The sequence below is a fragment of the Alligator mississippiensis genome, chromosome 1, assembly GCF_030867095.1.
Source record: "Alligator mississippiensis isolate rAllMis1 chromosome 1, rAllMis1, whole genome shotgun sequence".
Taxonomy (NCBI): Eukaryota; Metazoa; Chordata; order Crocodylia; family Alligatoridae; genus Alligator; species Alligator mississippiensis.
Genome location: NC_081824.1, coordinates 228,859,511 through 228,960,444, shown reverse-complemented (window position 1 = coordinate 228,960,444; position 100,934 = coordinate 228,859,511). Strand labels below are relative to the sequence as shown.

Sequence of the window (100,934 nt, the reverse complement as noted above, 5' to 3'; positions counted from 1 at the left end):
TTCTCCCAGTCCTGGTACTTACTCTCTAGATGACAGGTTATGTTGGGTTAATCCAAAGGCAGAGAACACTAGCCCTCATTTAAGTCAATGGGAATTTCACCATTAGCATTGGTGGATTTAGGACTTCCTCCAAGACTTAAACATGACTAAAGTCATATTTTGACAGTGAATAAAAAGGAGTAAGACAAAACTCTAGCAATGGGAGGATGAAAAATTGGAGATACAGGGCTGCTTCTTGCTATAAACAGCTGGTTGCCATAGTAACCCTGGCACTAATTCAGCCAAAGACAATATGTGAAAGAGGGCTTAAGGATTTAAGGGTTTAAGGATATTCTGCTAGTACCTGAACAGCTGGGAAAGGGGCTAATGTTGACCAGAGCAGAGGTATCAAAAAGTTCAGTGAGCATGAACACATTAAGAACAGCTCTGAAGGAAAAGGAGTGTCATGTCATTTAAATGTGCCCATAACACACAGCCTTATGGAGCAGTCCCTCCTTTGATGGAGTGCTGTGTTGACTCTTACTGATGTTAGTCAAAAAAGTGAAACCTTCAGCCTTTCAGCATCAGCTATATTAGAAAAGTAATTTCCCCTCCTTGCTTCATTTTTTGATAGCTTGATGTGATATACAGTAATTTCCAAAGAGAGGAAAGGGAATTTTTGTCTGTCTCCTGAAGTCAACTGTCTCTGCCCAAATATTTCTGTGACTTCCTGAGCAGTGTTTAGGATAAAAGCTCTGACTCGGGGATGGAAAAACATCTTTTACAGTGATGGAGGAATGGAAATCCCAGGTAGGCAGCCACAGGCCAAGGGGTAGCACAATTGTTCCATGTTGAATAAGGGGATTTTGATGTGCACATACCTGCTTGACCACATATATTGGTAGGGGCTCTCCTCGTGTGTTATTAATTCTAATCTCTTACTTCATGCATTTCCCTCAGCCTTTGAAATAGAAGGAATTCAACCAAGTAACACTCTAGTACAGGGGTAGGCAACATTTTTGGCCAGAGTGCCAAAAAACCCACAATGTCTACCTTGGCGAAGTGCTGGCATGCCAGAAAAACAAAACCAGGGTGAGGGGGCTACATGGTAGGGCACACTGCATATTAATATAGTTAATAATAATAAATGTTGCTTCTTTTTACAGTAAATACCAGGTTTTCTAAAAAATTCTAAACCTGGTGACAATAAATAAAACTTCATATACTACTTTTGTTCTTTTTTTGTTAAGCATGTTGTGATAAGAGAAAGAAGAGAAAAAGATGAGAGAGAGAAAGAGGAAAAGAGAGAGAAAAAGAAAAAAGAAGAGAGAAATAAAAAGAGGAGACGAGAGAAAAAGAGAGGAGAGAGAAAAAGGAAAGACAAAGAAAAAAGAAAGGAGAGAGAAAAAGGAAGAGAAAAAAGGAGAGAAGAGAGTGAAGGAGAGAAGAGAGAAAAAGAGAAAGAGAAGAAAGAAGAAAGAAAAAGTGGGAAAGGAAGAAGAAAAGAGTAAAAAGAAGGGAAAGAAAAAAGAAGAGACAAAAAGGGGAGAGAAAAAGAAAGACGTGAGAAGAGAGAAAAGGAGGAGAGAAAAGAGAGAAAGAAAAAAAGGAGAGAAAAATGAGAAAAAGAAGAGAGAGAGAAAGAAACAGAAGAGGAAAAAAAGGAAAAAAGAAAGAGGATGTGTCCCTCACCACCCACGTCTTCCACTGCTACCAGCTGCAGCTCGGGCCCGCTGCTCCAGGGCAGTGTCTGGTGGAGGGAAGCAGTGACACCCCAGCAGCAGCTCCCAGGGCCAAGATGCTCAGGCCTCCCCAACAGTTCTGGAGCAGGGTTAGCCCAGGCTCAGGGCTGGGACAGAGGGCCTGGCTGGGGCTCAGCCAGACAGATGTCCCAACCCACCTGGGCAGGGGCAGCAGAGGGGAGCAGAGTGCCAGGGCTGGGCGTTCAGGGCAGGGTCCAGGTGCTGCAGGGAGAAGCAGGTGCAGGGGAAGGTGCTGTGGGCGGGCTGTCTTGGGAAGGCAGCAGCTGAAAGAGAACAGGCACCAGGCGGGAAACAGGGACTGCCCTGGAGCTTTGCGGGTTCAGACTGCGGCAGGTGGGCAGAGGTGCCCAGCCCAGACTGCACAGCTCTGCAAGGATGGGCTGCAGGCACCCTGCCCATGAGGGAAAGGGTGGGGCAGGACACAGAGCTTGTGCGGGCTCCCAGCTTGGTCTCCCTGTGTGCTGGTCACAGTGCGAACGGAACAGTGCTGTTCCTGGTGCAGAGGCCTGGCCATCGGAGCTCCCTGGACCCTGGGAACAGCTGCCATGAGCAGTGCTCAGGGCCATGCTGGCTGGAAGTCTCCAGCTCAGCAGCCCTCCGCAGCACCTCCCTGGGCCCCAGTCCGGCCCACCTGTAGCTCCTCTACAGGGGCTGGGCCGGGCAGGGGGGCACAGCCCGAGAACAGGAGGCAGGGTCGGCAGAATGCACAGTGTCCCTGCCTGTGCTCTCCTGACTCCACCCCCGGTGCCTGCTGCAGTGCCGGGACCTGTGGCTGCTCTGGAGAGCCCAGAGTAGCAACTTAAAAAAAACCAAAACACAATTTCCTTGCACACCACCTGGCATGCTGAAGAAAATGTCTCCATGTGCCACTAATTGGCATGCATGCTGGGAGTTACCTATCCCTGCTCTACTGGTTTTCATTAACAGCAAAGTTGCTGTGCCCTTCCGGTATTGGTTTCTCAGTTACAGATCAGGGCACCTCTTTCCCTGTGGATGTGAGGACTGGCCTCAACCGTATGTAGACTTGTAGAGGCCCCACAATAAGGTGACTCTTCATACCTGTTTCCCAGCCTGTTGCTCTGACTCAGCCCGAGTCCCTCTTACAGCAGTTGCACATGTCAGTCCTGTCCTATACACAGGGAAGAGCTGTCAGCAGGAAGTCAAAGTGGATTCCCTGCCAGCTTTATGGCCAAACAGGCCTGCTGTAGGGCAGTATCATTGCCAGCAGATATTGTGGAAGCTCACAGTTTAACCAGGTTCAACAAAGGATTGGACAAAATGAAAGGTGCATCAGTAGCTATTGAGCACTCAAGTTTAGGGGTACAGCCTCTAAATCAGAACTTTCTAGACTTTAAATGCTAGAGGCTGCAAGTGGGAGAGGAACAGGGGAAAAACCTTGATCATACCTTGTTCATTCTGTCTTTCAGCATCTACTCTCTGTCGTTGTGTGACAATGGGTACTGAGCAAGATGGACCTTTGGTCCAACATGCAAATGGGGGTTGTTATGTTCCCAAACCATGAGCTGTACAACTGGTGGCCTGTGAGGTCATTATCAATGGTGTACAGTTGGTTCATAATTTATACCAGATTCCATGCTTATTTTAATTACAAGCTTAATGATAAGAGTGCATGGCAGTCTGTGAGAAACTCTGAGGGCTGGCAGTGGTCTGTTGTTCCAAGGAGTTAGTCCAAAAAGACTAGCTTCCTATCTCCACCCAATCAAACTTTTAGAATGGAAGTTATCCCTCCTACCACTGTGATTGGTCTATGGTGTACAGGCACCAGGCACTCTCAAAATATCTTGACTCTAAGTATCAACAACATGTGGATGATTTGTCTGTAGGGATGACGTAGAAGGGTCAAACTCCATGCAATGTCCAGGTTTGCACAAGGAGTCTTCCACCACAAATTCTTGAACTTACTTGGCCATAATTAGCAAGTACTTCATTAGCAAGCTGCACCCCCAGCTGGCTTCATAGGCATGTGTGCTTGCTTAATTTTTCATTCTTAACTTGTGTCTGCAGCACCTGAGCTTTGGCTCTTGTTTGGGATGTTCAAATTCAGATTGACTTGACTGGAGCCAAGGGCATCAGTGCAAGCTTTCAGAACATCTTTTCACTAGCAGCCTGGAAATATCTTTGCTGCTGAAGGGAATGGAAAAGAGGCTTCATGCTATAATGACTGAACAGAAATACTGGGCAAGCAATGAAACAGCCCCATAGATGCACAAACTTCTCATTCCTTTCTGTGTGTTCAATCTATGCCCAATGGATGTAATTTCATTTCCAGCCATAATTATTACAAATCACAGTGAGTTTTATGCAGGAATTGCTTCTAAAAAGGCCTGGCAGGTAGGAATAAAGAAGGAGGCACCTTTGATAATGCCAGCTTTGCTTATTGGAATACAGTGTTCAGCTCCTCTTGAATCCCTTTAGGGATGTACAGAAGGTTCTCCCATTATCAAGAGCCAGTGGGTTGCTTTTCTGTTTTCCCCACTCTGGTGAGTTTACAAGCCAGAAACAGATTGCTGATACCTTGTGATCTCAGCAGCTCTTTTTCATCAGTGTGTACTCTGCTTTCCAAAGATTTGGGTGGTCCTACCCTTCACATTCAACATGAGAGCTCCACTGGAGGGACACAGAAGAGGACACCACCCAGCCTGCAAAGCAAGACAGTGCATCCCTCCCAGGTTGTATATCTGGAATTTGGTTGTTGATCTCCCCTGCTCTGGGCTAGGCACCCAGGGCATGGAGGCAGCTTCTGTCCAGAAGGGGCTTGTTGCAGACCATGGGGGTCCTCAGAACCTGATCCAAGGGGCGATTTCCAAGGACTCATGCCCATCCTTGCTTGTAAAAGCCAACCAGAGGAAAACGGGACCACTGCTGGTAGGAATTGTCAGTGCCTCCCTTTAGGGGGCAGGGGACTGAGCGCTCTTAAGTCTGCAAGTATCCGGCCCTTGCTCAAGAAGCAATCACTTAATGTTGACTCCCAATTCAGTTATTGCCCTATCTCCAACCTTCTTTTTATGGGGAAGGTCACTGAATGGGTAGTTGCCTGACAGCTGCAGATACATCTAGATGCCACCAGTTTCCTGGACCCTCATCAGTCTTATTTTTGTCCTGGATATAGTACTCATGGCTTTGGTCAGTGATCTTCACCTGAAGATTGACAGGGAAAATTGTGCCCTACTGAATTTACGCTTCTTGCAGCCTTTGATACAATTGACCATGAGGTGCTGCTAAAGAGCTTATGTGACTTGATGGGTACTTTCAGGGCAGTTATAAATTGGTTCTGCTCTTTCCTAGCAGGGAGATCCCCAAGGGTGGTAATGGGTGAATGCTCATCATTCCTTTGGGGTCTTTTCCATGGGGTCTCCCAAGGCTCCATTTTGTCTCCCCTCTTGTTCAATATGTACATGAGGCTGCTGGGCGAGACTGTAGAGATCTGGAGTGAGGTGTCATAAATATGCTGATGATACTCAGTTCTACTTCTTCTCTTCTGACCCTGGCCCTGCAGCCTCAGTCCTTTCCCAGTGCCTGGTTACATTTGGTGGCTGCTTGCAGGTGAACCAATTGAAACTGAATGCAGACAAGACAGAGGTGATGGTAGTAGGCAGACCATGTGACTTGGAGGGACTTGGACACTGGTTACCAATGAGGTTCCGCTTCTTGTCACTCAGGTTCACAGCCTTGAGGTGTGCTGGATCTTCAAGTGGTGACCATGGTTAGGAGCACCTTTCACTAACTCCATCTGATGAAAAGGCTGCAACCCTTTCTTTCAGATTCTGATCTGGCCACTGTAGCAGGGAGACAGAGGGCTCCTGTTACTTTAAGTGAAAGCATCAGGCCAAGCTGGCTGTGTGAGGCTGCAGCAGCAGGAGCACCAGGCTGGCCCTCAGTTAAAAAAGGGGAAACTCCTATGCATGGCTGGGGAGCCACAACACAGAAAGGTAGCAGGGCTACCAGGCATGCAGGGACAGGTGTTCCTCAGGGAAGCTGACTGCAGGAAGGAGACTCATGGATACCCAAGCAACCTGTGAAAGTGAACCTAGCACTGGGAAGTATAGCTTGGGTAGGGTATTTACTCAGCGTGGGGAAGGACTAGGTAGAAGCAGTCTGCTAATATTTCCCTTATACTGATGCATGTTTGTTTAGCACTGGAGGACTGCGTTGTGGTTAAAGGGGCATGAAGATGCCACAGAGGGTCCCTTGTAGAGCACTCAGCATTAGGTGTAGGCTGAGGACTGGAGAAGCAAGCAAACCAGCCTGGGGTCAGGGACCACAGGGCTCAAGGTGGAGATGGTGAGGGCGGCCCAGCCTGGGGTCAGAGACCCTGAGGACCAGCCCAGAGCAAGAGGCAGGGGCTGGGGCCCAAAAACTAAGGTCCAGGACAGTGTACTTTGGGCTAGGGTCTCAGCAAAAGGAAAGGAACTGAAGTCAGGAAGGCAGAAGCCACAACAAAGGTTTGAGGCTTCAAGGGCCAAGTGCAGAGTTGAGGCCAAGGGCCCCCGCTCTAAACACTGACTAACATCTATAAGGCATGGTTCTGACTATGGGGTGGCTGGAGGGCAGAATTATTGCTCCTAAGGTGCAACTGGATTTCTCTTTAAAGGGAAGCCCATCCCATACAGTTTGGGGCAGAGAAGCCTGGAGGATTGCACACCAAGGAAAGACACCTAGGAAGAGGCTGCCCCAGCCTCTGGAGGCAGCCTCCTTAGTTAAAAGACCTAAAGATCAAGTTGTGGCAGGTGAGAGATAGGAGGTAAAGAAAGACTGGAGAGCATGGGCAGGCTGAGATGACTACTGGGGGTGTCAGACATCAGGTGGATTGCCTCTCACAGCCACCACCATCCATGCCTTTACAACCTCAAGGCAGGGCCAGATTAACGCATAGGCAAACTAGGCACATGCCTAGGGCCCTGAGCTGCAGGGGGCCCCAGTCCTTCCCTCTGCAGTGGCAGCATGAATGGCCCCACCTGCCTCACTTCCCTTCATTTCCCTTTGCTTTTCTTTGCTTTGCTTCCCTTTGCTTTGTTCCGCTTCCCTTCCCTTTGCTTCTGCTGGCCTTTCTGCCAGGGTGGCTGCTTCCTTAGCCATGGCTCTGAGCCCCGCTCTCTGTGGGCAGCAGCACTAGGGTGGGGAGGGGTCTCAATCGTCCCAAGGCTCATGAGTTTGTTTACCTAGGGCCCACTAAAGGATTAATCCGGCCCTGCCTCAATGCTATACTACTGCAAAGCTGTCCAGATGCTAGCACCTTCAAAACTGTCCAGAGACTGTAGCTGGTGCAGAATGTGGTAGCCCACTGTTTAATGGGTAAGGATCTACTCACCAGAAGCATATAACTCTAGCCTTCCAGTGTCTGTGTTAGCTCTCAATAGCTTTCTGAGTGCAATGCAGGATGCAAGTTTTGACCAATAAGGCTCTAGACAGTGTGGAAGCTACAAACCTAAGGGACCATCTTCTTCCCACTGCCCTATCGCTCTCTCCTGACCTTAGGGATCCTCCTGGAAGTACCAACAATACAAATCTGCTTGGGAAAAACTGTGGGAGATTGCCTACAGCGGTAGCTCCTCAGCTCTGGAACTTTTTCCCTTTTGGGTCCACCAGAGTCTGAGCTTGGACATATTTCAGGTACAGTGCAAGACTTTTCTGTTTGGGGCAGGCATTTAGCAACCAAAACTAATCTGAGATGTTGTTTGGTAGGTCTCTGCTTTATTTTTGTTATTTTGTTTCCTTGATTAAATAAAGAAAGCTAACAGCATGCTGGGCTGCATTAGTAGGAGTTGCCAGGAGATTGAGGGAAGTAATAATTCCCCTCTGTTCTGCACTGGTGAGGCCACATCTGGAGTAATGTGTCCACTTATGGGCCTCCCACTATAGAAAGGATGTAGACAAGATGGAGAGAGTCCAGCAGAGGGCAATGAAAATGGTTAGGGGGCTGGGGTGCATGATTTATGAGGAAAGGAAACAGAATTTATTTAGTCTGGAGAAGCAAAAACTGCAGGGGGAGGACTTTGATAGCAGCCTTCAACTACCTGATGAGATGAAGCTAGACTGTTCTCAGTGGTGGCAGATGACAGAACAAGGAGCAATGGTCTCAAGTTGCAGCAAGGGAAGTTTAGGTTGAATATTAGGAAAAACTTTCTCACTAGGAGGGTGGTGAAGCACTGGAACAGGTTACCTAGAGAGGTGGAGGTATCTCTATCCTTGGAGGTTTTTAAAGTCCCAGCTCGACAAATCCCTGGCTGTAATGATCTACTTGAGTATGGTTCAGCTTTGAGCAGGGGGTTGAGCTAAATGACCTCTGAGATCCCTTCCAACCCTAATTTTCTATGATTCTATGATTTTGGGTCCCCTTTTAAGAAATTCACTTTCTCTTCCTGTAAGCCTCCCTGAGCCTCTGTTGGGAAAAGAGGCCTTTAAATTACATGAATCAGGGGCATATACTGGGTTCTGCTACCTTTTAGGGAGGACACTTGACATGCATGGGAAACAGGACCATGGCTTAGACCCTTATACGGCCCAAATATGGAACTGGCTTCTCATCAGAGTGTTTGAGGAGGCCGGGAGGGAAAGCAAATTGGGGATTATTCTAGGTTCAATGTAGAACCCTACTGAGGGCCGCAGGTGGTACAGCAACACCGTTTTTTCTTTTGGAAAGTGGGTAACAGTCGCTCCTTTTTCTTCTGGCTGGCAGAATGCAGTGAAGTAAATCCTTCCTTCTTGTGGCTGCTGCTCAGGCAACGGAAGACCCTGAACAACAGGACAGATAAAAAAATTCCACTGAATTCTGTTTCAAAGTCAACTGAATCTTACGGGATCAGAAGGATTCTCACAGGGGAAAAACTCCATAGAAGAGGCAAAGGGTCCACCACTTTAAATCATCTGAAACTGTATGCAAGTCTCTCAAGTCCCCTGCTCCCCAACAAGGTTCCACTTTGAGTCTCGGGGAGAGAGTCACTTTGTCTCTTTGTGCCACACAGTTCCCCCTCTGTTCCCTAGGGAGACTTCCCTGCCCAACAGGAAAAACATAATGTGACTATGATACTGTGTGGTAAGGGCAGGACTACTTGGGCAGAAGTCAAGGGTATTCTTGGAAAGAATGGGGCCAGGCTTCTGAAACAGAGTCTCTTCCTAACCTAGTTTGTTTGATCTTTTCCATTCTGGATCTATCTGACTGTTGAAGAGAAAAAGGTCTTGAGCAAGAGATCCTTGAAGATTAGAGAAAAGAGGCATCCTTCCCACACAGACTGGGTGAAATTATTAAAGGATTTTAGGAATGCTTGGATAGCAGATCTGCTCTCCTTACTGCCATGGCTTTATGGGCTTTCTAAGGACCAACTTGAATATTAGAGCTCCCTGTTTTATCTGATGCATCATCATCTACATAAGGATATCCTTTCCCTGCATGGAGCACTTCTCTCAAGATGTAAACAGAATATTGTGAGAGGAGGTTTTCTGCATAAGCATTTAACATGCATCAGCTTCTGCACCAAAAATATCAAGAGAATAACAGGAAAGGAGGTAACTCCAAGCCAAGTGCACTGATCTATTGAGCAGTCAGAGCACAGACGTACCGCATACTTTACAATTACAACCATTAGTGAAAAAAAGTAACAGCACAAGAATCCAAGTTTTCATGACAACCAAAGAGCAACAAAAATGATCTAAAAAATAACTAACATGGACTAGGAAACCAAATCCAGGGAACAGCAAGTTTCCTTGGCAAACCATGGGAAAAGCAATATTAATAGCAGCCACAGACTCTGATTGCTATGTGAGAGGGCAAAACAAACAAACAAAAAATGGTGCCCTCCACTTTTTTTTTGGTACCAAGGCAAGTAGAAACATTGTATGTAATAAAAGGTTAAACTTCTAGAATGCTGCAGTTCCTCCACTTTAGGATAATTTGTGGATATAATTATAATAAGAGAACTAAGTGCTACTAGAGGCTTGGTGCATATCCTAAAAATTGGATTATCTATCTATGGTCAAAGTGAATTGATTTATTTAAACCTTTATTCAGAGTTGCTAGAAAGGACAGAAATGTGTAATCGTGTTTTTAATCACAAGAATTAAATGGCTACATCCATTTCTGTAAGAATATAGCATATCACTGTAGGCAAATTTGATCCAAAAGAAAATCTATTAGCTAGATTCTCAGCTGATGTAAGAAGCCACAGCTTCATTAATGTCTCTTTACATTAAGTATTTTGGGCCTGATTAACTAACAATTGAAGTCAATAGAAACCTTTTTCCAGTAGTATAAACACACAAAAAGATGTTGGAACTGGCTTTTATAGAACACCAAGCAGGGGAGATCCAGAGTGGGTGTGTGGTAGGAGCAGAAGCCCAGGACTTCTGCTCCCACTTTCAGACCACACTGTGGGAGCAGAAGCCCAGGATTTAAGTCTTCAAAGCGAGTAAGAATCTTCCCCTTCTCAAGTCTTGACACTCCCTCCCTTCCCCTCTAGAAGCACTTCCCCTCCCCTTTTATTCTCCCCCTGCCCCCCCCCCCACTCCACCTGCAGCTGCCACTGACCTGGGGGTCATAGGAGCTCCATAGCTGCTCCTGCCCTTCTCCAGCCAGGCTGAGGGGAGCAGGGCTCAGCTGAGAACAGCAGTAGCAGTGGTACATGGGTTCTCCCTCTCTGCCCAGTCATCTCCAAATATTTCCCAAGAGCTCCAGAACAGGTGCAGGGAATGGAAAGCTGTTCGCTGCCACCACTGTCCCCAGCTGAGCCTGGGACCCCACACAGCTACTCCTTGCTGGTGACACCTTTCTTTGCCCAGAGATGCAAGTAGAGAGAGCATAGGGAAGGGGAGGTGCTTCTGAGAATGGAGGGGAAGGCAGGAGGACCAAGAGCTAGGGGAGAGTCTTACCTGATCCAGGGACTTAAAAAAAAAAAAGCTCCCGGATGCTGTTCCCCCAGCATGTTCTGCACACCCCAGTGGAGCTGGCAGATCCACAAGGAATCCATTTCTAAGCACTTGGAGGAGAAGGTGATCAGGAACTGTCAGCATGGATTCACCATGGGCAAGTCATGCCTGACCAGCCTGATTGCCTTCTATGGTGAGATGACTGGCTCTGTGGATGCTGGGAGATGGGTGGATGTCGTGTACTTTGATTTTACCAAGGCTTTTGATACTGTCTCCCATTCAGTATCAAAATACTTTTGATACTGACTTCTGATACTGGAGCATTGGGCTCAGCGAGTAGTAAACAATGGCTTTTTTTTTTTTGCGCTTTTTTTTAAGTGCCAGGAGGCTGGGGCTGGGTGGGGCTGGAACCGGGCGGGGGTGGAGCTGGGCAGGGCAGCCATGGGGGCTTGTCATGTGACTCCCCCTGCCCAGGGAAAGGCAGGCACGGCTGAAGGAGCCGCGGGAGAACCTGCAGCCACCCAGCCATGCCTGCCTCTCCCTGGTGGATCCAAATCTCCAAATCAGCGCCAAACCTCCAATTCGGATTCAGCTGAAACAAATGAGGACAGTGATTTGAATCACCGAATCGAATCACTGTCCTCCAAATTGGCCAAATCTGAATCGAATACTTCCCTATTCGCACAGGCCTATCCAGCAGTTCCTAAGGGTATCATGAGGGAGTCAGCACTTATCCTCCATTACTGTAATTATAGTTTGTCCTCTATATTGTACCTTCCTCTGAAACAAACTATCTCAGTCTTATTATTCCAGCAATGCAAACAGACCTCCCAAGTTCAGGTAAATCCATAACCTGGCAGTTTTATGAGGGGTTGCATAATCTTCATTTGTGAAAATGTCTCTTCACCACAAGAATCATTCCAGTCATTGATTCCCCCTTCTACCCTAAAATAATTCCCAAAACTATTAAATTGTCTTGTCCAGTGCAAAGTTTGACCCTACCAGGGAGAAGTGCCAGTGACAGCAGGAAGTCAAATAGAGACGTATCTGGTGCTATCAATCTGACATGAATGGTACACACCTTGCTATGATGGTAAGCAGCATAAAGCCCTAAGATTGAAAATGTTGTTGTTACACCCTTTTAAGCATGTAGCCAAACCCAATGAAAATGTCTGCTACTGAATTTTTGGGTAGTACACTTAGCATATCTCTGACAATTAGACTAAGTTTGTCCAGCACAGCTGAGTCAAGCTCCCACTTTTCCCAATGTTCAATGCATCAGAGGATGGTAAACCTGCCCCTCTCCCCCCCCCCCCCCCCCCAACTGAAAACAAATAAAGCATTCACAAGGTAAAAAAATGACATTTGTTTTCTGGCTCCTATGGATGATCAGCAGAATCCTGTAGTCATGGGGTTACCAGATACCTCCCATGTGGAGATGGGAGTTTCCAGGAGTGGATGCTAGATGCTGAAAAAGGGGGTGCAGCAGCAGAGAGCTCATTATGAATGCATCCAGCAGCTAAAACTGGAGCTCTTGGTGGGGAAGGGGGTGGGGGGAAGTGTGACCACTCCCTCCTGAATCTGCCCCGAGTGTTTCCTTTCAGCCTCCTTATCAGAATACAGAGGTAGACAGCAGTGTTAGTCTGAAGGCAGGCAGAAGGTAGGGCTGGGTTGCACCTTGGTGACTGACTAATTTGGAAAGGCATGGGTTTTCATAGGCAACAACCTACTTTATCATATCTCTGACAAAGTAGGTTGTTGCCTATGAATGCCTTTGCCTGCCTAAACCAGTTAGTTTCTACAGTGCCATCCTGCTCTACATTATCAGGATACCAAATACTTTAATCCAAAGGATATTGCTCCAGAATATCCTTCTCCTATTATACTATTCCTTCTACAAACTTGTCACAGTCCATCTGGGTGCACTTCAGGTTTCTTGCCTCTAGTACTTTGTTCAGAAGACAGTTCCAAAGCCTAACTAATCATTCACAGGATCATAGAAAAGTAGGTCCTCCAGTCCGGTGGTGGCCAAGTTGTGCACAGATGTGACAAGTGGCACCAGCAGCCTCTGTACGTGACATGTGGCAGATCAGGGAAGGGGCAGGGAGCACAGGGAAGGAAGCAGAGAAACAGATCAGGCAGGGATAATAATGCTTGAAGAAGAAAGGAGAGCAGCAGATTGGGCATTTGCTTGTCTACTGGGATTCTTAGCTGATCCTCTCAGGAGCAGGCCTGGGATAAGGGTTTTTGATACTCTAGACAGGCTTGTCCAACATACGGCCTGCGGGCCACCACGCGGTCTGCCAAGCCATTTTATCTGGTTCATGGCGGCGGTGGCATGGAGCGTGGAGCTGCCACTGCAGAGCGCAGAGCCGCCACCACAGAGCACGGAGCCGCAGTGGTGGCACAGAGCCGTGGCAGAAGCGGCGGCGGCAGGGGGGCCGTAGTGGCAGCGGTGGGCAGGGTCGGCCCGTGGACCCCAGCCGGCAGTGAGGGGAGGGGAACTGCTTACCTCCGCGGGGCCCAGGGGAGCGGCCCCACGCGGAAGGCCAAGCAGCAGCCGCTGGCACTGCTAGCCCATGCCTGCCTCCTCACCCGCCTGCTTCAAGCCAGCCCCGCTGCCCTGCCCCACAGCAAAGCAGCGCCTGCTCCCCCGGCCAGTCTCCTGGGCGCTGCGGCTCTCCGGGCCCGGCTGCCCGCACGCAAGGCCCCAAGGGGGCCGCTTCTCATGTGCTGCTGGGGTGGGAGGAGGCTGGCCAGGTCTGCACCGGCCAGCAAAAGCGGCGGCGGAGCTGTTTGCTGCTCAGGATGGGACGGGCCTGCACTGGTCAGTCCTGAGCGGCACACGGCTCCGCTGCCGCTTCTGCTGGCTGGTGCAGACCTGGCCGGCCTCCTCCCTTCCCAGCAGCACGTGGGGAAGCTGGCTTCACCTGCATGCTGCTTTTCCAGGCCGGTGCCAACTCGGTTCTGCCGAGGCAGGTCCTGCAGCACCATGTCAACCTGAGCATGGCACCGGCAGGCTGGGCGGGCCCCAGGTTAACCCCGGCCTGGCCCCGTGGCTTCTCCAGCACCAGGTCAACTCAGTTGTAGCCAAGCGGCTCCTGCAGCACCATGTCAACCTGGGCACGCATGCCATGTCAACCAGCACCATGTCAACCCCTGCAACTTCATTGGTGTCAAAGGTCACGTGACATCACTTCCCGATATGATACCACTTCCTCTGATATCTTTGAATATGGCTCGCCGGCCCACTGGGTGATAAAAAGTTCGTGATCCGGCCCCACATTCAAAAAGGTTGGACACCCCTGCTCTAGGAACAGTAAGACATGCAGTTCTGGAATGGGATCAGTGCCACCCACTGGTGGGGCAGCTGGTGCATGTATGAGCTGTGGAGGACCAGGGCCCTTTATAATAGTAGGGGTAGTGTATCTAGAAAGCCACCACTGCTGACTAGGGCAGCACGAAGCCAAGAAACTTCATTTTTCCTGAATGTGTTTAAAGACTGAATGTATGTAAATTACTCCCAGGCTATAAAATAAATGCAGGCATCTCACCTTTTTTTAAATTATTTATATTTTGCAAAAATTTTCTTGTTTCAGATCAGATTAGCCAGATTGTTTCTGAATCCTTTGAATCGTTGAAAAACCAGATGTGGCCCTGATACCAGCAAGTATCCTTAGCTTCAGATACTTCCAAATCCATTGGCAGGCATCCTACATGCAGGCCCAAGCCCAGAGTTTTGGGGTTCGGATGCCCCCAGGTTTTACTTGCTCTCAGCTATATGGCCGCAGGACCAAGCTAGGGAGGATTCCCCTGTTTCCATGAAGTTAGCATGTAGCCAAGATCCTCCCGCTGGAAGCTGGCCAGTGGGAAGCAACTATGAGGCTGTCATAGGGAGTCCTGTCTACATTTGGACCAGGGTACACCCTCCACTAAATAGTGCCATTTTAAATTTATCTTGGCTCGGGTATCAGACTACACTTCATCTTAGCCCACAAGAGGCTAAGAGCTCAGACTTTAGTTGGCATGACCTTTTCCAGGGAGGAAGGGAAGCAGAAAGGCCCACCAAGGTGAGCAAGGGGGTACCTTTGATTCTTAAAAGCTTACTTTGCCTCCAACTAAAGAGGTTCCTCCCTAATCATAAGTACAATACAAACACATTCACATAGAAATGAACCCATTTCCCTTTTCCTTATCAGCTATGCATTTGCCAGGATAAACCAAAAATAACTTGATTTGGGCCAGGTGGCTGTCTTTGCTAGGGAAACTGTCAGATGAGCCACAGGGGTGGAATGTCAAATGAATGCATATCCTACCAGCTGGAGAGCACACGGCAATTTTGGAATTGTGCAGTAGCTAAACCCCAAGTCTTGTCTTAGCATTAATGCTACCTTGAGATGGGGGCTTTAATGCCAGTAAGTATTGCCACTGCAGAAAGATGATTTAGGATCCTTTGGAGGGTAAAATCTTAGCTGAGGAACAGAATAAATGAGGAAGACCTTGGTGGCATTGGTGCATTTCACAAAAACTCCCATCAATAAATTGAGGGAAGTGGAGAAGAACCCATGAAAGCTCAGCCTCCCTGTGATAATTAACATCCCACTGCTGGTCAGGATTATTCAGCTTTACATGATACCGTTGCTTTCTAAGACTTCCTAACCTCAAGCCTGTACCTGAAAAACACAATATGAAACTCAGAGGAGTTTATTTTAAAAGGGACAGAGTCCAGGTTTATGGGGCTCTCAGTTGTTTATTTTAAGTCCACAGGTACAGGGTGTGTGGGAATTGTTTGGGATTATATTTCTATATATATGTGGGCTGCAGAATTGTACTGATACATTTGTTTAGACAAGGTTCTTGTATTAAGGGGCTGGGGATTTTTAGATCCAGTAAAGTCAGTAGCAGCTAGGGGTCCTGAGCCCCTTTGAAAATTATAGCTGTAGATAGTTCTCACCTGCAAGTGAAGCTGTAAACAGTGTTTTATGTAGGACAAATAAAAGTATTGGTCAGTGCTTTCTCTAGCCCTTCTAAACTTTTCCTAGAAACAAAGACTAACACAGGTGTCACTGGTTACACAACATTCAGCTCTGCCCCTTATGTTTATACCTTGCATCTCAGACTAGTGTTTCTGCTTAGAGAAAAGCTCCACTTCTGGTGGATTTTCATGCATTCATTTTAAAAGCAATACAGGTGTTGAGGTTCATGGTTACTGAACAGCTGTTGTTATTTTGTCAGTGTAGACTGAAACCCCAGCAGAAAATGAAGAGAAGAGAGAAGTGTCAGGATACAGTGTTTACTTCCCTCATGGTGTTTAGTGCAAGTACATGCCTTTTGTGCAAGAGAGCTGATTTAATTTGCTTTGCAAGAAACTGAAGTCAGGAAAAAAACTGCTCCTCACAGTCAAGTTTAGACAGTGGATATTTATAGTGGACTTGGGCCTATTTTTATAATTCCCTATCAGCTAAACAGCAACAATGAGTCTGCATGAAGTTTTGCCCCTTTCACTAGCTGTTGAACCACTATGACTTGTCTTGTAATTTCAACAATTGGGTAGCCTCCCATCCAGTTATTAGCCACTAGCCAGTTATAGGACTGCTCAGCTTTCAAAACTGGGTACATGCAGGCCAGCCTGGTACTTGGAAAACAGAGATTAAGCCATGGTCTAGAAATCTGTGGGGCAGCAGAAATTTAGCCAAAGATTCCAGAATTCCAGGTCAGTATCCTACGTACCCAATCATCCTTCATTCCCTTACTGTAACTCCACCTGAGAGCATAATAAAAATATATCAGGATATAGATTAAAATACACTGCTTCAGGAAGTTTGCTATAAAGAGTTTTAAAAAATAATTAAACATATTGTATATTGGAAGTATCATGTAAAATTTCAAGAAGGCCTTGATATAGGAAGTATCCCTATTAAACTCATGTGTATATGCTGGCTGGAAGTCTCATTGAAGTTAATTATATACTCAAGTGCTGTTGTGAAGAGGAGTGGACTTTACTATGTACCCAAGTACTTTCTCAACCTTGAGAGGATAAATATTTTATGGGTGTAGGTTGTAGCCGTGTTGGTCTAAGGACACAGGCAGACAAGGTTCTTTGGGTGAATCTGATATCTTTTATTAGACCAACTTAAATAGTTGGAAAACAATTATTAAACAATAATAGTCACTGACTACCTGTCTTGTATGCATACCAGACTGGCCTCTGGCTTCTTTACTTTTCATTCCATCCAGGAAGAGCACACACCAACTGCTGAAACTTCCTTAGCCTGACGAAGGGTTTTTGAATCCAAAAGCTTGCTTAATAATTGTTTTCCAACTATTTAAGTTAGTCTAATAAAAGATATAAGATTCACTCAACGAACCTTGTCTGAATATTTTATGAACGTTTTACTAATTTGTAAGATCAGTACATTTATATGCTAAGTTCATGGGGCTCAGTTATAGAACTAATCCTGTCCAGGGCTTTACAGCTTATCCTACTTGTGTTGCTCTCATAGTATCAATAAGACTATGCATTAAAAAGACAACAGGCCTTGGCTTTGCTTTTTTTAATATTCAAAAGGGAGAATATGCCTACAGCAATGCAGTGACACAGTGTTAAATACCAGTAAGAGTAATGGAAATAAAAGAAAAATATTTTAGGATAGAATATAATTGGTTTCTGAAAAGGACTGTATGACATGACTGTCTGAAACAGCAAAACCCCAGAGACCAGGAGGTCACTGACAGTCCTGTATTACTAAATTAACATGTGTATTAGCTTTCTAGTATGTCAAATGTGGAGCTTTGTGGGAAGCAGGGCTTTGATACAAACATGTTTAACATTTCATCAAAACCACCAAGATTTTTATTTTTGGCAAGCGGTGACTGGACATTACTCAAAACCAAAGAATTTTCAGCTGAAAATGCCAAGCCTTGAAATATTTTCTCTCTTTCTTATTCCTTTTTTTTTTTTTTGGTTTTTCAATGGGAGAAAAAAAGAAAATCAAAGCAGATGCTTTTTGTGAAAATTGTTTGTTTAGCTGAACACCTAGTTAGCCTTCCAGCAAAAAAAGATTTTGATGAAAAAAATGGAACCAATTCTAGTAAATGCAACAAAAAATTCATCTGCAAGAAGAGACCTATTAAATATATACATTTTCAGTGGGTTCAAGCAAAATATGAAATAATCCTAAAATCTCTGAACTTAACCTTAGGGTGTTAAAGGAAAAGAGAAACATTAGGCTACAACAAAGTGACCCTTTGATCTATTTCTATCCTATTACCAACTGGATTTTAAGATCAGAAGAACCATGAGGTTCTTTCTATATTAAGCTGCCTTGTGTCATGAAATCAAAAAGGGAGATGCACAGATATCCAGGGCAAACAAATATGCAGGATATTAACGAGCTTGCAAAATGCTGAAAGTGACAGAAGTATAAGTGGGTCCAAATAGTTTTGGCCTATAAAAGATGTAAATCTTGAGTCCCTCCTTTGGCTAAAAGTGATCCAAGTACTAGATGGGTGTATTCCTACAAGAAAATATTGCAGAGCAGTTTTTACTGTTTTTTTACAGTGCCCTCTGCTGGATATTACTTAGCATAAGATTTATAGTATTTCAAAGAAGACAGCTCTATTAAATAAACATAGATTTCAATTGTGGTTATAGTTCAGACCTTTTATAGAAGGACTATTTATGGAAATGCAAAAGTATAACTTCAGCTGAAAACTCTTAACAGCATTCATTGAAAAAATGGTTTATTAATAGATTTGTTGAAATACAAGGTTTCTAGGAAGTCAGGGTAGGATTTTCAAAGGAGCCTAGGGGAATTAGGTCCCAATCCCATGGAAAGACAATAGAACTTGAATGCCTGCCACTGATTTATATTTTAGACAAATCTTACCCCTTTTAAGACCCCATACACACCTTACTAGTCTTACTCCTGAATTCCTCCAAAACATTATTCTGACAAAGGTGTTACTACAGGCTTGCTGGGAACAGACAGAATAGCCCCAGCTCCACCATTTTCTAGCTAATTAAATAATTCCCAAGATGCCTCAATTTTCAATATTAAGGTTCCCCAAGTTCTGAAAGTTCTGCTTCTAGGCCTGCCCATAAGCACCTTAGTGTTTTCTAAGATAAGTTAGAAACCCCATCAGGACCCACAGACTAGGCATTCCTCTGCTGTGTCACCCAAGAGGCTTGATTTGGTCTGAGCACAGCCATCTGACCTGGCTCTTCACAGAGTAGGAGGAAAAGGTACTCCCTCCCTGTCCCCTTTGTCCAATAGCTCGGTGGTTAACACATTCACTCAGGATCATGGAAAACCTGGCTTTCAGTTCCCTCCTCATCCTGATGGGATTCAAACCCACATCATTCACCTCCTAAGAAAGCGCTCAAACCACATGGGTTAGATGCTTTTTGAAAGTGTCTCAATCATTCCTATACAAGATGCATGGAAATTTCTAAAATACATTAGGCCAGAGAGAAGATGTGAGGGTGAGCATAATTTTCTAACCTAGTGGCTAGAGCACTCATCGGGGAGGAGACAGGTTTAGGTGTCAGTCCTGCTCCATTGACATTGTATTCTAAACAGTGAGTCACAGGGCAAATATACATAAGCAGCCCAGAGAAGTGGCCCAACCCCTACACTAGTATGAAGGTCTTGGTATTGGTCTTAGTCCAATGAATATTAATTATGCCATGCAAACTTGAACAGTTTCAACAGAAGAGTGTTACCTGTCAGCTCTGTGTTCCTGGGGAACCCCAGTGCAATACCCAGCCTGTCTGACTCCTGAGGGACCCCCCCCAAAACCAGGTGCAGCTGGTGAACTCAGACTGGTGGGGCGGTGGAGCAGCTCACAGGAGCAGGGGGATGGGGTTGCAGCTGGCCAGGAGGTGGGGGGTTGCCACCCAGAGCCAGGAGTGATCAGTTCCTATTATCCAGCATATGAGCCATCATTTACCCATAAACAAACCTAGCGCTCTCTCTTGAGCCATTACAAAACCCCCTACCCAAGCTCAAGTTTCTGTTTTGGTGCTTGTATCCAAACACTGCACCAGTTCCACTTCCCTGCCTGGAAGACCTTCACTGATTGTGCTGAGGGATCTGGCTGTCTCCAAGCTCCAACAAACACCTGGGAACCTCGACTGGTTCAAGCTTTTCTGAGTGGCGAGACCCCAACTCTCTCTCTCTCTTCCCCCCCGTCCCCGGCACAGCTTTTTAAACCTGACTTTTGCTGATCAAACTTGAGCTAGACTTCCCCAAATACCCAATTGAAACTGTGTAATATTGTAACTGCTTTGTTTGTTTGTCTCTCCTTGTATGGCTACTACTACTAGTGTCATTATAAGTTTCATATACCTGGCAATAAAATGACTTTTATGGTCAAGCTGGTTGCTGTACTCTGTCTCTGAACTTCATTTACCCTTCCTTCTCCTCATCCTCCCCATTTGCTCTGCAGCAATGCTTCTTTTACCTAAGCCAAAGATCCCTGTGAAGCCCAAAGATCCTGTGGGGTCTGCTCATCAAGGGGGTTACTACCAGGACACTTGTGACAAGAGATTGGGATGTACTAAGTTTGAAGTACATAAGGGTATCAACTGAAAGTGCTGATTGGACCCAGCCTGCTCAGACATGCCCTGTTAACCTGTGTGCTTGTGTTTGACTGCATTTTATTGTTGTCCTGCTGAACTGAGTCCATGCTATATGAAGTTGTCAGCTGGAAGTGCTGAGAAACCTGGCCTGACTCAGATGTGCTCTGTTAACCTGTGTGTATGTATATGTGTTTGCCTGACTCTGTGGCTGGAGGAACCCAGCCCTATTGAAGCTAAGCCCTGCAAGGTATCTCCATTGGGAGTGAGAACTTGCAGGAGGGAGAGAGAGAGCTCCGTATAGAAACACAAGTGACACAAGCAGCACATAGACAGAATTACATAGACCCCAGAAATGTAACTCTAATAAATGAATGCACCCCAAAGTGATGGGAAAGTCTGGTAACAAGATATAGATCTCATCCCCCAGACAGCCTATAATCTGGCAATGAGGGCACTCTTCTGGGAGATATTGGTTTGAATACTCTTAACCAGGTCTTCTGTTTCCCAGGCAAGTCTTCCAGCCTCTAAACTAATGGATAAAGAGCAGAGCAGAATATCCCCATTGCCTCCAGTAGTTATGTTTTAAAGGGATGTAATGAGCTCTCTGTTTTAGAAAGAAAGGCTTTTAGAGACCTAATCTAGGAGAGGTCTTAAGTCTGTAAAACCTAAGCCACGGGCAACGCAAAGGCAGGGAACAAGGGGGTAGGTGCCCCCCCCCCGAGAGTTCTGGTGCCCCTCTCCCCCAACAGTGAGCACTCTGGCTGCTAGGGGAGCACGGAGAGTGCTAGTGCCTTCGCTAAATTGGCTCCGCCACTGGGTCACCTCCCCCTGTTTGCCAGTTGGCCACTGGGGGATCACCCCCCCATTGTGCCCCACTGCTGCCCCTCCAGACTCGGGAGGCACCAGTCACCTATGATCTAAGTGAAGAGAGATCCTTTCCTGCAGCCCAGAGGAAAACATGTAAGCTCGCAGAGGGACTGGTTTTAAGACAGGTCCCTATTCAGTTCACCAATGTTTAGGAGTCCTATCCTGAAGCACATCATTCCCATCAGACTTTGTGAAGGAGCCTCGGTAGCTACCTCAGGACTGCGAATTCTTCTGTGGTGGCTGGGTGGTGCAACACTCAGTGTTTTCATGCCTAGGTTTTATTGTTGATTTAACCCTGAGTGTCTAAGCCTCAAAATATATTTCATTACCTTACTGGGGTATTGTGAGGTACTTGCATATGATAGTGATGAAGGCGATACAACTATAGAGATTTTGGGCTGTTATTAAATTTAGTTTCACACCTACAGCAGAAGTGTTGACAATACTTTGCATTCCTCTCCTTATTTTACTCCCAGTTACTGCAAGACACATCTGTTTTCTGTTAAGCTCTCAGTCCACTCAAATTCCATTTCACTGAGTAGTATAAAAAAATCTATAGCCTCTTGTGGATAAAAAGAAATATTATATATGTTTTTTCACTTGAAGGCACAAACCTGGTACTTGAAATTCAGAAATACATAAGAGATTCTCCAGGAATGGACATCACAAAGATGCAGAAACCAAGTCTACTTTAATGTGCCATGGCCTGTCTTGTTTTACATCACAGTATTCCCAACTAAACAAAACACCTTGCTTCTTTTATATAATTTTTCCCCAGTTAAAAGGGATTCTTCCTTACCAGGATGTCTTTAGCAGTAGTGAACCAGATTACAGCAGTGCCTGCCTAGCATAAATTGTCTCACATCAAATCAATCTCATAGCAGGCAATCTCTGCCAGTGTCCGTCTCATGGCAAAGAATTCATCTAGTGAAGTCTACCCACTATCAGAGCTGTTCCCATAGCCTGAAACCTGTAATCTTTTGTGTTGCTCCTTCTTGCCTGCAACAATTTAAGGTCAATGAAATATACCAGTGTTAACTTTCGCTCCAGAGATGATACTACACAGGTCTCCTGAATCACATAGCTGCAAAAGTTTTTCTTGAAAAAAAAATCCCAGAAGTCTTAATAGTCAGAAATAATCCAGAAGCCTTTGCCCTGCAGCTTTAGAATGACCAGTTCTGGCCTCCTTTTTCCTAGGGTGCAATCTTGCGGATAGATCTCAGCTGGTACACATCTTTATAGCTCTATTGAGATCAGGATAGCAACAGCACTATAACTCTCCTGCCAGTTGCTGCTGGGAACAAACAACTGGCAGAATTCAACTACACAGGGCTTCCTTCTAGAGAATTAACCAACACCAGCTTGAGCCTCGACCCAGAAACCTGGGAAACTAAATTATGTCACCTGGAGCCCTTGATGATTAAGACTTACCCATGTGCAAGCACTAAGTCCAATATCTGAAACAATGATAACTTCACTGGAGGGACAACAAGGGAAGCAGAAGCTTGGAGAAGGCAAATGCATTTCTTGTTTCCTTTCATCACCTGACAGGAATAATAGGGTTTTTTTTAAATCCCTATATTCAAAATTTAATGGAGTATTGAGCAACATACCAAAAGCTGGAACTAAACTGTTCTCAGTGGTGGCAGATGATAGAACAAGGAGCAATGGCCTCAAGTTGCAGTAAGGGAAGCTTAAGTTAGATATTAGGGAAAACTTCCTCATTAGGAGGGTAGCAAAACACTAGAAGAGGTTACCCAGAGGGGTTGTGGAATCTCCATCCTTGGAGATTTTTAAGATCTGGCTATTCAAAGCTTTGGCTGGGATGATCTAGTTGGGGATGGTCCTGTTCTGAGCAGGAGGTTGGATTAGATGTATTCCTGAGGTCCCTTCCAACCATAATTTTGTATGATAACTGAACAGTGAGTGAGGCCTAGCTCATCCAGTCATTTTTTCTTGCTGCAGGAAACTCTTTCCTGTAAGGCCTCTGTGTAACTGGAGACTCTAAGCTGCTCTGGGCAGCAAGTCTGTTACGTGCTAGGTTCCTTGAACAGTGCATGGAAAGGGATAGAAACCAGAGAACAGGAATCTAAAACAACCCGCATACTCAGCAGGGAGCTGCTAGCCAATAGATAGCACTGAATAGAGGGGTAGATTTTTCATCTTGTTCCCCAGGTGCTCCCTTAAGGCCTGTGCAGAGCCTTCTCCATCTATATGAGGCCCACAACTTGGAAACCTCTGGTGAAGGTAGGGGCCGATGCCCCAATTTTTTTCCCCACAAAGAAACGCTTTGGATCTGGCTCCTGGACTACAGGGCTTACATCAGTTTTACAAAAGCCAAATATTTGGCCCAGTAATTTTGTTATACATGGCACTTTAGCTAATGGGAATGAGAGTAGGGGAAGGCTATGGTGAAGAACAGGTTCTAGCCCTGGTTTGGAGTAGAAGGGCCTTTGTACACAGCACATTTCTTGCCCTTTCTTGCATTGCAACAGCATGATTGTTTGCACAAATGGATTTTCCGGATGCTTTAAAAGTGTTTCTGGTGCATTAAAGTAAAACTCCTTGGACATAGTTTAGTTTGGCTTGCCACGAATGAAAGCATCGTGTCCATGGATTCATTGCGTGCAAACACAAAAGCACTCAAAGACGTGTAATGAGTCTCTTTGCCCACCAGATGACACTGCAACTTTTCTGTAGTTCACCCCTTCAAACTGCTTCCACTTTTGAATTGCTTCCACTTTTTTTTTTCTTGTGCCATTTGCCAGCTCCATGCTCCCACAGCTGTATGGCAGGGCATGGGGTGGGGAGCCCTGGACTGTGGGGGGCATTGCTGGACCTTCCTGCTCTCCTGCAGTGCCAGCCAGGGACCAGGCTTAATTCTTTCAAAAACCAAGTGCATGGAAACACAGATGTGACACTCCAAAGCTTAATTAGTTCAAAAACCTAGTGTGTGCAAACACTGATATGATGCTCCAAAATAAACAAGTTTAAATTTTATAAAACCTATTTAATGTAATAAGGATTAAACCCTGTGGTGTGTACAGGCACCCTTAGGCTTCTACTGGCAGACAGCTTGTTTTTGGATGTGAGCTTGTGTGGAGGTGAGCTGAAAGAAAAAAGGCCATGTATTGACAATTATCTTCCTTCCCTGCCCCTCAGTAGTGGAGGAGGAAGTCTGTTGACTCAAGGTTGAGTTTGGGGAGGTTGGAAAAAGTGTACACTAATGTAGTGTTTTTGTGACTGAGGTAAATGTCCAAAGCACTTCTCTTTAGCATAAAGTTTCCTTAATGCTCATTATTTAATATGATGTGATTGGAATCATCACTGTCTCCCACCCCATCCTCATTAAAAAACTAGGTGACTGTGGCATCGATGCCTACACAGTCGGATGGATTGCTAATTGGCTGAAGGGTTGTACTCAGAGGGTGGTGGTGGACGGGTCATATTCGACCTAGGGGGAAGTGAGCAGCGGAGTCCCCCAGGGCTCGGTCCTTGGGCCCGCACTGTTCAATTTTTTTATCAGTGATTTGGACGATGGGGTGAAAAGCAACCTGTTCAAATTTGCTGATGATACCAAAATTTGGGGTGAGGTGGGCACGCTAGTAGGGAGGGAAAGACTGCAGAAAGACCTGGATAGGTTTCAAGGGTGGGCTGACAAAAACAGGTTGCGTTTCAATACGGACAAGTGCAGGGTGCTACACTTGGGCAGTAGTAACCAGCAGCACACTTATAAGATGGGAAACTCCCTTCTTGAGAGCACGGAGGCAGAAAGGGATCTTGGAGTCATCGTTGACTCCAAGATGAACATGGGCCAACAATGCAAGGTCACGGTTGGCAGGGCTAACCGGACCCTATTGTGCATCCACAGGTGCATCTCAAGTAGGGCCAAGGAGGTGATCCTCCCCCTCTACGCGACACTGGTCAGGCCACAGCTGGAGTACTGTGTCCAGTTCTGGGCACCCCACTTCAAGAGGGATGTGGACAACATTGAGAGGGTCCAGAGGAGGGCCACCCGCATGATCTGGGGACAGCAGGGCAGACCCTACAATGAGAGGCTACAGGACCTGAACCTGTTCAGCCTTCACAAGAGAAGGCTGAGGGGGGACCTTGTGACCATCTATAAACTCACTAGGGGGGACCAGAAGAGTTTGGGGGAGACCTTGTTTCCCCTAGCACCCCCCAGGATAAGAAGGAATAACGGCCACAAGTTGTCGGAAAGTAGGTTTAGATTAGACATCTGTAGGAACTACTTCACAGTTAGGGCGGCTAGGATCTGACCAACTTCCAAGGGAAGTCGTGCTGGCTTCTACCCTGGGGGTCTTTAAGATGCGACTCGATGCCTACCTGGCTGGGGTCACTTGAGCCCAGTTTCCCTCCTGCCCAGGCAGGGGGCCGGACTTGAAGATCTACAAGGTCCCTTCCGACCCTACTTCTATGATTCTATGATTCTATGTGCATAAAGAAAAGTGGCTTCTCCCAGACAGTCTAGCTTTGGGGTGCTCTCTAAAGCTGTCCATCTCCTGACTTGAGCAGCAAACTCTTTCATGTGCTTTGCCAGGCTTGAGAAGAGAGATGCATGGCATTAACATTTGGAGTTGACAGCAGGCAGAACAAGTTAAAGGATAGAAATATTTATCGGAAGGAAAGCTGGCATCACATACATAGAGGCCTGTGCTTGTCTGACAAATTACATTTTTAGGTTTGCATGGCTTACCCTGCTCTCCCCTGCCTTGTGCCTCACTAGACTGGGATCATTCTAAAACTTAACTTTCTTTCTTTAGATCCACCCATCATGCTACAAGATGGACATAAGACATTTTTGAGCATGGTTGTGAGCAGTAGGACCAATTGGGTTCCCATATAAGTGGGTGATAAAACCCCCATTCACTTCAGCAGAAAAAGTGTTAAACCAATGCAAAGTGCTTCTGAGCCCTTCTCCAATATCCTTGGGCTTTCATGATGTGAAATTAAAGGTGCTATAACACAACAGGATTAGGACCAACATTTTGGTTGGAATCCTTTACTTCACCCATTGCTAAATAAAGCCATTATGTAACCCAGTATACTGTAAGCAAATACCTTCCTAAATTTAAGCATGTAAATAATCCTAATTAAGTCACTAGGACTACTCAGGTATGTATAATTAAGATTACAGCCATAATTTGTGAAGACACAAGGGTTTTCATTATTAGATGGAGCACTTAGTAACAATCAGTTTAAATCGCTACAATCAAAGTGACATAGAGTGTAAAAGAGCTTCTTGAATAAAATTGCAAACCCAGACTATCTTGCCTTTCCTCCATTACAAGCCAGAAATGAAAGTTTAATGCACAAAACAATAATTTAGCATGTGGCATCTGCAACTTAATTAGGCTCCATTCATGGCATTTAATAACAATTCAAATTCTGAGATAGCAAAATCATTGCTTATGCTTCTTTCAAACAGTAGCTACTCTTCACAAGGAGGTAGGGGTGTGGGAATAATTAATAAATCAAACCAAAAGCCTAGCTATATATATGTGTAACTGTAACCCTGATTGTTCCAGTGTATTTTCATATCAACTCTTAATAGAGGTCAGAGTAATAAAAGTAGTAAAAAGACCACACTCATCATTAAGTGCACCCTGTTCCCTGTTGTGAGAAGAGTAGAGTGAGGGGGAATTTTATAAGAGCTTTCAACTATCTAAAGGGTGGTTACAAAGAGGATGCAGCTGGATTGTTCTCAGTGCTGGCAGATGACAGAACAAGGAGCAATGATCTCAAGTTGCAGCAAGTGAAGTTTAGGTTAGGTATTAGGAAAAGCTTTTTCACTAGTAGGGTAGCAAAGCACTGGAACAGGTTACCCAGAGAGGTGGTGGAATCTCCGTGTTTGGAGGTTTTTAAGACCCGACTAGACAAAGCTTTGGCTGGGATGATCTAGCTGGGGATGGTCCTGCTTTGAGCAGGGGGTTGGACTAGATGACCTCCTGAGGTCCCTTCCAGCCCTCATTTTCTATGATTCAGACCAAACAAATATAATGTCTTGTAGTTATAAAATTGGGATGTACAATAAGACTGAACCCTGTAACTATTGTGTGCTGTGCTAGATTTGCTTCTGTGCCAGATGTTTAGGATAGATAGTACAGCAGTAGTTGCTACTGCTGGTCTCTTCTTATCTATTTTTGCTGATGCCACTTTTCCCTTTTTTGAGCAACAGGGTAATTAGCACTGGCTATACCATACATGCAGACCCACTGATTGACTTATCATTCACTTTGGATGCATCCTGCATTTAATTTCTTGGAGAAGGAGAAATTCCCAGAAAATCCCATCTTTGGCCCATTATCAGTAAATTACTGGTATTTGCACTGTGGTAATACATAGGCCAAGACCCCCATGGGGATAGATAGTGTACAAACACAGAACAAGCAGACAGTCCCTACCCTACTGAGGTCACATGCTAATTAACTGTGGTCTGATCTGATCCCAGTTTAAACCTTCCTTTCATTTTAGGAATCCCTAAAGTAAGATTTCCTGTTGATTAGTGAGTATGGTCGAGGCTATGAGGAGCAGCTAGTGGTTTGTGTTGCCTTAAGTCTGAGCTATCTGACTTGAGATACCAGGGTTTATCTTTAAGAAAATGCTGAGCTGTTATAAATTGGGACCTAACAGGGTGCATCTACACGTGCACTTAATGTGATGCACTAAACTCTGGAGCCGTTTGAGCTTGAGTACTGTTCCCAGGTGCAGTGTCTACATATGTGCCTGGGACAGCAGTGATTTGAGCCAGGTTAGAGGAGCCCTCTGCTGGCAGGGGGTATGGGGGAGGGGGTCATCCCTGGGCTCTAGGTGGTAGCATCAAGTGGCAGAGAGGCTGGCCCCCCGCTGGTTGGGCTGACCAGGTGCAATTTGTGCCCAGTGGTCACTGTCTACATATGCATTTGATCACACTTAATGACTCTGCAGTAAGATAGTATTATCCCTGACAGTACTCTCTTACAGCAGAGTTAGTTTACTGCACCCTAATACTGGTGCACGTGTAGACTGATGCTTTACTGTGGAGCTAGTTGGTCTGCTCTGCAGTAAAGTGTACGTATAGATGACCTCACAGTTGCTTAAGATGAGCATCAAAAACATGAGTCAGTCATCCACTGTACTGGATAATAAATCACAAAGCAGCATGGTCTAGGGCAGTGTTTCCCAAACTTTTCTATCCCATGGCACACCAGCTGGATGCAGTGTTGGGGGGGAAGCATGCAGCTGGATGCGGAGTACGGGGTGGCAGTGGGGGGCCAGCTGGGGTGCGGTGGCAGCGTGGGGCTGTGGTGCCAGCACTGGATGGAGCCGCACCTGTGGGGAGCCACGCCCCCCAAAGATTCTGTGGCATACTTGGTAATGTCTGACGGCACAGCAGTGTGCCACGGCACACTGGTTGGGAAAGGCTGGCCTAGGGCAGTGAGTGCCAACTCTTTGGACAGGTATGCCACAAATGAGCCCTGCACCCTCCCCAAGTGCAACTCCAATCCTTTTGTTCTGGTTGATTTGCTGCTTAATTTTCTGCTCCCTGCCTGATCTGCCACATGCTACACACAGAGGATGCCTGTGGCCACCCCTGGCCTGGGGGACAGCTCACATGACTGGGGTGTCGATTCACTTCCTGGGTTGGTGGTTGGCCTGCTGAAGTGACTTTGGGCAAACTCTTTGTGCTTCAGTTTCTCTGGCTGTAGGATAAGGATAGGGGTTTTTGAAGTCCTTTTGCAAAGCATTTTGAGAGCTACTGGCAAGAGTCCTCTGTAAGTACTAAAGATGAATATGACTAGGATATAAAATATGGTTACTTCCATATTTTTGAATGGGAAGGGGGAGTGATTAGTAAAAATGATTAATCCACTTAAGCATTTGCAAAATGAGATCTATATCCAAGCATCAGCCCAGACACTTACCCAGCTTCAGAAATTATGTTTATAATGCAAAAGATGATAGACTCTTAACTACCTGTTTTAGCTGGTACCACTATAATACTCTATAATTTTAATTACTATCTGGTTTCCTATTCTACACTTGTTGGCAGCTGCTATGCAGCATCCTTGCTTTAATGTTATTTGAATGTTTAATTACTCTATAATAGCACAATAATTAGCATGTAGCTACAGAGGAATTACACGGTTGCCTGTACTTTGTAAACTGCAGTGTTAACCCCATCTGCAAACAAATAATTATGCAGCAAACATACCTGCTTAACATAAACAATAATTACCAAACAATTAATACAAATATAAGAGGTGTGGGTGCTTCCTCTATAAACAGTATTTTGAATGTAATTTCTTGGTAGTTCTTATGTTATTTGCACCCTTTCCATCAAAATGTTGTATTGTATAATAGTCAGTACTGAGGAAGATATTGTTACTGTACTTTAGTCACAGAACTATATTTTTAAACTCATGCCATAAATGATGTGATATATTATGCAAGTTCTTATGTTTCTATAGAAACAAATTAGAATCAAGTGAATGGAAATATTTCTAAATAAGTCAAATCCGCTTTAGATGCATTTGTCGGTTTTCAAGTCTTATTTGAGAAAATTAGCAATAGAAAAGCCAGGAGGTGGCAGTGTCTACAAGGAAATAAAAATTCATCATTTCAAATTCTATTCCCTGAAAGGCACAGTCCCTTAAACTGTTGAATTAAAACTCAACCAGCATGGACAGTTGTATTATAGGGATTTAACTTAAAGATTTCAGTAGGGTGTTTGTCCCTTTCCCTCCAAACTCTTGATAATTTCAGCAACACAATTGAAAGCAGTGACTCCATTCTGCTATGTAGTTTCATACTCTAGAGCAGGGGTGGCTTACCTATGGCACTGGTGCCACAAGTGGCACAGGTGGCCTCTGTGTGTGGCACATGACAGTTCGGGGAGAGGACAGGCAACAAAGCAGCAGAACAGGCAAAGAAAAGGGCCGAGAGTAGTAATGGGGGAGTGTGCAGGACTAATTTATGACACTCCTGCTAAAAAGGTTGACCCCACACTGCTCTAGAGTAATCTTTATTAAATCAAATTTTTAATCCTGAAAGCTCATTGATGACCCATGGTATATTTTAAGAAATTTCCCACTTAAAAATAGATTTTCCCCCAGGTCATGTTTCCTATCTGATATCAAATTTAACAAACTGTATTTGTGTTTCCCTTAATGCAACCATCACACTGTCTGGGCATCATTTACAAAATGAAGAAGAGCATCATTTAGTCTACAAAGGACTGTTTTCTCCACCTCTCCATTACCTTAAAGATGATGTACTTAATGGGGTGTTGTGTTTTAATGAGGAGCGTTGCTGGATCATCCTTCCACCACAATTCAAAGAAGAAGAATTTACAAAAAGATGGGTCTATCTAAAATAAAAAGGCCCTGTTACATCCTGCCCTTTTGCACTAAAAAAAATCATGGCCAAAAACACCCTAATCTGACTGTTAGCTGCACTCTTGTTGACTGAAGAGAGGGCTTGTAAGACTGACATTTGAAGGTTTTAAAAATTAGGATTAGATGGGAAGTGAATAAAGTGCACAAAAAATATGTATGCTGTCTTCATGAGCCATTCTTGAAAGGTAGGCTCCTCTCTCGTTTTTTAACAACTCTGGATTTTTGTATAAAACCAAAATTTGTTTGTTCCTATTGCTTACCTGAACTAAGAATTACTCTGTCTGGGTAATACGTTTGGTTGCTGTGGAGATGACTGTGACCTCACAAAAAAAACTGGCACCCTGAGTTAGGGAATAAACATGATTAGATCAACCTTAATGGCTAATTACTCTTTTTGTTGGGTGAATCTTAGGTTACTGTTTTCATGTAAACATTACTGGTAATAAAGGAAGAGAGAAATAACTTGGATTATCAGTGTGAGATCCAAGACATAGGGCGACCATGATCAGGAACAGAATAATTTTTATCGATGAGGAAACTGGCCACAGTACTGTGAAGTGGACTGTACTGGTTTTGCCCAGGAAAGTAAGAACAGTGCAATCCCACTTTTAGATAACTTCTCTGTCTAATCCACCAAGTCAACAGAACTATTTCCAGATAAAACATTTCCCAGTTTCCTGAGACTTTGAGAGATGAAGCAATATATGATAACACAAGGCTCCTCTGAGTGAACTCCTCAAGCCATGCACTCAGTTTGTCTTAGGGATATTCAGGGCAATGTGTCCATTGCTAAAACATGCTCAATGCCAGTGCTATTTTTTTTCGGTGGGATGGGTGTATTTGTGTTTCCCCTCTTAAAGAAGGGCCTGAATTAAAACCCTGAATCTGGACTGCTGGGGTACAGAGCCCAACATTTTACAGATCCAGTGGTTTCCAATTACTGAATGAAGAGTGGTTATAGCTCTCCTATACCAGCTTGTACAGGTGTTGGCAGTTTGTGTCTGCAAGTAAACACAACACCTGTTCTCTGTGTTGATGACTGGGCTTGTGCCATAATTTAACAGATACAGGATCTGACATTTTGTAGCCTTTGTGTCTGGGCTGCTCCAAAATCTGAGGTTTTAAGGAGCAACAGGAGCTGGTAAACACATGATTTATTCAAGTAATGGCATAAATAAAAATGATTGGGATGAAACACTGCATCTATATAGCTGGATTTAGGTGCCAGGATTGGGTGCTAATAATGGTGACGTGTATGGTCTCCCATATTATTTTTGCCCCTGAAACAGAACAGTAGGTTTATTCTTTAAAAAAAATCATTGCAGCTTGTGGAGTGAAAGCCAAAAAAAATGGCTGGATTCAGCAGAATCTGAGAACCAGATTCAGGATTTTGAGGTGCCGTCACGCTGAGATGTGGATTGGTATGAAAGCAGCATTTGTAGTTGTTCATTATTTGGGAGTTAGGATTTGAGGACTGGGGATTAAAAACTGTGTGGATCCAGGAGAATGCAGGGGGCTGATTTGTATCCTAGTACATAATGGCACTGGGATACGTTGGCATCTGGGTCTATTAGAGGTATAATGAGTGGTTAGTCTTGTTCACTATTTTGCTAGTACACTTTGGGGGCTCATGTACAAAAGGCAGTGGGATTCAGGTAGATCTCTGTGTTAGCTATTTTCTACTGTTGCCACTGTGCAGTTGCTTCAGTCTCTCTCCCTTTCCTGGCCTCTTGCCAGGAGCAAAGCACGTGCTTTGCCTGTGACTTTTGCACAGAGAGATTTAAGCCCGGAAGCCCAACACAAAGTTCCAGCTCCAGGTGGGAGTACAGGGAACAGAACGGCATTGGTGGGGGGCTCAAGAAAGTTCACCATGGTGAGTTTAAACTGCCTCGCCTGCTCTGAAGCCACCTTTATTGCCTCCAGTAGGAATTTTATTAGCTAGGATAATGAGGAAGCTAGCTCTCATTTGCATTTCATACTGCTCATGTAAATGCATTGTACACTCTTTTTTTTTTTTTTTTTCTTGTCCTGGTCAAAGCAGTGTAACGGGGGCCAGAGAGTACATGAGTGTTTGGCTCAATATTTCTCGCCTTTTGTGAGTGTCTCTGGACAAGACTGGGGCTTCCTAGCCACCTTTGCTGTGGCATGCCTCAGTCCTTAAAGGGCCTCTACTTTGGTCCCTGTGGGGACTTGGGGCAGGGGTTTGCCTACACAGATCCTGTTGCAAAAGCTAGCACTAGTAATGCACCCATCCTTTTCTTTCCGTTCTGTTCTGTTACACATTTCTTTCATGGTGTTAATGTGTAGGATTTATGGCCTTTAAAGTTGCTATGCTAGTGAGAGTTCTGAGGATTTTGTGGCTGGTCTGAGAGATTGGCCAGTACTGAGCCCTAAGCTGAGTAGCAAGTACTTTTCTCTCTTTGTAGCTGAGCTTGTTAGGCTGGGCACCTGCTTTCCGATAGCCTAGTTTTTAACCCAATGCTTAGGCTTTTAAATGATGAAGTACCCCCTGTATCATTTGACCAGTAGATGAGCAAGGTTCTGGAACAAGTTTCCTTTTATAGGAGTGGGTGAGGGATGAGAAATGTAACTGGTCTCAAGACTGAGCTTGATAAATGTATACTGGACCTATATGACAGGGCTGCCTGCTGTGGCAGGGCCTGGAGCTGGTGACTTAGAAGGCCTCTTCCAGTTCCTATTTCTTTTGTGCCTACCTGGATGAAAGAATGCAATCAGCTTCCCAGTCTTTTAACAAATTAGCTCTCTGCATAGAGATAAGGCAAAACACTCCCTTTCCAGCACTGTTAGATATTATTTGGGCATCAGTGACAGGTACCACATCATGAAAATGTGACCTACTGGACAATGGTGAAATGCTATCCCATTTGCTAGGAAGTGGGAACTTAAGTGTTGTATTCTGATGTCAGAAAGCAGTGTTGGATGTCACAATGTCAGATCTAGATACTGTAACGAGCACAGTCCAAAGATGTTTATGTCTGGGTTTAGAGCCAAACCTTGGTTCTGATGAAGTCCTGAACGACATTTCCAAGATTTGTCCTTCAAAGCCCAATTCTCCTTTCAAGGAGTAGCATTTGGTAATACAGCTCTTAATGTTTATTAACTTGACTGGGTACAAACTGGTCTGACATGAGTGCCAATCTTTAGTCAATACAGCTGCCATATATTCAGTGTCTCAGTAGCTCCCAAAGCTACAGCTGCTTAGAATGAAGCAGAATTTACTATGCTATGGAGGGAATTACACAATGATTCAACATACATTGTCTCATTAATTTGCATAGGCAAAATACCATGTTATAGTATTCTGTTTCTCATCAAAGCTATAATAGTATCGCGTGCTTAGAGGTGTTAATATATGGCTCCTTCACTGCTCATGTATCTGTTTTCAATGGCAAGTAATCTCAGACCTGTCTTGTGCTGCACCAAGAAACTCTACCCTATAAAAGAACCCCAGTCCCATCAGGAAGCGCATGATTGTAAGGGGTTCATCCATGGGGATTGTGTTGTAAGATCAGTGAAGGCCTTCATTATCTTGCAATGACCATGTATGATCATAGAGAAATAGGGCTGGAGGGGGCCTCAAGAGGTCACCTAATCCCCTTACCCAAGGGGAGGACCTTCCAGGTCTAAACCATTCCAGACAAATATTGGGCACTCTGCTGTTTCTTTTCTGCCCAAATCATTGAGGCTTCCGAATTATCCAAATTATGGCAAGCATCAGCTCCAGTCAAAATGAGACAGCTGTGTGAGTAAATGAACAGAGCCATATTGTCAGATTTTATTTTTTTTTTGGCCTCAGGGCATGCCCCTGGGCAGGGAGCACTAGCTCTCAAAGCAGCTTACCCATGTTAGTGTGGTGCTGTGGACAGGTGAATGAGCTCTTCTTTGCAGCAGAACTAACTGGCCTGTGTGCAGCAGTGCCCCAGACTGGGCTATGCAGCTGCTGGCTTGGGCTGTTGTCTATTTGTAGTGCTAGTGTTCTTGTACCCTGCATGGCTGCCCTCTTCTCACCACTCACTGTATGGCTCTATGAGATTCACAAGGTAAGGCCAGGTCTTCAAACAGTTACCCATGTGCATTTTATCACTCTTGGACTTAAGGTAAAGCATGTGCATGAGTCTTTGCAGAGTTGGGTCCCAACAGATTTTATACAAGTTCTGTCATATTTCTCAAACCAGGAACTAGTGACCCACACAAATAATTGGGAAAATAATTATTTATATAGTAAATAAGAGTGTTCCTATGCTCCATTCTCATGCCATTGCTGCCGAAATATACATCATGGCTTACCACCCCAATTCTTTAAATTCCTGGTCTACTTGCCTCCTGACATGAGGTTGGGGAAAGTCAGATGTCTTTCTGCATTGTGACCACCAGGTGTCTCCTGTTAGGGGAGACAAAGCCTCTGAACTAAATAACTGCTCTGCTTGGCTGAGTTTCTGGGAAGGGTTCCAAACAATATCTTTTTTTTCCCACCAGTTATGTTACAGATCTAAACTTTAGTCCCTTGAGGTGAGGGGAAGGGAGAACCATTTACAAAATAAGGAACAAATTCTATTTCAATTGGGTATGCTATTTTGGGGGTTGCTGGTTTATGATATGAGGCCCCAGTTCTTCAGTTGAATGTATCAAGAGACCCCTGTGCCTGTGAAAAGTTTCACTGAGGTCAGTAGGTTTCTGGGCTGAACAGGCAGCTTTTTACACAGAATTGCAGGAACATGACTTAAATCACTCTGTGCTGTGCTGACAGATTGCACTGAAGGCAAAACAATCCGTCTCTGGAATTACATATTGTGAAAGATGAGGCTTGCTAATGTGCAGGGTGCTTTTATCAATTCAGCAGGCTAAGATTTTCAGAAAGAGCCAATGACACCTAGGTTCCCTAAATGGGCCAAGTCAGGACATGTTCAGCACCAGTCACCTGAAAACCTTTTTCAGATAGCTCTTTTTGGGCACCCGAAAATTGCAGCTAAAATCCCATGTCACTATTAAAAATGTTGATTTTGATGCCTCTGTTGCTAAATGGATCCCATCATCTTTCTTCCTCTCCTGCAAGAAAGCTGTTACTCTCTCCCTTCAGACCAGTGCAAGCTGCTGCTGGTAGAATATCCCTCCCATCTCTGCTGTCCCTTCAGTGTATGAGACTGGCTTTGCAGACTGCATGCATTATAGTACACATAGGATCTGTTAGAGCTTTCATTACCAAAACCTTCACTCTTGATTTTTGTAGAACAGATGCTTTCTGGAAAACAGGCCTTGGATCAGAAGTAAATATGTTTAGCATTCTCTGAAAAATGTATATTTATTTCAAAAGCTTATTCCATGCCATGTGGCCAAATTCACCACCACCCTGGGCAGCCAGGGAGTCATGCTTGCTACACCCAGGGGTGAGATTCTTTGCCAGGCTTAATCATATTTGGACAGAAGGGCCTGTCCCAGTCCCATACTCTTTGGCTCCCGTCTGCATAATTTAGATAGCTACGGGGCCTAAATGATGGCATGCCCTAGGGCTGCAGCCCTGCCCCAAATACAGCCCTGCTTCTCCCAACCCTGGTTCTAGCAATGCTGCCTTTGCCTAGATTTGGGAAAGGGTCCTTGGACAGCAGCATTATTTTTGGCTTCTGCTGTGTCTGCTCCACTGGAATCTTTCCATGATTGGATGTGGAGTTTATAGGGTACCTTGATGTTGCTCCAGACCTTTTACCTGGCATCAAAAAACTAGAGCTGGAGTGAGTATTTTGCTATAATTGCTTCACTATTAATGTATACACAGGGACTTTCTGGAGTGTGGAGTTTCTCTCTGTTTTAGTGACTGTTTTAAAAAGTTATTAAAAAGCACATAGGGCTGAAGGGGCTTGGATCCCAGATTCCAGTTCTTCGCTGTTGGAGGTGCTGTATGACATGATCCCAGTCTTTCAAACCTGAAGGGTAAAAGGATTGTGGATCTGCAAGAGAAACTAATACTCCCATGTATATCATACAAAGGTCAGTAGGAGTCTTCCTTGCTTGCATCTGTTGATTTTTTTTATTTTTTTTTCTTTTTCCAAACATTTCCCCATGAATTCTAATACTTGCTAAGGGGTTGAGTTTGAGTCACCTTATGGTAGCAGTGAAGGAAACGGGTAGCATGGTCTTTTGTGCTACAGGCAAGTTTTGGCCACGAACCATAGAGGGCAATATTCAGGAATGCGGGAGGTGCATGTAAAACTCTATGCCTATCAGTAAAGCACTCAAATGTATTCTTAAAAGGCACTCCCTAAATCTGGGACAAGAAAGAGCAATGTACCATTGCCTAATGTGCCATTGGTATAGTAGAGCAGCAACATTTTGCAGTGGCGAATGGTCCAGCTTGGGTCTTGGTTGGACCAATACTAGGACCCAGCCACTGCCACCACTTCTCCGTGCTGCCAAGTTATGTGGTGGGTTGGACTTTGGAATGGATCTTCCACTCAACCAGCAAGTCACCAGAGATACCTGAGAATACCTTCACCAAATTAGAGAAGTAAGTATGCCAAGAATTTCCTGAAAGACTTGGTTCCTGCCAATAATGAGTTTTAGTGAAACAAGAACAAGAGGGGGAAAAAAAGGGAACGCTGCCTCCCAAAGGCCTCCATGACAAACACAGGCATTGCAGGCATGCCATTTTTCGACACACACACACAAAATCCTTCCATTTTTCTCAAACCAGTTAATTCTATGTTTTACACTTGTCTACATTATGTATATATGGATGAATTTTTCTATTGTTGTTTTTCAGTCAACTTCCTGAATAGCTGAATTGTTTTTTATCATTTAAGATTTTGGCAAACGAATCACATTAAAATTGTTGGGGGGGGGGAATCCTATCTTTTTCCTTCAGCTGTATTAATAATATTGATAAACAAAGCCCCCTCTTCATCGGCAGTGATACCCAATAGCAACAGGTACACAAGAGGCACAGGCTTTCTGTGTTAACTAAGACATCTGAGTACTTGATTTCAAACAACTGGGTATATTTTTGCTGTGGACATATAATAGTCCAGTGCAGCAGAGAGACAAATAGCAAAGATGATGCTTGCTTATATTCCGTGCCTCACTCCATAGGCCCATTCAGCTGTAAGGGAGGAAACCAGGCTTCAACAGCCCAGATGATTTTGAAATGAATTGCTGGGCTGGGTGTGGAAGTCAGTAGCTCTTTGCAGAAGAATAGAGCCTTTAGTGTCTGAGCTGCAGTACTATTTTCTTTTTGTTTTTTCTCTCTTTAGCTCTTTGTTATGTCAACATCTGTAGTCTTGAGTAAATAGCATAAAGGGAGAATGCATATTGTATTTCTATTAAAGAGGCAAAATTGGGTAGGGGCCAGATTACTGTATAAACTGTGCAGTCTCTGTGTGAAGTGAGGAGGTTTGGAGGAAAGGCACTCCTTTCTTTGTGACATCCTCAGCCCCACCATGAATAACATTGCCTAGTATTTATATGGTACCTTATGGACCAGATCCTCAGCATGTACAAATCAGCCCCACTGCCTGTAATAGGACTATGGTGATTTATACCCCCTGTTGAGCTGATCTATATATTCGGAACAGCACGCAGACATTAACCAATTCATCTAGGCAGGACTGATGTTTTCTTCCCGTTAACTCCCGACAAATACTTCTTATCTGTTGTGTAATTAGGAAGTTTTAAATGTGCAATTATAGTGTTATGATAAAAATCCTACAAAGAGAAGCATATTCTTGTGGATATTATCTTTTATTGGACCAACTGACTGTTTGGGATAGATGAAGACAAGCTTTTGGGTATCATAGTACCCTTCCTAAAGTCTCTTGGAATAGGGACAGACATCCAAAAAGCCAGAGTCTGAATTGATTCAATCTTTGCAGGTTAGTTTAAAACCTAGCTAAGCTAAATCACTTTGTAACTGTACAGACATTCTAAACATGAAGCCACATATCTGCAGTGGCTCAGGCTAGAAGCCAGGCTAGAAGCCAGGGGAAGGCTAGAGCAGCCTTCCCTTCCCTTCCACAGGTCTGAGCTGAGGGGTGGCATGGCCAGGCCCCAGCAGGTGCTTTGATTTGGGAGGTGTTCCCTGCCCTTCTGACCAGTACAGCAGGGGGAGGGAGGTGGGAATTGATAACAGTGTTTATCACCCCATTAAAAAAACAGCAGAGGGACATTAAATGTTTTTAAATGGTACCAAAATGCCTAGCAGAAAATAACTAAACCTGAGGACCTCAACTTAGTGCTCTGCCATCAATGGAGAACAACGTAGATAAACCTGATATCAAGCTACATGAGATTGTACTGCCCAAGGTCTGATTAATCACTATGTGGTCTTCCCATTACCTTTGGTGGGGCTTTGGATCATGCCCTTAGTGAAGAAATTAGAACAATTAGTGGGTCTAAAAAAAGGAATTCTTCACAAGTACAAACTTCATTTTTAGATTTCAAAAAGAGCCAGCTGGGTTCACCTTGCAGAAAGTAAAAAGGTAGGAAAGAATCTTGAAGTGGCATGTATTGCTACAGGCAGGGACACTGTATTGGGTGAAGATACATGACATTTAGACCATACTAAGAACACTTAAAACATAAGCATCCACATGTTAAAGCTCATTAATTTGTGTTAAGTGCCTTCTGAGTGTCTCAAAGTTATGCCTCTTTAGACAAGGGTTAACTCTGAGGCATGCTACCTACCTCATATTAAGGTCACTTCCCAAGAGAGCAATTTGAAGTCCTTCAGCATCCCATGATACATCATTCCCAGCCCCTCCTCCCTCAGCAGAGATGGAGTCCAGGCGTCCTGGTTTCTAGCCACCTGTGTCCTCACCAGCCCTCCAGTGTAAGTCAAGAGTTGTGCAAGCAAAAAACAGTAGTAACCCTTACTATGTGAATACTCCTAGCACACCCTAACTTTAGCACTCCTTAATAATCCACAGATTTAGTATGGTCTAAGTGTAAAGTGTAACTTCACTTCAGCTGGGAATCTAGCAGCTAGAAACTCTTGGTTTATTTATGATGGCTTCAGGAAACAGGCAGCTTATGAAGGTGAAGAAATGGGCTACTTGTTCTGGAACAACAAAAATAACTGGTACAGTACTAGTCATGTACAGAACTCAGAATCTGTAGCAAGCAAAAACGGGCAACTCGCAGGACAGGCTATTTTCACATGCCTGCTCTGAAGCTAAAGATCAAAATTTTTTTTCTTTTAAAACTACTTCCAACACAATTTTAATCTGTTTTTACAGTGTATGTTTTCATTGCATCATGTTGAAATTTGGCCATTTTAGTTGTACCTGTGTTAAAATTATGTGAGTCTTTAATATATGAGTGCCTCTTGGAGAACAGATCATATTTACTGGAATTGTACTGGAACCCAGAGGCCTGAATGGCAGCCTGGGCCCACTGTTCCAAGCCCTGTATGAACACATGGATAGCCTGTTGCAAAGAGTGTAAAGACTCTATGGACCCAGGGTGAAGCAGAGAAGCAGACTTACCTAGGAATGTCTACAGGGTTAGTAGCAAAGATGGGGAGAAAAATCAAGTTCTCTGGTCTGTGGTTGAGTCCTGTAGTTATCAGACTACAGTAGGACCTTGGAGCTAGGCTAGAGTGTTACAGGAAGATTTCTCTAGTCACACGTTGTTTAGAAGTATGGTCCAAATGTCTTCTTTTGTAAGCATCTGACAGAAATGACATGAAGTTTATAATTTATCAGTGTTGCATGGAGAGTTCAGATAGGAGCCACTTGCTGTTTTTAAACTCTAAATAAATTAACACATCAGCTCAAGATCACAAAAAAGTAAACCGGCCTATTTCACACAAGACGGGTGCATACAGTCCTCCTCAAAAGGATATGAAGCAAAGTAAGAATCTATTGAAAAAAAGTTCTATCTAAATATCCCTAACCTGAAAGAGTTTAACTGTATCTCTGTCTTCCAAAAGAAGCAAGATAGCAGCGGGTGATCCAAATCTGTGAATTAGTTTGCCAACCTGGTCAAGCAGCCTGGGTTGTATACAGGCTAGAAAACCCTTAGGAAGCAGATGGAAAATTGCGGTGTTAGTTTTATTTAGTTATTTGCATTCAACAGGTCCTGGAGTTAGCAATGCATTTATGTGTGAATTAGTATCCATTTGAAATCATTTAGACTTAAGAACCCTGTTTAAAAGTGAAGGCCTCATTTAAGTGCTCTGCTGACTTAAGCACATGTTTATACTTAAGCAATTTACCAATACAGCATGTAATAGGAATACATCCTGAGAGGTACAATTTTCCTTACAGCTGACTATCAAGAAAGCTGGGGATGCGCAACACCAAACGTGTTTGCAGTCAGACCTCTTCATTGATTTTATTCCATAAAGACGTGTTTCACAATGTGAATTTATAGTGTGAGACTTCCATCTTTTCTGGTTTCTCCCTCTGAATAAAGGTTCTCATATTTTCCTTTATTGCCTTGTGAGCCATTTCTGTACCTCTGTATTTTTTTGTTCCATATTTGCCACCTGAGACTCAGTATTTGGCCTGCTGACTTTCACACTTGGTTTTGTGTATGAATGTACTGGAATAAACTATGTTATGGACTATAGAGAAAGTAAATTTTAGTCAGAAAACTCTTCAACTTACGGGCTCTTCATCCTTAGAAATCTCTGTTTTTCATCTCCATAAAGTTGACAAACACACAATTCCAGTTTCATGGTTTCTGTCTTACTATATTCCAAACACTTTTAAAGTCAAGAACAAGGTGCAAGATGAGGCCAAGGTGCCCAGAGATCAGAAATACAGAGGAGGCTGGGAACTGGGTCCAACTTAGTGGGTCAAGACTGGAAGTGTGCAGCCAGAGTAAAAGGGGCTAAAGCCAAGAGGGCTGAGGCCTCTACAAAAGGTTGGGACTGAGGACAGAGTAACACCTGTGAAGCATGGGCATTGCTGGAGGGATGGAAGGAGCCCACAAGTTTAGCTCTTAAGGCATGTTGGGCTGGAGAGGGCAAATACTGAGACAGAGAGAGAGAGAGAGAGAGAGTACCTATGGCCACCAGACTCCGAGAGCAGCTTCCCCTCATTACTTTTAACAAAGCACAGCAGGCGAGGAAGCAGGGTGGGACCCTGGGAGGCAAGGGTAGGACCCAGGCAGGGTCCAGGCAGCCACTAGGGGGCATCGTGGCAGCCCTCAGGCTTTGTCCTTGTTACAATACATGACACCATGGTGATGTTTGATAGCAAACTGTTTTCATTGAGGTGCTGGTGTTCTGAATACTACTTCACAGTGGAATTGCATATTTGTAGCATTTTAGAAAAACTCTGCTTAATACTCTTCAAGGTCAACACTGTCCATTAGCCTGACTTTTTGTATGACAGCTAAAAGCTATGACCCCATTTTTCCTCTGTTAATGCCAACAACTTGTATGTAAATAAAGCATTTCTTCCAGAAAGTGTACCCAGAGCCAGATCCAAAAAAAAGTTGGTTGGACTTTGGGAACCCAAGTCCAAGATTGTGATCCAAGAAACTCCTCTCAGTGATAGTAGTTGTCATTCATGTGTGCCTGTGTTTATTAAGCCTGATGACAAGAATTAAACAACCAACTTTAATTGAGGAGCAGTAAGCTAACCTCTGCAGACCCTTTGCCTCTTTTTAACTAAATGTCTACTCCCTAACTGAGGAACAATCTCTCAATTACCAACTCTTCTAAATTAGGCAGCATGTCTAAATTGTAACTTGTATCACTACAGTGATCATCTGGCCTGGGAGATGCCTACATTTATTAAGCACCTGCAGTTTCAGATTCTATGTACCCTTAGGCCTGTCCTCATCTGAGCTGCTTGGCACCTTGGCTCCCTTTGGATCCAGAAACTAGGCAGAGCAGTGTTTGTATCTCTTGAGGGCTTGTCTACACCTGCAGCAGCAGCAAGTCCCAGCAGTGAGAAACTGTATTATATACCACCCACCTATGTCCACAGAAATGCTCCCAATCCAGGAGTACAACAGTGAGGAGACTAGGACTGTCTCAGGCAGTAGTGTAGCTAAGAGGGAGTGACTGGGGCACCAGTTCCGGGTGTTGAATTAGGGGAAAGTAAAAATAGCAGCTACTATGCTGCCAGCCCAACTGTTGCTACCACCCTTGTCCACAGCCCAGCCACTGACACTGTTGCATGCACAGCCACCATTGCCCAGGGCACTGAAGTGCCCAGGGATGCCTCTGATCCCAGGAGGCTTCTCTAAGGCCCATTGAAAACTGGGATCTCTAGAACAGGCACAGCAGGATGAGTGGGAACAACCTTACACATACAGGTTGGGGAGAACATGCTCGAGCTCCTCAGTGCTGTAACTCACCAGCACTGCAGTATACTTAGGCTCTAAGGGACTCTGAGTTGATACTGAATTGTTTTCTTCAATGTTCATAACAAAGTTCATAATCAAACACCTCTGGTGGGGGTGTAGCAGTCTGACTGCAATCTGCACAGCTGTGTTCTCAGTGCTAACAGAATTAATAGCCAAGTGAGCAGGAGGTTCACAAGAGCTCAAGACACCAACATTGTCTGCATAGTGCACAGGGCAGGGTATTGCTTCAGTAGCATCTCATCTATGGCTTCATAGATCTCCTGACAGTTGTGAATGGGGGGTTAGTTTTTGTTTTTTGCTTCTTTTAAAGAATGGTTGCTTAGCATGTGAAGTCATCTGTTGTCTTACTGAAAGAAAAACAAAGTGTGCTACATCAGGTGTAAACAGAATAGCACTAAAGTGCAGTCACAATGCCAACTGATGCCCAGCGGTGGATCCACAAAGAAAGGCAAATCTATGAACTGCAAATATGACGGTGATGGTGTTTATGCCAGCTTGCTTTCAGCCACAGGATTAGGTCTTGATGTCTGAGGTGCAAATGCCTTTGGTCAGGCACACAGCTATGAGTTTCAGCACATCCCGGGAGGTCCTCAGCCCCTTATAGGATCTGGCCCTCAAAAACCGTGCTGGTAAGGAACACTGTCAGACAAAAGAAACAATAGACATCCTGTTCTGTTTCTTTATGGGACCTCCCACATAGTAGCGCCTCTGAGAGAAAAGGAAAATGACTGAGGGCAAGGGAGAGAGACACGGTAGCAATAAATGCCACCTAGCTAAATTCCAAACACTTTGTTTTTACTGCTGTCATTGGGTTCAATCCTTCAAAGTGCTGAGTACTCTCTCTCTCTGAGCGCCAAAATGATGTGTACTTTGTCATCCATAGGAGTATGCTTTTGCTCCAAGTTTAAACATGTACTCTGGTGGACTGGGGGCAAACTACTGAGAAACCTTCAGGATCGAGTGCAGAGATCATAAAGAGGTGTGAATCACCATGCCAAGATGGACTGGGCCACTGAACACCTAAAGAGGCCATATCATGAAGTGACGTGTCTGCGTTGTAACTTTTATGCGAGGGGCAAGGGATTCTTAGGGTGATATCTTTTATCGGATCAACTACGTCTTTGGGGTAAAGTTAAACGAGCTTTTGAATGCAGGGCATTCTTCATCAAGGTCTCGCAACACAGTTGGCCCAATAAAAGATATCACCCGAAGAAATCTTTGCTTCTCACATAATTGCTAGACCATAATGGTACAAAATCAATCTTACATTACTGTAACTTTCAGGAATTTCATGCCTGCATCAGACTTGAGCACCATTTAACCCAGTGCCCTGTCTCTTATAGAGGCAGCCCTAGATGCTTCAGAGGAAGATGTGAGGAACCCTCCCCTCCACAGTAGGGGGATATGGTGTAATCTGTCTCTTAGGGAAGTCTCCTGCACCACAGTAGAGTGAGGAGCATGAGATGTTATATTCTGTTTAGCCCACCTCTTTTTTAATTTGCTATTATCACTCTGGATATAGTTATAAATGCTCACTCTCTCTTTAAATCTTGGCTTTAAAGACATCTAGTCACAATGAGTTCTGAGGTCTTGTGCAAAGCTGAGGTTGAAACTGCTTAACACCATGGCTGGTTCTAACTATGTGATATGGAGGCACAAACTGTAGTTGATGTGGTTAATGTTCAGTGACTGTAGACACGAAAGGGTTGTTTCCACCCTGGTAGCATGAAGTTCTGGTTCTAAAGGACCTGGGCACACCTGACCCTCCCACGCCTGCTGATGCACTTTCAGCCTGGAAGAGCATGTATTAGATTGCTCCATCATGCTCATTCATCTCTGTCTGCTCTTGAGCCCCTGGTCTCTAATAGGCCTGAGAAGAGCCCCTGGGAATGAGCCAAAACCAGCCTCACTGGTAAACTTCATGATCTGGAGCATGTTGGCAGCTATGGGGGCCAGGGAGTGGGAGCCATGTGCTTGGTCCCCTCAGTCCTGGGGCTCACCACTGCCATGGTGTAGACTAGCTGTAAGAGTGACATCCCTCAGGTACGTGAAGAATGCTACACTTCTGGCTAAGCATATATCACATCTTGAAGACAGTTTTGAGTGGGCACATCTACACAAGACACTGACTACGCAGTAGCTAATAAGACTGCTTAGTAGTGCGTCACAGAATGGACAGTGCTAATACACTACTGCACAGTCTTATTAGGCTACTGCACAGTAGCATGACTTAAAAGACGTTTGCTGGCTGTACTGTGCAGTAACTCCATTTACTGTGCATTTATTTAGTACTTGCTAGTACAAGTACTAAATAAATGTGCAGTAATGACTGCACAGTAGCATCTCATGTAGATGTGCCTAATATGTCTTTTTTTGGGTAGAACTGGGCTTACAAAGTAAAGTTAATGACCTGAATATTCAGGTTGTAATCTGTTGGTTTACAACACATATATCAACACTCTGAAGAAAAGTTTTTTAGCTTTGGCCATTCTAGAACTGTCTCCTCTTTCCCCCTTCCCATTCTGTAAGGCAAAATATGCCTGTAAGATGAAAAGATGGCTTTCTGGTAGTTTTTCATTTTGTATTTGCTTATAATTCATCATCGTTTGTGGCAGGCCTTTTATCCACTGTACCCTTACATCTTTTATCTTTCTCCTTTTTAATGTTGAATTCCAATATTTAAATGCGTCTTGTCATTGAATTAAAAAATGACCATGATTTGAGAAGAAGACTTATCATATGCTGTATGCTTTGCTGTTTTTTTAATGTTTGGAGTCTAAAGATTGTTTTAAAATAATATTTAAAGAAACATATACTGTAGTCCAACAAGAAAAATGCAATTATCACTTTTCTTCCACCTTTTTGCTAACCAAATTTCTTTTTGCTTTCTGCTGTAACAGCAGGAGACAAAATGGGCAAAAAGAAGATATATTTTTAATTTATGGGAGTTTTTAGAAAAGATGCTTTAGGTTCAGATTAAACCCTACTGCAGGTTCAAGGGGAAAAAATTAGAAAATCAATTTTCCCAGACTGAAGAAAAGGAGAGAAAAACACTGCAGTTTATATAGTGTTCTTTGTTATTTCAATCAATAGCTCTGTTCTCATGAATAGCTGAATAATCACTTTTTTTGTATAGTGTTGGTATACATACAGACTTATCTCCTTCAGACTTTGTTGTTGAACCTGCAGTAGCACATTTTTGATCATTAACAGTTTCTTGCTCTTATCCTGGTTAATTTTTTCTACATCTGTGAATCTTACTCTGAGCCTGGAACACAGTGATTATTTCCTGCTGTGGAACCGGCATGCAGTATAAAAATATGTTTTTCAAGTAAATTAACATTTTCACAGGAAATCACAAGGAGTGTCAAGCATACCAGGAGCTAAATGTAACGTATTTTTTTGGTGGGAAAACTTGTGAATGGACTGAACCTTATAGAACTGTACTGGTGAGAAGGAACATGCATAGCTTAGTAAATAAAAGTGCTTCAAAAGAAAACACTTCAGTAGAATTTGCATATAGAAATGTTGATTGCCTATTATTAAAAATCTGTAGTGCATCATATTTGTGTAAAATGTTGATGTCTGGAATGGTCATAGGCCCCTACAGCAGCTGTGAAAGCAACAGTTCTCAGTAGTTTCACAATGGAAGCAGAACTGAAAGTGCTTTTGATTTCTCTAGTGCAAAAGGTCCTTGGGCCTAGATCCACAAAAGGACCAAGGAAATCTCTACATTGCTTCTTCAGACTTCCTGCAAGTGCCACTGAGAAACCACCCTCTTCCCTCCTGCCAACCTCCCTAGTTCTGCTTTGTGCACCAAAACTGGGAATGAGGCAGTGAAGCTGCCCTCCCAGCAGCCCCTGCTGTCACTGACATGCTTGGGAGCAGCGGTGGGGGAGCAGCCCGAGGCAATTTCACTGCCTCATTTCAGGGTATGGAGTGGGAGCAGGTTGGTGGGATATGCTTCTCAGCTCAAGTCCCACAAATGCTATGGAAGCGTCACACACATGCTTCTGGACACTTTTGTCCTGTTGAAACCATTGCCCCACCTTGGATGTCTCAGCTTTTGTGAACACTGCATGAGGAAGGGCAGATGTTGGAATAAGGAATTCAGTGAAACGAGTCCAGTAGGTGAGAAGCTGCTAAACTGACCACTCGTAAATGCTGGGAGAGGGGTATGGCCTAAGTCCTACCCCTCTCACCATCTCTCAGCAGTTGGAGATATCCAGGCAGGAGCCATTTTCTATAGTTAGGGCTGACAGGGTTTAGGCTCCTTTCTCACAAAATACAGCCAGCAGAAGGAGATGATGGTTTCTAAGGGAGCTATAACTCGCATTTCACAGAAGAATGCTGAAAATGCCGAGCTCCTGGATATTTTGGGGCAAGGCTCCCTCAAATTCTCCAAGCTGTTCCACTAACATATGCATTGAGGTAGACTACAATCCAGGTCTCCCCTCTCCCAGGTGAGTGCCCTAACCACTAGGTTAGAGTTATTCCCTCTTCCACACATTCCTGGTGAATATTTAATTAGCCATGATTCCAAGCAGAGTGGGACAGCTGTAGGCTCCTCCAAGGTTAGTAGCTGAGTACAGGTTTGAACTGAATGATTTTTCTAATGGTCTGGATCTGCAAAGCACCCGGGTATTTATCATTTGCAGGGAGGTGCATCTGACTTCCAGCCAAGCCAAGTGGGATTTTGAATTTTACTGTTATACAAAAGTAAAGTAGTTGATCCTGCATCCTTTATTTATATTACTGTGGTCCGTAGAGGCCTCTATTGAGATCCCTGCCATGCCAACAGCCATGATGTGTGTAATTTCTTCAGTGAAACCAAAGCTATCTGTAGGCCAAGGACAGAAGGAGTCACCCCTTTGAGGTCTAAGGATGAAACAATACTCTTTAAATTGAGCTCCACCATCAGTGTGTGGTAGAAGAAGCACTTTCAAAAGCTTCTGAACTGAATTCTAATGTTGAAGACAATACTACAGAAGCCATTCCACAACATACCATTAAGGACTACTTTGCAGATGCATCCACTTATCAGGAGGCCTTGAAAGCCATTAAGCTGATGAAAAACAACAAAGCATGTGGTCCTGATGGAATACCAGCTGAAATTTATAAGCAAGATAGAAAAAAGCTCCCTTGCCAACTACACACCATTATTCTGAAAATTTGGAAACATGGGCAGATTCCAAGTGACTTAGATGCCAGGATTGTTAGTATTTTCAAGACTGAAGATACATCAGACTGCAGCAATTACTATGGTATTGAATTCCATAGCTGGAAAGAACTTCACCCACATTGTCCCCAGTAGACTCACTCTCCTTGCCAAGATGCTTCTACCCAAGTCCCAGTATGGATTCAGACCACACAGTAGTACAATAGACATGATCTTTGTTGTTGGACAGTGACAGGAGAAGTGCTGCAAACAGCACTTAAGAACTTTCCATAGCATTTGCTGACCTACCTAAGGCTTCTGATTCAATCAACAGAGAGGCGTATGAAAGACCCTGACATTATCTGGCTGCCTGCCAAAACTTGTTACCAGCCTCAGACTTCTTCATATGGACATGACAGCAGCTGTCTTAAGCAATGGCTCAGAAACAAACCCTTTCATTACTAGAACTGGCATTAAGGAAGAAGGTATGATAGTCCCATCAATCTTTTCCAACTATAACACACCATCTTTCCCAAAAAGTAAACAGATGATGATATTCAACAACAGGTATAATCTGCCAGGGCTACCCTTGGAGGTCTCTGATGTTGTATCTTCAATGATGATGACATCAAGACCCAAACCAAACTTCTTGTCTACCAGGCTGTTGTCATCCCTGTGCTATTGTATGGGTGTGAAACTTGGACAACATATTGGAAAAACATGAAAACCTTGGACTGTTACCATTGGTGATGGCTTTGGAAAATCCTCTATATTATTTGGAAGGACAGAAAAATAAATGCCAGCATTCTGGCTCAAGCAAACACCAGCAGCCTCAAAGCCACGATTATATGCACCTCCATTGGACAGGTCACGTCTTAAGGATACCTGAAAACCGGCTCCCGAAATAGGTCCCATACTCCCATCTAACCAATAGTCACTGCTCTAGAGATGGGCAAAAGAAGAGATTCAAGGATACCGTGAAAGCCAACCTGAAGAAGTGCAATCATAACATCAATATCTGGGAGACTTGAGCGCTGAATCGTTCCCACTGGCACCACAACGTATGATAAGGCATTGGTCATTTTGAGCAAACTTGCTTCACTATGGAGGTAGATAATAAGAGAGACAAAGGGAAAGAGCTGTTTCTCAGCATCACCAGGATCCACTTCTTGACTCCCAGAACTATTTGGCATGTCTGCAGTCAAAAAAGCAGATCTCAGATTGGCCTTTTCAGTCATCTCTATGTTCAGCAGTGGTTCCCTATTTCCTGGAAAACTGTCATCCTAGTGTTGAGGGACTGCTGTCACTGCTGCCACCACTGAGTTCATAGAAGCCCCTATAGAAATTACTACCATGCTAGGTATTGTACAAACAAATAGGTTATGTCTATACTAGACAGTTAGCTCAGGCTTTTACGTGGATTTTAGCCTTAACCCCACATCCGTCCATGCAGAATGTCCTCTGACCTTGTTTTTGGAGTACTTTTAAGCATGGACTAGTTCATTTGCCTGGGAATCCAAGTTCAAGCACAGGTTCTGATTTAACTTGGGCTGGAATGGACCCACATAATTTTTCAGGCTAAATCACTCAAGTGTTCATAGTCCTCCAATACCTCCCCTTCATTTTACCGAGGAACAACCCCTGCCCTCAAAGAGGTTGTGATCCTTAAACAGACAAACGAGACTATTTTACATATGGGGAGCTGAGGCAGAAGAATATTAAGACTCATCCAAAGTCACACAGCGCACGTCTACACCACATCAGACAGTTCTGGTTTGAAAACACGCCTTGTGTACTGCATGCCAAAAATATGTCATATAGTCCCTTTCCGGCATGCCTAATCCCACTCAGCCCCTGGTGCGTGCATGAGAAAAGTGGCTCTGTGACTTTTTTTTGCCTGTGGTGCCCATGCAGCAGGAAAAGGCATGTGCAGGACTCCCTAGCACTGTTTGATGCAGAACAGACATGCTCTCAGGGAGTCTGAGGCAGAGCTGGGAAGTAAGCTGAGGCCATCTGATTCCCACTGGCACAGGACAGGACTTTCTCTCAGTAGAGATAGTTTATAAGTAGTAATACCATATTTTCTCAGCCAGTATGCACCTTTCCCCAAAAAGTCAGCCCCCCAAAATTGGGGTGAGTGTTTTAAGTGGGGAAATCACTTCTTTTGCTGCAAAAGGAGCCCTCCTGGAGACACTGTGCATGCCAAGATGTGCCTGCTTAACAAACTGAAAGCGCAGAGTCTTGTGTTAACCCTCCCACAGCCAGAGCTGTTGGCTGAGCACTACAGCTTGTGCTGAAGCAGCAAGTGAGCTGCTGGTAGTACCTTGATGAGGCTTGTGACGTAGAAACACTTTATTTACAGGACTTTATTTGAAGAACTACTTATAGTAAAGAGTTAACTGTCTTGAAACTGGCCTCATAAAGGTCTGGGGCCTAATTTTGTGTCACACAAGGCAAGTCCTCTTGGTAACATTGAGTGTCTAGGAAGTCTGGCATTGCAGGAGACTGTTTGCCATACCAGGAAGTTCCTGATGCTACATTTCTTGGACCATCTACGCGTCTAGGAGGTCTTACTCTGTCACACAGCCGGCCATGACTGGAAAAATCCTTTTCTTTACATTCTGCCTTCCAAAAACAAAGTGCGTGCTTTATTTGGGGGCGTGTTATATGCGAGAAAGTACAGTGTGTCCTTGAATGTGACTTCTTGAAAAATGAAATGCACATGCCATACATCTGTAATGGAACTGGACTCTTAATACTGATAGGTTAAAAGGGATTGGAGACCTCTGGTGGGAAGAAGCTTTTTATTTTCTTTTACAGTTCTGCAATTTTAATTGCATTATTGCAAATGACCTTGCCAGGCCATGGCTACTTTGGAGACCCACCAGGACAGCCGCACAAAGGGAAGCTGAAAACAAAAGTTCTTCTGTTTTTTGTCTCAGTGATTCAGACTTATTATCACTTTGTATTTTGAACATCACCTTTCCCACTTGCAAACAGTTATATTATTAAAAAGATATCTCCAGCAGATAGTAACCTTGGCAGTAGTTGTCAAGGCTAATAGTTTGACATTTCAGATCACCCACAACTAATCAACTGAACATGGCAACACATTTGAAAAACCCATTATAGATGTATGGCTCAGGCGTAATATGTCAAAGCTAGCACTAACAGCTGTTATGTAAACTGGCTGATTTTCCTCTGCTGAATAGTCACATGGTAAAAGAAAAAGTGCTTTTGAAGGACTCAAGAGCATCTAACCACGAGGGCCTGCACACAGAAAACTGTACTTTTGAATGCCATATATTTATAGAAAGTTCTCTTCAGTGATGGCAAGTACTCAGTCTTCTCTTTCAGCTACTTTAAGAGATTTTTTTCTTCCTTCTCCTCCTAAACTGCTGTGGTTCCAAAAAAGATGTTCCACAGGTGTCTGCGCTGTCATTTGAACATAATCTTTGGCACTAATGATTTCCATAGCTGTTGTCTGTACCTTCCTGGAAGATCAGGAAAGCTCAAAGAACCCAGGAGTTATATTCAAATCCGTTTGAAGTCCCCAAATACCCAAATCCCAGAGGCCAAAAAAGAGTGAGTAGGAGAGTTGTTTTGCTTTGTAAATCTTCTAAAATGCTACTTGCTCAGGATGATATCCTTAAAGCATTTGAGCTTTCTAACTGCTGAGGAAATAACATTTCTCTTTAGATGCTGGCTAGGTTTCTAGAGGAAAAGAACTTGGTGCTCTTTGAAAACACCAGCTGAGCAATCTTTTTGTAGGGGAGGTAAGATCCTCTCAGAATATTACCAGTCACATAAAGTGATTCTAGGTAAAGACAGGCAGCTTTATTTAACAATAATTTTTAATTTGGACAGGACTGCACACAAAAGGATGGCTCAGAGCAGTTTATTGTTTCTTAAGGAAAAGTGAGAAATGAATACAAAAGGACACTACACCGAATGGCTGTGGTAGAAATCTTTCCTTGGTGTTAGGAGGTCACAGCTTCATATTTTAGTGACAGAGTCGATTGGAAGGGATAAGCCACAGTATGGAAAGATCGGGCCTTTGCATGAACTAATTAAACTTCTTTTGATACTGAAAGGAATAATGTATGTACCTTCAGTTGGGTGGGAAGCAGAATTTGCCTCCCATAGCAGGGAGATGATCAGGCTGAGGTTTGTTCTGGCTTTGTTTGAGTAGAAGATATTTGTCTGTCTGGGATGGGGCTGAGCAGCCATGGGTTTTATTCTTGACTCTGCCACCGACCTACTAAGTAACTTTGGCCAGGCCACTTCCCTCTGTATGCATCTCTAGGCAGCTTTCCTATCTGTGAAATGGGAACTATAATAATTACTTTCTTCTGTAAAGCAGTTTTGAGTTGGATGTATGAAATGTATTGTGCAAGAGTCAGGGATTGTTTCTTTTGTCATTCAGTCTCATAACACCCACAGTGTTAGTATCTCTGCCTGAACATGGAATTATGCTACAAAAAATGGCAGCCATGTTCTAGTCATTGCCTGAATGTTGCTTAAAAAAATTGTAAAATAAGTATGTGGTATTGCTGTGTGTACAATACTGAAAAGCAAAGTAAAAATGCAAGTTGTCAACTTGTCATCTGCTTATTCATAAATACTGAAGTACAAGTAGAACATCATAAAAAATCAAGTTAATTTGAATTGTATGCAATGTAGCAGCTCACAATGTACCAGAATACAGGACAAATAGATTCCAGACTCATAGAAGGACTGTACCTTTTCTACTTATTATGCATGGGGTTGGGGAGACTGGTTTCAGCTTTTGACTGAAGAGGGGAAAATACATGGGAAAGTTTCCCTGTATCACCTGGCCACTATTTACAGTGAGGGTGCTAGATTGAAAGAGCCAGCATGCGTTGTCTTGGCTAGAGAGAGAGAAGGCATCCCAATGACAGCTTTCTTCTCAAAAGAGGATTTCTAACAAAAGAACGAGTCATCCCAGAATGAAAGTGGTTGGGCAACACCTGAAGACAGGAATGAACTATCATGTCAAATTCTGCCTCTCTTCCTGCCTTAATAATATTCAGACTGCTCCATCTGATGAACTCTGGACATTTCTTCTTTTCCCACTGAATGTCGGGGTCTCTCCTCCTTTGCAAGGCTCTGGGGCAATGACATATCCTTGCTTGACCCTAGTTCAGAAGACAAATGGATCTGTCTTGTATAGTTGCAGTCATCTGGATATAAAGAAGCCTCAAGACTTTGATGTATTTTTCAGAGCGTCCAGATCTGGCCGGTACTTACCACAAAGCTTCGTAATTGGCAGAGTCAAAAGCCTTAGGTCAATGAAAGCCATATATAGGTCCCGATGTTGTTCCTGACACTTTTGTTGGACACAGTAGGCAACACAGATCAAGTCAATTGCTCCACAGGATGGTCTGAAACCACACTAAGACTCTGGCAGGATTTCCTCAGCAAGGGATAGTTTAGGAGGATGTGAGTGACTATTTTCCTTGCTGTAGAAGAAGGAAAATATCTCAATAGCTCCTGCACACAGGCTTATCTCCTTTCTTGAAGATGTCACAATGTTGGCATTCTCAGGTCCCTGGGGATCTACTCATTGTTCTAAATTCAAAGAAATAAATTTGTGGAGTCTCAGTGCCAGTTCCTTACTGCCAGTCTTGAAGATTTCAGCAGGTATGCCATCTGGTCCAATAGCTTTGTTGTTCTTGGTTTCCTTCATGGAATGCCAGACTTCTTCTAAGATAGGAGGGTTGGTGAGGGATCCCCTTTTGGGGTGTTGGGGAATGGACTTGATGGTGGCATCTGTCACGATTTATGGTTCAGGAGCTTGTCAAAGTGCTCTTTCCATGTAGCATGGATAGATTGGTCATCTTTGAGGAGTGTTGAACCATCCTGCAAATACAGACAAATAGGACTATGGGAAGTTGGACCATAGATGACTTTTGTTGCCTGAAAGAAACTATGCCTGTTTGTCAGTGTATACCTGAATCTCCTTGGGTTTTTCTTGCCACCACTGCTTTTTGATTTCCCAGATCCTCCTTTGAACTTTGGCTTTGAGGTGTTGATTTGAGTTGATATGACAAGCAGAATGAACCCTTCTCTTTCCGTAGAGGAGGGCTTGCATCTTGGTATCGCTCTCATCAAACCAGTCTTGGTGTTGATAGGTGGCATAGCCAATGAATTCAGCACAGGCCCTATGGGCAGTGGTTTTAAATCCCTTCCAGATTTCCTTGACATTACCTTCAGTTGTGGGCAGGAAAGAGAGTTTTCATGAAGACAGTATTGGAGCTTCTTGCAGACTTTTGGGTCTTGAAGAGATTTGATGTTGAAAAACCTTCCCATTGCTTTTGGCTGTTTTCAGTGTTTTGGAGCAAGCTGGATGTTCATAATGGATCTGTCCAGCAGTCATTGGTTCCTTGCATGGCTCATGTGATATGGACATCCATTGAGTCATGGGTTCTAAGAATAACGTAGTCAAGGAGGTGCCAGTGCTTAGAGTCAGGGTGTCTCCAGTTAGTCCTATATTTGTCACTCTGTCTTACGAATGGTTCTACAAACACAGAGCAAGATTCTCAGCCTTAAAGAGCTTACAATCTAATTATGGGACAAGAGACAAGAGGTGGTGACAAATGAGGGGCACCAGGGAACTTGGAGATATATTGATGAGTGTGATGGGCAGGATTCCCAGTTCACAGCTACAGTAGCCACAAACAGACTTTTTATAGTGTTGTGGGAAAGGGAGTTTCAAGGCAGGGTCTGAAGGAGATGGCTTCACAGGTAGACAATTATATAGGGCCCTGAAAACAGTCACATATTCAAACTCTGATATGATGGTGAACAGGAAAGTAGTGAATGGATGCAAGATAGTAATGTGGTCATAGCAATGATCTATGTAAAATGATCTTTTGTAACTCTATAGCCCCAGAAATCCAAGGAAATGGCATCTGTAACTCCTTAATGGTTTTCTTCTAGCAGCTCCTCTCCCACAGACTTTCACTTTCCTAGCACAATATTTTAAACAGTCATCCAATAACTTTCTCTTTATTTCCTGGTCTTACATGGGCGGTCTTCTTTTTGGGGGGTTGCTGAGAGAGGATTTGAATGGCTGCTTTGGTGTAACAGAGGACACAAGGAATTGTATATCCTTGTTCTAATTTTAATGTGGCAAAAGTGTAAAGAAGTAGTCTCACATTTCCACTTTGTGTCTCTGTCTTTGTTAGCAACTTCTATGCTTATGAAAGCAAGTTTAAAATGCACAGAGCTGGCACGGCAATAGAGATGGAGGTTTGGGCTGTGCTAATCTCTTTGATTAATTCTTCAAATGGTTTAACTGTACAGTCTTAGCAATGCCATGAAGTCACCTGTGTTGCATTGGGTTCCTACTGTGCACACTCAAAAAGAAATCTCTTCTCCACTGAGGCATTTCAGCATGTAAAAAGGCCATGTTTCCATCTTGTTACATTATCTTAGAGTATTTGATTGATGAGAAACCTTTTTTTTTTTTTGTGTATCTACTAAGAAGTTTAACAGCTGCCAAAAACAAATGTCCAAACTGGCTGACACCTCTCCAGTTGGAAGTTATCAACACTGAAAAGGATGTCTAGTGAAACAAAAGATCTTTAAAGCTAAGATACAAAATGTTTGCCTGGAAGGCCGAACTGTAAACTCAGGAGTCTTCACATATGTGAACTATTGCCACAAGCAACAGGGCTGCTATTTCTTGTCTTCTTTTTTATCACCTTTTTTCTGAAAGGTGGAAGAAATTCACTGCCTGTATATTTTCCCTGAGATAATCAAAAATATAGTACTATAGTTTTTCTGTTAAGTTTGTTATTGAATCATAGAAAATTAGGGTTGGGAGGGAACTCAGGAGGTCATCCAGTCCAACTCCCTGCTCAAAGCAGAACCATCCCCAATTATATCATCCCAGGCAAGGTTTTAGCTACCGGGGTTGTAAAAACCTCCAAGGATGGCGATTCCACAACCTCTCTGGGTAAACTGTTTCAGAGCTTAACTACCTTCCTTGTGAGAGAGTTTTGTCCTAACAGCTAACCTAACTTCCCTTGCTGCACCTTGAGACCATTGCTCCTTGTTCTGTCATCTGCCATCACTGAGAGCAGTGTATGTGAGCTCCATCCTTTTTAGAACCACCCTTCAGTTAGTTGAAGGCTGCTATTAAATCCCTCTCAGTCTTCTCCTCTTCAGACTAGATAAGCCCAGTTCCTCCTCAAAAATAATGTGCCCCACCCCGCTAACCATTTTCATTGCCCTCTGCTGGACTCTCTCCAATTTGTCTACATCCTTTCTGTAGATGGGGGCTCAAAACTGGACACAGTACTCCAGATGTGGCCTCACCACTGCCAAATAGAGAATAATCACTTCCCTTGATCTGCTGGCAATGCTCCTACTAATGCAGCCTAATGTGCTGTTAGCCTTCTTCACAACAGAAGCATGCTGTTGGCTTCTATTCAGCTTGTGGTCCACTGTAACGCCCAGGTCCTTTTCTGAAGAGCTGCTGCTTAGCCAGTCTGCCCCCACCCTGCACTGGTACATGGGATTGTTCTATCCTAAGTGCAGGACTTTGCACTTATCCTTACTGAACCTCATGACATTTCTTTTGGTCCAGTCCTCCAATTTGTTGAGGTCTCTCTGAATTCTATCCCTATCCTCCACCATATCCACTACTCCCCTCAGCCTGGTGTCATCTGAAAACTTGCTGAGGGTGCACTCCATCCCATCTTCCTGGTCATTGGTGAAGATACTGAACAAAACCATCCCCAAGACTGACCCCTGGGGCACTCCGCTTGATCCCAACTGCCAACTAGACATTGAGCCATTGATTACTACCCTCTGAACCTAGTGACCCAGCCAGTTGTCTACCCGCCTTACAATCCATTCATCCAATCCATACTTCTTTAGCTTGCTTGCAAGGATGCTGTGGGAGAACATATCAAAAGCCTTGCTAAAGTCAAGGTACATCACATCTACTGCTCTCCCCACATCCACAGAGTCAATCATCTCATCCTAGAAGTCAGTCAGGTTGGTCAGGCATGACTTGCTGTTGGTGAATTCATGCTGACTGTTCCTGATCACCTTCTTCTCCTCCAAGTGCTTAGAAATGGATACCTTGAGGACCTGTTCCATGATTTTTCCAGTGACCTGAGGTGAGGCTGATTGGTCTATAGTTGCCTGGATTCTCCTCCTTCCCTTTCTTAAAGATGGGCACTATATTTACCTTTTCCTAGTCATTTAGGACCTCTTCCAAGAACCATGATGGGATGGGGAGTCAGGACTAGATCATATTACACAGTTTTCATATCTTATATATAAGATATTTATTTAGGCTAATCTTACACAATCTATCTGTCCCTGAAAACTAGAGCAAAAAATGATACTCTGCATTTGCATAGCACTTTTACATCTGCAGTCCCTAACAAATTTATATTATTAGTTATTCCTTTTACTCTAATACCCAGAAGTCCCAGTCATATACCAGGACACCATTGGACTGAATGCTTTACAAACATAGAACAAAAGTAATGGTAGATATATGTTAGCAGTCTTTATGTTTTGTTCTGATTTGTGGAACAACTGGTACAAGAACTAGTGTGTTCTAGTGAACTAGATACACTTGCATCTAAGAGACTATGGTTTATGTCCTTAGTCCTGTCAAAAGCTTCCTTTTTGTTTTTTACCACTTATGGTTCAGGTTTCAAGAACTATCCTCCTTCAGTAATCCCATGCAGAAAATGGAATTACTGATTGTGAAACTTCTGTAGGTCAGTGGTATGACTTCTCATTAAATCAGTCTGGACGAGTGTAGAGATGTGTTAAGGCTCTTGAGTAGAAAAGAACACAGAAATTGTATATGAGATCCTAAAACAAAGAAATGTTGGAAGCAAGTGTAGATTGTACTGATTGCTTTGACTTCTGAAAAACAGTCTAGATCAGGGGTGGCCTGTCTGGCACAGATGCCACAAATAGCATGAGTAGCTTCTGTGTGTGTCATGCAGCAGATCTGGGAGAGGACATGGAGCAAAGCGGCAGATAGGACAGGGAGCAGAAAGTAGAACAGCAGATCGGGAAGGAGAAGGGAATTGGAGTGGCACTTGGGGATGGTGTGGGGCCAATATGTGGCATGCCTGCCAAAAGGTTGGCCCCCACTGGCCTACGTTGTTTAAGATCTAATGATAAAACATGTTTTGTTGTTGGAAGTATTCATAGAAGAAATGAAAGCCATGATCTGTGGCCTATGGAACAAATGATTTAAAAGTATATGTTAGAACGGTGGTTCTCAACCTCTTTAGACTCCAGGCACCCTTCATTAGACTCAAGATACCTCTTGGAAAATCCCAGTTCTTAGCTGTGTTAGACCAACAAGCACTGGTAAAAGGAAAGGCAAAGCTTATAATAATATGAGCATGCTAGTACTTAAGGATATGGGTCTATCTGGAAGCACTAATGCATGATATTTAAAAATAAGATTGTATATTTATTTAATATAATGCCAGATCAAAAATACAAAGAAAATTGCATGAAAATGTTAGCATATTTTAGAAAAAAAATCACATAAATGTTGAATTACTGGAAAATTTCAGCTATAATTAAATTGCTAAAAAAGCAAATATTTGTGGAAAACGAATGCAACAGACAGATTTCATGGAAAATTTTCAACCTGTTCTAGTGTCAATGTTGATTGTTAATAACCTTAGCTTTTTCCTTTTAACCATTTTTAATTTACATCAACTCCCAGTGCTTCCCCTTCTCCTTTTATGTTACTTTTAGGAGAATTTACTGTGCTTAGATACTATGGTAATGGGTAGAAGTATAAAAGTGTGAAATAAAAGATGTTTGACTGATGAGGATTTGGTTGGCAGTTGTGATGGAAGTAAAGAATCTTGAGGTAGTGTTTGTGTAAGAAGAAATTTGGGTTTAAGGTTTTAACCCAGTGCCCAATGAGGTCAGTGGAGTGATTCCCATCGACTTTGAGTTGAATAAAGTCCTTGATGGATTGGAAATGGAAAGTTGTTTCAAGCGTATGGGCAGTATGGAAGAAGCCCTGAAGACAGGAGTGGGAGGGAAACATAAAGAGGGCATTCAAGCTTGAATGGTTGGTGTAGTGAAGAGCATGAAGGGGGATGTGATAATGGACTATCTTGGAGAGACAGGCTGGGGAGCATTGTGTGGAGGTGGTGATGGTACATGGACTATAGTTGCCTGCCTTCTTTCATCAGCTGCCAGGATTTCTGGCTATTTAAGGCCTTTTCAGCCATATTTTAATATTCAGACCATGTCTGTCCTCATTCATGCATGCCCTCTACAAATAACTTGTTTGCTTTGGTTTAAAACTCCCAAGAAGCTAACATGTCAACATGTTGTTGTGTTGGTTCTCAGTTCTTGTTATTTTCAGGCATATTGTACTAATGTAAATTCATTTTTCTTTTCTACCATTTGATGACCCTGTCATTCTTTTGGGAAAAAATAAGAAAAAAAAAAAAACATGGACTAAACATCTTTGTATTTTGTGGGGCTTTTTTTTCTCATTGGCTTAATTGCAATAACATTTATATCGCATAATATAGTGCACTAAGGTTGTAATTTTCCTATCATCTAAATTGCAGGCTGAAAATTGTGTTAAGAAAGGACTATAGAGAATGAATTGCTGCTTTCAAAATGACTACTGTTAACTGACAATGTGACTGGCAAATGATTACCAAAGACAGGATGATGTTTTTGTGTATAACGTTAGTCAACTCTAGCATGGTGTTTTTAAGTGTAGCCTAGCATACACTGTGTGAATAATACATTTTTACCTAAGAATCACTGTCTCTTTTTGAATATATATCTATATTGCTTCTATGTATATATTTTTAAAATAGGACACATCCAGCATGCCCTGTTAAAAATCTTTCCATTATTAAAAGCAACTCAGGTAATTAAAACTGAAAGTTCTTCAAAACCAAAATTTCCTATCCTGATTTGTTTTTTATATTTTGCATTCTACTTAGCTGGAACAGTGAAATGGAACCGGTTAGTTTTCCAGTCTTACTTTCTGGGTCTCATGTTGTTATTACTATTTAAGATCTGACGGTGTGCTTGGAAAAAGAAAAAGATCTTTCCCCAGTGATCAGTATCAGATGGATGGACAGATACCCGTACATGAAAAGGATATTTATATAGCCAACTAAGGAGGGAGTAAAAGCTTTGGCTCCAATGAATGGGAGACTTCTCATGATCAGGCAGAAATGTGGAAAAAGACCTGGAGAGAAGAGGGCAGAAAAAGAAGAGGGAGGCAAATCTGGTGAAATTGGAACAAAATAGGGTCATGGTGGGAATACAACAAAACATGAGATCCAAAGCAATGCAGGCTGAGGAGTAGAGCAAAGAGAGTGAAACCTTGGCCTTACTGAGGGCTTGTCTACACTGCTTCTGTGCTGAGTCAGGGCATGCTGCCAAAGACCATTAGCCACCTTCTCCCAGTAGCGGAGCTGGTGGAGATGACTGGGACAGTCACTCTGGCTGCTGATTTAGGAGGGGCGCGGAAAAATATCAGCAGCCATCACAGCCACCAAATTGGCCAGCAGTACAGCAGCAGCCACGAGTTGCCACTGCCCCCATGAGCCCCATTGCCCTGGGCGCCTGGCTGCTTTGTTATGCCTCTGCCCCCTTCTCTCTCTCCACATATGCCAAATGCAGTAAATGTTGCTGCTTTAATCTGGCACTGAGCACATACCCTGGCACCACTCCATAGCTCTCTGCATTGGGCAGGTTTAATGGTCAGACCCATGCACTTGTGTGGGGAGCAGCTGAAGACAGAAGAGTACTGCTTGTGTTCTGAGGTCTGCTGGTATGAAATGAATTGCAAGACAGAGGCCTCATTAGAAGTGAGCTCAAGGTGAAACCCCATATCTGTATTTCCAACAGCCTCCCAGTTTTGCCCTGGGGTGTGGTTTTCCCCTTGACAGATATGAGGGTCATTCACAACAACCACAGCCAGACTGGGAGTTTGGTTTAGCTTCTAGCCCACTCACAAAGTCTGCTGGTGTTTTGGTTCAGGCTCATATCTAGTGGTGATGGGGAGGGATTTCATTTGTGGATGAATGCAAGTACTGTATTTTAAAATGGAGAACAAAACAGCCACTGTTTCATTACTGTACACCCTGTTTTGCTTCCTAGTCTTTCTGTCTCAGTCAATGCCAGGGCACTTTTAGATATGTTAAAGTGCAGCAAGGTGCTTGGCACATCGAACCTCCTTGAAATCTGATAGAATGGATTTTTTAAATGCGGTCCAAGCTCCTTCAGAGCGGCTGCCTTGTGACCTGTCAGGAAGTGATTTGAATAGTAGCACAGATGTATGGGTTAATAATAAACAGGAGGTAGGTTGTTGATTAACACCCTGTAGCCAGGTTAAAAATATTAAATGCTATGATTGCTACAGGAACAAGATTACAACCCAGAATACAGACCCAAAGATATCACTAAGCTTATACACTTCACCATCACACACAACAATTTCACTTTTAATTATCAACACTTCCTCCAGATGATGGGAACAGCTATGGGCACTAAAATGGCCCCACAGTATGCCAACCTTTTTATGAGCCACCTGGAAGAAGACTTCCTCAAGAACTGCACCATCAAACCCTTGCTGTACTTACGATATATCGATGACATCTTCATCATTTGGAGTGAGAACCAGGAATCTCTAATTGAGTTCCACCAGAAATTCAACGGTCACCATCCCTCCATCCAACTTTCTTTAGAATACTCCAGCACCAACATCCCCTTTTTAGACACAAGGATCAGTATCCAGAAGGGTAAAATACAGACCACAGTATACAAGAAACCCACAGACCAACACACATATCTGCACAGAACCAGCAATCACCCGAAACACACCAAAAAAGCGGTGATATACAGCCGAGCCCTCAGATACCACCACATTTGTACTAAAGAGAGCACCCGGGATCGCCACCTCACCAATCTTAAAAAGGCTTTCACCCAGCAAGGACACTCCTCCAGAGAAGTAGATCGCACGTTTGAAAGAGCCACCTGGATACCACGTGAAGAACTGCTGCAGTACAGAAGAAAAACACCCACAAATCGCACACCTCTGGTTATGACCTATCACCCATCCCTTGAACCTGTACGGAAAATCCTCAAAAAATTGCAACCCATATTAGAAAAAGACCCTATTCTTAAAAAAATCTTTCCAGAGCTACCCATCCTAGCCTTCAGACAAGCACTGAACCTCGCCAACCTCATCACCAGAAGCAAACTTCCTCAGCCCCAGAACACACCAAAAGGATCCAGACCGTGCCATGACAAGAAATGCAAAACCTGCCTCCACATCTCCACCACCTCCTCTATTACTGCACCCCACAACAGAGCCATCAGCATCCCAGGATCTTACAGCTGCACCTCCAGGAATGTAATATACCTCATCCAATGCACCAAATGCCCTGATGGAAGATATGTAGGAGAGACCAGACAACAACTGCGCACCAGAATGAACGCACACCGGAAATCCATCAAAGACAGAAACACTCAATTACCGGTGGGGGCACATTTCTCACAGGAGGGCCACTCTCTCTCCAATCTCTCAGAACTGATCCTCAAGGGAAACTTACACAGCACTTCCCAGAGATGAGCCTATGAGCTCCATTTCATCAACCTCCTGGATACTAGAGATCAGGGACTAAACATAGACATTGGATTTTTGATACATTATAATCTGCCTGGCAACTGACTCCCCAGCCCAGCCCCTGTCTTCTTTACTTTTCATTCCATCCAGGAAGAGCACACACCAACTGCTGCAGCGTCCTTAGCCTGACGAAGGGTTTTTGAACCCGAAAGCTTGCTTAATAACTATTCTCCAACCATTTGGGTTGGTCTAATAAAAGATATCAAATTCACCCAAGGAACCTTGTCTGCCTATATCCTTAGACCAACACGGCTACAACCTAAACCCCTGCATGATTGCTCATATGTATTTTTTAAAAATACCGAAGTGGCCAGGTACTGAATGTTTGTGAATAGACTGTAAAATGAACAATTAAAAAAAAAAGCAACAAAACCCTTGGGTAATAAGTGCTTAACCAAAAGATACCAAAACCAAATGGAACACTAATATCGTTTCCCCTTTCTTATTAAGCTTCCAACCTATTTAAAATACCGGTAAAGTTGTTCCTGAGCAAAGAATTTTAATGGGATGTTTCTTACATGAGCAAATCCTTATGTAATAAAGCCCTAATTGGTTTTAAAGAAAATGCTGTCTTATTCCATAGCTTATTCCATCCTTGCATTTGCATTCAAAGTTATCAGAGAAAGACTAATGCAGTGTCTCAGAGTATAGGCTGGTGGTGGTGGTGGTGTGTGTGTGTGTGGGGGGGTATTACCTTATTTTGGCTGTTCTGTGAATAACATTTATACCAAGTGTAAGGCTCTTTTACATTACTAGAACATTGTCAGAGATGTGACGTGAGATGCGACATGAGTATGAGAGTGAGGTTTCCATATCTGTTATGTTGTTTCTGTTACACAAAGCATTTGATTTATTCAAATCTCTCTCTCTCATTCTTTGTTTAATTTTGCTTGTATGACATTCTGCTGGTAGGATTTCCTATACATCACAGTAGCAGAGGCCTTGAAGTTCTGAAGCACCAGGTGAAGAAAGCAATTTCATGGTCCATGCCATCATTAATGCTTTGTTGTAATCTTTGGAGAGCAAGACCTTTTTGTTTAAGTTTGGGATAATGAAGGGTTTAAGTTTTTGGTTCTGTCAAATTAGTCATTAGAGTGAAAACAGAGGCCTATTTTGCTTTTGGTTTTGTGTAGATTGCCTGTACAGATAAATAAGTGAGCATTACAGGTGACTCTTTCTTTGAGCTGAGGTAGAGAGGTTCTATTTATTGCCATCAAATGCATTAAGCTGGAAGTCAAAGCCCTTAGCTTTTTGCTTGCTGCTAGTCTGGACCAGAAGACAATCAAACCATAAGGGTCATTTTCTGCATGAGCTAACCTTTTCCTCTCTTATGGTTTAAAGCCTTTGTTGACAATGAGATGCTCAGTGGGAACATTAAATTAACACTTCATATTCGTGGCTGTAAATTTACTGGCAAGCTGAGGAAAAGTCAGGGAAAACAAACACTCCATCATTTCTGCTTCATTTAGCTTGTGAATGGGGACACTCTCACCTGCAGAGAAAAGAGGTCAGGGCAAACAGGGATAATTTTAATCTGACTCTCAGCCTAGTCTTTAGTTGTCGTGGATTGTATTGCATTCTGTGCTGAAAGTAAAGGTGAGAGTGAGGTGAGAGCAAGAAAATAGATAAGTACTATATGAAATGCTTAAAAGACCTTGTCACTGGAATGAAGGAATGGGTGGATTGTTGTATCAGTTACTAAGGAAACTAACAGGCTAAATACTGTTAATTTTTGTGAACTATAAAATCAGCTCACTTTCAGATAATAGTTGTATTAGGGTTTGATGTTTTGTGTACAAGGTAGCACTGAACACAGTAGATAGTTTTAATGTAAAATGCTTTTCTTTCTCTCTAGGAAAATGATGTTTGATTTGTGAGGCTACACATTGCCAGGCCCCATGTTTAAATCTGTTTTGTTTTGATCTCAGGTGAAAAGAATTTTTAGGGATCATTTTCAGGGTCTGCTGGGCAATTAATGCATCCACCAGTTTCACTGCTTAATAATGTAACACACACATTTATTTGTTTATGGGTATATGTGGCATACATATTCACACGCGCTGTGGATCAAAGTGTCAAATTATTGACAAAAATCAAGTGTAGCTGAGAATTGATGTATTCAAAGAAGCTTTTCCTCATTTCATCAATATAAGTGGATTGTATAGATTTTAACAATAAGAGAAGGGAAAATTATGAAGAGGTGTTTACAGCTAAGATGAGAGACAATTGAAACTCCTTTCTGTGCATTATCCATTTTGATCTGGTGAATCAGAGCCTTGTGCATTGCTGCATGCCACTTTCCCCCCAGAAATAGTGTATGTAGAAACTAATTTGATATATAAAAGTTACTTTTGAACTGGTCTTCTTTATTTCTGGCAGAATGCTAGCCCAGTCTTAAGGTATAAAACACCCTACCTTGTTGGTTTAGAACGGTGAGGTGAAGGAAACACAATAGATTTAATCAGTACCGCTGGCAAATCGAGCTTTTTCACGGGCAGTATACATTTTGCAAGTAGTAGCCTGTTCTGATTTGGTGTGGGGTTAATTTCTTCCAGCTTTGAAATTTCTCATATTCTAGGTATGACCAACCCCCATACTAGAAATAAGGAGGAAATCAGTAATTATTATAACATTATTTGTGTTGCACAACTTTAACGTTCTCTATAAGGCTCTTTATTTCCTTTTTTCTTTTTAAAAAAAAATGTGTTTTTTTTTCCTTTGAAAACATGGAAAGACTGAAAGTGACAAGAGACAAATACATTGCTCAGACTGTTTACCCTTTAATAACCGCGCCAGAAAAGTCTGATTTGTCACGCTGCTCTGAGTAAAATCATCAAGCTTGGACCAACGGTAGATTACGTGATTACTGTGAATGGACAGCAACCATGAAAAGTTGCTCAAATTGTGCCAGAAGGGATAATTATTTTTTGGCCAGGGTTTCTCATCACAGGTGCCACCCGACAAGAGTAAAATCATGTAATCCTTTCCTATATAAGCCATGTCATGTAGTTTTTAACTGGGGATGTTTCAGTGGACTAGTGGATTAAGAGGAATTCCAGTTTGTATTTAGGCTGTGTGGGAGAATTGAGGACTAAGTGGGAGTGCTGAACTGGTGTCATGTTAAAATTAGCCTACCAGGTGGTCCCAGAAAGTAGACACAGTGTGTCAAGTAAACTGAAAAGCTGGGGCTCTTTGCAATTCTCTGGCTTTTGGAGCGCCTGGCAAAGGGTACAGGCTATCGGGGTGGCACTGATGTAGCTATTGAGGCCTCAGGGAACTCTGTGTCAGACTTGGTTTACTACAATCAGAGCAGTGATTAGAGTTCTTTTGATCACAAGTTTAGTTTTCAGCCTATCAAGGGAGTAGGAGGTGGGATACATATTAATGTCTTGCACTGGGCCCACATAATTTCCCAGAGGGTCATGAGGTCAGGTTTGTATTTAGTTAGCAGTAATGATCTCGTTAGGGATCTGAATGGACCACCGTCCAAGCTCTTTCAGGGATATGAGCAGGCCTTCCCCTCACCCTTCTTTCCCTTCCTTGTGTGGGCTTACACAGGACATGAACTGTGATTAATGGACTTCCAGTGCTTAATAATTTGCAAAACAGTATTAAACAAGGAAAGTTGAGGACAATTGGAATTGGATACAGGAGGGGCAGGAGGTGGTTGTAAACAGAACCAGTACAATCCAAGTGCATGGAATTAACTAAGATGGATGCATACAATGTCACAGCTGGCAACTGGCAGGGAGCCAAGCCTCCATGGCTATGTCCAGGTGGTCAGGCTGAGCTGGCCTTTTAACTTTGTAAGTACTAAAAAAGGGAAGAGAAAAAAAAAAGAAACTCCTTTTGCAGTGGGAAAGAAAGTAAGAGGAGACCATGGAGCAACAGAAAGAAAGAGATTAAGAAGCTGAGAAAGTGACAAGCTGATAATAGAAAACACTTTCAATAGTAGTAATCCTTGACATACAAGGACAAATATGAATACTTTTGTTCTTGAATTTAGATTAACTTTCAGTTCAGGAGTAAAACTTTAAGCAACTTCATATGTTTGCGTCTCCCAGAATACCAGACAAAATGGAAGTTTGTAGTTCATTGCCACTGACCTTGTAAAAGTGCTTCTTCAAAGTGCGTTTAAAGAAAACTGTGTGGGTCTTGGTAGCAGGCAGATAAAAAGCCGAGAATGAAATACAAAGTAGAGAACAAATAAAAATACCTGTGCTGCTTTTCTCAGATTTATACTGGCATATCCTTGCTGTGTGTATTTGCTATAGGTAATGTTCCTGGCCTCTTTAACCCAGTAAAAGTGTTTGTATTTTAATACATTTCTCAGTGCATTTCTAAGAAGACAGGTTTCCAAAAGAGGGCATTCAAAATCAGGCAGTTAGTAGGAACACATTGTTCCCAAGATCAGAGGCAACAGGAAACAAAAAGGGGGTGAAGCACTGATATTTTAATGGTGTTTGGGACACATTATCATGAGGCCCAGAAAAACAGGAATGATATGAACACTGTATGAAATGTAATAAACAGCATATCTTATAAACAGAATTTATTTTCAGTCAAGCATAACATTTTTCTAATCCACCTGCAAATGATTGCAATACCATAAAGCAGTGTTATTGAGTTATTTTGTTTTGTTTTTCTACAAAGGAGCAGATAAGAATAAATGCTCATTTACCTCTTTCCTGGTTTCTTGTAGCCAATGTGAGCAAATGTCTCAAAAACTGGTAGACAGAATAAAAAGAGAAATGGGTGAAACTCTGAGATTCCCCAAGGCGGTTTGTTTCTTTAGTTAAGTAAAGTAAAAACCACCCTAGTGTAATAAAAGCTAGCCAGCCCTCCTGTGTCATTTCCCCACCGCCACAGAAAAAGCGGCTGTGAAATAAACAGCAAGAGAAACGAGCTACATTAGCAAGAGTAATGAATACACAAAGTGTTAGGAGACTAAGGGGACCTGACATCCTTACTGAGGAGGGCAAAGGCATCAAGAAAGTCCTCCCCCCTCTTCTCCCTCCCTTGAATTCTTGCTTGTGGCCAAGGAGATGAGCTGAGGGTCCCGCAGAAGGCTGGAGCTGAGGTAGGGGGGAGAGGCATCCAGCCTCGAGGGGCTGCTGCTGGCAAACGTGGCAGGCCAGCTCACATAACATTATCAGACCAAGATACAGTAGCATTTCATTGATGCAGCACTTTTTGCCCCACGTTTTGTCCAGTAAGGATGACTGACAGCTTTACTTTATGATTTCCTAGCTTCTGAGGGTTTTTCTTTGATAGATATCCTTACAAGTCCCTTTCAGGAAATGGGAGGCTGTGAAAGAAAATGCAACTGGGGAGGTTATTTCCCCACCCCCTCTCTCTAGGCATCAGGCCTATGAATTTACCCTAGACTAGTGTTTCTCAGTCTGTGGGTCGCAACCCAAAAGTGGGCCGTAAGACTCTACAAAAGGGTCACGAACAAACTTTAAAAATGGATTCTCTTTTAAAGGAGAAAAATGTGGGAAACTGTGGCTTTTCAACTGCAGGCTGGCAGAGCTCCAGCTTGCAAGACGTGGCTTGGGGCATACCCCACACACCCACTCCCTGCCCAACACATTGTGGGGCCGGGGCCTGAGGGCAGGGGGCAGCAGGTCGGGAGTGAGGGGCACTGAGTTGGGACTGGTTGCTGATGTTTCCAAAAGGGTCCTGTTCCAGGAAAGGTTGAGAAGCACTGCCCTAGACCACACTGGGTTCTGAGAGGTGTTTACCACTCCTACACTTGGGGCTTATAGATCACTTAGCACAGTGGCCCCCAGGTCTAGGGGTGGGTCCTCTAGAGCCTACTGGAGTGTGTATGGGGGTTTGCTGGGGAGGAATGATTGGGTTGGTCATGTCACCCTGTCCTATTCACTTGCATTCCCGTACCTGCTGGGTTTTTTTCCCACTCTGTGCTGGGGCGTCTCAAGGGCAAACACTTAGATGCTGTAACTAAGCCACCCATGTAACATACTTTTGCTTTTGAACCTCCCATTACTGTCTCAAAAAAATAACTAAAAGTTGAAATTCCCTGGGCCTAGTCTTGGCTCCAAGGTGAAAGTTATTCTGCAAAGTTTGAAGAGAGTTGGCCTTGGGTTTTTTAAGCACTGAACATCAACAATTTGCATTTTCTCTTCTGAAGCATTTCCGATTAACGTTGGGATTCTCAGAAAACTCAAATAGAGCTCTTTTCTGAAGTTTTAAACTTTCCAGGTAAGTGGTCCTCAAACAGAAGAGGTCACTATACCTGTGAGGAAATCTATTTTGTTTTGTGACTGGATTGTATGATTAGAATAGAGCTCTCAGAACATTTCTTTTCTTTCTTTTTTTGTAAATACCCACTTGTATGAAAACTGAATTCAGTTTGTGTCTGGGTTTGCTTTTCACTAGTAAGAACTTATTGGCAGGAATGTATATCGAAACAACAAATTGTAATTATTTGGAATGGGAGGGAATTTTTAAGTCAGAAATAAGATTCGCACAGAAAACTTGATTTAAAAAAAAAGCTGCCATCTTCCATGCAGGAACAGAAGTTTATACCTTTTGGCCCATGCATCCAGTGCTGAGGCAAGACACAGCAAAGCACCAACGCGCTTGTGTAACTTAAATCATAGGTGATCTTAGCTGTGTCAGTGGAGCTGATTTGCAACAGCCGAGGGACTCAATCACTGTACATCCGTGAAAATATTACCATTTATTTTACAGATCTCTTAAAAGATAAGGTTGAAACATCAAGTCCAGTGGTTGAAAAGAGAAAATAAAGAGGATCAGAGATATAACCACCATGTACATATGATAATTTGCCTCATCTCATCTTGTATGAATTATAAGATACTGAATAGGAAATAAATCATAATGTCAGGGCCACGTGCCATTTTCCTTTTCCATATGATTTTCAGTATCCCAGTCAGATAGATTTCTTCCCTCTCACAGGACCCTTCCCTTTAATTGAATTATGCTGCTGACTAGCAAACAGAATTCACTCTTGGGTGAGATGCAGGGAAATTACCATTTGATGAAACAATACGTTACATTTTCCTCACCTGAACAAACATCCTTCAGGAAAACCATTATGTAGATTTCCTTGATTACAGACTATTGTCCCCTTCAAACTCAAACTTCATTTGCCCTAATCAGTCATGGAACATATAACTGCATGAATATTGTATATTGAATGCACAGATACACTTGAACTATCCTTGACAATTGTTTGCCAGATAGTTGTTTAGAACTTCAGAAGCGCTTCCTAATGCTATTTAATTATGACTCTGCCTGCTGAAGACAGGTTAGAAGACAATATTATGACAGTGAATAATTTGGTGATTATTCAGGACTTCTTGGAATCTCTGGATATCTAATTTGAGTTCCCCTTCTCAAGGGCAAAGGCATTTAAGAATGATTAAGACAAAACACCCTCCACCTTAATTTTTCTTATGATTGTTGAAGTTTCACCTTATCATTTCTCATTTACACTGATAATTTTACATTGAAAGTTTTGGATCATTGCTACAATAAAAATAGGTTCATATCTATGATACATCAAGATTCAAGACTGCCAATTCTTGTGATCTTTATTACAAATCTCTCAATATAGTTTTTTTAATCCCCACCTCCTGGAGCCGTGTGATTATATTAACATTTTAGCTTTCATTTAAAACATTTCTAATCCTTAAGACTGTAGAGGAAAATCTTTCCAGGAATGAAGCCAAATGTTCAAAAATGAGAAAAGCAAGTAAAAATGACTAATATAGAGAATAATTTAAATATCACAAGTTTTAAACCAATCTCATGGCTTTTTAGGGAGGGGAGGTAGAGGGGGAGACCTGATATGATTTTTAATGCTTGAGGCTGGCAGGACTGAGATGTATCTCTGTAGGGAGCACTTTATTGTCCGTTGATTTGTGAAGAAGATATGCAAGGCGCAGGGAATGAATGTTGGGTTATGAGACCAAGCAATATATAGGCGTTGTTAGGGAAATAATCAGTCTAGTGAATAACAAAATCAGGAGCTCCAGCTCAGAGTGCAAGAGCTCCGAGTATTGTATCATAATGAATCCGGAGTGATAGTTTTACAAATATTGACATTTAACCTGCCGCAGCAGCAGGTTTGATCATATAAATGACATATGCCAGCAGAAGTTGTGGAGTGGGGAAAAAAAAAGCACCATAATTGTGTCATGGCCTTGGACATGAACATGATCAGGGTAGAATCCTGCTACCACACAAGTCATAGCTGCCAGTAATTTCAGCGGGGCCAATATTTCGTAATAGTAACCCTAATTATATCCCTGAAATTGTGTGTCTTTCTTCAAACACTTTAACTTCCTAAAGTATCTGAGTGTGTTTCTAATGATGGCTTAAAAACACAAATTCCCAAATGTGACAAATAGAGTAAGGAAATTCTAACTGATATGAGATGGAGGGACAGCGGCTAATCTGATTATAGTAATGACATTTCTAATTAATTTACTTGGAGCAGTGATTGCTGAACTGCACAGTTATTAGCAAGCTTGTCCTGTTTACAGGAGGGGTAATAAGTATTCGAAAATGTGCCTGCACTATGTGGGCAGGGTGTTGTGTCAAAGAGGAGAGTTTTGTTCCTCCCTTTATTTATAATCTGATCCATTTGCTTTGTCAAAAGCCTGCTCCTACGTTCTGTTGTTTTTGTAACCCTCCAAGTGCCCTGCACTTTCATCCCTCCCTCCCCACCCCTTTAATATGAAATAATTTCCTATAGACTTGTGACATAAATACCTTTAGGTGAGTGCAAGTTGGCTGTGAGCTTTATTGTTTACCTTTACTAAAGTATTGTATGTACTGGCTGTTTCATATGCCTGATTAATTGGTTCACCAACCTTATAATTATTGCATTTGTAATTTGTAAGAAGGATTAGTTAAAGGCATTCAGTCACCTGCTTTATCAGCTAAGTGCAAAAATATTATCAGGAGCTTTGAACCTATAAGCTTAAGTTCTTTCTGAGGCTGGGCTATTCATCAAGTGTAAATTCTACAGAGTTATGTATCCAGACCTCTAGAGATGCTTCCCAAAATTTCCTCTTCTGCTTTGCATGAACTTTTTCAGGCTTCCACTGCACGTCCCCACATTTAAGAGTGGCAAGTGCGCACCGTTCCATTTCAAGCATAAAATCAGTTCTAACTCCAGCAATATCAAGAATGAAAGGAAGAAAGCATAACAATAATCATTTACCAAGTCAGCTGCTAGTTTCATTTATTAGTGTTTCAGATCTCTCACTGAGCTAATTATGGTGAATCTCATTAACTTGATGGAGTGGATTGGGGAGTGAGGGTTTCCTGAGGCTGGCTGCTGATGCAGATTCTGAGAGTATCTGCACTGGAGGTTAGTGTCAAGAAATTCATATTGCCCTGTTGTGAAACAGTTAACGCCAGTTGGCTGGTTCATTTTTAGTCTAGTCTGACATGCAGCAATGATAACTTAAAATTACACCACTGCTGCAGGGTGAATTCCGTGAGCTCCTGTAACAATGTTTCTCCCTTCCTGAAGAACAAATATAATTTAAAGACTCTGGGGGCCATATTCTTCCCACTGGTGTCATTGTTATACCAGGGCTTCGACTCCATAACTGTACTTTTAACTCATGCATATTTGTTAAAAGCTCACACTTATGGCTGATTTTGCTCTGTTTCCCATGGAATGGACTAGATTCCTTCTTGAAGCCTGAAGTGCAACTTACCACTTACCCTATATGGCTCAACCTTTTACATATGTGGCCCTGTACTGTATTGCTTTTAAGAAAAGCAATGATAATTATGGTAATGAACTGTTGTGAAATTAATGCTTGTCTCCAAATGCTAGTCTTCATCAGTTAAGCAAAGTTAAGCTATTTTACTTTAAATGTTCACTTGCTTTTGTTAAAGGGAGTGCAGTTGATAAGACATTCTTTGTATTTTTCTTTCTCTTGAAAAGAGCACATATTAGGTTCCCTGTGTCTCTTGGATAAACTGAGAAATCTCTTTGCAGAGAGTTTCTAAGCAAACCAATATCACCAAACACAAGCATTAAAAAATCATGTCAGGCTTCCAAAATCATGAGATTTGGTTTAACAATCATGAGATTTTTTTGTTTTTTTGAACCATTAATTTTCATGTTTTCTCATCTTTTTCTGGAATTGTGAAGGCTAGGATTTTATAAATTATGGTGATGAGGGGGATGATATTGATAATGAGATTCTTGTGCCATTGCATGAGTCAAGAAGCTGAGAATTTAGGAAAAACAGCAAATTTTGTGAGTCTGGCAGTAAAAGCACAAAAGCTTTAGAATAGAACAGAACACTTCTATTGCTTGTTTGCTATCTGTTTTATACCTAAATGGGCTAAGAAAGCTGCAGGACTTAAATTAATTGAAGGATGAAGCTACTGGTCTGAAAGTCTGAGGAGGCCTTAAGCAGACGTCTAGTGGTTGTTTGTATGTTGTGCACTAGAGCCCTAACAAACCGGTAGTGCTCCTAGGTGAAAGACCTCCTGAACGATATTTTTGCAATAGTGAAAACTGAGACAAGCCTATTTGCTATATTCCATCATCTCTTTGATGGTATTAATTGTATAGGAAAGGGAACTGTGAAAATGGAATGGCTGCCGTGTCTAGTTGTTACCCAACAGTACCGATTCTAAAGCGTCTCCTGAATGCACCGAATGTTTACCACCTGCTCCAAAGTGAGGCCTCTGGCCAAATTAAAATCCTAGTTTTTGATAAGGGGACCTCACCCCACTAAACTTAGACTGCTAATTTATGGGGATCCTAGTAGTTCATTTTTCTCTGTCCCTGCCTGGCAACATTTCTAAGCCAACGGTGTTTTGTTCCTCTTGTAAATACCAGTAACCTTCCTTGTGGCAAAAATGGAGCAGGCAGAAAAAGCTGGAGGTCACTTTTTGAGTTGTATTAGCACTGAGTATTTGAATAGCATGAATCAGGTCCCCAAGAATATGAGAGAAAATCATGAAATTAAAAAAAAAACCTCACATAACCCTCCCCTTCTTTCCTTCCCCCAAAAGAGTCTCCCCCACCCCCATACACACACATCTAAAATTTTAAAAAATGTTTGTCTTTTAGTTTTATATGTTTTCAAGTTTTTCTCTGCAGTCACAAGGGCTAGAAGCTTTCTTTCTAATGAGAGCTGAAATTCTCAGTTAATCACATGACTCCAGAGGTTGGAGATTTAAGTGACCAAAAATACCGACTACTGCAAACTTGTGCTAACATTACAAGAGTTGGCAGCACTTGTCGTCCTGCAGAACTGATACTTTTGCACCCTTCCTTGTTGTTGTTGCCAGGGGGTTGGGATAGGGAGGAAGGTCATTAAAAATAATCTATAAGGCACAGTAGGTTCAGTTTTGGGACTCTAGTGTAGTTGGGGAAACTATCAGACCTCTAAGCTCACATGTGTTTGATTCAAACAAATTTTATGGCTGTGTCCTTTTAAATCTTGTGTGGCTCATATGAGATATCGCAAAGCCATAGGAAAGCTTTGAGTGTGGCAACTTTTAGCACCTGCCTATAATTCCATTTGATTTGCTACAATAAAAATAATGTTTTGACTTCTAGTCTAGAAGCTGCCTTTCGCTAAAGATCTGGCATAGGGGAATGAGTTGGGGGAAAGGGAGGGGAGGGATGCAACATGAATAGCAGCTCTAACCAACCTTCCAAGTGAGAAAATTACATGTTTAGGTTGGATGGGATTATAGCAACAGCCTCTTTGCAGCCTGTATTTTCTGAGAAGTCAAGCAAACTTTTTCATTTATGCTGCTTGGGCTGACTAAAGCTTAAGGGCTTGTAACTGCTTACAGCTCTAGTGCCTTTCTATGCTGATGGTGAAATAAGGCCAAAACAGAAAGGTTTTTTTTTTTCTTTTTGGCTCCATGATGGGTACATAATTTACAATGGAGAGTTTTAAATTTGATATTTAGACCTGAGTTATGAATACCAAATAATCCCTGGCTAGGAACATATGTTCCGCAATTAATCTTTTAAACCTTCCCCTTCTTTACTTTATCTGACATGAATAAGAGCTCAACAGAACTAAAAATACGACCACTTATTTCAGTTTCCGGAAATAAGGCCCACGTCCTCAAAAGTAATTGGGTCCTTAGCTGCCATCAGTGGAAATAAATAAATAAATATTAGGCTCCTAAATACCTTTTAAGGATTTGGGCCGAAGGAGCTAGCAGGGAAACTAGCTCTAATTTTAACTGGTCTGTAATAAAATGCATTATTAATGTTATTGTCCAGTTTAGTTCTTTGTCAGTGGTTTATGGTGGGCTTTGGGCTGTACAGAACGTGGTGATGCCAGTGGCTCAGTTTGTTCAACAAGCCTACTTGGGAGCTGGCATAATGCCCATTCATCTTTTTGGGTGCTAAGTGTCAGGTGGTTTACGAATTAGGAACTGGTACATTTCAGCTGGATATGATTTTCCTTTTCAGCAAGTCTTCACATTTTCATTCTTGACCATAAGGAATTGACTGACTGGTAAATTAGCATCTAAGGCTGCGTGTAGATGAAATGAGGGGCGTGTGTACACGACACTTTGAAGCAGGCTAAATGCTTTTGCACCACTTTAGTGGTGTCAGTGTTTACATGCCTCGGCGGTATATTGCGCATTATTTCCAACCACTGTAGGAAATTCAATGGCATAATGCACCTTAAAAGACTTGGGGCACAGCGAACTAAAACTCCACTGAGGAGTTTTAGTTTGCTGCCCATACAGCTGCGGGGCGAAGCACCAGGCTCCGTGCAGCTCTGCAGGAAGCCCTGCAGGCAGCCTGACAGCAGCCTGGGAAGGCAGGCTCTGCCCAAGAAAAGTGGTGAGCCTGATTTCCCCTCTCCCCCCCGGAGCCTGCCTGCCTGCCTAAGATGCACAGTCCGGTGCTTCCCTCCGCAGTTGCAGTGCCCACCAGGACCACCCGAGCTGGGTGCCTGAAGGTGGGTGCTGCCTGGGGGGGGCCGCTGCTGCTGCGGAGGGAAGCACCATCCCCCACCGCAGCCCAGGGACTGCTCTGCCCATCGGCAGCTTGCCCTCCCATCCCCACCACTGGAGAGGTAGGTAAGTGGGTGAGTGCACAACACAGGGGTTTAATAGGCCCTAAATTGAAGCAGTGTTTTTTCAAAACCCACCACTTCAATTTAGGGCCCCCATTTCATCTACACGTGCCCTAAATTGTTCCCTGCTGTCTTGACTGCTCCTGACTGTGTTCCTTGCCCATCTCTTGCCTCTTGCCTCTATAGACTGTGGCAAACCCCACTGCTAAAGTGGTTTTTCTTTACTTCTCCTCCATGAATCCCTCTATTGGCTCCCTTGTACCTTACTGCATCAGCTTCCACCTCCTTATCTCCCCTGCTCCATGTCCATCAAAATGTTATTCCCAGGCACATTTCTTATTACCCTGCATAGAACAAGCAGACCCTTACTGCCATCTAGTTCTCTCACCCAATCTCACCATCATTTTCCCTTCTCCACAGTTGTCTTTGCCCTTTGCAGTCTGGTCCTTTTCCTTCTAGCATCAAGCATCCACCCTTTCATGCTCTCTGTCTTCTTCCCGATTAATTTCTCAAGCAATCCCTGCTGCTTTCCTCTATACTGCTGAGCTCCATTCTATTGCCTTATTCAGGCCAAGTATAGACATTCAAAAAGCCCAAAGAGGAATCTGGCTAACCTATGAGGGTTTCCATAAGCAGCCTAGGTTAGATTGGTAGTGAACAGAACTCATGTTCATCCTTTGGTGCGGGGACAGGGCAGAAGGGTTATGCAGGCTGCCTGCATTGGCTGAGGCCAGCAGGTTGGGGGCACTCCTGCATGCTGCCCAGTAGACCCCACGGGCCAGAGACTGCCAAGTGCAGCCAAGCACCCAGGCCTCCCCTGATCGGCATGGGTAAGCACATCCCCAATCCCCTGCCCCCCCCCAACCACCCTAGTACTCTGGGACCCTGTAGCTGCAGGCCAAAAAAAAGCCTTGCAGCACCCCAGGTGCCCATGGCCCAGGTACCTGCAGGCAGCGGCCAGGTCATGGAGGTCGCAGGGTTGCATCCATGCAGGCCCAGTCCCAATGTTCTGCCCCATGCTACCTCAACCCATGAGAGATGAGCTGTCCCCACTGGCTCCTGCTTGTAGAGGGTCTATACAGGGGTCCGGATGGCAGAATGCCTGGCTACTGAGATGTGGTTTTCAGGAGCCAGGGTCAGGCTCTGTGGGGCTGTGCCAAGCATTGAGACAAAGGGTACCCTGGCTGGGCATGTGGGAACCAGGGTGAGGCTCTGTGGGGCTGTGCCCAAGTGTGGGGAATTTTCCGGGCTCAATATTAGGTGTGTGTGTGTACATCATGTGGTGCTTCATGATGGGGTGCAGGCCCAGAGATGTGGGTGTCCAGGTTCCAGGGCTCATGCAGGGGACACAGATCCCCCCCCCCCCCCCCCCCCCCCGTTTCTGCCTGCCTGTGGCTGACAGATGTCTTGAAGTAGGACGCAGGGCTAGGGACAGGGTCTGTGCTGGCTTGGCTCTGGGAGAGCTCCTAGGTGGGCCCACTGGGCACTTGGCCAAGGCAGCCAAGTGCAGGCCACATGCTAGTGTACCTCCTTGAGGGGAGGGTAGCAGGGGGCTGCAGAGGAAGCTGGGATGCTGGTGGACAGTGAGTTAACTTGAATCAATAGGAGATCTGGTACATAAATTTGATTCATTGGTCTAACCTAAATCAATTATACTTGGGTGTACATTGAACCAGATCTATCTTAGACCAGATTCCACCAATTTTAAACCAAGTCTATGTGTGCCAAACTTCTATACAGTTACGGGTTTAGATCAATTTCTGATCACTTATACCAGTTCGTGTTTGTACCTGGCCTGCGACTGCAGACTCTTTGGGGCACCTCTTATCTTTCTATGGGGTAAGTTGTTGGGGATCCCTCTCTCTCTGTCTTTCTCTCTCTAGCTGTTTATGAAATTGGGTGACAGGGGTATGAGCCAGGTGAGTGGGATTTTCAAAAGTGCTCAGTGCTGGCCTGACTCTGCTCCACTGAAGTCAGAGGTAAAACCCCCATTAAAGGCAATGGGTACAAAATGAGTTCTTCTGAATCTCCGCCATACATGTTTCAAGTGGCCCATGACTAGCTTTCCCCCACAGCTCTTTCTGGGTCATGCAGTTCTGCACGATCCTTTGAGCAGACTGAGGAGCTGATGTTAATCAGAGCCTGTGTGACTCTCTAGGTCATAAGTCAGTTCAGCCTCCCTCCATGCCTGTTTGTTCCTGAACTCCACCAAAACTACTAGCAAGGATGGTAGCAGCTACTGATTAGGAACCAGGTTTTTCTATACAAGGTACTTCTAGGGCCTTCATTACCATGGGATCTCAAAGCAGTTCTTAGTCTTTAATACTTAACTTTCCTGTGAGGAAGAAAAACATTGCTGTTCCCATTGTACAGGTAAGGAGCTGAGGTAGGCAGAGATTAGACAATTTGTCAAGGTTACAGAGGACATTTGCAGAAAAGTTAGGGATGGATCCCATTCCCCCAGGTCTCCCATGTCTAGGCAAGGGGTTACCTATCTATGGCCTGTGGGCCATATCTGACCCACTGAGCCATTATGTCCAGCCTGCAAATCCAGGACTTCTGTAACATTTCAGCAGTGGGGAGAAGCAGTGCCAGCGGCCAGGTCAGAAAGGCTGGCCCATCTCAGGCTGAAGTGGTTGATTTCAGCCCAGCACTCCTGAAGAGTTGTAGACCCCTGTTCTACACTTACACCCTAAACACAGGGCTATCTTTCTTCTCTTGGGCATTCATCAGTTCACTATTTGGATATAAAAGGACATAAATGCTTCTCCCAATTCAGATGACATCACGGACCTCTCAGGCTTTGCTCTCATGGTTTATTACAACGTAAGCAAAATCCTTCATCATCCTTAATTCACGGGTACCTATTATTTATTCTCTCCATATGCGTTGTGTGTGTTTGTGGGCTGCATGTACAGTTAGATAAACTCTTATTTATCAGCTTCATAAAATATCCCTTATGAGAGGGGCTGCATGAGGATGACCCAGATGCACAAGAGGAAATGTTTCATATCTCAAGGAGTGCCTTATGGGCACCTTAGACAGCCCTTCCCCCCACCCCCTTGTGCATCATGCATAGAACATAATGGTTTTAAAAATTAGAGCATCTGCTTAACTAAGAATTATGGACCTACTGTGCATAACAAGTGGAATTTAGAATACAACAGCCTGAGCTGCTTCTTGTCAATATTAAGGAACTTGGACATTGTCTGCTATTGTGGTGAACCCTATATTTGGAATTAGTCAGTTAAAACCTTGAGACCTTCTTTGATATATCCATTGCTGGGTTTTCATGTCTCCAGTTAAATAAATGGAAAGACTCTGTCCACTACTTCTGTACAAGGCTGAGATCTCCATGAACAAGGGTACACAGCCAATACACAGCTTACTAAACCTGTTTTTTTGTAGAAATTGTGAATAGAGTAAGTAAGTGGTTTTAAATGTGTTCCATCTCAGTGGAGACATGCAGTCCAGTCTCAGGGACTGAGACCCAGTTCAACAAAATACTTAATACTTTGTACTTGACTTTTTTTTAAGTCAATGGGTCCTAAGCATGTACTCTCACCTTTAAGGACATGCTTAAGTACTTTTGTGTGTCAGAGCTGCAAAATTTGCAAACTTGAAGTCACAGAGGTCTGTGGAGAAAGGTGGTAAGTGAAACCCTGAAATGCATAATGAGATGAGTAGCACTCTACTGCCCAGCACTGCTCTGCAATTGTACTGCAGGGATGAGCATGGCGGAAGAGCCTGGAAAGAACAAATAGTGCATCTTTCTGTCCATTAGTTTGCCAAGATGACACTGGTGATATGATTCATACATTTATAATGTGCCCTGTACTTGCATAATAATTTATAAGTATTAATAAAGGCAGGGTACTTGCCCCAAAAAGCTTCTATCAGAATTAGACAAGCAAAAAATATGAACATGGTAGAGAAAAGAAGGGTGTAGGTAAAAATGGAATACAAGTTAAATCTGGTACAAATAATACAAAGATGGTATCTGAAGACAAGGGGCTATGACAGAGGCCCTGGACACACAACACATTTAAGCTGGTTTAAATAAAGAGCAGTATATCATATACAAACCTATCCTGGTGTAGCCCGCTGAAATCCAGTGTAGAATTACCCCAAGAAAAATGAAGGGTAAAACTCCACTGGTATAAATTACACCAGTGGAAGTGTCATGTGCCCACAGCATATCCCAGGTTGGCCACTTGCTCAGGACATACAGGCCATTACAAACCTATGGTATGCAGCTTATCTGGGAGAGCTGGTTGTCTACCCCCTCTGGATTCTGGTGGAATTTGCACTGGTTTACAAAAAGGATTTAAAGTATACCATTGTAAATGTCTTGAATATCCAGGCCTGAGGATAGGATTTAGCCTGTAGAATCTTTATTACTCGTGATGACTTATGAGCCAGAAAAGGAAGATCTAGACTGACTCCTTGATCCCTCATTGAGTTTGCGGGGCTAGCAGGTAACAAACCCCACACTATTGATTATTAATTGAACTTATTGAATATGGGAATAAAATAAGAGGCAGCACATAGAGAATCCCATGAGGTCATTTCTACAAGTCAGTTTTCAGGGCAGGTCTGTGCTCCAGAGTAGAATTTGTTCATACTTATGCCTGTCTTCTGAGGTAACCTGCTGTGTTAGACCCCAGTTTATACTTTCTCAGCAGCACTTTCTTTGGCTTTGCACCTCCTGGGACAAAATTTTAAGTTAAAAAAATACAAAGATTGTTTGCCACATTAAAAAAGCAGAGAGGGGTATATGGGAGAAAGAGAAAATGTTACTGAATCAGTTCAACTCTGGTGCTGCACAGGAGAACCAGAGGGGCAGGGTATAGCTAAGGCAACTGAACAGCTTTCTTTCAGATACAGCGATCTCATTATGTTCTACTCCTTAAGAAACCCCACCTATGCTTTTGATCTTCCTCTCTCTTGTCATCTGGTGTGTGTGAAAGGTGACAATAACATGATACTATGGCAAGAAGGTCTGGAGCCAAAATGCCCCTTCAAACATGGGGCAACATGGAGCTGTATTCTGCAGTAATCAGAATAAACCTTTTAGATCAGTGAACCACTGTTAATTCCCCTAGATTTCCTCCTGGATCACCGTGCACCCATATAATAAATCTTTTAATAGAAATGGAGGGAGGAGTGATGTAATCCATAGACCAGTTGCTATGGACCACTAGTCATCTATAGACCACACTTTGGGACTCACTACGCTAGTCACCATTCCCTCTTAAGCCCTGTTATAAGGGGATGAGTTTGGAATTACTTATTTGGATTCTAAAAAGTAAAGAGTGGGTCAGGAGAAATTTCCAGGTGATATCTGGGGTGGAAAGCTATGCTGTCCCCTAACATGGTATGGTGTTCTGAGACAAAAGCCGCTTGTCTAAGTAATTTCAATGCCTGATGATATCAGCAAGCTCCTATCTACAGAGGATGCAACACGCAAAGAGAAGATTGGTTAAATGGAACTGACCATGACATCCACCCTCTACTGCAGTGTTTGGTGTAATGCAGAAAGATTCTTCCAACTGCTTGTTTGCATAATGCTGAGAAATTTCCCAAATGAAAAAGCATGGGTTAAGCCAAAAGCATCAGATGCAGGATGGTTCTTCACCAGCCAGAAAGGAAATGGTCGTCTCAAGAGTTCAGGTGCTTTGACGCAGGCATCATATGAGAAATTGAATATAATAGCTTTATTATCAGAGTAAGGTAAGTTGTCCCAGGATGGTTTGGACATGGTTAATGGTGGTGATACTACCTGCATAGAGTGTACCCTGTGGAACAGTCTTTTTGGGCACAGGCTTATGCCCTGAGGTTTGCAGAGCTGTTACAACCAACAAGGATTAGAGGGGGAAATACTTTTCCTCTTGTATCTCCTCTAGGAGAAGCTGAAGGGGCACTGAAATAGCCTCACTTGAGGGCACACCTCATTACTACATTAAGTCAACAACCACTTGAGTGTCCAAGGATTTTGATAGAAGCTGGATGTTGAAAGGATGAAGAAAGAGTGGCAAACTTATCTGATTTCCACTTACCTCCAGAGTCTGCTGAACACAGCTCTCCTCACTGCGTGAAGTGTGATCCCAGATGGAATAGTACTGCCCTCCGCCACCATAATGACTGGTCATGGTCAGGAGCTTGTAGACAGAGGGCCTTATGAAACACCAGTTTGGCATGTCAGGGCTATAGCATGCTGGCCTGAGAATCTGAGAAGGAAATTAACCAAGTCCTTCTGAGACACTCAGCCCTGACATGTAGCAAAAGGGGCATCATCTGCATTAAATTCTGCTACACTTAAATCCTTGCAAAGAGATTTTGCACAACGGCCTGTTTGGCATGATAATACTGCTGGAAACTGTAAGCAGCTATTGGGACTCTCGGGAGAAGTGCTACAAAGTTCTTTCCCATTAATTCAGGTGAGGGCCCCTCCAGGTATAGCTGGAACAGGGAGGAGGAAGCAATAGAAGTTACAGACTGCAGCTTGAAAAAAAATCTCTTTTATTCACCGTTCCTTGTTTTTGTTAGGAATAAACAAACAAGGAACAGTCATGGTTCTCCATGGCTACTTACAAGCCATTCTTTTTTTTTAGTAAGAACGGTAATAGTGATTAGCTGTTATTTAATGCTCAGTTTCCCAGTTGACTACTGGGACTGGGATCAGTTCCCACCCTGTTGCCAATTTCTTGTGTGAACTTTGATCTCAATGGGAGTTTGAGGATTTGGGCCTTTGTATCTTTGTGCCACAGTTCCCTCTGTGCAAAATGGGGCTGATAATGCTTTTTTTCTATTATCCTTTGTCATTCTTGGCTATTTAAATGGTGAGTGAATTAGAGCAAGAATAGTCTCTCATCCTGTGATCCGGTATGATGAAGTCCCAAACACAATCTTTGTTTTTGCTGCAAAAAATAGTTATTTTTTTACCCTGTGATGGCTATCTTAATGTAATGTTCTAATAGAGAAAAGACACACAGGGGTTCTCAACTCAGTATAGTGAGTTGAGATCAATAGGCTATCCTCTGTTTGTGCCTTATCTTAACGAGCTACACTGAAGTAAAAACAATAGTGTCTTGTCCCAGCTAGGATTTTACATCAAGATAACTATCTCAGTGTTGAAACCATACCTTTTTACAGGCAAAATATAGCCTCCGCTGAAGTCTACCATGTATTGGAGCAGGGTAGTATTGTTTTAAATGGTTTTGAGATCTCTGGTTGCACTTACTGTTTTTTAGAACCTGTTAAAGTCAGTTAGGGCCTTGTTACACTTTACAGTGTGAGCCACACAAATGTTGGTTGGCTTAGTGCTAGTTTGTAGTCACACCTTCAATTTGAAGAGTACGTCTATGGGGAGTGGCCACAGCTTAATGGAACAAGAGTTTAGTTTTGTAGCTCAAGAGCTAATCCTGCCCTGGAATGGCATAACTTTGAGCCGCATAACAAGTGTTTTAAGCTACTTAAAGGTGTTAAAGTATGGTCAATCCAGGACTTAAGAGCTCCAGGAGCTGCCCAAAATTAATGTTGAACAAGGCTCTTAGAAAAGCAATGTATATATATATGTATCTAAACCTTGTATGTTTGTGCATAGTTTAATAAATATGATGATTGGTGTTGGTTTTTCATGTTCTTTAACTTTAACATAGGAAGTCACAGTGAAGAAGAGCAGCATGGGAATTTAAGAGCATGAGGAGAGAGAATGAGAGACTGGGGAGAAGAATAACTCTGGGAGGTGGCAAGGATTCATTAAGTATAGGTAATAAAAGATGCAGTACAAGGTTCTGGTGACAAACCAATGAAGCTTCCCCTCACCCCCCTCCTTCATTGTTTATATTGTCACCGGATCCTCACAATAGAGTGATAGTTTAGCCTTGTACTTCATGGTTCATTATCTATTATTCTATTTATTAATGCATTCTTGGGTCTTACTGATGTGACAAACCATCCATGCTTTTCTCTTATGGTTTAATAGGATTTTTTCTAAAACCCCTCAATGTTTACATAACCTTGCAATTCACAGTTATCTGTCATTTATTCCCTACTTTACAGGCACTCGATAGAGCTATTACCGTTAAGGTTCTTTCAGCCGGCACATTATAACAGTAGTATATTGCAGATTAATATTCTCCAGTTCTTATAATGAGTGTTTCAGTGAAATCAAATTCAGTGAGCCTTTGGAGGGACACGTGCAACCTAAGTGAATGGGAGCCGTGATGTATACTGTGTAAATCCTGAGTCAGAAGGTAGTCTGGTGATGAGAATTTATGCTGGAATGGGGAGTCAAGCTGGATGCTGCAAGAGGGAAGAATTCTTTCTCTTCTCCTCGGCCAGAAAAATTAGATGGTCAGGTCCTTAGCTGATGTAAATTGGCACATCTCAATTGCCTTCAATGGAGAGAATGGGCTACATTGTTTGATCCTAGTGGAGGAGCCAGCTCAAGGTGTCTGAGATCACTATGTTGTCAGAGTATAAGAAAAGTGTTGTATGTGACCAATCATGCAGTCAGAGGCACCTGGAAGTGATGTTGGACTCATCACTCCCTCATGTGCCACTGGCTACAGAAACAGATGTCCCATTAGCTCAGTAATGACTAACCTTTTTGGCAAGCATACCACAAGTTAAGCTGCACCCCAGAAACAGGGAAGAAGTAACTTGGCTCTTAGCAATGCCACCTAACATATCCTCTCACAGCAACATCCTACCCCCACTCTACTCCATGCATCCAAGGGCTGAAGCTCCTTCCCCTCATTGCAATGCCTCTCTTTTCTGAGCAGCTGGTGCTCACATGCCACACACAGCAGCTGCCTGTGCCACTTGTGGCTCATGTACTGTGGATTGGCCACCCCTGCTTTGGCCACACTAGCCTGTTCCCTGTGCTCTTGCCTGAAAAAAATTGCAGGGAAGGTTGCCAACACAGTACAGAGTCCCATGTAACATGTCTTTCTGCCCAGTTGCACCATTAGAAATTTGCTGTTGAAGGAGAACCAATGCAAGCAAATGCAATAGAGATGGAAGGCACTCAAGTGACATCACTAGGAACTGGGTGGCTCTTTTCCAGCTATGGAATGTGTCTACTAAAGACCCTAGCAATAAAAGCAACTCCAGTAAGGGGCCTAGATCTTGAGCTGGGCAAATCAAATGTTGAAGAAAAGAGATTAGTTTATTTTCCCTATTCAACTGTCTTCCCAGTCAACTTGATTGCCAGAAGCACTGATGATATTGCACTGCAAAAATTTGCCCATAAAAGCCTACACTGTGATAAAATCTTAGTCTGCGAAGGCCTCTACACCCAGCTATCAGGTAGCAAGAACATGCTGTCTTTATGGAAGTAGGTTCATCTTCTAGTGGAAGTCTCCATCTTCTCTTAAGAAACAACTAAGTCACACAGCCCCCAAAGAAGTAACATTTTGAATAGTCTTGCCCCTCTGCCATGTGAGAACAGATGTTAGGAACTCACAGGTTAACTTCCCACTGGAGGAAAAATTCATGAACTGAAGTTTCTGTATTTTCTTAGTGTGACTTTTTTGACACACGTATATACACACACATGCATACATGCACACACAATGTCCCTGAACAGAGGTAATTTCAAATAGCATGCAGGCAATCCTTTCTTGCAGAAATCTCAGCTGAAACATTAATTCTGGGTTACCCCGTAGCTTCTCTGTTCCCAGAATTGTCTCTGCGTAAAGATTTAAACAAACAACAACTCTCCTGTTGTTTGCCACACTGCCACCAGAGAACTGGAGTTGCAACCAAATAAAAATCTTTGTGGAACCAGGAGTGAAACTGTGCAAGTGTATGTGGCTGTGCTGTCTAATTCTCCCTCGATAGCAGCCATGGAGGTTACTTCATCCTATTGGGAAGCAATATGGGGTTATGTCCTCAGAAATGCCCTTTGTTATTGTTCTCCATTTATACCATGGTAATGCTTGCTGGCCCAACTGAAATGAATGTTCAGTGTACACTGCTAACAATCTGAATAGATTAGAGGGGAATGCCCAGATATTTGCGCGCTTGCCTTCGATAGAAATTAAGCACCTAAAGAAATATGTTAGAGGAGCTGAGCTAAAGTGTTTTGTCTTGAATTGTGTCACAGGCAGGTAAGCAATAGAGTCAGAAACGGAAGCCTGGTTCCCTGCCTTGTCACTCATTTTTGCTTTATACAAGGACAGAGCTCTCAACTCAGTCAGGATTTAGCTTTGATAAATTTGTTTAAACAACTTTTATAGAATAAATTACCAAAATTGCCATAGAACTACTCGCTTGCATATAAAGGAGTCAGAAGATTGTCATGCTGTGACGTCACATGTTTATTAGCAACGCTCATGAATTAAACTGAAGACCTCATTTATGATTTCATTCATAATCCCTTCAAAATGAGTTAGTACTAGTATGTGATAAGTGGATTATGTGTTAGGCCTAAGTAAAGCCAGCCACAATTAGTGCTTTAATAAACTGGTTGTATGCATTACTAAGAACTCAGTCATGAGGGAATTAACGTATTTACAAACCCTAATTAGCAGTTTGTTACTGTGATACCAAATTTAAACAAATCTGTAGCATCACTGACCATCTGGGTTAGAAATCTCAGTTTTGAATTTAATTAGGAAATAGTTGTGACAGATAATTGGTCCTTATTATTTAGCTAATGATCAGCTTTCCCTTAATTGAAATGAAGATCCCTATCCTGCAGTTTTGTGCAATATATTAGATGCAATGGGGAACAATCAAAAGACGTTCTATCGTTTGGGGCTTAGGAAACCACAACAATTGATTAAATGCAAAAATATAGTCTAATTAATAAAATGCAAATGACATAGCTTTAAAAGTATATGACATTTCTGGCAATTAGGGAGTGATTTGTTCACTTTTGTTTCCATTTCTTAACTATAAAAATTACTTCAACCCTGTGTAAAACAAACTAGGCAAGCTCTAGTCTGCAAATGCAGTTTTGCTTCCAGCTTCTACCTCTGGCTAACCTGAAAAGTCAGGCTCCACTGTGAGCTGTGTACTAAACCCATGATTGATGTAGGTCAGAGTAGTGGAAGCCTAGCTGACTGTCACTCTGCTCTTGTAACTCCTTCCATCTTTGGTCTTATTGGATATGTTAGGGCTGGTCAAAGACTTTCCTAAATTGTGCTGATTACAGTGCAGCTCATCATTGAGAAGGAGCAAGACTTTTGTCTGCCATTTAATTCATACTCCACTCTCCCAGGGCACACTCCCTAAGTTTCAGGCATATGGTCACTGCTAGATATAAATAATATGGAAGCCCTTGAACAAAGGATGAATGGCAATTCTGTGTAACTAATATGACCACTGTCCCTTATTGATTTTAGATACTTGTTACCCCACATTTTTTATTGTAGGAATATAAATGCATTTGGAATATAAATGCAATAATTATTTGGAAATTCACAAACTGCTTGCCTTATTCCCAGCATTTCTTTAGGACATCCCTGGAGGATCTTTTTTTTTTTTTTAAATTCAGGTTTCATAGTTTTGCACTTATCAGTATAGTTTACAGATGCAGCTGTCTGGTTTAGGTACTTAAATGCCCCTGATCATCCCAGTCACCCCAGTGCTGTGTGAGGTAAAGAAATGCTGAAGTGTTGTTATTTCCTTTTTACAGATGGAAACCTAAGGAACAAAAGCCATGTCTACCCAGTAAATTTCACATATTCGGCAGCAACAACTTGAAGCATGCTCTGCTGCTCCAGGCAGACGTCACCTAAATTGGAAGTAGTGCAAATAGCAAGCAGGCTAGTTAGCATGGGAAAGCTAATTAGCCGGTCACTGCAGTGCTAATTAGCTTACCCAAAGTGCTGGTTGGATGTGAGCTCTGGTTTAGGAGGCAGCCTGCCTGGAGCACCATGTAGACATGGTTCAAAAAACCCAGTCCAAAGTTATACAGAAGAAAGTCTCTGACAGAGCAGCCCAGCTCTGGCCTAGGCTAGCATTGTAACTCTTGAACCACTGCCTGTTGGACAACATAAGGTGCAAAGTTTCTAACCTCATGCTTTGCGGTACTGACCTTTATGCAGAGCACAACCTGTCAACATTCCTTATATTTATTTTTAAAGACTTTAAAAAAACCCACCCTAATTTTAAAAACATTTCTGATCATATCCCTCCTGAACAGATGCATATAAAAGCAGATTGACTGTAAATTAACGTTTTTCCCCAAAGATGGAACATAAACCATAATGGTATAAAAAGAACCTGATCTTCCCACTTTGAAAAGACTCTTATTGATTTCAGTGGGTGTTGGGCACATCCATACATAGCAAGTTCTTCGAAGCAAGGACTCCTTTTTTGTGCCTCCTCCAGCAGTGAGCCAATTGCCGGCTCATCCTAATGGGGAAGAAGATAAGTATCATTTCCTGCAAACCTTCTTACAGTACAAGTGAGCGTCTCAAGCTTACAATTGAAGTTTAGATAGTTCTTTAAAAACACAGGCTGCAATTCTTAATTAATTTTCACTTTGTCCCTTTATAGCTCTCTGCAGGACTCTAGATATTAGAATTCCTGGTAAGCCTCTCAGATGAAAGCAAAACATATACACTGAAAATAATAAACAACCAAATTGCTGCTGTTTTAACATTACTTGATATTGAGAAACTCTTTATATATTATAACGGACAATGAAGTTTCTGTAGGGGCTGTAAATCACTTAATGTTGAAAGGAAATCCCAGACGGCATTATCAGTCACTGTGTAAAATTGTTAGAGATCTCCACCAGCTAATAAATTTGATTTGGGTTTTGTTTTGCTGGCATTTGCTCAAACCCTCTGAGAACTATAGTTACTGTATTCTTATACAGTATTTGAATTCAAAATTGCAATGCCTGTTTTGCTATCCTCTGGGAGTGAAAATAAAACTCTTGGATAGAATATAAATGTTGGTTGTTTTTCTCAGTAAGCTGGTACATTATTATTTCAGGAGATATAGTGTTTGACAAAACCATTTATTTTGTTTCAAATATTTTATTGAGTAATAAAACTAGTTTACATTGCTGCCACATATGGGGATTTGTGCCTGTTAATATGTAAGGGAGTCAAGGAAAGAAAGCAGTGTCCCTGCTCCACTGTTTTTCACTTTATAATCCTGGCCTACCCACCCTTTGTCTTTAATACCATGCAAAATGCAACAGATAAAAAGGCCAGATACAGCCCAGAACAAGAATTGATGGAAGATCTGCACTGTTCCTGGATTAGTGGCAGGTATCGCTGTGACAAGAAACTGGAGCTGATTGGGAATTTTATTTTCCTGCTTGTGAAGAATATCAGTGAAAAGAGAAAAAGATTTTATTTCTGTAAACATGTTTTTCTTCCACACATTTTGGACTTTGTTGAAAGAAGGAATGCTTGAAAATTTCAGGGGTTTCAGTGTCTGAATAGTGACAAATATTTAAGTTTTAGCAGAAATGTTTCTATAAAGTTTAGCCAAAATTGTACATTTTTTCATGGAGATTTGTTTTGAGGGAAAAACTTTGTTTTAAAACAAAATGATAATATTTCCAATTAAAACATTATATCAGACTTTTTTTTTTCTTAGTTCTTCCTTTCTCTGGGCAGGTAATACTTTTCCTCTGTCATTCAGCAGTAAAATATGGCACTTCTTTCTGCTGCTCTACAAGTGCAGGGCAGGGAGTCAGTGTTCTGTCCCCTGAACTCACCTGGTGTAGAGGAAACAGGACTCCTTCTTGCTCTGAACCAAAGTCTAGGGGCTTAAGTTTTGCTCCTTCGTGTGGGTATTTAGCAAATTGCAAGCATAAGCCAAAGGTAAAGTGAACTAAATAATCCCAAGTAAATGAAAGCCCAAGGGTGGGCTTTACAAGGGAGTTGAGCCATACAGTATATACCTATTTCAATGGCAGTGGGATGGCTAAATCCTCTAGGTCATCTCTGAACAGTACAGTACCTCTCGGAATACATAATTTCACTATGAGACTTCCTCCCTAGGGAGAACACACATCCATGGGCTGGATCCCATGTACCACAGGCCTCATCCAGTGCAGAATCAGTATGAGGGGTCAGTCTCTGGGTGAAATCCTGTGTGCCAGCGCAGGCCTCATTCTGGATCCAGCTGCAGAGCAACCCTGCATGCTAGTGCACATAGGTAGGGTGACCATATGGGACAATGTGAAATCCGGGACACTGTAGTGTCAAGGAAGCAGTGGCAGCATTAATTGTTGCAGCTCTAGACTCTGACAGTGAATAACACTGTTACCACTCTCCTACTGCCAAATTTTCAGACCTGGGGCAGCTCTGTGAGCTGGATGATATGGGCCCCATCATGGCCTGGATCTGGCCCACAGGGCATTGCTTGAGCACCAGGAGTGTGTGAAATGGGCCTATTCAATTCAAATTCAGCCTGAATTGGGGACAGTGATACAATTCATTGATTCGGATCACTGTCCCTGATCCGATTTGGCTGAATCCAAATCTGAAGATTCGATGCTGATTCAGAGAATCAGCAATTTGGACACAGGCAGAGTTTTAAATGTTTTTTTTACATACCTTGAGGTCACTGGCATAGCTTGTGAATGCTGCAATGCTGGGGCACATGGAGCGTCCCACAGGAGTGTTGGGGGGGAGGAAGGGGGGTCCCCCACATGCTCGGTGGCCAACCCAGAAGTGGACCAGAAGTACTTCCAGTCCACTTCTGGGTCCACCAACGAGCACTTGGGGGGGGCCCTCCATGCCCACCTGGCTCAGCGATTGGCCGCAGGGGGACCCCAGGTGCCCCCCCAGACCCAGGAGGCACCAGTTGCCAAGCAAGAGGGGGTATGGGGGGGAGGGAGAGAGCCCTGTGTGCTCCCTGGTGGACCAGGAATTGGACCGGAAGTGCTTCCGGTCCACTTCTGGGTCTGCTGCCGAGTGCTCTGGGGACCCCCCTGCACTTCTGTGGGATGCTCTATGTGCCCCAGCATTGCAGCATTCATGAGCTGCCTGGTACCTTGAGGTATGTAGAAAAAACATTTAAAGCTGTGTCTATGTCTGAATTGCTGAATCTTTCTGAATCGATTCGGAGGGCTCTGATTCAATTCAGAGAGATTAAAGGGTCTTCTGATTTGATTTGGATTTGGAGATTTGGCCACTGAATTGGGCCAAATCTCCACCAAATTGAATCGGAGACCGAAGCTTCACGCAGCCCTTTGAGCACCATTCTAGTTCATTTCCCCTGCGGGTCTGATTATTATTTCCCACTGAAATATCTTCCTCTAGCTTCCCAGGCTTTTTCCTTAAGTCCTTTCATTCTAAGCAACAGTCAGAGATGGAGAGGTAAGTTTGCTATGAGCAACAGGTACAGAGGCCACATAGTGTTTCTGACTGTATTTTGATGCTGTACCCATGTGCTCAAGGCAATCCTGACCTAATCCATTGCAACTGAGAGCAGTGTCATGAGACTGCCCAAGCTTCAGAACCAGTACCAGGCAGTAACAGCTCTAGAATTACTGAGCACCAAAGTCGGTGTGTGTATGAAAGGAAGGTTGGTTTTTCACTTAAGAAACTGGGCTGGCACTCAAGGCTTTAGTTTTGGCTTTTTCCAGGGACTCCCCCTATTGCACTGGTAAGTCACTTACTGTCTCCGTGCCTCGGTTTCTTAGCTGTAAAATGGGAGTGATAGTAATTCCTTCCTTCCACCCTTTGACTGTCTTGTTTATTGCCACTTCAAGCTCTTGAGGGGCTGTCTCTGAAAAGTGTATAACACAAATGTGCCTGGAAAGTGTATAACACATTGGGGCCTGCAGGTAATATACATAACATGTCTTTCATAATGCAGGATTAGCTTTCTCTCATTTTTGCTCTAAAAACATGCAGTAACAATGGATTTAGTAACATATTAAGAAGATCTGTTCTCTAGCCCCCCTGAAATTAGATCATAAGGGGCAGATTTATTAAACAAGTCAAGTACTAGCTATTACCACTGTAAACTTCTCTTTTACACAGGCTGGACCTAGTGAACTTTCAGTTTATTCCCTGCGTTTGGGACCAGGAGAGGAAATCGTCACCTCTTTGTTAAAATTTGTGGAGGATAAGCAGCTAAAAGCTCCATTTGTCATGACTTGTGTGGGCAGCATCAGCAAAGCAACGCTGAGACTGGCAAATGCCACTGCTTCGAATACTAATCAGGTACCTGACATGTCTAGTGATGTTGCAGCCATGCATATAGATAAAATGGTGCATATACAGAGTGTTCTGGGGTTGTGTTCTCACTTCCTAATTATCTCATGGTAAAGTAGAAGGGATAAATGCACAGCAGGATGGAACTGGCAGAGATCTCTTCACTGGTTTATACCAGCTGAGGATGTGGCCTGAAGTGAAGAAATGAGAGCAGATCACCTGATCTGTTCAAAATTTAGCCACAGGAACACATACACTATAATTTCACTATACCTGTTTTATTGTCTTTAATTAAAGTGGGCACATCTACATGAGAAATTTACTGTGCAGTAGACTAATTAGCTGCTCTGTAAACATCTCAGTGTCTACATGTGTGTCCCTGTTAAGCTGGAGTAAACTAATTTATTCCACAGTCCTGCTGCAGAGTAAAAAATTCTACAGCAGCACACGTGTAGATGCCACCCTGGCTGGCTGGGGTATGAGGGTGCTTCAGGGCAGGGGCTGCCTGCCAGTTAGTCCCGTACTGAAGCACTTTTATGCCCCAGCCAGCCCCTCTGCAGCATTTTATGCTGGGGGGACCAGACCCAGGCTGGCAGTCTGACCCCCCAGGTCCCTGCCAGCTGGGGCTGCTCCGACCCGACTCAATGCGCTGTGATCCCAGGCACGTGCAAATGGCAATAAACTCCAGAATTAATTGTTCCAGAGTTTATTGCTTTGCATTAATCGTACATGTATATGCACCCACTGGTAGTTAAATTAAATGGTGCTAACATTGCATTTGGGGATATTGTGACCCTAGGTATGCGTGTCCCTTAACAGGCTTGCATAAACGATAAGATGGATTCCTATTAATGGGTAGAGAAGTTGACTGTCTTGGTGTCTGAAACTTGCCTTTCTTAAGTTCCTGGTCTACCTCTATTCAGAAGTATCTGTCAGCCACAAGGGCTGCAGAGTGTAGACTCTTTCTCTGCCAGTTCAGTTCTGGCTGCCCAAAGGTGAAGGAAACGCAACCAGTGGGAGATTCCTAAGACTGGGCATAGAGGATTACAGACGTATAATGTACGCTGTTTCACTTAGGGGTGATCTGCAGTCAATTGAAGTCAATGGGAATCTGAAATTGTTGTTCTTTTTATTGTTATTACAGCAGTGTGTAGAGCCCCCAGTTGAGATCTGGGCCATATTGGGCTAGGTGTTATACAGACACTTCACAGAACTAGGTTCTGCCCCGAAGAGCTTCCAGTCTAGTAGGAAAATACCTGGAGGGGAAACAGAGGCATGGAAAAAAAGAAGTAATTTGCCCAGGGCCTCTCTGGTTTATTTTAGAGATGAGAAGACAACCCAAAGGATCCATTCTTTATTTTTTTTAGATATGTTGCTTTTACTAGGTTTTTATATCCTGGGTTTTTAGTTTGGGATTTTTTTGGAGGGAAGAGTGATCTGCTTGGGGAAGGTTCTTTTTTACCAAAAAAACAATTTAAAATCATTTTGTTGAGTCAGATTATTATTATTTTTAATTGATCATAATTTCCCATCTCCTGAATCCACATACACAAGTTGTGGATTCACAACAGCTGTGAATTATTTCTAAGCCATGTAGCCATGTCTGCATAATATCTCCTGCTTCTTGTTAGTGATATGAAAACACTGCGAAGCCTATGTTCTCAACGGAAACAAGTGATTTGGAGTCCTTGGAAGGGGACTGACTTGGTAGCTGTTAATGGGGGCTTGTTTTTCAGAAGGTGCAATCCTTTGATAAGTAACCCCCTTTCAGGGGTCTCAGGCTGAGCACCCAGAAACCAGATCCCTCCAAGTCATTGTTTGGTTTTGAAAATGTAACCATTGTGTATGCATTCATGTGTGTATGTATGCAGGGATGTGTGCGCATTCATGTGCGTGTGTTTAGGGGATGTGTATGCATGCTTGCTTGTGTATGAATGTACATGCTGTCATGGGCACATAATGTCACTGGGTAGCAACAAACTATCCCAAGACGATGAGTTTTCCCTGGGAGTTCACATTTACCACACAGCATCTTCTACATTTGGCTGAAATATTCCTTGACTACCAGACAAATTAAGAGGAGTCCTGTGAGTCATGAAGGATGAAAAACTTAGTCTTTGAGCTGGCTGTCAGAGTGCTCCCTTGTCACCATCTGAGTCACAGTTGCAATAGAAGCTGTTTACAAAAACATTAAAAACTGACAGGTTGGTATTTTACTGGTAGTTCCCTGCATCGCCACTCTGGCTCTGGCCTGGTCAAGACTGTATAGCAGTGCTACAGAGGCTGTGAGGGCAGGAAGGGAGTCCTCTAGTCCTTACCTGTTATTCTTTTGATGATTACAGGGTGACATTGGTCCTCAAAGGGAATCCAACTCATCCCACCACAGCAGATGACTGCTGCAATGATGCTTCTTGACAGATGATGGTTTAATGCTTGGAAAAATTGGGGTTCTTTGGGAGGATTAAAGAGAAGTTACAAAGGGGAACATTGCAAATGACTTTGGCACTCATTTCCATCCAACAAAGTCCCCAGAAATTGAAATCAATGGTGGAGAGGGCTACACCACTGAGGAAATATAACCTTATTGCAATAGGCAGATGAGAGCTGGACACATTTGCTCATGCCTTCACAGTTCCTGTGTGACCTTGATTAAGCCACCACATCTTGATCCCTCTCTTTCTCTGTGTGTGAACTGCAATCTTTCCCTGCCACAAAGAGGTGTTATGAGACTTCCAGGAGCTCGGTGACATTTGCGAGGCACTCTTGAATTCTGTGACTAGGCAGCATTTTGTGATTGTGAATTCTGAAGTAGAGAGTAGGCTGGAATTATGCCAGGTATAATTTTCAGTCTTTTGAGGAGGAGTCCTAGTTAAGATAGCAGGTCAGAGCAAAGCATAGTCCTGTCCTGTCCCAAGTCGCCCATACTCTGAGGGTTGAATTTGAATGCTCAGTAAATATTTCCTGTTGTGATGAGTACAGCTAATTGGACTGCTCACTAGCATTAGCACCCTGCACATTCATTCAGACCTTTAGCTTTCCCAGTTGTGACCTGCCCAATTGTTATTGTAGCTTAAACAGTATGAGCCATGTTCTCAAAGCAAAGCCAGCAGCTGTGTCTACTAAAATGCTTACACACTTGTTGCATCCACAAACCCTTCCAGTCATGCCTCACCCGCGCCCCCCCACCCCACCCCACAAAGCAATATAGTTAGTAGGTTGCTCACCTAGCCCCTTCCTTGCACCCCATCCCTGTGCTCTGAGATCTGGGCCTAAGTGTTTTTTCTTGGACAGGTATTTCACGTGCTTTGAATATATAAAAGTAGAGCTTCTTGCAGACGCATTGAAGAGCTTTTCCAAAAGGGAATGGCGAATTAGGGTACTTCCATTTTTGGACGCCCAGCTTGAGGCTTAAGTTCTTTGAGTTAAAATTTTCCAAAGTAGCCACTTGATTCAGGAATCAGTTGGAATCTGTGGGAGTTAGACACTGCACTGCCTTTGAGAGTTTAGCCCTTAGGCTACATTTGATTGAAAATCATTGGCTCTTAAGGACAAGGGGTTTGAAGTAACTAGCCATACAAATAGGTGCCTGGTGAGATTTTCAAAAGATTACCTTACTCTCAGCATGCTATTGGCTATAATGGAGTGTGTCTAGGTGTAGTGTTGTGTGTGATTTTTTTTTTTTTTTTTCATGAGATGAGGTTAACCTGACTTAGGCACAGGGGCTCCTAATCCTTGTTATCCAGAGGAGTACAGGCTGCAGGCTGTGGGCTGCAGAGCGGCAGATTGCAGAGCTGAAATCCGGGTAAATAGCAGTTTGAAACTTCTGCGCCCTATCAGGAGGGGGAAAGAAACAATGAACTGCAAGCTGCAGACATCAAGGTAGCCTTGAGCAGCCAGCCTGGGGTAGCCAGCTAGCACTGGGGGGTTGGCTGTGTTATACATACACTCTGGATGGGGGCTAGACATTCTATTTTTATTAAATTAATAGTTTTGTTTGTGTCAGCCATGAGGCCTGGTATGGCTTTAATGAGGAGTAGAGAGCCCACTATTGGCACCCAGGGAAATGACTGCCCATTTGGTTTAGTTGATTTAAGGTGGAGACTGCAGACCCAAGAGGAGGGCCGAATGTGAGGACAGAGCCCAGCTGAGGCAAGATACTCTGCAAGGGTTCAGCGCATTACAGAAAGAGGTGGCCCAACGATGAGCAGGGCCGAATGAGGCACCTAAGGTGTCACTCTGGTAGTTTGGGGGCTGCATCCCAAATGTATATTAATCAACAACCAGGCATGGCCGGTGAGGATGTGGCAGCACTGTGATGAGCTAGAGTAGGATATAGGCCACTAGAAAATGCCCAGACCTCTGGAGAGGCATCAGGTCCATTACAAGCACCTTATTCCAGGAGAGGGCTCACAGCTGAGAGTCCCAAGTGGAGAGATATGTCCCCTCCAGCCCACATTTAGGCATCTTTCATGAGCACTACTTATGCACCTGAAAGTTATGAGAGATACCCTGAGCCTGAATGTCAACACCCTTTTTGAAAATGTTTTTTAGGCATCTAAGATAAGTAGGCACTTTTGATAATCTTACACGTCCTTTCATGTTATTCCAGAGAGATTGGTTGTCAGCCATGTTGCATTCATTGCCTTTAGAAAAAATGGGTTTGGGTACCAGAATGTGAATTCACTCATGTATCTGTTCCTGGCAGTCAACTTTCATTTCTGCTGATTTCAATTGTGGTTTTGTTTTCAAGATTATTCATCTAAACAAGAGATTTGAAATTGTTTCCTTGGTTGGTACCCTGAACAAAGTGCCTCACCTCCATATATGCCTGTCAGATGAGGATGGTCACACCGTCGGAGGGCATGTTCTCGGTGACTTGGAAGTCTTCACTACAGCTGAAATAGTGATTGGCGAATGCAAAAGCCTGCATTTCACCCGGGAGATGGATGGTAGCACAGGTTTCCCAGAACTTATCATTAGTGCTCGCTCTGAAAAAGCTTAGTGAGTCCAAGCCTGTAAATTATGTGCCATTCCTCAAAACCAGTGGATTAAATAAATGGGGTTGGAGCATGCCTTTCTTGCTCTTAGCTTTAGCTTATTGATTCAGACATATTTTCACACAGAGAATAATCAATTCGTCAGCGGATGGACAGAATAAAATAATTTCAGGCAAACTCTTCAAATGACTTGTCATTAATTTGCCTTTTTCCAGTACTTGTTCACTCCAAACAAGATGCGTTTAGCTCCCTCCAAGTATTAACTGAGTTGTGCTCTTGGGATTTTCTGGGACTGATTGGCCAGGAAGGAGGGGGGATGGATGGGGCTGGGGAAGGCTAATGAATGCACTATGTTTGCTCATCTTTACAGAGTCACTTATTACCACTAATTGGGAGGGACAGTTCAAACAAGCACAGAGAAGCAGTTGTCACATAAGCGTGACATGGTTTTAAAGAGGCAGTCAGGGGCGACTGCACTGACTGGTCCTGGCCCCTGAACTCCTGCTGTATCCTGGCTGGAAGCCTAGCACATATCCTACTCAGAGTGGAGCCTTTGTCAGGAAGCCCTATTAGAAGTCAGCGGTCTTAAGAAATCTGGGCAAGACAAGTCATTTCAGGGAGCTATAGACAGACATGCAGCTGTCTGGGACACTTAGAAAGTCAACAGCTGACGGAAGGGGTGGACTGCTGGCTTGGCTGTAAATGGGTTTAAAGATGTGATCAGAATTAATTTGTGCTGCATAGTTTGTAGCTGTTTTCTTAAAAGAGTTCCTTTGACTTAGGATACTTGGTGGCACGAGGAACCAAATATGAATATTAGGACACATTTTGCATGTGGTTTGACAATGGCGTGGTGACACCTTTTGATTATTTCCTATGCTTCCCGCTTTGCTGAATGCAGAAATGTTAATTTCTCTCTCTGTCTGTTTTACGGGGACAGCATCTCCTTCCACACACACATATATTTCATGCTTCCAAGTTATTTTTACTTTAAAGTGTTCCTTTCTCAGTAAATACTCTCTGTCATTCAGTGTTGCTTTCTCTAATTAAAACCATTTGGATTATCCTGAAATGTTTTTTTTTAGCCCCATATGAAATTGACTTCAGTTCCAGGATCAGTATGTTATGCTGGCTGTTGGATGGATTTTTAATTGTGGAAAGTAATCTGAAAAAGATATACTGGGGAATAACAACACAGGATTGTCTATCTGCTACATTTGTGTTCAAGACAAGTTGTTAAATGGGAAAATATAGTAGATGTGGTGTCATATGTGCATGAGAACGTATGTAAGGGAAGAAGCCTTGTGAAAGAGTAAGGTATTATATTAGGCTATAACTATGCAAGCACTATGAAGGGGCTATTCATAAAGCAATAAATAGGCAGGCTAGAATTAAAAGGCTAAGTTCTCCTTCTCCTGGCCATCCAGTCCTGCGCGCTCATTTTCCACCATTCTGCATCATTCTGACAATACAAATTATTATTAGCTGCATTGTGATAGGTGTTGTACAGTCATGCAGTTTAAAGCCCATTTCTACTGAGAGGTGTGGTGTAAAAGGAACTCAGGGTAGATGAGAATTGGACCCTAACACCCAGATCCATTAACTACCCGAGGCCAGATTCTGTTCTATCTATTAGATCTCTGAGAGGTCTTCCGTGCCTAAATATGGTTCTTTCTCACTCTGCTTGGATCCCTGAAAATCTAGGAATACAAAAGGTGGGTGGGTGGGTCCTCCTCCTTCTCACTGCGATTTGTGATTTAGTCTTAAGGCTAGGTAGATGAGGCATTATAAACATACACGCACTAATGCAGTGGTTTTCAAGCTGTGTTCTACAGCACCCTGGGGTTCCACACTAGATCATCAGGGGTTCCACAAAGATATTGGGGGTCGTAGTACAGCAGGCCGGGAGATGGTGTGTGGCAATTTCCAGGTCGGGTCACCTGACTGCATCAGTTTAAACAACCCACAGAGCCAGGGATAGGGGCTCTGCAGCAGAGGCAATATAAAAGGGTTCTGTGACTTTTAGGAAACTTGCAAATCCTTAGGCAGGGGCTCAAGCAATAGGTGAAGTCAGATCTGGCCCCTACTGCCTATTGATTTCTATGGGAATTAGACTCCCACATATCCTTATGGATCCATGACTAAGTGTTTGCAGGATCAGGCCAAAATAAACGGCAAAGCTGGGCCCATGTGTAGTAAGACCGTATTTACCCATATCTGTTTCTGGAGACATAAGTATAAGGCCTGACTACAGTGCGTGTTGCTGGTTTTCTGCACCATCCTGGATCAGGCTCTAGCTGTGTCAAGCAGAAGGCAGGGTAGGGGATCACATTGTAGACTACGTAAATCAGCGATGCATAATCTTTCATGAGAGCTGTGGCCTCCCTGATTTATTTAAGGATAGTCTGAATCTTGCTCAATGATTAGTCTTCTTGTCCTCCATTGACAGTTCTCCCAGGCCCTATGGAGAGGTCTTTGCTGGACTTGGGGATGAAAGGGACTGGGTTAAGGCACAAATATTTCACAAACACCCCCCTCCAAATAACACCTACCTACAGCAGAGACTGCTCAGTGAAGGTAATTTAGCCTTGGGCTTTTCTGCACAATGAAAAGGAGTCCCTGGAACACAGTAACCAGGAATACTCCATGATAGTTTGACTTCACTGGATCCCCTTTACCAGGCAGGGGGAAAAGGAAGGGCATCTTGGACACAGTGTTGACCTGTAGACCATAGACAGTCATTGCTTCCTTCAGGGTCTCCATTGCTATGGGGAGGTCTGCAGCTTCATCCAAGGGCTGTCCTACGGGAAAGTAAACCCCACTCCCCAACCAAATAATGTTTTGGATCCACACACATTTCCCACCCCCACCCCCCTTTTCAGTCCATGCGATTGCTTTTGCCATTGGGGAGTACTGCCCTATTCCATGAGTACTTGTTTATTACATGACTATTGGAACAGTAATTCTGATTAGAGTTTAGTCAGTGGTTCCAGGTTGGTATTTTAGTTTACTAAAAAAATCCTCAGAAAGAAAAACAACATGAAAATGACAGGTTGTATTTTCCTTTAAACAGTTATCCCTGTTTCCCTTTACAAAGATCGTAACATTTTCTGTTCCTAAGGCAGGAAGGCGGAGATTATACGCATCTGGAGTCTGATTTAAACTATATTCTAAAGCTGCATTGTATACACATTGTTTCCTTAGGTTTATCCTCTTCAGTAACAATCTTAATCTTAGAAGTTAGCATAAACCGTTAAAGCACCAGCAAAAATTCTTTGTGTGTGGTTTGAATTTTAAACGATGGCAAGAGAAGCATTAAAGCCAAAATGGGAATTCAAACAATTATATAATCAGAGGCGTTAATACAAAATTAGAACATTTTTCTGAGGAGTGAGAAGAGAAAATGAATTTGTTTTTGAAGTCTCTTCTGTTTTAGATTTCCTGTGTCATAATAGAATGAATTTGTTGTGCATTGATATCTTAATATATAGGGTTTAAAAAAAATCAGGGAAAACAATGCCCCCTTCACTTTTGCATGAATGAATTCATTTATTTTTCTTAACATCCGGAAGTCATTTATTTTGCCTTGAGACATCTGCAGGGTCTGTTTACGTATGATGGTTTCAGGGTACTTGGCAGGAATGGATGGACCATGGGTCTTAATTGTTCATGGTAAAGTCTGGCATTGCGGTGGACTGTGCATAAATACGGGTATAACAAGTATATGCTGATTGATTGAGAGATTATTGAACTTGTAAGAAACACATTTTAAATACTGCCTAGACAAGAAATGTCTTTTGAAGATCTAAAGCAAATTTGCCACTCTCTTTTCTGGGCATTTATTTCCAGGCAGCCAAGCATATTTCTTTCTTTCTTTCTTTCTTTCTCCCTCCACTATTTTTTTTAACAATTTATTTTAATTGTTCTTTTCATATCATGAATCACTGAGGGGTTCGAGCAAATAGCCACTGCAATTAATTGAATGTTTTCAGGGATGTTACATTGTTACCATCCTAATTTAGCATTAGTTAATGGATGTATGAATTGTAAC

General features: G+C 43.2%; 1 protein-coding gene across 1 annotated transcript; it reads left to right on the top strand.

The window, feature by feature from the left end:
- Window positions 1-32,239: 32,239 nt before the first annotated feature.
- Window positions 32,240-97,063, top strand: LOC106737698 (bifunctional protein GlmU). Its single transcript, XM_014593799.3, has 3 exons — window positions 32,240-32,343; window positions 91,713-91,895; window positions 96,637-97,063. The coding sequence occupies exons 1-3, from the start codon at window positions 32,341-32,343 to the stop codon at window positions 96,886-96,888; spliced, it is 438 nt and encodes a 145-aa protein (XP_014449285.1). The 5' UTR covers window positions 32,240-32,340; the 3' UTR covers window positions 96,889-97,063.
- Window positions 97,064-100,934: the final 3,871 nt, after the last annotated feature.

What these genes read in the sequence shown, in the direction of transcription:
- LOC106737698 (XM_014593799.3), top strand. An exon ending in CTGCTTCGAATACTAATCAG is followed by an intron (nt 91,896 to 96,636) that starts GTACCTGACATG and finishes TTTGTTTTCAAG; the next exon opens with ATTATTCATCTAAACAAGAG.